The 144,179-nt window shown below is 44.5% G+C and overlaps 2 protein-coding genes and 1 long non-coding RNA gene across 5 annotated transcripts; 1 reads left to right on the forward strand and 2 right to left on the reverse strand.

Annotated features, from left to right (window-relative positions):
• The first annotated feature begins 9,799 nt into the window (after positions 1-9,799).
• ARHGAP25 (Rho GTPase activating protein 25) lies at positions 9,800-100,621 on the forward strand. 3 transcript variants are annotated; one of them, XM_027131882.1, is made up of 11 exons: positions 9,800-10,268; positions 54,394-54,593; positions 61,566-61,653; positions 67,330-67,446; positions 80,368-80,575; positions 85,682-85,814; positions 89,709-89,782; positions 91,651-91,772; positions 92,586-92,782; positions 95,421-95,944; positions 98,740-99,597. In XM_027131882.1, exons 1-11 carry the CDS (start codon positions 10,208-10,210, stop codon positions 98,945-98,947), a joined length of 1,932 nt encoding a protein of 643 aa, XP_026987683.1. In that variant the 5' UTR covers positions 9,800-10,207; the 3' UTR covers positions 98,948-99,597. The 3 variants fall into 3 exon arrangements, with proteins under 3 accessions (XP_026987683.1, XP_026987684.1, XP_026987685.1); XM_027131883.1 differs by lacking the exons at positions 9,800-10,268; positions 54,394-54,593; positions 61,566-61,653 and adding an exon at positions 63,735-64,109 and having other exon boundaries at positions 98,740-100,621; XM_027131884.1 differs by lacking the exons at positions 9,800-10,268; positions 54,394-54,593; positions 61,566-61,653; positions 67,330-67,446 and adding an exon at positions 73,761-73,958 and having other exon boundaries at positions 98,740-100,621.
• On the reverse strand, positions 33,335-44,322 carry LOC113633601 (uncharacterized). Its single transcript, XR_003438267.1, has 2 exons — positions 43,420-44,322; positions 33,335-34,437 (listed from the first exon to the last, which is right to left on the reverse strand). It is a non-coding gene; the product is annotated as an uncharacterized LOC113633601 (long non-coding RNA).
• A 33,656-nt stretch (positions 100,622-134,277) lies between the features above and the next one.
• On the reverse strand, positions 134,278-140,482 carry BMP10 (bone morphogenetic protein 10). The gene is made up of 2 exons (XM_027131644.1): positions 139,994-140,482; positions 134,278-135,367 (listed from the first exon to the last, which is right to left on the reverse strand). The coding sequence occupies exons 1-2, from the start codon at positions 140,325-140,327 to the stop codon at positions 134,430-134,432; spliced, it is 1,272 nt and encodes a 423-aa protein (XP_026987445.1). The 5' UTR covers positions 140,328-140,482; the 3' UTR covers positions 134,278-134,429.
• Between the last annotated feature and the right edge of the window lie 3,697 nt (positions 140,483-144,179).

The following is a 144,179-nucleotide window of genomic DNA, read 5'->3' on the forward strand; positions in this document are numbered from 1 at the left end:
CTAATATGGGACCCACATTCCAGCGCCAAAAGGAGCCAGGCAGGGAATATTAACACATGAAACTAGCTCACTCGCGTCCACAAAGAAATGTGTTTTCTCCCAAACGTCTTGACCTTCCCAGACTACCTTTATTCTCCTCACTTTTGAATGAGACATGAGTACAAAGTGTCATACTTTTCTTCTCAAATCTATTCTAAGGAAAACAACAGTCCAAGTGTGACTATAAATGGCACCTGGCCCTGCCTCTCTGGAGCAGAAGGGTCTTGGCACAGCTGACCTCTCTGAAGAGGGTCAGCCTCTGCTGAGATTCTGCTGACCGTGATCTTGTGGACACGCTGGTGCATGTGGCTGAATCGCTGGCTGTTTCAGAAACTCAGATTCCTTTAGGAATCTCTTGATTTTAAAATCATGGCAATGAAAAAAAAAAAACCTCTGTGTGAACAAGACGGGAGGATGTCACAAAAGTGGGTGCTCTGCACAGGGGACTTTTAGGGCAGTAAAACCATTCTGTATAATACCATGATGGTGGATACATGTCATCAAGCATTTATCAAACCTGTAGAATGCACAACACAATGAGTGAATCCTAATGCAAACTATGGACTTCAGTTAATAAAAATGTATCAATATTGGCTCATCAATTCTATCAAGAGTACCACACTAATGCAAGATGCTAATGTAACAGAGAAGAACAAACCTGACTCCACATTGGATCTATTCCTTTAGCTCTAATCCTTGTGTTCTGTTGCCTCTGCTTTGTCATGCTGGCTCTGCACCTTTGGTAAAAGAATGTTGCCTATACCCTGAAATACTACATGATAACCCATTCTCAAGGCTTTGACCTTTAAATGTGTAACTCTTTTCCATTTATGTAGAGATAAAAAGTTGCAGAACAGAAAATAAAAATTGTCTTTTGGGAGTTTTACAGGATCATTGTGACCAGACCTACATGGACACAGGCAAGGACAAAGGATTCCAACACCAAGACATCTGCAACAACCAGCCACACACCCTCCACTTTCAGTATAAAAGAAGCTTGAACTCTAACTCAAGTAAGATGGTTCTTTGGGACATGAGTCCACCATCTTCTCGGTCTGCTGGCTTTCCAAATAAAATCACTATTCCTTGCCCCAACAGCTCGTCCCTCAGTTTCTTGGCCTGTTGTGCAGTGAGCTGTGTGAGCTTGCACTCAGTAGCACTAGTAGGCAGGAAAAGGAGGAATTGTGTGGGCGCTGGAGGGTGGGTTGGTGGTATGTGGGAACTCTCTACTTCTCATTCAATTTTTCTGTAAACTTAAAACTGCTTAAAGAACAAAGTGTGTTCTTTTTTTTTTTTCTTTTTAAATATAGGTGCTCTACCTGAATTGTCAGGATAAAGTCATCAAGATGCAGTCGTTCAAGGCTTTTTTTAGAATGGCGTCCTGCAGGTTTTATGAACCAATTCACCTGGTTCAAATTCCAGGCTTCCTGGAAAGCTCACGAGATGAGGGGCGTTGTTATAGACTACTGCTGGGGAAAGTAGGATAGGGGCTGGAATAGGGGTTCAAATCCTCAGAGAGCTGGAGTGGGAAGGATTGGGAAGGATGGGAGATGGCGCTGATATTTTCAGGTGGGCAGTGTAGTCAATCAAAATGCACGAGCCCCGGGCAGGTTCCACAGCAAGGAGGGAGTTCTCACGTGGACAAGGTGGGACCATAACCAGCAGGGCTTGTCGGGCCTGCCAAGGTGAGGGGTGGAAGTGTCCAGCTAAGGGGCGGAGTAGTTTTAGCGCAGACATTATTTAGAATTATCCTGTGTGGTGATAATAATAAAGGAAAGCCGAGGGCTTTTAGTTTCGTTCTATTTTTTTAAATTCTCTACAGGCAAACACCTCTATTGCCTGCTTAGGGCAGGTGCCTCCCCTTTCCTCTGGCCACCCCACACTCACTACTGAGAGAGAAAGACATTAGATTCAGGGACCAGCACCAAGGGCAGCGCCCTAACCTTTCACCAAGCAACTCTTCAGGGGCTGTGGGAGACAGGTGGGAAGGAGGTCAATCCCCAGCCACTTCTCTAGAGCCCATGATTTTGCTGTTGTTAGACAGTGAAATTAAAGCCTCTTTTGTTTCAACTCTGACACCAAGATGCTCAAGATTTCTCTTTGTTTCTGTCCACCCCCCTCCACTGTAATGTACAATTAATTTTATTAAGAACAACAACAACAAAACCATTGGGCCAGCACTAGCAACAAAGCTCCTCTCTGTCCTCCTAGGAGAAGCTTACTGATCAACGGGGCACTGTCCTATCGCATAAGGACCTGGGTTCAGAGAAACCTCCCCGACTTCGTTTCATGGGCAGAGACTTCCTGACGAAGGTGGGCACCCACAGCGTGTCTCTCCTCGAGTCTGTTCTTCACTCAGAGACACAGACTGTGGAGAATCCAGAAAACTGAACTCCCCTTCTCTGCTGTACATTTCTTTGATGCTCCTCAGTGAGGTAGCTAGGGTATCATCCTTCCATTCCCTCCCAGGCACTGCTATAAATCCCTGCAGAAAATAGATGATGATGGCAACCACACTTGGGGCATGTGATGGAGAAGGAGAGGGAGAGATCCAGCGGCAAAGGACTCTCTCCAGCAGACCCGATCACTACTGGTAAGATGCGACTCTGTTTTCATACCCAGCATCACTTAAAAATTTGCCAGGCAGTGGGTAGGGGAAAGTGGTACTTCAGAATTAAATACTGCCAAAAGTTTGGTATGATATTCGGCACAATGTACATCAGCTTCCCCTTAAAGAAGGTTTTAAAGGAACCAAAACAAAACAGTAGAGTTAAAGCCAAAACTGAAGGCTTAAGTTTTAGCTGAATGTGGTCTTATAGAAATGCACGTTCCCTGTGGCTACATCTGTGGACGTTTCAAGAAGCAGAACTTATGCTTTGGAAAACCAAACCAGCCAATAAGCACATGGAAAGACCCTCAACATCACTGGCCATCAGGGAAATGCAAATCAAAACCACAATGAGATACCAGTCCATACCCACTAGAATGGCTCAAATAGAAAAGAGAGATGATAACAAGCTTTGGGGATAATGTGGGGAAAAAATGGACCCCTCCTGTATCGCTGGTGGGAATACAAAGTGGTGCAGCCACTTTGGAAAACATTCTGGTGGTTCAAGAGTTTAAACATGAGTCACCGTATGATCCAGAAATTCCACTGCTAGGTACAGACCCAAGAGAAACAAAAGCATATGTCTGCACAAAAACTTGAACATGAATGTTCACAGCAGCATTATTCATAATACCCCAAAAGTAGAAGTAAGCCAAGTGTCCATCATCTGATGAATAGATAAACAAAATGTGCTACATACATACAATGGGATATGGTTTGGCCATAAAAGGAAATAAAGTTCTGATATATGCTACAAAATGGATGAACTTCAAAACATTACGCTGTGTGAAAGAAGCAAGTCAGAAAAGACCCCATATCATATGATTCCATTTATATGAAATGTCCAGAATGGGCAAATATATAGAGACAGAAGGTAGATTAGTGGTTGCCTGGGGCTGGGTGGGGGAAGTGGGAAGGGGCTGCTAAAGGGTATGGGGTTTCTTTGGGGGATGACGATAATGTTCTAAAACTGTGGTGACGGTTGAACAACTCTATGAGTATAGTAGAAAAATCATTGAATTTTACCCTTTAGATGAGTGAATTGTGTGGTACATAAATTATACCTCAATAAAGCCATTAAAAAAACAAAACCAGGGCTTCCCTGGTGGCGCAGTGGTTGAGAGTCCGCCTGCCGATGCAGGGGACACGGGTTCGTGCCCCGGTCCGGGAGGATCCCACATGCTGCGGAGCGGCTGGGCCCGTGAGCCGTGGCCACTGAGCCTGCGCGTCCGGAGCCTGTGCTCCACAACGGGAGAGGCCACAACAGTGAGAGGCCCGCATACCACAAAACAAAACAAAACAAAACAGTGAGATGAAGGACAAACATGAGAAACTGTCTCGAAATGCAGAGGACATAACAGAGGTGACAAAATGAAAGACAAAGAGGCTACAAATGAAGAACTAGGAGGCAGCTAACCAGAGTTTCTGAAGGAGATCCTAGAGCGAGTGGGATGAAAGTCACAAATAAAGGTATCAGATAACCTTCCTTTTGCAAGGTCACTCAGACACATAGATACCTAGACATATGTGACCCCTACAAATGGCCAGTAAGCACATTCAAAAGTAACTTGAGTTTCACTATTAATTAAAAAATTGTTTGAATAACTGGCAATGATTTTAAATAAAACAATGCCAACTTTTAGCAAGGCCATGAGGGAACTGGACCCTTCATATATCACCGATGTGAACATAAACTGGTAGAACCTTCTGTAAGACAGTTTGGAAACACACGTCAAGTCTTAACATTTTCATATCCTTTTTCACAGTATTTCCACCTCTAAGAATTCACCTGGGGGTGAGGGAAAAAGTGGGAGAATGGATTTCCGCAGATACTTAACTATAAGAAGATTATAAAACTTTGTGTATCTCTCAAATGCTCAGTGGTTACAGGGCTTTGTTGAATAAATTTGGCTTTCATTACACAATTAAAAACTATGAGGCCATTAATAATGATGTTTTAGGAAAACGCTTAAGGATAGATACCTATTCATTTTTTTGGTCAAGGCATGATAGCAGTTTATAAAGCAACATGCATGGTAGTTTTTGAATTAAAACAATATACATACAGATATGCGGTATCTAACGTACAGCGCGGTGACTAGCTAATAATACAGTATTATATGCGGGAAAGTTGCTGAGAGTAGACTGTAAGCATTCTGACCACACACACACACACACACACACACACACACACAAGTAGTAACAATGTTAACTATGTGAGGTAATGGATGTGTAAATAATCTTAATCTTGGTAATCACCCATCTGCATTGTATATGGATATCAAATCATCACGTTGTACACTTTCAACATATACAATTATATTTGCCAATTATTTCTTAATGAAGTTAAAAATAGCATATACATACACTACATCCAGAGAGGAGGCTGAGAAGGAGAACATTTTTCTTTACATCTTAAATGGTAACAGTGATTTTTATTTTCTTTATACATACTTAAAACTTGCATAGACTTCTGTAATGGTAAAAATAACAATAAAAGGAATGTATACGAAGTCCTCCAATGACTGTCACCTCAGAGTGGAGTCCAAGCCCTCAGCCAGTGCCTGAGGCCCTGGCCCAGCGGCCCTGCCCCCTCGGCCCATCTGTCTGTCTCCCCCTCTTCCAAACTTACCCCGTAGCCGTAGCCAGATGCCATTCCTAGCTCTTCCCTAAGTGGGTTTGGTGTTGTCGAGCTCTCTGCTCTTTCATCAGCCTGGAACATCTTCCTCTGGCTCCCTCACTATGCTTCCTGCCTGCCTGCTCTCTCCTGGGTCACCTTTCCTGGGAAGCCTTCCCTGGCCACCCAAGCAGAGCTCACAATTCCTGTTCCACCCTACCCCGTGCGTACACTATTTTTTTTGTCTCCAATGGCACTGCCGTTATGTTTACACTTCTCTCTCCTGAGTCATTTGAGGATTAGGCCAGGTTCTTAATCATCCTGTTTACTCAGCATCCAGCCAGCACAGTTCTGGATAAATGTTTATGGAGTGAATGAGGGAACGAATGAACGTGAGCTCTGGGTTCCCACAGCTGCAGGACATCTGCATTGAGCACCCCGCAGCTCTCTAAATGCCACCTCCCCTGGACTGACAGAGCCCACCATCTTCTCCTTGAGGTACCTTGACTCTCCCTCCTCATTAGTAGCCCTCACTCTTTCTGTCCACACTCCATCTCTGTGATTGGAGCTTCCATCTCTGCAGGGACTGGGGCCAGGACTGTGGGCATCTTTTTTCTCCCATAGAAACTCCCCGGGGCCATAAATCCTACCACCTGGATGGCTTTTGCCTTGTTTTCCCTTCTTTCCCTGAACGCGGCCATTGACGTCTCCCCCGCTCTCACTCTCACCTCCATGTCTGCCACAGCCTCTGCAGCCTCGCTCTAATGAAAACTCCCCAGTAGCTTCTGTTTCCTTCAGTGTAAAGTCAAAACTTTTCCCAGGGATCCACCATGATCCAGCCCTGGTCTCCCTCTCCAGCTTCGTCTCTCCTCCATCCCTCCCCTTTCATCCTTTTCTGGAGCAACCTGATGAGTCCTTTCTCACCTCTGTGCCTATTGCATGCTGTTTGTTTCGTATGGAAAACTTCTGCAACACTTTTCTTCCCTAACTCATTCATGAAGCCTTAATATAAAAGACACTTCCTTCAGAAAGCCTTCCCTCACAACCCCAAGTCCCAATTAGGCCCCTCCAAGATAAAGTCCCATACTTCCCAAACTGCCCCCAGTATACCCTTCTCATGTAGTATTTAATTGTTGACTTAACTATTCTCTCTCAACAGACTGTAAGCTGAATGGGGGCAGAAACAAAGTCAGCTTGTTCATGAACATTCCACCAGTGTCCAGTAAAAAAAAATAAGCTCTTAATTAATGGTTAGCATTCAGTAAGCAAATAGATGAATGAATGTTTGCTCTTCCTTTTGCTATAGCAGATGCTGATTCAAACTTGGGAACCAGACGAGACATCTATAGTTCTTCATTTTCTGAAGGTCAGGAATCGGGGAGCAGTGCTGCAGCGACGTTGCCCGTCACCCCTACCCAAGCAGCTGACTGCTCCAGGGCAGGCTTTTCGGAGGGACGGCAGCTGTGCTGGGCCTTTCCAGGGGTGCTTTTCTTCTGGCTGCCTTTCCAAGTATGCATGAACAACTTCCCCATCAGTCACGAGATTTTCCCAAGACTTTCAGGAACCTACCCTGAAGAGTAAGGGAAGTTCTCTCCATGTTTCTAAATGCTACCTTCAAGATATTTTCAGAGTTCTTGAGTTTAAGGTCCCAGGATTGAACCTTTGCATGATGTCAAGTTCCCTGTGGAGATGTTGCTGGGCTGGGACTCGGGATGGCTATCCACACTTGCCTCCACCCCAAGTCAGGATAGAACAGAGAAGTGCTCTTTGGGTCAGGCAGGCAGTAATGCCGAGCGGGCGCTCCGAAGTCTCCAACTGACTAAGTTCAGAGGAATCCAGCACGCCTGGGGTGCTTGGAGGGTAGCTGAGCCGTGTTGGTGTGATGGATTGGAGCATTGATCAGCAAACATTTACTCCTTTTCCCCCCTATCCCCCACCCCCGGGTTGTGTGTACTTCCTGTTTCACTGACTTTGGACTTAGTCACGTGATGTGTGTGGGTCACTAGAATATGAGCAGATATGATAAGAGCAGAGGCTTTAAATAGGCTTATGTGGTTCTTCCCTCTTACACTCCTTTCATTCACAATGAGAAGAATATGCCTCAGGTCACCCCTGCTCCTTCAGCCTGGTCCTCCGGATATAAGTTTTGGATTTTTTTTTTTTTTTTTTTTTTTTTGCGGTACGCGGGCCCCTCACTGTTGTGGCCTCTCCCGTTGCGGAGCACAGGCTCCGGACGCGCAGACCCAGCGGCCATGGCTCACAGGCCCAGCCGCTCCGTGACATGTGGGATCCTCCCGGACCGGGGCACGAACCCGTGTCCCCTGCATCAGCAGGCGGACTCTCAACCACTGCGCCACCAGGGAAGCCGGATATAAGTTTTGGACAGTTTAGTTTGAGGTGGTTATTTGTTATTTAAGCAGAGATGTGTATGATTTGGGGTTCAGGGGGCAGTCTGGGCTGAAAATCTACCTTGGATGGATCAGCAAATGCATGGCATTTAAAGCCTTGAGACAGATGAGCTCACCAAGGTGTGGGTATAGATGGAAGAGTAGTCCAGTGAGTGAATCCTGGTTTCCTTCACTGTTAAGAGGTCAGGGAGATGAAATGGAATCAGCAAGGAAATGGAGATGAAGCAGAACGGCAGGCAGACAACCACACCAGTGAGGAACCCTGGGAGCCAAGTGGAGAGAGGGCTTGGGCTTGGAGAAAGGAATCAAATGTGTCAAAGTGGGATGACATGTGGAATTGACCAGTGGGTCCAGTGACAGGGATGTGGTCGATGTCCTTGATCAGAATATATTCAGTGGAGTCATGGGAGCAAAAACATCAACCAAAAAGATTCAGGAGAGAATAGTAGGACAAGTGTTTGCAAGTATAGACAATTCTTAGGAAAACTTGGCTCAGAAATGAAGGAGAGAAATGGGGCTGTAGCCAAAGGGGGAAATGACATCGAGAGAGATTTTTTAAACTATAGTATATAAAAGAATAAGTGTGGGGCTTCCCTGGTGGCACAGTGGTTGAGAGTCCGCCTGCCGATGCCGGGGACACGGGTTCATGCCCCGGTCCGGGAGGGTCCCACATGCCGCGGAGCGGCTGGGCCCATGGGCCATGGCCGCTGGGCCTGCGCGTCCGGAGCCTGTGCTCCGCAAAGGGAGAGGCCACAGCGGTGAGGGGCCTGCGTACCGCAAAAAAACAAAAACAAAAAACAAAAGAATAAGCGTGAATGCTGGTGGCAATGCTCCAAGAGAGAGAAGAAACTGATGAAGCAGTAAAGATAGAGGAGTGATGACACAGTTTATCCTTCGGAACTGAGAGAAGATTGAGTGTGTGAGCTTCCATGCATGGAAGTGAGGGCGCTACAGTGATGGGAGCTTGCAGACGTTCTCCTCCAGTTGCATCAACTTTCTCAATGGAACAGGAAGCCAGGGCATCAACAGTGAGTACATGGAGGCAAAGAAGAAAGTATAGCAGAGTCATCCAGGAGGGCTGAAGAATGAATGGACCGAGGATGTGTAGCTCATATTCTGGCCAGTAGTGACTCTTGTGAGCACTCTTACCTACTATCTTATTAGTCCCATTACCTTATAGCCTTATTAGTCTTATTATCTACTCTCTTTAATAAGCCTCATGATAGCCCTCTGAAGTAGGTCCTATTATTTGCCTCATTTATAGATGAGAATATTGAAGCACAGAGTAGTCAAGAAACTTATCCAAAGTCACACAGCAAGAAAGTGGTTGGGCCAGGATTTGAACACAGGCATTCTGGCTCTTGGACCAAATACTTAATCACTAGGTCAGTCTGGCCCAGTTGAACATACGAAAGCCTGTCACAGAACTGAACTAAATGGAGTAAGGGTTGAATTGATGTTTGTGGTGTAACCACTATGCGTCCAGCTCTGTACTAGATGCCTTCACAACTCTGTGCAGTCACGGTTATTATCAACCCATTTTACTGCTAAGGATACTGAGGCCCAGAGAGATTCAGTTGCTTGTTAAAAGCTGCAGAGCTAGGAAGTGGAAGAACTGAGTTGTGAACGTATATCAGTCTGATTCCCAAACCCACACCCTGTACACAGGGTCAAAGAACCATTATAACACTTAAGTGGGTCTACCCAGCTAAAGCTCACTTATTAGCTAAATACATCAGAACCCTCCTGACCTCAGGCTGAGATCACTTGGAACCTTTGTCCTGAGTAGGTGGAGAACTTACTATGTGGGTCTTATAGCAGGAAGAAGCTGACTAAAAGAAGGTGATCTAAACGAAGGTGACTTTGGGGGAAAGCTCTTTGCCTTATTGACCGTTTTTGTAAGCCCACTCTGTTCAATGAGAAGGGAGCCTTAGAGGTAGATGGCCAGAGTCTTAGAATTTTCTTTTCTTTTTCTTTTAATCAAACCTCTAGCACTCACTCTACTTATACAAGCATTTCCAAAAACCATTTTCTCAAGAAAGAGATTATAATGTATCATTACACTGAACAACCACCCACTTCCTCAAATGCAAGGAAGCAGACAGTTAAAAAAAAAAAAAAAAAAAAGCCAAGAGGCAGCCGTTGTTTATCACAACCTCGCCTCAGTGAGGCCTGAGATTCTTTTGAACAGGAGCTTTGCTTCCCATGACGCAGAGTGAAGTGTCAACTGGGATATTTCTGGTAATACTGAAAGCAGGAAAAGCAGGGTGCACACTTCATGAGGTACCAGCCCCCCGAGGGACCGTGGGCAGGTTTGGGTACCATCCCCGGTGACAGATGGATGGACCTTTCATCTGAGAAAGGAGAAGACATGCTGGCAGATCAACCTCAAACCGAAGATTGCTTGTGAAGCAATCGTAAAGGGGAAAACACACACACACAAGCTTGTGGGGCAAGAAGATCAAAAAGCCAAGAAGGGCGTGAATTGAGGCAGACTCCCTGCTTCAGCAGCAACTCACCCAAACCAGAAGCAAAATGTCCCTGAAGTTGCCAAGAAACTGGGATTTCAACCTGCGAGGGGAGGCTGGGAAAATAGGTATGGTCAACGTCTTTTTGCTGCCTTTGTGGTTCTCATGCTTGAGTTCCCACCATTTGCATGTCGGTCTGCAGGGAGCAGAGTCTACTTAAAAATGAATCTGTTGGCAGAGCTGGGTTTGGGGTCAAATTTGCATTCAAACTGATATGATGGCTCAGAGTTCCCAAGTGCTGGGGAGGGGTTCTTTTTTGCTTGGAGGTGGTGGGAATGGAGCTCCTTGGTGTGTGGGATCTGGGGTACTTGGGATGGACTAAGGCTACAGATCTCACAAAACATGGTGAGTTTTTCTCTGTTTATCATGGAAGGATAATTTCCCTCCTGTTTGGACACTCATCCGTATTTTGAGTGGATTTTGGCAGGAGTCTTTGGAAATGCTTGATCTGTAAGGGAATGCAAGGTGTTCTGTTTTGTGAGTCCACTGGGTCCCCAGACCTTCTCTGTGGACTCGGGGCTAAGGTGGTGTTACTTGTAGCAAAAAGTAAATAGTGTGGACAAGACAGGAATACAGAGACCTTTGAAGGTATAACGAAGACACGTTTAATTAAAGGGACAGAATACATTTTAGATTAATTACCTTAGGGGACTCTGGTATGTTTTCTGAGATATTCTGGCCTTTAATTCCTACCTCTTCTCATTAACGATGTTGCTGATACATTGATTTTTAAAAATTTTTTTATTGAGATATAGTTGATTTGCACTGTTGTGTTGGTTTCAGGTGTACAGCAAAGTGATTCAATTGTACATGTCTATAAACATATATATTCTTTTTTACATCATCTTCCATTATATGTTATGACAAGATATTGAGTATAGTTCCCTGTGTAATACAGTAGGTCCTTGTTGGTAATCTATTTTATATATAGTAGCGTGTATATTTTAATCTGATACTCCTAATTTATTTCTTCCCGGCCCTTTCCCCTTTGGTAACCATAAGTTGGTATTCATGTCTGTGAGTCTATTTCTGTTTTGTAAATAAGTTCATTTGTATCATTTTTTTAAGATACCATATATAAGCAATATCATATGATATTTATCTTTTTCTCTGGCTTACTTTACTTAGTACGATAATCTCTAGGTCCATTCATGTGATACACTGATTTTAATCTGTTCTATAATTGTTATCATGAGTTTCTTTATATGGGTTCCGTCTACTATTAAATTGACCCCAGTAATTTAGAATAGAGCAGTTGGGCTGGAAATGATTCCCTGTGTTTTGCCCTTATGCTTGTATAGTGAAATAACTTCCTTGTTAATGGACATAGATAAGTATTAAGGTGTTTCTAATGGCTAGGAAAAGCTTTGCTTGGAACAGGTTTAAACCTGGACCACTAACAGTGGTTAATGAGCTACTAAAACAAGGGGTCCACTGCAAAGTCATATATCTGAGTGGTAATGATATAGGTCTGAGAAAGAATTTGAAAGAAAATTGAGAGTAATCAGAGAAGCCATTTATCTTGGTAACCAGGGAGGATTAGTGGTCCCTAACCAAGCTGGGAATCATCGAAGGTCGGTTCAGAGAATGAGAGATTTTCCATAATCAGAGGTTTTTCTCCTAACTACTGTTGATATCAATGTACTTGGCCAATGCTCATTCTATTGTATGTCATAAAAAATTTGTTTTTAGAAGTAGAACTTCTATGATTCTGTTCCTTTTGAAAATGTCTTGCTTCTCTTTACGTGGGGTCATTCTACCCTCTCACCATCCGTGTTTGAACAAGTCTTATTCTCCTTCTTTTAAAAATGGAAGTTTGAGACAATTCATGGTTAAATGATTAATTGATTAAATGGTTAAATGATTTTTTTCAGCGATAGAGGACGTTACCACATTAGAGTGCAGGTCTGCATAATCTCAGACCTGGGATGAGGTTGGGTAGATTTCATGATTTCTACCCACATTTCTTAACACATGGTCCCATAGTTAGCCTGTGTTAGAAGTCACCACAAGTGCTCACTAAAAATGCAGATTCCTGGGCATCACCCTGACTTGTAAAATCAGAATCTTTGAAGGGAGATCCAAGCATCTGCAATTTAATAAGCTCCCAGCCCTCCATCTCACCGGATCAAGAAGTCCGGCTGTGGTCTAGGTTAGTAGACTTGGACAATTACCATTCATTTAGCATAGAGCATGGTTCTGGGTCCTAGTGGGCACACAACACATATTTGTTGACTGAATGAATGATTGAGTACAAGCAGATATTATTTAGTATTTTTTAATGAAAAAAATCATAATTACATAATGAAATACAGAGGAGCCCTTGTCATTATCCAAGCCATTTACAAGTTTGTCACCCCAAGAGATTGAACTGCAGCCAGAATACTTTTTGTGAGTGTCACGTTGATGAGAATTCAGATCACAGGCTGAGCCCTCTGAGGGAAGAGAGTCATTGACTCAGCCATGGGACCTCTGGTCCCTTCTCCAGCACCCTGTGTCCAGGTGTGACGGTAGGAACTGACTTAAGAATAACCAAAGAAGCTCACATCTATTAAAAATTGTGTGGAGCTGGGAGTCATGACCTGTGGTTTTTCCAGACTGGGCTAGTCAGGAGTAGGTCTGGGTTTCTCAGTCTGGACACTACAGATATTTTGGGCTGGTTAGTTCTCAGTGATGGAGGCTATCCTGTGCATTATAGGATGTTAGCAGCATCCTCAACCTCTATCCACTAGATGACAGTAGCACTCCCCTACCACTATCAGTTGTGACAACCAAAAATATCTCCAGAAGTTACTGGATGTCTGGGGAGAGATCTCTCTCCTAGTTGAAAACCACTGGAATAGATCATCACCAAGAGGATGTGGTTATCAGGTCACTTGGGACTGGAATCCATGTATTACCTCATGATTCATTGTCAAGGTCAACTTTCAAGAGGCTCTTAGTAAGATATAACTTCAGGGAATGGGCAGTGCCCTAGGAGGACACCAGGTTCAGTACTCAGGGAAATAGCAAGGCACTGACCCATGATGTGTCCCAGGAAGGGGCTCCAACGTCTTTTTGGTGAGCGACACTTCTAGTTCCCTCTGAATCTTGTGAGTGCTGAGCCAGGGCTGGAATGAAAGTGGAAGTCTCCAAGAGAGGGTGGAGGACTCTCTGTACTTCCATCTCAGGGAGTGGGGAGGGCCCCAGTGGCTGGGAGGCTGACCAGAGACCACACCATGGGTCTGGAAGCGGTGGGAGAATGTGACCCAAGCTACCCTGTGTCTGACCTATTGGTCCTAGGAGGGAACAGGGGTTGGAGGCAAGGGAAACGAAGAGCCAACAGACTTGACTTGAGGTGGAGCCGGGAGCACATACTTCTTCCTTCGATCCTTTGTCATCTTCAATTTTAGTCCAATGGTTAAAATCACGATAGCCTTCCATTTCTTTCATGCAGTGTTACTCACACCTTTTACTCTTTCATTTATGTGTCTTTCTAACTGAACTGTAAGCCCTAGAGGGTGGGTTCTAGGATGCAGTGTCCTTTCTTGCACACTGTCCAAGGGTATGGCGCATCCAGAGGCTGGCATGTAGGTGCTCTATTGAGAGGGTATTGACCATCCAGGGAAAACCCTTCCTGCCCGGCTGCTGGGGAGGGCTTAGTTGGAAGATCTCTGGGTGAATTTCAGGACCACCCACATTGCATCCAGTTGCAGGCACGTATTACATTTTTCTCTGCTCCCCCAAGCCAAATGAGGGGAGAATGGGCCCTAGAGAGCATATGACTCTGAGATACATTAAAAAAGTGACTTTGGAGGGACAGTTGTTTTCAACTTTTTTTTACCCTCTGAAATTCAATGTTGAAAAAATATTATCCAGAAACAAAAATTCATTATTCTCATCTCCCAAGTAGTGAAGTGAAAAACAACAGTAGTGGAGGGCTTTTTTTCCACTTGATAAATCATTATTTGTCTGATATGGGATCTAGTTTTGCTCTTTAGAAAATCAGAGTAAAGGGAATAAAAATATTTGTTACTTAAGACCCTGTAACTAGACCAATTTCCAATGTAGGTTATTATTCTTGTTAAAAGCTGTCAGATTTGAAAGTACAGTTTTAGATAAACAGATGCATAGATAGATACAGAGATCCACAGAGACAGAGAGAATTGAATATATAAATAAGTCCTATGAATCAGAAAATAGTTTAAAAAATGAAGAAACAATATGAATAGGCATTTTACAGGATAGGAATAATACTGCCAATAAATATATGGAAATATGGTTGATCACAGTAATTAGGAAATGTAAATTAAAAGCACAATGACATACCTAACCTCACCCACCAAAATTACTAAAATGAAAAATTCTGACAATACCAAGTGTTGTCAAGGACACGGAGCAATAGGAACTCTCAGACACTAAGAATAAAACAATTTTGGAAAACAATTTAGCATTGATCAGTGAAACTGATGATGTACGAACTCTATGAAGCAGCCATTTCCCTCCGGAGACTGTCCCCTGGAGAAGCTATTGTGTATATGAACAAGAAGAGATGTACGGAAGTTCCGTAGTAGTATTTCCTGAAATAACAAGGGGCAGGAAACAACCCAAGTGCCCATCAGTAACAGAATAGAAAAATAAATTGTAGTATCTTTATAAAATGTAATGCTACCCAAGAGCAAAAACTAATTAATTGTGGTCGTATATTTCAATGAGTCTGAATAGTAAAAACTTAATTTTAGGCAGAAAAGGGAAGTCGCAGAAGATCAGAATAGGGATTCACTTACAGGAAGCTTAAAAACTGTGTACGTATATGGCAAAACTATAAAGAAAAATGAGGAATTGATTAATATAAAGTTCTGGATGGTTGTTACTTCTGTAGGAAAAAGAAAGGGAAATGCATTTGGGAAGCTCCAAATGTACCTAACTAACGTTATTGGTAGTAACATGAGAAGTTATTTTATTAGTGTATATAAAATGAACAAAGAAACGAATGCGTAAATAAACACCAAACATCTGGAAGGAGATATACAATTTGTTAATACAGTTGACCCTTGAACAATGGGGTTGTTAGGGGCGCAGGACCCTCCCTCCCCATTCCGTGCAGGCAGAAATCTGAGTACTACTATCTCTGCCTCAGAAACAAAGGAATTGATAAATGATTCACTCAAGGGGGCAAGATGTTGAAATAGCAAAAGGATCCCCAATCGAACACAAACTTTTCGCTGAACTTAAAGATCTGTAAAATGAAAACACAGGAACTATACTTATCAAAAAAATTCACCTATAAGTGGACCTGCGCAGTTCAAACCTGTGTTGTTCAAGGGCCAACTGGAGTAGCTAATTATGGGTGAAGGATTTATGGGTGAGGTATAACCACACATGTACGTATTATTACTTTATAAGTATTTTCCAGAGTTTCTATAGTGAACGAGTATTAACTACATGATTAAGAATACTCAAAGCTAAAACAAATTCCAGTGCTTGGCCAGGCGTGTTGGCACAAGGTCTGGCGGCACATGTTCTTTGGCAGTCGGCAGCCAGGTGCCAAGCCCTCCTGCAGCTGCAGAGGTTGCAACCAGCCAGGACCTACACGTGGTCATCGGCAAGCTGCTCATTATAGGGGTGTTGGAAAGATCCTGGGACTGGTTAAGAAGACTAAGTTGGTGATGATGGTCCCATCACACACAAGACAGCATGAAAGAAAAAATGCCTCTCATGAGGCAGCTCTGTGCTTGTTTCATTGGATAGAGGAGAAGGGAGTGTGTAAAGAGCTTATGTGAAGCCTCAGCGTTGGCACAGCAATTGAGACAAAAGGGCACCCGTGGAGACTCAGGGAAATACCACAGGGAGAGCCAGGGTGAGGGGCAGGCCAATGGGACAGATTCCAGCCTGGGGGTGGTATGTAAGTTTTGTGGAGTCCCCAGAGGGGAACTGAGATATGGGAGTTACAAAGAGAGAAAATAATTTACATTTCTTGTCTTATGCTTTACTCATCACCATTTTTCTCCTTGAAGCTTTTTTTGTTCTTCCTTTGAATACGTTCTAAAAAATCAAAATCACTTTACACACACACACAAAATGACACCCATAAATCTGGCAAGCAAATCTGAAGGCAGTCCTGCTCTCTGCTCCTCCAAGGCTTACAGGCTAGTGTGGCATAGACAGAGAAACAATTACAGGACATCAAGACCAGTCCTATGATAACAGCCACGGGAGCCACAGGAGGGCTCCTAGAATCGGCATGCTGGTCCCGCCACCTCTCTCCCCAACACTGCCATTCATTTTTATCTATATATCTATAGATAAAAGATATCTATAGATATATCTTTAAGATATAGATGTGTATGTTCTTCAGTGAGTCCCAGACTTGCCATCCTTCTCAGACTGATTTTCCTGTGCATGGTCCCTGTTCTTTTGGAGAAGAAAAAACTCTATAATTTTGTGTAGCTCCTCCTTGTGAAGGGATTAGACCTGCCCGCTTACTCTTGCCACACGTGCTTCCCCAAGCAGACGCACGCACACTCTAGACCCCAGCCATGTCCTTTTCAGTTCCCTGCCCTTTCTCATCTGCCTGGAGCCCTCTCTACTCAGGGCTCCCTTACTACCACCCGATTCCTGCCCGTGCTTTAGCCCACACTTTGTCTCCTTTGAGGAACTGGCGTGCTTCCTCGTTTCTGTTAAGACAGCTGTGAAACTCATTGTATTTCTCTTTTTGTCTTGGCTGCCAGGAAGCTCAGAGCTAAATTAGGCTCTATCACATTTCAGTCACAGTGTAGACATCTTGTCCCCTGGGAGACCTTGAGTCTACCTATCACTGGAAGGAGAGGGTAACGATCTTTTCCCAGGCCATTTAAACAGAGAGACTCACAAATCTAGAAACTGTGGACTTCCTTTGCAGTGAGCTCAGCGAAGCCTCCTGAACTTGAGAGATTTGAGTCAAACCTACCAACTGATCGATTGGCTTTTATCTTTTTAATTAATTAATTTTAAACATCTTTATTGGAGTATAATTGCTTTACAATGGTGTGCTAGTTTCTGCTTTATAACAAAGTGAATCAGCTATACATATATATATGTTCCCATATCTCTTCCCTCTTGCATCTCCCTCCCTCCCACCCTGCCTATCCCACCCCTCTAGGTGGTCACAAAGCACCGAGCTGATCTCCCTGTGCTATGCAGCTGCTTCCCACTAGCTATCTATTTTACATTTGGTAGTGTATATATGTCCATGCCACTCTCTCACTTTGTCCCAGCTTACCCTTCCCCCCTCCCCGTGTCCTCAAGTCCATTCTCTAGTAGGTCTGCATCTTTATTCCCGTCCGCTTGGCTTTTAAACAAAGAAATTTCTCCTTAATCAGTAATGTGCAACCCCAGCACTCTAGGCCCTCTCTGGAGAGAATTAACTCGAATTGCCTGTAAAAAGTAGCACCGACAGAAGCTTGTCTAAGGGATGAATTGCCCATTGGCTTTTCTTGGTAAGAGTGTAGGAGTGCAGGAAGGTGTGTGTGGTACAGAAGAGAGTGCGTGAGCTTGGGACCCCTTTGCTGATTTGCAGTAAATCCCAGTAAAACATTCACTTAATTATTAAACAGAATTAATAATATGTATGTTGAGAGGAAGAAAACATTTCATGCACAAAACACGTTAGGTGTTTAGCAAACACCTGTTTCCTTTCTTTATAGATAATCTGATTTCTAACCTCAGATCAAACTAGAAGCTGTGCTTGGGCTACATTACCTTGGCATCCTTACAGATGGTCTCACTAAGCTGCACTTTACCGTCACCCCATCAGTTTTAGTCATCACCGCAGGTAACAATTTCATGAAATCTGCTCCTCATTTTGTAAAAATGAGAACAAGAAATGAACAATGCAGGCGACTCCTATGTGTAACCCTAGATGAGAAAATTCACTGAGACTTCAGTGCTCATACTTTGTCTCCTTTGAGGGACTGGCATGCTTCCTCCTTTCTGTTAAGACAATTGTGAAACCTATTGTTTTTCTTTTTTTGCCTTGTCTGCCAGGAAACTCAGAGCTAAATTGAAGCTCAATCACAACTTTTACCCATTCAATTAGCAGACTTATATTTTCCTTTGTCTTTGGCATAAATTTATGTGCTCATTGCAAATGAGTTTTCTATTTGAAGATGAAAAACTCATGAAGTCTTTTAAGGAGAGAGTGTAAGTATATGCAATCTATCAGTAAACAACTCCTCAGGTAGCCTGTGAATAAATTTCATACTTATTAGTGGCTACTGGGCATTATAATTTTTCTAAAAACAGTGTTCAAAGAACATGGGTGCTCAGAATCAATTCTTTTAGTTCATAAATGAAAACACAATTCTATGACCACTCGTATTTTATTTATTTATTTATTTTTGCGGTACGCGGGCCTCTCACTGTTGTGGCCTCTCCCATTGCGGAGCACAGGCTCCGGACACGCAGGCTCAGCGGCCATGGCTCACGGGCCCAGCCGCTACGTGGCATGTGGGACCTTCCCAGACCGGGGCATGAACCCGTGTCCCCTGCATCGTCAGGCGGACTCTCAACCGCTGCGCCACCTGGGAAGCCCCACTCATTTTTTTGCTAGTTATATGTAATGATGGTGGCTTCATTTTCATTTCATTCATTCATTCATGTAACATGTATTTGCTCACCTCTACATGACAGGTCCTTTTCAAGGAACATTCTCAATATTGTGCCCTGTGACAGCCGCTTCACTTCATCCTTATGCTACTCACCCACCTCCAAGATGTGTACACACGGATGTTCCAGATGGGGCTGGTGATACGCTACTGCTGGAACCCTGGTCTATGGCTTCTGAACCACTGTAGGCTTCCTTGTTGGTCTGAGAGTTTCAAAGTGAAAGAGGAAGTGGTACAGTATGAAGTTTCTGATGCTGATATAAAATATTTTTTAATATTTAAAAATGATTTTTATAAAGCTTACCAAAAAACTTTCTAACAAAGTCTGAACTAGCTACAGTGACACACGCCAACTGTGCACAATATGGTAGTTAGAAAGTTACCTTAAAGTAAATTCCACCGTCACTAGTTGCTAGTCATGTGACCGTGGTTCTCACTTTCTTTATCTGTAAAATGGGCATAATCACAGTGCTAACCCATATGGCTATTGTGACGATTAAAGGAGACGATCTTGGTAAAACTCTTAGCATAACAGCAGACATCGGCATGTGCTTCGTATATCACTTGTCATCATCACTGCCGCCAAGCGCATGACTGCAATGTGGGTACGTTATCAACTCCTTCTAGCCAAGTCTTTGGTGAAAGCCCCAGGCAGCAGTGCTACTTTAGTTTGTCTTGGTCCCGTTTAGTTCTTCTCTTGTTTCTTTAGACAAATGGCCTTTTCAGCATCTGCTGATCCCCTTTGCTGCCCAGTGTCAGCCCCCGGCTCACCACAGCACTGCTGCTCTGGGGTTGCCTGGCGTGTCTTGTTTCTGACTCCTTCACCTCCAGTCTTTGACTCTGCAGCCCTTCCTTAAGGCATACAAATTTCATCCACTATGTTTACACAGCTACATCACTTTTCATCGTTTGTCCTTTTCCTTTCCTCTTGCTTTTCTTTTTTTTGTTTTGTTTTGTTTGTTTTTGCCATTTCTTTCCTAAGTTGGTAAAGTACCTGAGTTGTGACTTTCCTATAAGGATGAGGAAGGGCTTGTGGTAAGTGTCCTGCAGGATGTTTGCTGTAGAGAGGTCCCTGTCTCCGTGCTGCTGTGATAGGGACCGTTCCTCATACTCCTCTTACTCTGGGTAGGAAAAGAGTGACTCTGGGCTGTGCACCACCTGGGTGACCCTCCCCCATTGCTGAGGAGCCGCTTCCGCCAGAGCTGCAGACGTCTCCCACTGTCACAAGTATCTCTGGCCATCGAAGTGAGGTTGCAGGCTGTTTGTTTGGGCCTCACTGGGATCAATGGTTAATGTCTGTGATGTCTTACGTGTGAGTTACAGCAGCAGCAGTTTAGTTTTTCCAGTTCTGTAAGAATCCTGCATGTGGCCAACTACTCATTTCCAGGTCTTATTTTTAGATACAATTGTGAAGAAACAGCAGGACCTTCAAAATGAGACCTCTGTCTTCCTTGGCCTCAGTTCTCCTGTTGCAACCCAAGGGTCCTTGCGAGTGCACTCTCCCCCCTCCTTGCTCTTTTGCAATTTCCTCTGGGCACTTGGTCGTTTAGAACCCAGAAACCCATTTTGCTGGTGGGTGAGGAATCGCACCGGGCTCACAACCCAGAGCTATGATGATCACAGGTACAGAGTAAGTTGGCATCCCCTGTCCATTCTCAGCCAGGGCCCTTTGTGCTCTGTCCTGAGCCCAGCTTGGCACCAGCCTTCTCCATCTGAGCTGTTCTGAGTTCCCCTGCTCAGCTAGGGTGACCAGCTGTCCCGATTTGCCTGGGACTCAGGGGGTTCCTGAGATATGAGATACTCAGTATGAAAACCAGAAAAGTCACCCTGGTCCCACGCTCTGTGTCTGAGAAAACAAGGCATTTTGAGAAAAGAATGCCATCATTGTAAAAGTGCTCTGTATTATCTATTGAACCGAATTTCCGGTGAGGTCGCACAGTTTAGGGTAAAAAAATTACGGGGAATCTTTAAACCTTGAATTGTTGTTCTTTTTTCAGTACTCATGGTTAAAAATCCTTCCAGATTCTTCCTTCAGCCTGCCTGAATCTGCCATGCTAGCTTCCTCTCTCTGTTTTTATGAAATTTTAAGTTTCTTGTTCATACTTTCTCAGGAAGGATTGGGAGCCACAGCTGTCAGTCATATAGCAGGGAACTTCTTTCCAGAATCACACAAAAATCCCTGCCTTGTGGAGTCTCTATCTGGCCCCTAGGTTTGCTCTTCTATTTTCTGGATTCATTTCAACCTTACCTGTCCCTCCCCATCCCCATGGCCACCACCCTTCTCCTCTTGGAAGCCTTCCTGAATTGGCCAAGTAGGATTAAACCCTCCTTCTGTGACATTGTACCACTTTGCTCATTTGCTCATTGCCCTTCTGTTCTGATTGACACACATTTATCAGACACCTACAATATGCTGGGCACAGTACTAGGTTCAGGATGTAAGAAGATAAAAAAATATTAAGATCTTGACTTCAAGTAGCTCAATCCCATTGGAGAGACCCTCAAGGTTAGGGTTAAGCAGGGCTCTCTGTAAAGAGAATCAGAAAGTCATAAATGACGTAACTGAGACTGTGACATTTAAAATGCTGACGTAGGGTTTGTTCCGTAACTAAAGTTTCCTTGCCCACTTGAGCCATAACCCCTAAATATCTATAAGGGGCAAGTTTCACTCGTTAATTAAAACACACCTACACCCACACACACCCCCAAAAGCTTCCAACCCCACATGGCTATTCTGACTAAGTGCCAGTAGAGGGCGCCCACAGACAACATAACTACGTTTCTACCCGTAAACTAGGTCCATTTCCCTTATTTCTCTCCAGAAAGACCTAGATTTAACCAGTCCCTGGTCATCACAAAGTTATCCCCATATCTCATCCTCTGTGGCCTGAAATGCCCAGCATTATAACGGAAGCGACGGATGATTTAATCACCTTTTGTGTCTTTACAGATACAAAGTAGGGTTCCAGATAAAAAATGTTTCTTGAAAGAAACGGCTCATGGTCCTAAGTAAACCATGTCCTCCCTCATAACTGTACCATCTCTGAAGTCTCACTTGCAGGCACCCACTCCAGCGATTCTCGGCCCTCAGTGAGCTCCCATTCCATTGGTTCTGCCACTTTTTCACCATCAATCCTCCTTTATGTCCTCTTGACCATAGACTGCTAATTCTGGCATTGCAGAGCTGTGGAACAAACACCCTTAACTCCTCTGCCCCTAACCCTGTTTAAACCCAACAAGCCACTTTCTTGGCACCTGTACATGGGCTCCTGAACATTGCTGGGGAAAGTGAGACCACTGAGCTGCCTGGATTTACTTAAAATTTGTGAACCATCACGTGAGGTGTATGTTCAACAGACCCAGACAAGCCTGCTACGCTTAGCTAGGAAGTTTCCTTTCCTTTTCCCCAAAACATTTTTTCTCTCCTCAAGGCCTTAACACCTACTCCCACTGCCACCCTCACTTTTATTTCTTAGAGAAAAGTATGTGCACCTGAATGAGAACCAACTCATTTTGCTGCCTACAAGTGCTTCCGTCTACCCATGTCGTCACCTCCAGAACTGCCCTTAGATTTGGGCATGGGGCCGCCGTCTGGAGGCCTGGATCTTACAGGGTCCTGCTCTGGTCGGGCTCTAGCTGCCGAGGTGTCTGCCCACCCGTAGCCTGGGCCCTGCTAGCTGTCTAGACCACTCGGGAAGGTGAAATTCCCCGCAAGGATAGCCAGAGCTGTTTCCAGGGCCGGCCCGCCTGTCTTCCTGGGTCCTCCTAGTGGTTGTTCTGCAGAAGGTTGGTGGCAGGGAGGCCCGGAACAGAGCTTGGATGTCTGGGCTGGCGTGTCGACGTGCATGTGTGTGCGGCCTCTCACTCTGCGAAATGGAGCGAGCGGGCAGCGGGAAGAGAAGAGGTGTGGGTGGTAGGATGAGGGGGCCTCCATCTGTATAGTCTTGCCATACGTTCTCCAGTGCTGGTGGTCACTTGTCTCTTGTCATTCTGTAGTCAGCCAAATTAAGGACTGGTGCAGGCCACACTGCCAAGAAGGTCATCGTCAAAGTCACTGATTGTTGGGGACTTGGCCAAGGGTGCATCTATCGCTGTCCTTGTCTCACTCCAGTGCCCTGCGGTGTTTGACACAGTTGGCCATTTCCTCCCAGAAGTAATCTCTGGGCTGGCTTGATACCGTACTCTGGGCCTTCCTTACCCCATTAATCACTCTTTTTGAGCTTTCTTTGATGGAGTCTCTGTCTCCACCAGATTCTTAACTTTGAAGTGTCTGAGGCAGAAGTGGCTTCATCATCTGCAGGGCCTGGTGAGGAGTGAAAACGTGGAGCTTCTAGTTCCAAATTATGAAGAATTGCAAGATGGCGGCCGCAGAGGATTGAACCAGGTGCGAGGGACCTGGGGTTCAGCACAACCGCACAGGTTGCGTGTCTATGAGGCCAGCTCCGGCCCCAGGGCTCAGTTCCCTCGTCCTCTTCTCTCATCCGTCCTCACTTGCTGGGTAGTCTCATCCCTTCCCATGGCTTTAAATCCCGTCTATCCTTTTGTACGTTCACCCTGGTCTGTTTGCTGGGCTCCAGACTGCTCACCATCTCCACCTGGATCCCTCTCGGGCTTCTCTCTCCCGGTACGTCCGACACAGAGTCCAGAATTGTCTCTCTTCGCATTCCTCCCCACCCAGTTTAGCTGACGTCAATAAAAGACTCTACCTTTCACCCGGTTGCTCAAGCTTCCACCTACGGTCATCTTCCGTTCATGTTTTTCTCTACCTGCATCTAATCCACCAGAAAAAGACATTTGGATTCATTAGCGATTTGTGTTTCTCATCTGATTATTTTCAATTATCTCTGATACTGTAAACACCATCATTTCTTGCTGAGTCTTCTGCCATTTTCTGCTAACTAGTCTTCCTGCCTCCACTCTTGCCCTGTAGAACAGGGGTCCCCAGCCCCCCCGGGCTGCGGACTGGTACCGGTCCGCAGCCTGTTAGGACCGAGATCGCACAGCAGGAGGCGAGCCGTGGGCCAGCGAGCAAAGCTTCGTCTGCCGCTCCCCATGGCTTCCCATCGCTCGCATTACCGCCTGAACCATTCTTCCCCCCATGGAAAAATTGTCTTCCACAAAACTGGTCCCTGGTGCCCAAAGGGCTGGGGACCACTGCTGTACAATGTACGCTCTGCACCATGGCCAGACTTGATAGCATTTAAAAGCAGAAATCAACTTGTGGAACGTCTTCTTGAAAACCATCAGTATGAGATTCAAACTAATTATCCCTGCCTGTGGGGTCTGACCCCCAACCCCTTCCCCCAACCCACCTGCCTCTCCTCTGCTCCTCTCACACTGCCCTTCAGCCACGCCCACCTCCTAGTTCCTTAAACACTTGGAGCTCAAGGCCACCTCGGGCCTGTCTGCCACTCTCTCTCTGATATACCCTTACCCAGATCTTACCGTGGTCTTTCCTCCACCCCATTCAGCTTCGGCTCAAATATTTTCTCTTTAAAGAGGTCTTTCCTGACCCTAATACCTGCTATAGCATCCCCCTACTGCAGTCTCTCTTTATCCCATCACCTTATTCTATTTTCTTCACAGCACTTTTGTACCGGAAGTGATATTCATTTGTTTTTATGTCTATGGTCTCCACCCCCACTAGACTATAAGCTCCTCGAAGGCCGGGCTTTGTCTGTTTCCCTCACTTTTAGGCCATTGCTGCCAAGAACAGTGCCTATCATACAAATAGGTGATCTCGGAGATTTTCGTGGGATAGCTGGGGACTGCCCTGTGGCCTGCTAACTTTGCCTCACCCCAGTGAAATCTGTACGTTACAGCAAGACCAACGCATGTTCTTCTGCTGCCCTTACTGGTGTGGAGCAATGGTTTGATCCAGACAGACAATTCTGCCTTTCTTTTGGAGAAGGAAGTAGAGCTTTTTGTTTCTGAAGCTAATTTGGAAGCACATGCAGGTGACTAGCATCCAGCTGTTCTCAAGAGAGGTTGGGACCTAAGTCACGGGGCTTAGGCTGCTGCATAGGGTGCCAAGGGATACTTCTCGCTCCTATAATCAAAGTCTTTTTTGAAAACTTGAAGTATAGCTGATGTACAATGTTACATAATTTACAGGTGTACAGGAGAGCGATTCACAATATTTAAAGGTTACAATCCATTTATAGTTATTATAAAATATTAGCTCTATTCCCCGTGTTGTACACTATGTCCTTGTAGCTTATCTTATGCATAGTAGTTTGTCCCTCTTCATCCCCAAAGTCTTCTTGATGATGGGGATTGAAGTGAGGCCAATGAATTAATCCCTCCACTTCAGACTCAGGGACTGGGGAGACATGTTAAGCAGCCCCAATCCCTCTGCCTCCCCTCTTTTTTTTTTTTTTGCGGTACGCGGGCCTCTCCCTGCTGCAGCCTCTCCCGCTGCGGAGCACAGGCTCCGGACGTGCAGGCTCAGCGGCCATGGCTCATGGGTCCAGCCACTCCGCGGCATGTGGGATCTTCCTGGACCGGGGCACGAACCCGTGTCCCCTGCATCGGCAGGTGGACTCTTAACCACTGCGCCACCAGGGAAGCCCTACCTCCCCCTCTTTAACTGGATATTGGTTAGCGCTAGGGTTAGGGTTAGGGTATCCAGGGAGCTCCTAAGAGGCACAAAGCAGCTTTTCTCAGGAAATGGAAATATTAAAGTTGTACATCAGTGTTGTCGTGTGGTCAGTTAGTCTGGGTGGGCAGCTAAGATGAAGAGCGAGGGGGAGCAATGGAGAGGAGAAAGGAGGAAAGACAGAGGGTGGGAGAGGGAGCCAGCAAAGGCAGAGGGAGGGAAAGAGGGTGCAGCAGGTGAGGTGAGTGGAAGACAGGTCTTGCTGTAGGGGAGGATGCTCTTCAAAGCCCTGCAGGTTGGCTTTCACCGACCAGCAGTCAAACTGAACTCATCAGCTGCGGATTCAGAAAGTTATCATGCTTTCAATTAGGGATGACAAAACCGGCTATGATTGTAACCCTGGACTCTTCGCTGAAACGTCCTTCTACCTTTCCTTTCTTTGGAGAGACTGAAAACCTGAAACCAAGGTTTCTCAGACTCCCTCGTAGCCAGGATTCTAGAAATAGATGACGTTCTGCTGGGTCAATTCACTGGTATGCGATCTGGACCGTAGAAGTGAAGGGCAGGCATCTCCCCGTGTCTCCTTGGTTATTGCTGGCAAACAAGATGGGAACCCGTGAGGCTCCTGGACATCGCAGCTCCAGCGCCGGCTCTGTGGGGTCTCGGGCATGGGGGGCAGTGGCGGCAGCCTCTGCGGAGGGACCTTACTTGTGGAATTTCCCCAGAGGTGATCTGTCTCTGAGGGAATCAGGTCTGTTTTGCCCTGGTGCCTGAAGTCTGCTCTTTGAGCTCCTCCAAATATTCGATAAACGCTTAAATCCTTAATAGGCAATTCCTACTTCCCAAACTGAACTTGGATGGATAAGTTTTCATATGTCACCATTGCAGTTTGCACACAACCCTTATCACCTTCTACTCCCAGAATGGCACATTCCACAGACTCCTCCACCAAATGCATCTCCACAGTCCCCGGTGCCATTGACTCCCCAGCAGCCAATAGCAAACCAGAGCCCTCAGGGCAATCCTGCCGTGCAACTATTTACAAGAAATTCACCGACAAACAGGAAAATCTACAATAACAAACAGGAAATCTACCTCCTACAATAACCCCAGCTAGCACTTCTGCGGGTCCTTCAAAGAGACAGAGTCATCACCCAGTGGCCTTTCATTTCTAGGTGTCTCTCTCCACACACCCCCTGTATCGTCCACTCCTAAAGTGGCCAAGATCTTTTCAGTGCTGGTGCTTGGGTGTGCGACCTGGGCAACCGCGCAGGGTCCCCGCGCTTAGTTAGAGGCTCTTGAAATTCTTAATTATTTTTGAACAAGGAGCCCCACATTTTTACTTTGTACTGGGGGCCACAAATTATAGAGTCAACCTTGATGTTTTTCTACCTTGTGTTTCAAGAATGGGCTGATTGTTGAGCCGGACCTTGACCTCTTGACCAGGACCCCTTCCTTCCCCAAGCAGAGCACATCAGTCCTACTAATTCTCTTACCTGTATCTCAGATCCACCCTCTCGTCTTATCTCCAGATTACTGCGAGCTTCCTAACCATTATCCAGCCTCCAGTTTTCACGGTCCTTAACTTATTCTCCACGAGCTCCCCAGTGCCTGCATGTGTTGATAGTTTCATCTGTCAGAGCCATCATTCCAGGGCTCAGGAGAATCACATGAAGATGGCATCAGGTTCTTGAGCTGAACCTTCCCTACCCCTCCTCTAAATCATTGGTTCTCAAACTTGGCTGCTAAATTCCAACTAGCAGAGACACTGATGTAAGTGGCAAGGGTGCCACCTTGGTATCTGGCGAAGTTTGGGTCCTGCTGCTGTGGGCGTGGCCAACATACAGGGCCAGCTGACACTATTTCACCAGCTCTAAGCATGAATTGCTTGTGGGGTAGCCTAGAAGGACTTATTTTGGGAATAACACTGTAGACTCCAAAATTTAAAGACAAATGCTCTTTCCATGTTTTTCATCTCTTCACAGTGTCTCATTCCAGCCCCAAAGGGATTGAGAGATGTTCATCCCCATTCAGAGCCCAGAGACAGGGTAGTGCTTGTAGTACTCACTCGGTGAGGTGGGGATGTCGGCCTAATCCCACCCGGTCTCCTCACTCCCAACTCAAGCCTCACTGCCAGCCTGCCAGCGACTCGGGCCAGAAAGCACAGGGGGATGAGAAAAAACTCAGGTGTGTAAAACAGGAACCCAGTATTAAGGGTGAAAAGAGAAGGTGGGGATACACAGCATAGATAAACATGTCTAAGGGGCCATACAGACATTTGGCACGTTCTAGAGGACAGCAAAGGGCTTAGTATCCTCCAGTTGGCATAGATTTTCTCTTCCTTCTCTCTTGCCTACCCCTGAGCTTTTCCCTTTCTGTTCCAAATGGCTTCAGAATGGCTTGTGATCATACATGTATTACCCAACAGACATGTTTGTCAGGGCTGTATCCAGTGTTCTTCCCTCTGTGTCCTGGACTGGCTTCAGTGAACGCACAACCCTCCCAAAATTGTATGAAGAATTATATGTGTACGTGCAGACTCTCAAAAGGGTCTATACAAAGGCTAAAACCACTGTTTTACGTTTCCAAGCAACAAACCACTCCCCGCACCCCGCCCCCAGTAAGGAACCCTGTGATAATTAGACACAATGTGGTGCGCACATGGGTCCATCCTCTGTCCTGTCCAAGGGTATTTTCTGGGTGTCGTGTGTAAGAGAGTGGAGGGAGAGAAAGCTGAGTAGAGGGAAAATGCCACATGATTCTCTAGCCTACACCCTTTCCTGGCCCACTGTTCCTGGCCTGGGACAATACAAGGGTGACAACTAACTGGGAAATTCTTAGAATTGCTTCTTGTTTCTGACCTGCTGGTCCCGGCATTCTGGACCGCATTCTGGTCCTCGATGTGTAAGCTAAAGCTGACTATGGCCACCAGAGGGCAGCACACTCAGCCGCGGCTGGGTCAGGCCTGTTGGTCCACCTGGACCTTTGGAGCTGCCTTGGGCAACTGAGCAGGTTCAAGGTCGCCCTGCCATTTCATTAGCTTCAAAATAACGTGACCTTATGCTGTAGATGACTGATTTTGGCCCCCACTGACTGTGTGGGGACAGGGATTTACTGTACTTTCCGTTATCTCATTCGGTCCGTATAAACTTCAGGTGGCAAAATTACCCTTCATATCCTGACAGCTCTAAGGGGTTAAAACTTGGGACTGACATAAGTAAGCAAAACTTATTAAAGTTCATGGAATCAGCTATGCAAACTGGGGAACATAAGTTACGGTTCTATTTGTTCTGTAGTAGCATAACAACCGCAAACTGTTCTTCAAGATAAAAAGGGAAAAAAAGGGAGATTATGAATTCCATTTCAAGGAGAGACCTGCCATTTCTGCTTCCAAGAGACCTGTGGCCCACGGTCATTTATTTAATGGTAGGCTTCTAGAGGGTAGATGGCCTTATCATCCCTTTACAGATACATTTAATAGCCTCTTTGGGGCTGTTTTCCCAGCTCCCCCTCTTGGCTTCCAACCCGTCTCCATGGGTGGCCACAGGCTTGGCCTTTGCAAGCCTGTCCTTGGACAGAGCTGACTCAAGCTGCAACTAGCTTGTTTTCTCACAGCCTGAGGTTCACAGAGAACGGGCATTTAGAACCGAGCCTTGCAAAACGTAGGACACTAAGAGGAAGGGCCTTGAACTCTAAGAGCTCAAAACTTGCAAAATCTACCTTGATTTCTAATCATCCTGAGCCATGATCTCTTCCCCAAAGTTACCTTAGTTTTTTGAAAGAATATTTTCTTTTTAAAAAATTATACACACATGCACATACATCATTATGTTTATACATGTATGTGTGTGTCCATACTTATAGCAGTGTTTCTCAGCCTCAACACTGTTGCCATTTTGGGCCAGACAACAGTTTGCTGTGGCAGCTGCCCTGTGCACGGTAGGGTATTTAGAAGCAACCTTGGACTTCTCCACCTCATGGCAGTAGCAACCCTCCTAGTTGTGACAACCAAAATATCTCTAGACATTGCCAAATATCCCTTGGGGGTCCAAATGTCCCCAGTTAAGAACAATTGGTTGATCTAATTATTGGTCCATGTATGTATGTATGTATGTGTCGATCTATCGATCTAAGGATCTATTATCTATCTGTATTAAACCAGCTTGATTCAGAGTCTGTTTTTTTCAGCCCAAAAAAAAAAAAAAAAGTCTGGTAAGACAATGATAAAACATGCACTATGTAGACTGCTCAAATATGAACACAGCAAGTTAGCAGCAGAACCAGGCCTGGCTAATTAAGTCTCCTGAACACTACCCAGTGGGCTTTCTACTACTTTCCACAAAAGAACTCCTTTTCAGGGTATTTAACGCCACCAACTTACCTATCATTGTGCTTTCCCTTGTACTAAGACCCGGAAGCACTGGAATTCAGAGACCGTGTTGATGGGAGGAAACACCCCCGGCCAGGTTCCCTTATTAGTCTGAGACACCTAAATTAGTCATCCGGGTGAGGATCATGGTCAGACTTTCTTCGCAGGAGTGTGGGCTCATTGCTGGGGACGGCATGCCATGAGGTAGACCAGCCTTTGAAGGGGTACCATCCGCCCTCCCTGCTCTCTTACCATCTGGGGAGATTTAGCTTAATATTTTGGTCTTCCCTACATTCCCATGTTTTTTTGAGGCCACTCACCTAATCCAAGTCACTGTGGGATGTTAGAAGTCACTTTCTTTTTTTCTATTCAGAACTTATAACAAACAACCCAATCCAAAAATGGGCAGAAGACCTAAATAGACATTTCTCCAAGGAAGATATACAGATTGCCAACAAGCACATGAAAGAATGCTCAACATCACTGATTAGAGAAATGTAAATCAAAACTGCAAGGAGGTATCACCTCACACCAGTCAGAATGGCCATCATCAAAAAGTCTGCAAACAATAAATGCTGGAGAGGGTGTGGAGAAAAGGGAACCCTCTTGCACTGTTGGTGGGAATGTAAATTGATACAGCCACTATGGAGAACAGTATGGAGGTTCCTCCAAAAACCAAAAATAGAACTACCATACGACCCAGCAATCCCACTACTAGGCTTATACCCTGAGAAAACCATAATTCAAAAAGAGTTATGCACCACAATGTTCATTGCAGCACTATGTACAATAGCCAGGACATGGAAGCAACCTAAGTGTCCATCAACAGATGAATGGATGAAGAAGATGTGGCACATATATACAATGGAATATCACTCAGCCATAAAAAGAAATGAAACTGAGTTATTTGTAGTGAGGTGGATGGACCTAGAGACTGTCATACAGAGTGAAGTAAGTCAGAAAGAGAAAAACAAATACTGTATGCTAACACATATATATGGAATCTAAGAAAAAAAAAAAGGTCATGAAGAACATAGGGGCAAGATGGGAATAAAGATACAGACCTACTAGAGAATGGACTTGAGGATATGGGGTGGGGGAAGGTTAAGCTGGGACAAAGTGAGAGAGTGGCATGGACATATATACACTACCAAACGTAAAATAGATAGCTAGTGGGAAGCAGCCACATAGCACAGGGAGATCAGCTCGGTGCTTTGTGACCACCTAGAGGGGTGGGATAGGGAGGGTGGGAGGGAGGGAGATGCAAAAGTGAAGAGATATGGGGACATATGTATATGTATAGCTGATTCACTTTGTTATAAAGCAGAAACTAACACACCATTGTAAAGCAATTATACTCCAATAAAGATGTTTTAAAAAATTGTAAAAAAAAGAGTCACGTACCACAACGTTCATTGCAGCTCTATTTCCAATAGCCAGGACATGGAAGCAACCTAAGTGTCCATCGACAGATGAATGTATAAAGAAGATGTGGCACATATATACAATGGAATATTAGCCATAAAAGGAAACGAAATTGAGTTATTTGTAGTGAGGTGGATGGACCTAGAGTCTGTCATACAGAGTGAAGTAAGTCAGAAAGAGAAAAACAAATACCATATGCTAACACATATATATGGAATCTAAAAGAAAAAAGAAAGGTTCTGAAGAATCTAGGGGCAGGACAGGAATAAAGACGCAGCTGTAGAGAATGGACTTGAGGACACGGGGAGGGGGAAGGGTATGCTGGGACGAAGTGAGAGAGTGGCATGGACTTATATACACTACCAAACGTAAAATAGATAGCCAGTGGGAAGCAGCCACATAGCACAGGGAGATCAGCTCGGTGCTTTGTGACCACCTAGAGGGGTGGAATAGGGAGTGTGGGAGGGAGATGCAAGAGGGAGGAGGTATGGGGATGTATGTATATGTATAGCTGATTCACTTTGTTGTAGGGCAGAGGCTAGCACACCATTGTAAAGCAATTATACTCCAATAAAGATGTTAAAAAAAAAAAGAAAGAAAGTCAGCATTTGATATTCAAAAAAAAAAAGAACTTATATTAGCTATGGAAACTTTTGAAGGTCAGGAGGAAGTGAGAATGTCAGGTGGTTCTGTGTAACAAACATGCAACAAATGAGAGCAGATGAAAAAGTTGTTTTGAAATTGACATCTAGTAAAACCGCATTTACTTTGGTCTGCAGTTGTATGAGTTTTGGCAAATGCCTAGAGTCATGTGATAACCAACATAATCGAGATAGACAGGTCCAGCACCGTCTCTTTTTAGCCAACCCCTCTTGGCCAACCCTGGGCAAACCCTCATCTGTTCTCCATCCCTATAGTTTTACTTTGTCCTAAATATCGTATAAATGGAATTGTATAGGACGTAGCCTGTCTGCAGTCTGATTTCTTTTAGACAGCAGAATGCATTTGAGATTCATCCATGTTCCTGCTTGTATCAATAGTTTCATCCTTTTTATTGCTGAGTATTATTGTATTGTGTGGATGTGGCCATTCATCAGTTGAAAGACACTGGGTTTGCTTCTGATTTTTAGGAGTTAGAATCGCCTGCTATAAATAGGTGCTTACAGGTTTTGGTGTGAATATAATGTCTCATTTCTCTTTGGTAAATTTTGAGTAGTGAGACTGCTGGGTCATATTGTAAGTGACTGCTTAACTTTGTAAGAAACTGTCACATTATTTCCCAACGTAGCTGTACCATTTTGTATTCCCACCAGCCGTGTTTGAAAGTTCCGGTTGCTTCTCATCCTTACCAGTCCTTAGTACTGTTAGTTTGTCTTTAAATTTTATTTCAGTCACTCTAATATGATTGTGAAGGTACCTCATTGTGGTGTTACTTTATGGTTTCCTGAGAGTTGATGATGTTTGGCATCTTTTCATTTAGTGAAGTCTCTGTTCAATAGTTTGCCCATTTAAAAAATTGGTTTGTTTGTTTACTTAGAGTTGAGTTTTAAGAATTCTTTATATATTCTGGGTACAATTCCTTTGTCAGAAATGTGGTTTGCAAATATTTTTTCCCAATCTGTGGCTTGCTTTTCATTCTCTCAGTGCCTTTCAAGGAGCAAAGGTTTTAATTTTGACAAAAACCAATATCAATTTTTTCTCTTATAGATAGTGCTTTCGGTGTCAAGAGTAGTTTGTAATAATCCCAACCCAGGACACTCCATGGATATCAAATATGTTTTGTAAATTTTATAGACGCTCTGAGTCTCTCATTCAGCTCCTGCCTGCAATGGTTTGCAAACATTTTCTTTCATATTTCCTCTCCAGCCCTGCCCACGTGAACACACCCACACACTTAAGCGTTACAAACACAGATTTCCTGTGCCACTCTGAACCCTCGGCCCTCCCTTTCCAGCCCCCCTCCCAGAGATCACAGAAGTCACATTTTCCAAAGTATTTTTTATCATGCAGGGGAAAGTGGTGGAGATTGGAATGGTCAGTGCTATTTTTATGGCCAAACACTCCAGAATGTCACTGTGAAGCCTCTTTCTCAAAATTATGCCAGTAGAAGTGGCACTATGGAAATTCATCCCCCAATATACATCCATCCCTCGTATAACAAAACTCACACTGTATATCAATGGGATTTAACGTTCAAGTGAATTTATTAGCTATGTTTGTCTATTTGTATTTTGAAATATCTTTCAATATATTCAAAGGAACAGATGTTTTCTGGGGCTATTTTTAAGTCTGAGTACAGCTTCCTTCCACTTCTCTTAGGTTGGATTTGAAGCCCTCACATTTCACAGTTGATACAATTAAGGAAATGCCAGAAAAGTGAAGGAGAGAGGGGAAGGGCGGAGATAAGGAGTTGAAGGAGAAAAATGTATGATCCGTTATTGAGCACACGAAGAAATCCTTTCTTCCATGTTTTAAATTCCACATTAAGAGGTTTACTACTTCTTTCCTGATTGTACCCCATGCAAGTTCATTATAAAACATGTCGGTTATTGTATCTCCATTTAGTGCATACACTGAGTTGAGTGAAATGATTCCCTTTCAACAAAACCTCATGAAAACATAAGTGATTTTTCACCTTGAAAAGGTCTTTTATGCTATAAGATGCGCCAGACCAGTGGGACTTGGAAGTGGGGGCAAATCCTGCCTGTCATGGTATCAATCACCGAGTCACCCATGCGTGGTTCCCCATCTTCTGCTTCCTGTTTGTCCATCTGGGCTTCCTGCTTCTTCAGGTTCTGCACCTACGACTTCAAGGCTTGGTTTGTCTTTCAGTGGCCATCGGCTAAAAGCAAACAAATGGATAAAGGAAAAAGAAAGAAGAATGATGTTCTTCTAGATCTTCTATGGGCACCAAGTGATGTGGTGCAGAGGCTGGGAGGACTGTCAAGGGGTGGCCAGCCACACAGAGAAGGATCAGGGCGAAGGTCTGTGTCTGCCTGTCGAAGAAGCCCACACTTCAGACAGATGCTTTCAGAAGAAATCCTAACATTTTTCTGAGGACCTTGGCCGATAATAGGGGAAACCCCTAGAGCATTTTTTTCAGACAGCTGATAAAGTTTGACAGCTTTGAAGAGGAAACAGCACTGCAGGATGTCAGCGGCAGAGTCACAGGGGAAACTCTGCCTCCTGCGAAGCCTCTCTCAAGTACCGTGAAGCGTAGCCTGAAATGGATAGAAATGCTGGTAAATAATAATATTTTATGAAGAAGTAAAATCTCAGTGATTTCCCACATCAGTAGCTCTAAGCAAGACCTTGACATTGATTTTTTTTTTCTATTGGGTTAAGTTTCATGGATTTTAGAATGATTTCTTCTGTGAATCCTCAAAAAATTTTTAAAGGAATTGTAAAATGTCACAGCAATGGAAATGTTCACACATTCCACAGCTCTCGAGTATATGCCACAGTAGAAGTGTCAGAAATTTTCTGTTGTGTCATTTTGTGTTTCTTTGAAACTCTCACCTTCATCACTTCCTTACACAGCTAAACACCAAACACTTGGCCTTGCTCCTAAGAACTTTTTCTTGACGTTTTCTTGAAGAGTTTTTCAATTTTCAGTAGTTGAATTTTCAGCAACATAGAGCATTCTTTCAGCTACCTCTCATTGGTTTGAGATAGACACTCCTTACCACCTAAGAAAGTATTCTATTCTTGATAATTAATTTTGCAATATCAATCGATATTGAAATTTATCAAATGTAAATTCACAATGTTTTGAAAACATATGGCTTTTCAATTCTTTTACCTATTGCTGTAATAAACCATTGAATAGTTTTCCTAACATTGAAATAACCGCATTCTTGGAGTATTCTAGACACTTGGGCTGCCTGAGTGGCAAAACAGGCAAATCTCTCACTTTGTGAAGTTTATGGTCTATTTTATTTTATTTTATTTTATTTTTTAACATCTTTATTGGGGTATAATTGCTTTACAATGGTGTGTTAGTTTCTGCTTTATAACAAAGTGAATCAGTCATACATAAACATATGTTCCCATATGTCTTCCCTGTTGCGTCTCCCTCCCTCCCACCCTCCCCATCCCACCCCTCCAGGCTGTCACAAAGCACCGAGCCAATATCCCTGTGCCATGCGGCTGCTTCCCACTAGCTATCTACCTTACTGCGTTTGTTAGTGTGTATATGCCCATGACTCTCTCTCGCCCTGTCACAGCTCACCCTTCCCCCTCCCCATAACCTCAAGTCCATTCTCTAAGAGGTCTGCGTCTTTATTCCTGCTTTACCCCTAGGTTCTTCATGACATTTTTTTCTTAAATTCCATATATATGTGTTAGCATACGGTATTTGTCTTTTTCTTTCTGACTTACTTCACTCTGTATGACAGACTCTAGGTCTATCCACCTCATTACAAATAGCTCAATTTCGTTTCTTTTTATGGCTGAGTAATATTCCATTGTATATATGTGCCACATCTTCTTTATCCATTCATCCGATGACGGGCACTTAGGTTGTTTCCATCTCCGGGCTATTGTAAATAGAGCTGCAATGAACATTTTGGTACATGACTCTTTTTGAATTTTGGTTTCCTCAGGGTATATGCCCAGTAGTGGGATTGCTGGGTCATATGGTAGTTCTATTTGTAGTTTTTTAAGGAACCTCCATACTGTTCTCCATAGTGGCTGAACCAATTCACATTCCCACCAGCAGTGCAAGAGTGTTCCCTTTTCTCCACACCCTCTCCAGCATTTATTGTTTCTAGATTTTTTGATGATGGCCATTCTGACTGGTGTGAGATGATATCTCATTGTAGTTTTGATTTGCATTTCTCTAATGATTAATGATGTTGAGCATTCTTTCATGTGTTTGTTGGCAGTCTGTATATCTTCTTTGGAGAAATGTCTATTTAGGTCTTCTGCCCATTTTTGGATTGGGTTGTTTGTTTTCTTGTTATTGAGCTGCATGAGCTGCTTGTAAATTTTGGAGATTAATCCTTTGTCGGTTGCTTCATTTGCAAATATTTTCTCCCATTCTGAGGGTTGTCTTTTGGTCTTGCTTATGGTTTCCTTTGCTGTGCAAAAGCTTTGAAGTTTCATTAGGTCCCATTTGTTTATTTTTGTTTTTATTTCCATTACTCTAGGAGGTGGGTCAGAAAGGATCTTGCTTTGATTTATGTCATAGAGTGTTCTGCCTATGTTTTCCTCTAAGAGTTTGATAGTTTCTGGCCTTACATTTAGGTCTTTAATCCATTTTGAGCTTATTTTTGTGTATGGTGTTAGGGAGTGATCTAATCTCATACTTTTACATGTACCTGTCCAGTTTTCCCAGCACCACTTATTGAAGAGGCTGTCCTTTCTCCATTGTACATTACTGCCACCTTTATCAAAGATAAGGTGTCCATATGTGCATGGGTTTATCTCTGGGCTTTCTATCCTGTTCCATTGATCTATCTTTCTGTTTTTGTGCCAGTACCATACCGTCTTGATGACTGTAGCTTTGTAGTATAGTCTGAAGTCAGGGAGCCTGATTCCTCCAGTTCCTTCTTTCGTTCTCAAGATTGCTTTGGCTATTCGGGGTCTTTTGTGTTTCCATACAAATTGTGAAATTTTTTGTTCTAGTTCTGTGAAAAATGCCAGTGGTAGTTTGATAGGGATTGCATTGAATCTATAGATTGCTTTGGGTAGTAGAGTCATTTTCACAATGTTGATTCTTCCAATCCAAGAACATGGTATATCTCTCCATCTATTTATATCATCTTTAATTTCTTTCATCAGTGTCTTATAATTTTCTGCATACAGGTCTTTTGTCTCCTTAGGTAGGTTTATTCCTAGATATTTTATTCTTTTTGTTGCAATGGTAAATGGGAGTGTTTTCTTGATTTCACTTTCAGATTTTTCATCATTAGTATATAGGAATGCCAGAGATTTCTGTGCATTAATTTTGTATCCTGCCACTTTACCAAATTCATTGATTAGCTCTAGTAGTTTTCTGATAGCATCTTTAGGGTTCTCTATGTATAGGATCATGTCATCTGCAAACAGTGACAGCTTTACTTCTTCTTTTCCAATTTGGATTCCTTTTATTTCCTTTTCTTCTCTGATTGCTGTGGCTAAAACTTCCAAAACTATGTTGAATAATAGTGGTGAGAGTGGGCAACCTTGTCTTGTTCCTGATCTTAGTGGAAATGCTTTCAGTTTTTCACCATTGAGGATGATGTTTGCTGTGGGCTTGTCATATATGGCCTTTATTATGTTGAGGAAAGTTCCCTCTATGCCTACTTTCTGCAGGGTTTTTATCATAAATGGGTGTTGAATTTTGTCAAAAGCTTTCTCTGCATCTATTGAGATGATCATATGGTTTTTCTCCTTCAATTTGTTAATATGGTTTATCACATTGATAGATTTGCGTATATTGAAGAATCCTTGCATTCCTGGAATAAACCCCACTTGATCATGGTGTATGATCCTTTTAATGTGCTGTTGGATTCTGTTTGCTAGTATTTTGTTGAGGATTTTTGCATCTATGTTCATCAGTGATATTGGCCTGTAGTTTTCTTTCTTTGTGACATCCTTGTCTGGTTTTGGTATCAAGGTGATGGTGGCCTCGTAGAAGGAGTTAGGGAGTGGTCCTCCCTCTGCTATATTTTGGAAGAGTTTGAGAAGGATAGGTGTTAGCTCTTCTCTAAATGTTTGATAGAATTCGCCTGTGAAGCCATCTGGTCCTGGGCTTTTCTTTGTTGGAAGATTTTTAATCACAGTTTCAATTTCAGTGCTTGTGATTGGTCTGTTCATATTTTCTATTTCTTCCTGATTCAGTCTTGGCAGGTTGTGCATTTCTAAGAATTTGTCCATTTCTTCCAGATTGTCCATTTTATTGGCATAGAGGTGCTTGTAGTAATCTCTCATGATCTCTTTTATCTCTGCAGTGTCAGTTGTTACCTCTCCTTTTTCATTTCTAATTCTATTGATTTGAGTCTTCTCCCTTTTTTTCTTGATGAGTCTGGCTAGTGGTTTATCTATTTTGTTTATCTTCTCAAAGAACCAGCTTTTAGTTTTATTGATCTTTGCTATTGTTTCCTTCATTTCTTTTTCATTTATTTCTGATCTGATTTTTATGATTTCTTTCCTTCTGCTAGCTTTGGGGTTTTTTTGTTCTTCTTTCTCTAATTGCTTGAGGTGCAAGGTTAGGTTGTTTATTCGAGATGTTTCCTGCTTCTTAAGGTGGGCTTGTATTGCTATTATGGTCTATTTTAAATGGTCTTTATAAAATGAGTGAGGAATTGGCCCTTGTACAGCAATGACCACAATTCAGTTTTAGAAGACTTTCATCTTTCCAGAAAGTTCCCTCCTGCCCATTTGCGGCCAATCTCTACTTTTACCCTCAGCTCCAGGCAACCTCCCATCTGCTTTCTGTCTCTAGAATGTTGACTTTTCTGGGTACTTTTCTTCCATGGATTTGCAATATGCTGTCTTTTGCATTCAGTGTCTTTCACTTGCATAAGGTTCTTGAGGGTTACCATCTTGTAACTTGTATCAGTACTTCATTCCTTTTTATTTGGGGGCAGTGTTGCATTGCACAGCTATGCACTTTGTGTTCATGCATCCAGCAGCTGATGGACTCTAGATCGTTTCCAGTTTGACCATTATGAATAACGCTGCTGGAAACACTTGCATACAAGAAATCTGTGGACGTGTGCTTTCACTCCTCGTGAGGAGATTCCTAGAAGTGGAATTGCTGGGCGGCATGGTAAGCGTACCTGTAACTTTTTAAGAAGCATTCAGTTTACGGAGTGAGGCTCTGTTCATGGAGAATTTCTTTTTTTTTCTCCTTGGCGAAGCCCCAGGTTAGTTGGAAAAGTCTTCCCTGCTCTCACTGGTTCAATGGCCCAGGTTAGGAGCCAGCAAGACAGGCCCTCCCACCCTTGCTTTGCTGGCGGGACTTTCAGCCCCTGGGGTAAGCAGATAGCACAGCATGCCCAGCCAGGTCTTTGTGCTCTGGGGGCCTCCCTCCGTTTCCCCCAACGAGTGCTGCTGGCCCCCTCTAGGAGGTGGTGCAGATTCTTTGGGGGACCATCCCACTCTCGTGGACAATTTCTCCTCCACAGACACTGAAATGTGGGTTGGTCGGCTCTTTCAGTTTGGTCCTGCCTAGCCTCCAGCTCACAGAAATCCTCCTCTCCACAAATAGCTCACAGACAGCATGCTTCCTTACTTTTAGTTTCATTTCCCATTTCCCATTGTTATCACTGAAGTCATTCTCTGGTCATTTTGATGGAAATTTGGAAATGGGGCTGTTACACCATGGGGTCAAACCGTCCAGAATTTCAGGGGCTCCTTCCTTCCTGGGATCCCCCAGAGCACCCCCTTGTGCTCCCTCAAGCCTTTCTGCTGACTCTTCTCTTTCCCCAAGCCCTGCCCTTTCTCAGCCCCAAAGAACTTGCTCTGGTTCTATGGTTTCTGTGATGTCTGGGCTGACCCTCCAAACTATACTGATCTCCCTCCCTCGCTGAGCACATTCTCTCTTATTTTCTTTCCTAAATAATGAGTCTGCTCGGCTCGCCTTTTCTCTAATTCGACACTCTGAGCACATTACGGTATTAGTAGAAACTGCTCATATACAAAGAGTGGAAGAATTTGGGGTCTAGAAGGACCTTAGCAAACATCCTGTTCAACAGCCTCATTTTATATATGCAGAAACTAAGATCTGCAAAACTTATTCTTGTAAATGACAACAATAATAAGCAAACCTATACCTACTGTATATTTCATAAAGGACATTTATATATTGTATCCTGCTGGGAAGTAATCCCATCAGGCAGGGAAGGGTGATTTGCCCAAGAGAGCATAGCTAGCTTCTGAAATGCTCTATTGGAAAACTTTTGGAATTCACTTTGGTTTAGATTATGAAAATTCTTCCTAACATTGGGACTGATTCCTCTCAGTCAGTTCTTTCTTGACTCATGTTAAGTTTTAAATTTTTTAATTTGGGAAACAGCCTGCAGATCATTGAAGAAAAAGCTGACGTTCAGATTTTACAAATAACTTTTGTTCCATTTTGTTTGAAAAAATGACAGCATGAGAAGACATAAAAATTACCCATAATCCCACCTATCAGGAAAATAACCTATAACCCTACACCAGTCTGGTGTGAATCTTGCATTGTGTTTTTCTGTGCTACACCACACATGTATTTATGACTTTCTTACACTATAGTATGTGTGTGTGTGTGTGTGTGTGTGTGTGTGTATTTTTAACAAAATGGAGTCATCCTGTGTATATTGGAGTAAGCAGTTTTTAACCTAACTACATAAATTCAATGTTTTCCATGTCATTATTATTTTTTTTCCATGTCTTTATAACTCAGGAAAGCATCAACTTTAATGGTATATAGTATTTTACTTTATGAGTATACCATACTTCGTTCAACTGATTCCGTGTTGTTGGACATTTACTTGTTTACATTTTTCAAGCAACAATGCTGCAGTGAATATCTTTGTAAATAAATTTAAGATACATTCATTATTATCTCAACTAAATTAGTAGAAGGCTTCTTGGTCAAAAAGGCATGGATGTATTTGCAGATGTTTGTATGTAAAGCCTGGTTTAAAGTTGGAGAGATGGGGCTTCCCTGGTGGCGCAGTGGTTGAGAGTCCGCCTGCCGATGCAGGGGACACGGTTCATGCCCCGGTCCGGGAAGATCCCACATGCCGTGAGCCATGGCCACTGAGCCTGCGCGTCCGGAGCCTGTGCTCCACAACGGGAGAGGCCACAACAGTGAGAGGCCTGCGTACCGCAAAAACAAAACAAAACAAACAAACAAACAAAAAGTTGGAGAGATGCATCCAGAAAGATGATGGGGTCCGTAATATTTGGGGGCTAAGGTATCACCCCAGAATAAATCGATCACGCAGCCTGTTTAATTGTCAGCCCTTGAGTAATAGTTACAGTGGCTTTTGTCTTTGTACCTCCTACCCTGTATTATTACTGGGACTTCTCAGGGGATCTTCTTTAGCCTAATATCGAAATTCACACTCTAACCAGGACGTGTCAAACCATCTGTGTTTGATTAAAATCACCAAGATTATGTCTTTTGCCAAATTCATTTTTCTTAATCAATTACATAAACGTATCACTACAGACCTGTGACCTTGATATGGAACTGGATTCTTGCCTGAGTTGGCAAATTAAGTTAGTCATGTTGCACATTAAAAACAGGATTACAGCATGAAGTATCGGCTGAAAGATGTTTGATAGGTCAAACAAAAAAATTTAGAGTTGAAAAATTTTTTTTTTAATTTAGAGTTGGAAAAGCATTCAAGATGGTTTATTTCCATCCTTTTATTTTACAAATGAAGAAATGAAGACTCAGAAAGGCCCTGAGAGTTACACAGCTGGTTTGTGTCTGAGCTGGAACTTGAATCTGGGTCTCTTGATGGCCAGTCAGATACGCCTTCCACTGCTCTAGGCTGCCTGCCTGCCTGCTTGCTACAGGGCTGGAAGGGAGACTATCATCCAGTGTTGGCCATCTACCAGGCCCCAATAGCCTATGAACTAGCACTTCCGCCCATGTTGTCATTGTAAACTCTGATAATCAGTCACTCTATTCTTTCCATTGATCTGGAACTAGGCCTCCGATGTCCCAGACGTTACTTCCGGTCAGAAGGAATTGTCTAGCAAGTCTCTTTGCCTTCCTTGCAACAGCTGTTTTTTTAAGCTCCTTCTGTGACCCTGGGGAATTATATATGTGCGTGTGTGTGTGTGTGTGTGTGCGTCTGTGTGTGTGTACATGTACACAGACAGACCATCACCACCATGAACAGTTTGAGTACAAGCTGACTTTACAGGAAATATTATCCGTAACTGGAAGCATCAGGAGTCCCTCGGTTCTTCCCCTTCATTAACTGATAAAGTGACAGCGCGGGGGCAACGGAGGGGCTGGATCTGTCCGGGGCGGGGGAATGTGTACGTGTGTGGTAGAACATCTGTGTAACATCACTTCGCTGTGCTCAGAGGAATAACTAACAGGTCTGGAAATGCAGGCCTGGGAAAACCAGCAAGTTGAAGTTCAGGGCAAGAGCTGATGTGTGAAAAAATCTTAAGCCTAAAAGAATTTATTTTTTAAGGCCTAGTAGAATCTTGAAAAAGATTTTTTTATTATACATACATTTCAAACACCAACATAGAGAATAAATATAATGAAATGCCATGTAGATCCATTACTGAAATTCAAAATTATGAAGAATTTTTTACATCTGCTTTATTCCTTTGTTTCTCTTTTCTTTGCTGAGATATTTTAAAGCCAATCCCGGACACTGTGTCATTTTATTCCCCATGCTTAAGTATGCATCTTTGAAAATACGGACATTTTATTTCCTAATCACATGCCTAATCACACCTACGAAACTAATTCATAATTTATGGGTGTCCTCTGTCCTCCATCCATAATCTAATGGCCTCCATTTTTAATAGAATCTTTTATCAGATTGTAGAAAAATGATACAGATGAACTTCTTTGCAAAGCGGAAATAGAGACATAGACGCAGCGATCAAACATATGGATAACAAGGCGGGGAGGGGGGCGGGATGAATTGGGAGGTTGGGATTGACATATACACACTATTATGTATAAAATATGTAACTAATGAGAACCTACTCTATAGCACAGGGGACTCTACTTGGTGTTCTGTGGTGACCTAAAGGAGAAGGAAATCCAAATATGAGTGGAGAGATATATATATATATAGCTGATTCACTTTGTACAGCAGAAAGTAATGCAACATTGTAAAGCAACTATACTCCAATAAAAATTAATAAAAAATGAATCTTTTAATCAGATTGTAGAGTAAGAGAGACCTATTATGACTTGTATGCCAGGCCCATTCCACTGCAACAACTGTTCGTTGTTCACACTCTTATTAGAACCGTATGGTTAAAAATCACTATTCCCGAGGACCAGAGAGGGCCTCAGGAACAGACTGGAGTGACATCTGTAGGCTGGTTGATAGCTTGTAGCTTCATCAAGGCCCAGTGCTTGATTATTGAGGCCAGCCAGCCCTTAGGCAATGGCCTGGTTGGGTCACTGCTGTGAGTTACTAGAGCCACAGAATTTAGCTGGGCTTATAAAATATAAATACTTCAAGCATTCTAATGCACTACCTATTTATGAATGCTAGTGACTAAGCAGAACCCCTTACCTGGAGCAAATGACTGGCTTTGACCGTGGAAGGGTCAATAGTTCTGGAGCTTACTGTGTCAATGATGCAAAGTCCTTCCTTCCATCCATATCTGGGAAGCCAGTTAGCTTGGATACAGTTAAGGGGCCACAGTGTGGACCTCGGGGTGTGTGTGCCCCCCGATTGCCAAATCTCCACTACACCGTGTGCTGAGGAAGAGGCAGTTCCGAGCAGTGTTTAGTCGGAAGCACTCACAATTCTGCATGCTTCTTGTTTTTATGCTTGGCTTCCTGTTATGCAAAGATAGGCCGAGGGGGCTGGTGAAGTGTTGCAATGGATGGAGACACAGGCCCACAAGAGACAACTGCTCTCCACATTCCCGAGACACGCGAGCTGCAGAATGAACACCAGAAGGGTGGCCCTGGAAAGGTAGCCTAGTCAGGCGGATTCACAGTGTAGAACTTGCAAGCCTGAAGAAGAAACCGAAAGCCAGCTCTCTCTCTCTTATTCATATGCTACAGAGACCGCATTTTTGCTTCTTCCTGCAAAAGACATAGCTGCATGTGCTAAATCTCTTTGTGAAGCAGCGTTTGCTTTTTTACATTGAAAGGCTTACTTGTCAAACAATACATTTCTATGAGCTATAGAACATGGGGCAATTAAACCTGCTCAGTTCCTGGGTCTGGAGACAGGTATTCAGGGAACAACCTTAGGTATTTCTTTGAATTAGGTTGTGTAAATGTGTCTCAGGGCAAGCGGCCTGGGAAGGCCCGTGTGACTGAATTCTGGGTGCCCAGAGAAAGCCCCTTGGCTGTCCTTAGTCTCACATCTCATTACCTTTTGGGGGGTTGGGGGTGGAGCAAAGTTTTTTAAGCGCAAGTTAAAAAAGAAACTGAGAATTAAAAAAAAAAAATCCAGGAGAGTAATCACAGGATAAATTTATCCTGAAGTCTAAATGCCAGGTTTTGAGAGTGGAAAGATTTTTAAATTTCCCCACCCCCCTGAATGGTGGGTGCTTCAAAGAAGAGGTCAGTTTGCCTTTGACAAGGAAAAGAGAAAAGAGGTAAAGAAAGTGGGCCTGGAGGTTCTGAAGTTAAAAGACTTAATTTTCTTCTAGGAGGGCTGTCTTCCCACAGTCTGATAACTAGACAGGCTGAGGGTCTGCAAGTGTGTTGGGGGTGTGTGTGGATGTGGGTGTGAATGTGTGTGTGTGTGTGGGTGCGTGTGGGTGAGTGTGGTGTGTGAGTGTGTGGATGTGGGTGTGAGTGTGTGTGGGTGTGTGAGTATGGGTGTGAATGTGGGTGAGTGGGTGGGTTAGTGCATGTGTGAGTGTGTGTGAGAGTGTGTGCGTGTGTGTGAGTGAGTGAGTGTGTGTGTGGGTTAGTGTGTGGGGGTGTGTGGGTGTGAGTGTGTGGGGGTTAGTGTGTGTATGAGTGTGTGTGTGGGGGGTGAGTGTATGAGTGTGTGTGGGTGTGGGTGTGGGTGAGTGTGTGGGTGTGGGTGTGAGTGTGTGTCGGGTGTACACAATGGTGTTTGGACCCCTACTGACCATCTCCAGGGAGGCAGCCATGCGGGGGCCTGCTGTTTCCCACGGCTTCCAGGGCTGCCTCTTCAGCAAGGGTGGGGGGCCCTCTGTGAGCTGCCCCGTGGGCCGAGTGCGGGGCCCCCCTCGGGTTGGTTCCGTGCTCCTCTCTCCCACGCCTCAGCCCCACTGGGCTTTGGTCAGGTTCCTTAGGTCTCTTCAAAGGAGCTTGTGCAGAGAGCCAGTAAGTCGTGGCAGGACCAGTAATATGTCCATTTTCCTGACGGGGTGTTAGGACAGCCTCAGGGCTGGGCTGGAGGCTTCAGTGCTACTTCCCCGTCACTCTTTCATCAAGGCCTGCCGAGCCTTGCAGAGCTTAGGATGGAAGGAAAAGGTAGCACAAAGTGGTTTATGCATAACATTGCGGCAGAATGGGTGGAGGCCGAGGCTGGTGTCTCCGTGATGGGAATAGTGGCCCGTCCCCTTTTCATCTCACCCCTACTGTCTAACCCTGTGAATTATTACACACGATTCTCAGTCTAGGCACCTCTCTTTACCACTAGAGCATGTGCCTCTCTGTGGGCTGTGTGGCCTAGGTACGGATATTGGGCTTTGAAATTAGATTTCTAGCCGTGTACCTGGGCAAATCACTTCAGTTCTGTGAGCTCCGGTTCCTGGTCTGTAAGATAGAGCTTACCATGAAGAGGTAGGGTGAGCCTTCAGCCAGGATGCCTTGATAGATAAGTGTGCTTGCACGGTGTCTAGCGCAGGTAAGACCTCATTGAATACGTCACTGTTGGTGGGGATCATTATTACATCAGGGATTCTATCTTCCCCGGCTGCTCTGCTTGCATGGGCTCAAGTGAGCACATCTAGACGTCCCACAAATGGGTAGATCAGTCAACGTTTGTTGCAAATGGAAAATGCCTCAAGGTGACTCACATTTCTCTCTAAAATGTTTCTTTTATTCACTCAAGAAATATTTATTGAGAACCTTCAATTGGCCAAATGCTCTTCTAGAAGGTGTGGTTTGATTGGTGAAAATAATTTATAAAAATCCCTGCCCCTGGGAACCTATTTTCTGATACCTGAGCCTCCGTCTTTTCCCATTTCATGGTTTGTGATTGATTATGAATCTCCTTCTTTATACAAGGAGAACATGACAGAGCTCTGGCCCGTCAAGAACTAGGGCTGGGGGCTCCCCTGGTGGCGCAGTGGTTGAGAGTCCGCCTGCCGATGCAGGGGACACGGGTTCGTGCCCTGGTCCGGGAAGATCCCACATGCCGTGGAGCGGCTGGGCCCGTGAGCCATGGCCGCTGAGCCTGGACGTCCGGAGCCTGTGCTCTGCAACGGGAGAGGCCACAACAGGGAGAGGCCCACATACCGCAAAAAAAAAAAAAAAAAAAAAAGAACTAGGGCTGGGATGGAGGCAGCTATCGGCAGCAGGGTGCGGTAGGATGCATTTTTGTGTGCCAGGGTGCACAGCAAATATTTGAAGCCTCACAATCTAGAGTTCACTAATTTAGAGAGCTTCCTCTATTTTTTAAACTCTGCACATTACCTAGCTCCACTCCCTGCACATAAGACATGCCCAAGAAATTTTTCTGATTGGTTAATTTAAAGGATATGAATTTCTTTGTTAAAGAGAATCCATCCTATGAATTTTCTATTTGAACTTTAGTCAACATTAACACACACACACACACACACACACACACACACACACACGTACACTTCCTTCCTCTCTTTGTTCCTTCCAATTAACTTTTCTAAGCCAGACACAGTGATGCTCCTCAGGATACTAAAATGAATAAGACGTGGTCTTTGCCCTCAAGAACCTCTCCATAGCTCTAGCACCTTGTAACCTGCAGACATGCCATAAAAGCACAAAGATATTTATTCCTCACTACTCAGCCATAAAAAAAATGCGATAATGCCATTTGCAGCGACACGGATACAAACTATAGATTATCATACTAAGTGAAGTAAGTGAAAAAGAGAAAGACAAATACCATATGATATCACTTACATGTGGAATCTAAAATAAGGCACAAATGAACATATTTGCAAAACAGAAACAGTCTCACAGACATAGAGAACACACTTGTGGTTGCCATGCGTGAGGTGGGGGGGAGAGGGATAGACTGGGAGTTTGGGGTTAGTACAATAGCTGCAAATTATTACATTTAGAATGGATATACAACGAGGTCCTACTGTATAGCACAGGGAACTATATTCAATATCTTGTGGTAAACCATAATGGAAAAGAATTGAAAAAGAATGTATATGTGTAACTGAGTCACTTGCTGTACAGCAGTAATTAGCACAACATTGTAATTCAACTATACGTCAATAAAAAAATAAATTAAGAAAAAAAGATATTTATTCCTGAGCCATGGGGCCTTCTGCTCACCTACACAGCCAAATATCATTTTCTGAGAGAGAACACTGAGATCAGAAACTCAAACACTTCTTTGTGGGCTTCCCTGGTGGCGCAGTGGTTGAGAGTCCGCCTGCCGATGCAGGGGACACGGGTTCGTGCCCCGGTCCGGGAAGATCTCACATGTCGCGGAGCGGCTGGGCCCGTGAGCCATGGCCGCTGAGCCTGCGCATCCGGAGCCTGTGCTCCACAATGGGAGAGGCCACAACAGTGAGAGGCCCACGTACCAAAAAAAAAAAAACCCCAAAACCCCCACTTCTTTGTAAAGGACCTCTTGCTTCTGAATGGTGCTTTATGTCCTTAAGGGTCCTCTTGCAGAACGTGGATGTCTGTACAAGTGCATGGTCAAGAGTCTTGGCAGAAACGGTGAGCAGGGCTGAAACCCAGTTGGTGCTCCTATCATCAAGCTGTTACCCTGGAGAGTGGCTGCATCCATCCATCCAGAGGCACCATCTTCTCCCCCAGGACAGCTCCTGGTCCAGGGGTGTGAGATGGACCAAAACTGGCCCTGGATCTTTGCTTGGCACAAGAGGGCAGCCTCTCTCCTTTCACTCCCCTTCCAGGAAGCAACCCCTGCTCCATTGCGAAGCTCTTGGGGATAGTGGATTTTCTTGCTGTGCTTCTTTTCTCCCACACTGTTACCTAATGCAAGCTCTGTAAAGTCCCAAGGAAAACAGTAACCTTCTCTGTCTTGTATCTAAGTTGATCTCCAGTGCTTTGAGTTAATGCTAGTCTCCTCTGGGATCAGCCTTTTCTTTGATTTCTGAACATCTATTATGTTACTTTCCGGATCAGAGATTCTCACATCCTGGCTTTCACTTGTACCTCTTTTTCCCCAATAAGCTCTTTCTGAGCCCACAGGCCTCACCTGTCAAAACTAGAATTCTGGGGAAGTCGAAATCTCTCAGCCCACCCTCATATAGCATCACACCCAGAACAGGACTTTCCTGCCTATTCCAACCCACCACGTTCTCTGCTTCCTTCCCAGCTTCGACGAACGAGTCTCTCAGGTCTCTGAATGTTTGTGGGGCAGGGTTGTGTCTGATGGATCTTAGATCCCAGACCCAGTCACTGCTCCCAGCGCGTGCCAAGGGCTCAGCCAATGTGCATTGGATGAATGCATGGAGAAGGCCCCTCACCTGAGCCACCCAAACCCCAAACTCCCACCCACCTCCTGTTCAGCCAGCTCTGGAGCTCTGGTGGTCTGCCTCATCATTGCCTCTCCTACGCTTTCCATCTCCCTGGCCGCCATCCTAATTCAGGCCTCCAGATTCACACCTGGAATTTTGCTTTCCTCATTCTCTCTCCCTCCTTTCCTCTCTTCCCTTTCATCTCTTCTTCCTTTTCTCTCATATAACATAATATCCAGTCCATTCTACGATATACTGCTAACAATAATAGCTTCCATTTAATGCCCATGTTTTAAGAGGCAGACGTTGGCTGGGGCCCGTCCACTTATCTTTGTTAATCCTTATAGACTGGCCACTCCACGAGCTGTGTATTATTATCACAGTTTCACAGAGAAAGTAACTGGCTCTCAGAGACAGAACATGATTCACCCAGGGCTGCATATGTAGAAGCCTGTGCTCTCTGCTACCTCACCCTGCCCTCTCTTTGTCAGCACTGTGTTAGATGTGGGGGATACAGGGCGAACAAGGCTAAGCATGAAAGCAGAGCCCCTGTCCTCTTAGAGTTCAAGTTGAGAGAGAAGACAGAGTAAGAAAAAGCACCAGGAGGGATGATAAGTGATTTGAAGGACATGTGTCCCCAGTTAAGAGGGAATAGAGCCCAGGGTGTGACTCAGTCTGCCTGGGCTGAGAAGTCTTCTCATGGGAGGTGTGGCCGGAAGTAAGTCTTGAAGGACGAACAAGAACATTTCAAGAACTGGGGGTGGGTGAGAATGGGTGGGGAGAAGAGTCCAGCAGAGGGAATGGAATACCATCATGGATGGAGTGCAGAATGGGTATGCAGGAAGAGAGCAGGAGATGCAACAGGAGAATCACAAGGGACTCTGAACCCCATGGTAGGGAGCTTAGTCTTCATCTTTTAGGATGAAGATGTTGGAGGGTCACTGAAGGCTTCTAGGTCAAAGAGTAACATGATCAGATTTGTGTTTCAGAAGGACCATGTCACAAACAATGTCATCAGTGGATTAGAGATGAGATTGGTAGGAGGGAGACAGGACAGGGAACTATTGCGGCAATCCCGGGAGAGGATAAATGGGCCAAGAAAACCAGGTAGGGGTAGAGAGTAGGGATCAGAGAGAAAAAGAGCTATTGATTGTGAGGACTGTAGGAATGGGTCAGCCTTCTGGTTTGGCTGGTTGACCGGGGAGAAGTCAGTCACAGCAAACCATAGAAAAGCAGGCTTGGGTGTGTTTGTCACATAAGCCCGGGGAACGGTAGGAGGTAGGGGGACAAAGACGGTAAGTTCAACTAGCATCACGTGACCTGGAGATCCTTACGGAGGTACCTGCGGGCAGTCGGGTAGATGAGTCTGCAGCTCAGGAGAGGGTGTCTGGGGGTCAGCTATGTATATTCTACTCCCTTTTCAACTTTATTTAAACAAGGTTCCCAGACTAATGCACTGCTCAGATCAACATATTGAGAAAATACCTTCAGTGGTTTTCCAGCTTTGATTGAACTATTCCCATCTCACATGTTCGGAGCCTCTAAAACAGAATCTAAACTCATGCAGAGTTGAGAGAAGATGGAAGAAATAGCTCAGAAGTAGACCCTAGAAGATTTTGTGATTGATTTTCTGTGGGGGGAGGGTGGAGTCAGAAGATGAGAAGATAAAGAGAGGAAGTGATAACACCTCCCCAGCTGACTTCCCTGTTTATACTTCCTCCTTTAATTTTTTCTCGCTCCAACTTGGGGCAAAAAGCAGCTACCTTCTACTGCAGAACCAGCACCCCTGAGACTGTGGAACTTCTTTCACGTGTCTTCTTTCTATGTCTCTTCTTGCCCTCCCTCACCTGCAGACCAAAATGCAGCCTATGTGGTTCAATTACTTAACTTGTCTCTATTTTATCATGAACCTCCCTTGCTTAGGTACGTGAGATTGGTCCCTGTTAGCTCTCAGATCAGGGTTGAACTTCTCACTCTGAAAAGAAGCTACTTTTCGGGAACTTCCAGTTTGATTTCTCTCTTTGATGAAATGCTACCCATACCTTTATGGCCCATTTTGTCTCATGCTTGGTAATGACACTATTCAGATTCCCGGAAGAGCCAACCAATAGACCTTTCTGTGATGATGGAAATATTCTCTTCCTGTGTTGTCCATTACTATAGCCATGAGCCACACGGGCTACTACTGAGCACTTGAAATGCAGCTGGTGTGACCAAGGCACTGAATTTAATTTATTTTAATTCATTTCAATGTCCGTATCCAGTCACGGCAAGTGGCTACAGTACTGGACAGTGCAGTGCTGGGGGCTTGTTCTTTCTTTATCTACTAGAATACGGGTGGGTTTCCCACCTCCCTAGGGTGTTCTGCAAACTCTTAGCAACTGCCTTCCAACTACCCGCCTTTTGCTGGTCTTCCCTCGGCCCCCGGTCCAGCCCACGGCCTGGCTCAGACGTCCTTCCCGAAGGGCTGGGATCGTGCGCTCTGTATGTGATGACTGGCTCACAAGCAAAGCTTATCACAGTTATTATTTTCATTATGAGAAACACCTCTAGAAATAGTAACAGATCTCTTTGTTTACTTTATCCGGGAACATGTCACACCCACAGACAAGAGAGACTGTTCAAAGGAACGAACGAGGAAAGTCGTCAAAAACAAGTCCAACTCAGGGCCCACCAGGCTTTCTTCTCTGCTATTTGAATCACCCCATGATAGGGCTGGCCGACGAGCCATACTGAGGGCCGAGGTGGGAGATGGCTCTGATATGGGACGGAAGGAGCCCCTGCTTCGTTACTGTCTCATCAGAACCCCTGCTGTCATCTCACCAGTGTTCAGGCCTGATTCGAGCAGTGACAGTTTGCTCTGAGTCATCTGTACTCATGGCCCAGTGCCCACAGTCATATCACGTATGGTGGATGTATGGGTGAATGGGATCATTTCTGAAATATAACAGATGGTTAGCCAAGGCCTTGATCCCATGCATACGGACAAGGTGTCCACCTACTTGTCACCAGGACATCAAGACCCCTCTTGGCCAAGTATGAGAACGTAACATTCTCATATCTACTCTTCCTTCGCCAGGCCATTCTGCAATGCACAGATGCTTCTCGGGGGAGGTTTTGAGTGTTGCATATTTGTTTTTGCTATTATTGTTTTGGCCACTACAGAGCATAAAAAAGTTTCCCAGAGCTATCCCAGCAGCTGAATTCTTCTGTGCTGGGTTCATTCTCTTCAGTCTATGGTGTCTTTTTGGCCCCTGCTCCCCCTATCCTACTTCTCCAATTCTTGTTGGAGTTCTTCAGTTTCTCCCATTTTCTAGAGCAGTCCGAACAGTTCCTGTGGGTCTCTGGGGGTAGCCTGAGTCTGCGGGGACCTGAGTCTTCACAGCCACCACGTGGCACCCACCTGCTTTCCTCCTCTCCTGCGCTGGCTGCCTTTGGTGGTGTCACCCTAGAAGCCTAGAAGGCCTCCCTCCCAAGTCTGATACTGCTTCAGCTGGATGAGCACAGAAGTCACTCTGGGCTGGGCAGAGGCTACCGAGGGGAGGGAAAATCCCCGTGCGTCTGCCAGAATTCCTCACTCTTCAGAAATTCTGCGTGCCAACCATTCTTTCCATCTCTGCCCTGTTTCTAGCACGAATGTGAGTCTTTCCATGTTACAGTTTCTGACCTAGAGAGACACAGAGCTGGACACAGTTCTTCCAGTTCCCTCCTCCCCACTGTATTCCTGCCCAAACCCTCCTCTGTTTCCTTCAGATCATTTAAACAGCCTTAGAGCAAGTGATCAGCCCCAGAGTGGCTGTTCTTTGAGTTACAGGTGGAAGACCTTGAAGACTGCAGTGAACTGAAGATTAAGATCAAAGATAAAATTCTTAACTGGCGTGCCGGGACACATGGATATAAAGCAAACCCTTTGCTAACACACTGCTAAATTTTCATCAAAATGTCAAGTTACTTTTTATTGCAACAGGGTATGGGAGTATCTGCACTCTTATGATATCTGTCTAATAGGAGGTTGAATCAGGTGTGTCTTGTGCCCTGGTGTACAGCATAGTATGATCTCTCCAGTCCCTGGTGGGAGGCGAGGGGTGACTGCAAGTTGGCACCTTGGGAATGAGGGTATGTGACAGGAGCGCAGACCACTTGTGGGGTTGAGGGAGCCCAGTTAGGGCAGAGTCCACTTCAGACAGCAATCCAGGATGAGCTATGTAAATAGGGTGGTAATTCTGGATCCAGTTAGACTCAGTGGAAGAAAGACTCTGTAATGCTGTATAAAATTCTGGTATTTGAAAGCAAGTCATGAATATAAATAAAAGACAAAAACTATAGGCCTAGAGGGAGATAGAAAGAAAGGAATCAAAAGCGATGAGAGAAGCTGTTGATTCAATGCATTGAAAATGGGAATAGAGGAAGAGGGAAAGTTTGACAATGCAACAATATTTTGAAACGAAGAGGGAAGTTTAGGAGGTTCTCGAAGATGATCTCCATCTTCGCAGTAGGAAGTAAAGTCATCTGTTGATAAAAATAATGAGTGACATTTGCTCACCTTGGACCAGGGACTGTGCAAAGTGGTTTATATATATTAACCTGTTTAATCTCCACAGCAGTTCCGTAGAATAGGGGCTATGATGATCCTAATTTCACAAGCAAGGAAACTGAGGCTCAGAGAAGTTGCATAATGTACCCAGGGTCAAAAAGCAAAGAAAGGAAAAACTGGTCTTTACCAGGTGAGATGAGATTGAATGAGAGTGGAGCTGGCTTAGTTCAGCTTCTTCGGGAATGCTCTGGGGACTGACAAAAGCTGGATAAAGGGATTATAAGACGGAGACTTCCTTGCAAGGAGGAGAATGCAAACACTGGGGACTGGCAAGTGTGGAGCACACCGCATAAGGTCGAGGAGACACGGAGCTCCAATGGGGTTTTAAGGGAACTGTTGAACCAGCTGCGAAAGAAGGAAGGGGAGAATCAGAGGAAGGACATGTTGACTCCCAGGGGACCACAGGCCGGCTGATGGATCGCTGTGGAGAGGAGGAAAGGAGAGAGTTATCCTGGGTGGGAGTTACCATGGAGACGAGCTGCAGACACCTGGATCTAATCTGATGAGAGGCAGAGCTCTTATGTGAAAACAAAAGCAAACTACAGGATGCAGTGGGTTGGGGTGGTCTGGATTCAAATTCTGCATCTGTGTCCTGGTGGCAGATTCATGTCATTTTCAAATGCTTGTGTGCTGTCAGCGCCATGGGAGGGACAGCCCAACTGAAAACGTAGTAGGAAGGCAGCTACAGGGAGACCCTTGGTCCAGCACAAAGGGCTGTGAACACTCTCCGTGGGCGGGGAACAGAGAGTACTTGACGACACTGGGCAGGAAGATTCAGGAGGTGCTGGCATCCTGCACGCTGGCTGTGTTGTCAGGGGTCGGGGGGCTTTGGGGGCCGCTGGGGCAGGGCAGTACTGGACAGTGAGGTTGGGGAACACAGTGACTCCTTGTGAGGAAGAAGCCGGGCAGCTTCTGACTGCCTCTGCAGCTGTGTGGGACTCACCCTGAACCCTGAGAGCAAGAGGCATTATTTTCTCCCCTCTCTTGTCAGATATTGACTCCCACGCAGGAAAAAGGAAGCACCTTTTGTCAGATGCTGCGGCCACTTCCTCTTCTGAAGGCTCCAGCCAATCTCTGGCTTTGCAGAACGAGGGCGCTGACTCCAGCTGCCGGACCTTGAGGGTGTAGGGCCCCAGGGCCGGCGCTGATGGGAGCCAGCCCCTCGGCTGGCCCGCTGGGTTCCGGGGCAACCTCTCTGCTGCAGATCTGGACCCCTGAGCCTGGCCTAGCTGGGGCCCAGCGCTTCCCGGCCCCTCCCTGCACACTGCTCACAGCCCCTGTCAGCCCGCCTGTCTGTCCCTCTCCACAGCTCGGTCAAGGAGTGTGATGACCGGAGAGCAGATGGCGGCCTTTCACCCCGCATCCATCCCCAACCCACTGGAAAGGCCCGTCAAGATGGGTTGGCTGAAGAAGCAGAGGTCCCTCGTGAAAAACTGGCAGCAGAGGTACTTCGTGCTGAGGGCACAGCAGCTCTATTACTACAAGGACGAGGAGGACGTGAAGCCGCAGGTACCAGCCTGGCTGTTTGCCCCCTTCCCAGGGCTGTCCCCTCCTGGGTGCGGGAGGTGGGTGGAGCCCCGGAGATCACTACAGACTCGCAGGGGGGCTTCTTACTAGGATGAGACCCCTGTCCATTTGAAAGGACTTCTCTCTCTCCTTCTCACCCTTTGTGAGATACATAAACTGAGTTGCAGAGATGACAGGGTGATCTGCCTTGACGGAGCCCCAAGATGAGCGCTGGGGCTCTTCCTAAATGCAGCGCTAAGTCAGGGTGGGCAGCGTGGTCTTGATGGGAATGTGGAGCACAAGGGCTCAGGGAGAGTGGATTTGGGTTCAGGAAAATTGATTTGGGGCTTTCATTTATTTGTCTGTTCAATCAGTATTTATTGAGCATCTACTGTGCGCCAGACACTGTTCCAGGGAGTTGAAATAACTCAGTGACTAAAACAGATAAGCACCCCTGACACGTGGAACTTAGAAGATGGGGAGGGGGGAAGCAGAAAGATAAACATAATCAATAAGAAAATTATGTGGTTTGTTAGAAAATGACTAGTTCTATAAGGAAAAAATAGAATGGGCTAGGAGGATCAAGCATTTGGGGGAGGTGGTACAATTTCAAGAAGGGTAGCCAGAATGACTTCATGAAAAAGGGGACATTTGAGCAAAGATTAAGGAGGAGAAGCAATCCGCCAGGCAGATCTCTGGGTAAAGAGCACTCCAGGCAGAGGGGACAGCCAGTGCAAAGGCCCTGAGGTAGAGCATGTCTGATGTGTGTGGGAAATAGCAAGGAGGTCAGCGTGGGAGCAGCAGAGTTAGGGAATGAAAGGATCAGAGGAGATGAGGTCAGAGAGTGGAGCGTTGGGGGTTGGGACGCAAATTGTAAAGGACATTGTAGTCCACTGTAAGGACTTGAGTCTTTACACTGAGGGTGACGGCAGGCCTTGCAAGGTTCCTGGCAGAAAGGGGTCATTCCTGGGTTATGTTGTAAAAAGATGGTTCTGGTTACCATGCTCAAAAATAGATCCAAGGCTGAAGGGAGGAGGTATAAGGGTAATTTAGGTGAGAGGTTACTGTGTTTAGAATCTCAGTGGGCTGGAAGAAAATGATCAGATCCCTGATATACTTGAAAATACAGCAAACAGGGCTTCCAGATGGAGTGGATGGGGCTAGAGAGGGCTTTGATCGTAAATCTTGGGCCCAGGTCTTTTCTTCCTGCCTCATTGATTCCTCATGGCCATCGTGGCGAATGAGAGCAAAAGGGGATGCTGTTAACAGCTGAGAGACCCCAGGTGTAAATTGTATGTCTCAAGGCAGCCAGGAGGACTGGACACCCTTTCTAGAGTCATGCCTGTGGAGGTGGAAGAGTGGGCAAGGAACTTACTAGGGAGGACAGACTCTAAAACTTTCTGGAGCCAGAAAAAAAGCCCCAAGAAGGGTGAGGATATTGAAGGTGGATGGCCGGGTAAGCAAAGAAGTGAGAAGGTCATTTGGAAGAGGACAGTTCTCTCTAAGGGCAGGCTTGGGGCTCTGTGAGGCACCGGCAGTGCCCGGTTAATCAGGCCCTCCACTCAGAGGGCTGTGAGTGTCTGTCCCTGCAGAGGCTGGAGAGGGGCCAGAGACCCCACCACTGCCTGGGTTCTTGCCCAGTGTCCTGTGCGTGGTAACCAGACTTTCTTCACTTTATGAACAGACCCTATCAGAGGCAAGCAGTTACAAGCTAAGATGGGGTTCCTGGTACATTAATAGCCGAGGTAGGAAGTCTTCCCGTCTGCGGAGCGTGAGGGAGATGGCAGTAATGTGTTAGCCTTCCCAAAGCAGCAGAAAGGGAAGTTCAGTGAGGCTTACTTCCGCGAGGTGTAGCAGGGAGCTCGTGTTCTTTTCCTGGCTCTACTACCATCTGGCCGAGTAATTATTTAATTTTTCTGGACCCCTCGTTTTGTCTTTTGTAAGATGAGGCAATCATACCTGGCCTGCATCTGTCCCAGGATTAAATGATATGAAGCATATGTAAAAAATTGTTTTGTAAAAACATAAACGGATGTCAAAGAGTAAAATAAATTATTGGAGGTCCTGGCTTGTCTCCCTTACTTTTGGAGGAGGAAACTCTGAGTCCTCTCAGGATTAAATTAGTCTGATAATTAGGTAGAGCTTCTTCTAGAATGACAAGTATGGTTTATTTTTTAGAAAACCTATTAATGTATCAGACCAATAAGTCAAGATCAAGAAGTCGAATGAGAAAAACCACACAACCCCTAAATAGATGGCTGAAAAGAGCATTTGATAAAATCCAAAACTCATTTCAGATATAAAAAGTATTTTTTTAAAAAGGAATAAAATGATAATTTCTCAGAATATTTTATTTTATATGGATGTGAATATCTTGATTACAAAAGCTATATGGGTATATAGTTGGAAATCTGGAGGAAGCAGAAAATCACGAAGTAGAAAATAATAATTATCTCTTCAGTGAGAAATAACCACCTAAATCCTCAATTCTTCCAGTTTTTTCTATGCATGTACATTTAGAAACTCATCTAAATGCAAAATTAGTATAATAGTATTCTTTAATTAAAAATTAACAATATGTCTTGAATATTGTCCAGTGTTATTAACTATTATTCTACAATGTAATTCTTAGTTGTGGCAAAATAACTTATTTTATGGACATTCTATAAGTTATTTAACCAATTTCCTCCTAGAAAGTAGTTGAATATTTGGGCTGATTTTTCTATGTTATTATAACAAACAAGAATTAAGTGGATATCCTTGTAGACTTTTCATATATCCATCATTATTTTATTAAGATAAAGAAAAGTCTATTCAAAATAAAATACTTTCATTATGCTATCATTTAACATTGTTTTGGGATTCATAGACATTGCAAATATCTAGACGTGAAATGAAAGATATGAACTAAATTCTTGGGAAAAAATAAAGGTCTATTTCCACACTATATTTCACACCATTCATGATTCTGGATGGGTTAAAGACTTAACGTGTGAAAGCGAGTTCATAAAAATCCCAGAAGAAAGTGTAATTATCTGCGTGATCTTTGGGAAGCAGGTGTTTCTTAAGCATAGCAACAAAGACAGCACAAGGAAAAGACTGATTTAATTGCATAAATAGAAACGTCTGTACCTTAAAAACCAAAATAATAAGGTGAAAATGCAAAAGTAAACAGAAAAAATTGTAAACAACTATTGTTCCTATTTAAAATAGTCTCAAATCTTATAAGAAACAGCAATAGGAAAATGAGTAAATGACGTAAATGGGCAATTTCCCAAAGAAATGTAATAGCCAAAAAGCATATATAAAAACTACACTCAGTCATAATTAAAGACAAGCAATGGAAGTTAATGAGATACCATTGTCCCCTTATCAAAATGGCAAAGATTTTCTAGAAATTCCAATGTTAGTAAAGACCAGGGAACAGGAATTCTCATGCACAACTGGTGGAAATGAAAATCTGTACAACCTTTCTGGAGGGTAATATGCCTCTTAGAAATGCAAATTCTTTGACCTTGCATTTCTAATGTAGGGGTTTATAATAGTGATGTGGAAACAATGCCCGGTGGTAGGGGCTAAGTTATGTGAGGCCACTTTTATATATCTATCCGATAGAATATAATTCAGCTGTTGATGCCCTAAATTAATACTTTTTGAAATTGAAAGATGTCCATAATATCATTGCTTTGAAAAAAGCAGTTAACAGCAGAGGATGCTTTATATGCTAATCCTATTCTTTTTTTTTTTTTTTTTTTTTTTTTTTTTTTTTTTTTGGGGTTTTTTTTTTTTTTTGCCTCTCCCGTTGCGGAGCACAGGCTCCGGACGCGTAGGCTCAGCGGCCATGGCTCACGGGCCCAGCCGCTCCGCGGCATGTGGGATCCTGCCGGACCGGGGCACGAACCCGTGTCCCCTGCATCGGCAGGCGGACTCCCAACCACTGCGCCACCAGGAAAGCCCGCTAACCCTATTCTTGAGGGGAAAAAAACAATGAATCTGTAATTTATGGGAAAAGCCTTGGAAAGAAATACACAGAGATGTTAACTGAGTTATCTCTGAGTACCGGAGTTACACATAACTTTTACTTTGTTTCTTTCTCTATGACTAAAAAATAAATTAGTTGTAAATTTGAAAAGAACACACATACACTCCGATTCCTAAAAAACTCAAAAAACAAAAATCACTCCAGTAATCTTAAAGCAATCAGATGAAAAATGCCCTCATGTATACTGATGATGTGTACGCTTGGTGCAGTCTTTCTAGAAAGCAATTTGGCCAGATTTCTAAAAGCCAAAATATATCATATCCAGAATGACTGGGTTTTAAGAAGCTATCCAAAAGAAATAATAAGATATATGCAGTGCTATTTGTAATTAGAAACAGTAGACCAAATGTCCAACAAAGGAGAATGATTAAGTAAATTATGGGGCCCTCTATGATGCACCCTTGTATGTGCTCTTCGAGGGGACCCTGGGGTTCAGGAGAAGGCAGTCTGTGCAGTTTTTCCTCTGAGTTCTCAGAAAGGTCTGTCTAGCTCTAACAGTATAATGCCCTGTAAGTCCATGACCTAGCTTCCTATAACTCATTCCAAAAGTTTCTTTGTCAAGGAAGTTGTTTAAAACAGAATCTCAGTGAATTGCCCTCAAGTCTCTGCTACAATGATGGTTTTAGACAATCCTGGCTTAGATGTTCCATTGCCTCATGTGCTTTCTCTGAAGTTAGAGCAGAGAGTTGTCTATCAGGGGTGAGCTGGGAAATGTTTAACCAACAGCCCTGTGGTAGGGGAGTTGCTCTGGACACAGCATTTACCAATTTCTGTTGTGTAAATACTCCCACCGTGGCTGATTCAAGCTACCAGCATCCCTGAACACAGAGTTGAGAAGGGATGTACAGTAGCAGTGTTAGATAGTATTTCTACCACACAGATAGATTTGATGTAAATGACCGTACGAACAGAAATAATAGTAAAATAGAGCAAATAATTAGGTAAATAGAAATTTTTGTCTTTTCTTTTGTATTTATATGAGATGATGGATGTTCACCAAACTTATTGTGGTGATCATTTCATGACGCTTGTGGGTCAAATCGTTGTGTTCTGCACCTTGAACTTGGACAGTCCGGCATGTCAATTGTGTCTCAGGGGAATTGCAAGAAAAAAAAAAAAAGAAAGAAAGAAAAAGAGAATTAGAAAGTGATGAATTCTGAGTAGTACTACCTTTATTTTTAATATAAAATATTTCATTGTAAGTTTATATAATTTAACTTTTAATAATGGCTGTGAGTTATGTCACCAGAATAAAACACTATGTTGTTTTTTCAGACAGGAGGAAGCACTGCCTGGTAGGAAGATAAAGAAAGTGTCATTTCAGGGGTACCTCCTCTCCTAAGTTTGTCTCTAAACTATTATTTGATAGTTTCATCCCAAAACAGTAAAAATAAAATACAAAGTATGTAAATACCATTTACTGAACACTTACTAGGTGCCAGGCTCTGTGTTAAATTTCCTGAATATACCATCCAGCAGCACAATTTAAGGGTCATTTTTTTTCTGAGACCACTGATATTATTTAAAGATGGTGGGGAGCATGTAGCTGGTGGTTATTTTTAAGTAATAAAATTAGAGAAGTGTAGGCAGAATTTTTTTTCTTTTCTCTTGTCCTCCTTCCCCCGGCTCCCCTCCTTCCCCTCCTTCTCTTCCCCTTTCTCTACCCCACCCTCCTCTTCTGCTTTCGCTTCTACTCTTTTTCTCACTCAGTCTTAGACATTTGCATTTATAGACCCCCAAGAAACATTTATTCTTTCAGGATTCTGAGCTGATCTGGGAGTTCCTTAAGACTCTTCCTTTATAGCTTTTCTGCTACCAATCCTTTTCATGCATGGTTTGTTCTAGAAACAAGACATCACTGTTTACTCAGCTCAGAATCAGACACCCTACCTACGACAGCTAGTGAAATGTAAATTATGAGTAAGGAACTCTAGGACAATTAACTGTGCCTCCTCGTGCTGTTACTTAAACTTTGAAAGTGTTGGTTTCCTCATCTGTAATGTGGGAGTGGCCATCCTGCCACGTTTCTGATTTGGGGGCTGTTCTGAGGTCTAAGGAGATGTTGCATGTGACGATGCACTGTCAACGGTAGAGCAATGAGCGTACACGTGGTGGAAGTGACTTGGTTTTCTGATGACATATTCACGTGTAAGGTCACAAATTCCACCCTCACTCCACCCCTCCCCCACAACGGATCCATGATCCTCCTCCCCTTGCCTGTTCAAGGGACATCAAGCTGCTGGGTCCCAGCACTTCCACTGTGATGGTGAAGAGCACAGGGTCTGAACACACTTCTGAGATGAATTACCATTCTGCCACTTACTAGCTCTGTGACATTGGACAAATCACAGAACCATTCTGACCCCCGGTTTCCTCACTTGTAAATTTGTGTAGCAATACCTTGCCTGGAGAACTGCTTAAAGGACTAAGCGAATAATACACATTCAAGGTGCTTAGCAGAGGGACAGACACCTGGAGTGTGCTGCTCAGAAGCTCTTGCTGCTACTAAGTACTGCATCGCCTCAATGAACCTGTGGTTCAGTCTCCAGTGCCCCCTTTGGCAGCCCGGCAGGTGGTATGGTCCCGCCAGTCTCAGCATGGCCTCCACAAAGATCAGGTGTCTTGTTTGGCAAGGAATTTTAGCTCTTGGAAAGTAGGAAGAGGCAAGTGTTGGTGATGGCGTCCTCTCAGTTCATTCTCCAGTCAGAACCTTGTCCTCCTGCCTCTTTAGGCACCTTGCTTGCTGTCACACAGCCGCCACTTCATTTCACCAAGGTCTGAGTAGCAGAAGTGCCCCCTTCGAAGCTGGGATGCCAGCTTTCCATGCTCCTCTCTGCTATCCCATCATTATCCTATCTGTCCTCCACCTTTATTTTAGTTCATAGCTGGTAATGTTTTTGCTTACCTTAAAGGCCTCGTTTTCAATCTTTCAGGGTTGCATGTATCTACCAGGGAGCACAATCAAGGAGATCGCCACAAACCCAGAAGAAGCGGGGAAGTTTGTCTTTGAAGTCATTCCAGGTAGGTGACGAAATGTGGGATAGACGTGCATCACGTTCCCATGTTACTTCTGACCCCAGAAGTCAAGGTTACGTTCAGTGAGTCCGTCAACCGGCTAGCCAACCAACCTAGTAAGAATGCATAATAGTTCTGTATATAGTTAATGGTCCCATACTAGTTCATTAACGACACGTGAACTAAGTGCGTGTGCATCCGGTTGAGCTCTGTAAGCATTTCACGAGCATCTGCGTGGAGCCAGGTATCCACTAGGCACTGGGATACTGATCGGAAAGTGCATCATCCCCGCTCGCTAAAAGGAGCTCAGCTTTGAAGACGAGTGGGACAATAAAATGAACAGTTAAATTATAAATTGAACCATGTGAAATCGCCATGTTGGTAGGTCAAAAACGGTCGACAGTCAACAGTCTCATATAGTTCATTGTGACCTATTAAGAAATGACAACTCCGACTTCCTGAGCACTTACTGCGTGTCAGGCGCTGTAATTTACCTATTGCACAAGCTAGCCACGCACTGGAGGGTGTCTCTTTCTAATCAAGAGTTACCTTCCTCGAATGCATTTGGGGAAAGGGGAAGTTTGTCTCAGTTTGTCTCAAGGGAAGTTTGCTTGTGTCTGTGGAAGTCTATCACACTGAGGCTCTCCTCCCTGTCTCTTGCTCCTTCACCAGCCCCCCGCAACCAACAGGAACTACAGAGCTGCTGGTCCAGCTATGCAGCTAGGTTGCTGCTGCCATGCTGACACAGCAGGGGAGACCAATGTCCCCTGAGTGCCCCTTGCCTTAAATTTCTTCTTACCTCTCACACAAGGCAGCTGTGCGCATAAGAAACTGGATGGCAAAGTCAGTGTAGCAGAGAGGGTAGACATGCCCCATCTGGAGCCAGCCTTCCCGGGGCCACATCCTGGCCCTGCCACTTACTATGTGTGCAATTGTGATCAATTATTTAATTTAATAATTTAATTTCTCTTTGCCTCTGTTTCTTTACCTGGGAAATGGGAACAATGATGATGGTAGTGAGGATTAAGTAAAGAAGTATATATGCCGCACTTGGTGCAGTGCCAAGTGTCTGAAGTTTTGGCAATAACTAGAGGAAATTGTAATGTAGAAACCAATCCCCAAACTGGCTCTGACTATTTATAGAAAACAAAGAAAAGCAGGTTTTTTTTTTTGAAAGTTCATCTCTTCCCAAGTGGCCCCCTCATGGGCACTCCCTTGCTTTTTATCTGAGAGTCTATTCATTTTTCTTCCTCCTCAGAGGAAGAGCCTACTTTTCCAGTCTCTCCTTTCTGGGATAACCCCACCCTTTTCCCACAAGGTTGCTTCTATCCCTAGGATCCCTTTCCCAGCACAATTCAAGGGATGTGACCATTCATGATGACACATGTCCCAAAACCTGATTTTTCAATCTGGGGTGACCCTATTGAGAGCTCCAACTGCAAATTTACTGTGGACTTTGCTGTAAATTGAAGATTGCTGTCACTGTAGGATGAAGATTTGTCCTCTCATTGTCACTCACGCTTACAGATGTCTCCTGGGCTGCTGGGGGAATTCTTGGACAGATTCACACATGTGTGTACGTGCACACACACACATTCAACTCATATGGACAAACAACAATTCTAAAGCAATAGTATGGCAGGGAACCATTTTCCTAAAGACACCATCATTCTCAAGGCTCCACCTAACCTAAAATGAGACAACCCTTTAAGTTACGATGTAGAGAATATTCAGTTCCTCTTTTTGTCGTCCTCTCGTGCAAGACAATTCTCAGGGGCCAGCGCTGGCATCAGAAATGGCCTCCCTAATCGGGGCCCCCTCTCTGTGATCACAAGTCTTAGCTGCACAAAGGCCATAGAGAAGAATTTGGTTGTGGTTATGCTGTTTTTCTTTACTTGGAGCAGGCAAAAATTTGAGGCAAGCTTCTCTCTCCCTAACTACCTCAAGCAGAATAACTATCTGTTCTCCCACCCAAAGGGAGTCATCAGGGATGGGGGGTTTATTCCTTCTGTAGAATAAGTAGCATTTAATTCTCATACTGCCTTCTGAAATGTTACACCAAAATTATTGAGCACCTGCTACGAGCCGGGCACTATTGTAGGAACTGGGGATCCAACAATGAACAAAACAGCCTGTATGCAGCTTACAGTCAATGGGGGGAAGACTGAAAACAAACCAAATAAATGAGAACATTGTACGGTTTTATTATGGGATAAGTATTATGGGAAGAAAGCAAAGAAAGAGAAAGTACTGGATGAGGTGGGGATGGCAACTGTTGATTTGTCATTTGAAATAGAGCGGGAAGAATAGACATCATTGAGGTAACCTTTGAGCCAAGATGGAAGGAAGTGAAGACGTGAGCCAAGTGCACATCTGGAGGAAGAACATTCCAGGAAGGGGAGCAGCCAGTGCAAAGTCTCTGAGCCTATTTCTTGTGTCCAGGAAACATCAAGGAGGCCAAGGTGGTTACAGTGGAGTGTTGAGAGGGGAGAAGAGTAGGTGATTTGGTCAGGGGTGGGCACAAGTTTTACAGGCACTGGTAGGCAAGTGTAAAAAGTTTAGTTTTTGTGCTACAAGGATGAAAATCCATTGGGAGGTTTTGAGCAGAGAAGTAATGTGATCTGACTTTTGTTTTAAAACTCTTTTGAGTTGAGACTAAAAGACTAATAATTATTGTAATTATCCAAGTCAGTGATAGTAACAATGAAGGGGGTGAGAAATGATCAATTTCTGGACACAATTTGAAGCTAGAGAGGACTTCATTTGCTGATGGATTGGATGTAGGAAAGAGAAGTCAAGATTGACTCTAAGGTTTTCACGTAAACAACAGGAAGGACGGCTTTCCTGAGATTTGTGTGTGTGACCAGTTTTGGGTGGAAGATCAGGGCTTTAGCTTTGGACGTATTAAGTAATTAATTCAATTTTAATGATAAGGAAACTAATGTTCAGGATAATTTAGCTACTGCTGTGATAGAGGTGATGATAAGATGTTAAGAGGTTTAGAAAAGGGAGTCCCCACTCCATCTGGAGTGGGAGGGGGAGGTTTGAAGGAAGGGTCCTTAGAGAAGATAACATTTGCACTAGGTTTTAAAGGATGGATAGGAGTTCCTTAGGCAGGGGAAGAAAAGAAGGGAGGTTCCTTTCTGACAGGGGTAGCAGCCCAGTAGGTGACACAGGCTGAACAGACTGTTTAAGTCAGAGAAAGTATGTGCCTGAGGGCAGAGATGCTGTTCATGGGCTTTGTGTTAATGTCAGGCAGTTTCCCTCAAAGACAGCTCTTCCTCGCACCCCAATGTGCCCAAACATTCATTTTTTTGAAGGGTAACAAAGAATTTTCAAATTCTCTTTGGCTCTTGTCTCTTGAATCTATCTTAATATTACCCAGCCTCACCTTCCTTACCCTCTGGGATGACTGACTTCTCAATCCATCTTGTCGTCAGCTCTTCTAATCAGAAAGATCAGTCCATGGAAGCCCTGGTCATTGAGGAACATCCTGAGAGGTGGTTGCCATGATGGAACTAAAGGAATCTCTCAGGAATGAGAGATAACTGAGAAGGCATGTTCTTGATAACGTAACAGACTGGAGTGTAGGCATGGTGGAGAAGGATACCAGATAAATTTTGGCCAAGGTCAAATTTGAAGCGCTATGGGCTGGTGGAAACTATTGGGAGAAAGACCCATGGCCTTGCCTTGAGTTTGGTGGTAACTTACTGGGTAGCAATGGGCAAGGCCCTTTGCACTCTGGGCTTCAGTTCCATTATTTGTAGAGCAGAAATGATACTAGAGCTCTACTCTATTACTAAAGGATGTTGTGTTTCCTATGGGATTCTTTAGTTCTGCCCTGAGGGCTTTTTACTGCCCATCTTACTTCTGGAAACACCCAGTTTCAGGATGTTCCTCAGTGACCAGCACTTCCATGGGCTGACCCTTCTGGGCAGAAGAGCTGATGACCCAGTGATAAGATGGATTCAGAATCAGGTTGTCTCAAAGTGTAAAAGAAAGTGAGGCTGGGTAATATTAAGATAGGTTGAAGAGACTGAAAACAAAGGCACTTTGAAAGTATTTTGTTGCTATGTAAGAAAATACAGGTTTGGGCCCAACTGGGCAGCTAGAACAGGGTCTTTTTTTTAAGCTTTTTAAAAGTTGAAATATAGTTGATGTACAATATTATATAAATTACAGGTGTACAATATACTGATTCACAGTTTTTGAAGGTTATAACCCATTTACAGTTATTATAAAATATTGAGTATATTCCCATGTTGTACAATATATCCCTGTAGCTTATTTTATACCCAATAGTTTGTCCCTCCTAATCCCCTACCCCGTATTGCCCCTCCCCATCCCTCTCTCCACTAGTAACCACTAGTTTGTTCTCTATATCTGTGAGTTTGCTTCTTTTTTTGTTATATTCACTAGTTTGTTGTATTTTTTAGGTATGACGTATAAGCAATATCATACAGTATTTGTCTTTCTCTGACTTATTTCACTTAGCATGATGCCCTCCAAGTTCATCCATGTTGCTGCAAATGGCAAAATTTTGTTCTTTTTTGTGGCTAAGTAATATTCCATTGTATATATATACCTCATCTTCTTTATCCATTCATCTGTTAATGGACACTTAGGTTGCTTCCATATCTTGGGAATTGCAAATAATGCTATGAACATCAGGGTGCATATATCTTTTCAAATTAGTGTTTTTGTTTTTTTCAGATAAATACCCAGGAGTGGAATTGCTGGGTCATATGGTAGAAAAACAGGCTCTTTTTGAAGGAAATGCCCTGATATTTTGAGAAGAATGGGTTGATGTCCCCTAAAGTGATGTGAGATTTAATAGTATCCTGTAATTGAAAGGGATTGCTGTTATTTTCTTGTACTTTGTAAGACCTATGTTTGATGTGCCCCTTCTCCCTCTCCTCTCCTCTCTCCCTATTTTTCTCTCTTTGTCACTTTCTCTTATTCTTTCTCTTGGTCTCCTCTCCCCACTCTGCCCCCTTGTCATTTCTTCCACCCTTTTGTCCATTTGATAACACCAACCCAAGACATACTACAGATGTCTGTCTGTAATCTTGGGTTTAAAGTGAAAACGATAAAGAATGTCCTAACAAACTTCATTTGTCCATCAGCTATGTATCGAGAGCCTACCACTTGCAATGTCTTCATGCAGGCAGGAGGGCAGTAATCCTGAACAGGAGGCACAGATTCATAAGAAAGGCACACGGTGCTCATTGCCCCTCCCTCCTGAGTTGCTGTTCCCTCCTCCAACCCCACGGCCGAGCTCAGGGTAGCCTAGGAAGGTATCCATGATTGGCATGATGGACTTAGGTTTCAGAATCGTATGGGCTGAGCCTGTCTCCTCTTGTACTGACACTGCCCCTTGAACTTCCTCTTAATTTTTGATAGGAAATGGCTTCTGTCCTCCATGGGGACAGATCTCAGCCCAAATCATCTCAGTTGCAAACCACTGAGTTCAATGATTTGTGTATAGGATTAGAGCTCCAGCAAAAACAATAAAGGTGCGTAGATACTCAGTTCTGCCGAGGAAAAGTAGATGCCTTTGTGCTGTTTGACCGCTTGTTTAATTGGACCAAAGAAGCAATTCAGGCTCAGCTTCCCCTCGCTGCCCCTTGCTCTGGCCCCTGACCAATGTATGACCTTCATTAGTGTTACTTCTTCCTCCAGCCTCATGTGACCAGAGTCGCACGGGACAGGACTCCTATGTCCTCATGGCCAGCTCCCAGGCGGAAATGGAGGAGTGGGTTAAATTCCTTAGAAGAGTCGCTGGCACACCCTCTGGAGGTAAGGACTCCTGCAGGCTTTCCTGGACAGGTGTCTGTGACATCTCAAGGATGGGAAGGAAGTCGTTTCAGACAAGAGCTTTCCTTGAACAGTGTTCAAAGAAGACCACCAGAGGACAACTCTGAGGCCATGCTCATTGCCAAGGCTCTAACTTCCCTCCCTGGGTGATGTCAAAGCCAACTCCAGATTAGCTGGAAGGACTGCAAGCCCTTTGCACTCATCGGCAAATGTGTGTGATGCCCTGAAGCAGTCCTTTCTCCTCTCTGGACACAGTGCTCTCATCTGTAAAACGAACGGGTTGGACCAGCTGACCCCGGTTCCTGGCAGCACTAACCTTCAGTGGTACCAAGAGCCTGCCCAGTTATGGGGGTTTGGGAACCCAAGAAGGTTGATGGCAAGATCTATGCTGAAAGCATAAGTTAGGCTGATCAACACAGGAAACTAAAGCTGCTGTCCAGAATTGGGGTGGTCACAAGGAGGAGAGGTTCCGGAATTGTGTCTGCAGTCTTACAGGTACACAGTGAATTCAAGGTTGAACACTTTTCTGGGTTACAGGTGTTTGAGTTTATAAGCTCAATTTCAAGGTTACAAGCTCAAGTGTTTGAGCTCTCTGAGAACACTCAGTGTTGAGAACACTCAGTGTTGTGTCCACACTGCAGGAGGGCCCTGCCTGTGAATAACTAATGTGAAAAAAATCTGAAATTAACAAACAGGTGAATTCAGTATGTGTTTTTTCCTTTCATAAAAACATGAAAGAACTGGTGACACAAGGCAATCTCAAGTGACCATTTTCCTTCAACTTTTTTAGGAACACACTCATTTGTGTCAACTCCAGGATAACGATATAATTTATGATTATTTATCACTTATGCTGCCTGTTATTTTGGAAATTATTTGGGGGGGGCTGTTATAGCTCAAATATTAAATATTTATTTGATTTCCCAATAACTTCTTTCAAAAATTATGAACATCTTAACAATTTTGTGGACATTTGAAAAAATATAGGAAAACAATCACTCCTAAGACTACCAGAGGTGTTTTTATATTTTCCTTCCAGCTGGTGTTCATATATACATACTTGTTTCTCAGGATGACAAACACAGGATTTATGCAGCTCGGCACGGTTTATTTTCTAGCTTAATTTTCCCAAAGGGCTGTATAATCTTAATTGATAAATTTTATCCAAATGATGTTAAGCAAGAAAGAGGTATTTGCGGGGCAGGTGCAAGTTACTCCAAGAAACCAAGGGCAGGAACTTCCAGGAGGACTGAAGGGACTGGGGCTGAGAACTGATGTTTCCCTGGGGCCACGCAGCTTCCCATTCCTCTTTTCTCTGCCTGCCTGTTTTTGTCTAGTTAACAGCCCTCTGGCGCTCACGCCCGTCCCAAATACTGCTGTGCCAGCCCCGGCTATCCTGTATTTATCCCTGGAGTACCAGCAGAGGCTGAGCTCAGCCTCTAGTGCCTCCCCCTTCCAAACTCCTGGCTCAGCTGTGGTCAGGATCTGGGGCAGGGAGGAAGTCCTGTGGCCAGTGACCTGCCCAGGAGGGGCTGCGAGAAAAGAAGTGACTTGGATGGGACAGCCTAATTTGAGTGCCTGCCTCATACAAACAGCTGCAACCTATTACAAAAAAGAGGAGTGTAGTTTCATTAACCATTTCCCAGTTCCTAAACACAGTATTTTTTATGGTGCTAATCAGGTTGAGATGAGCGGTTTATTTATTAAAGCTCTGTTATGTGCTGCTCAGCCTGGATGGTCTGACCTGTGACCTTCCTTACCGCCCTGGATTGTGTGAGGGCTGACATTTTCTGCTTTCCCTGGCCCAGTGCTTTAGGCTGTCTGCAGCGACAAGGGTAGCACATGTCGTCTCAATTATGTACCTGTTCTGAGCCAAAATGCTGTAGAGGGCTTCACTGGTGGCGCAGTGGTTGAGAGTCCGCCTGCCGATGCAGGGGACACGGGTTCGTGCCCCGCGGTTCGGGAAGATCCCATGTGCCGCGGAGCGGCTGGGCCCGTGAGCCATGGCTGCTGGGCCTGCGCATCCGGAGCCTGTGCTCCGCAGCGGGAGAGGCCACAACAGTGAGAGGCCCGCGTACCGCAAAAAAATAAATAAAAATGCTGTGGAGGCACTGTGACCGGCATCTATGCCCCGTGTGGTGCTCTGCTCAGCCTTGTCAGGGTGAACCGTTGCAACGGTCATAACCCACATGGGGATTTCTCCCTCACCCCACTTGGAGGCCACCACCGTCAGAAGCAAGTCAAGCGTAAGTCCTGTAGGCAGAGGAAAGTCCAAGGGAGGAGAAATAAGAGTCCAGCACTATTTATGTATTCAAAGAACAAGGTTTGGATTTGATGTGGCATCTCAGATTGAACCAAACTCAGAGATCTCAGGAGGAGAAGGCATTTTAAGACAGCAGAGTCCAGTCTGAGGTCTTGGGACAAGTCAGACATTTGCTCTTCCTGTTTGTAAGTCAGGAAACTTCAGACGTGAGGAAGTAAGCGATTCGTCCAAGGGACCCAGCCGTCGAGGGGCAGGGCTGGGGCTCCTGCCCCTGGGGAGCCCTCTTTCGCCTTGTAAAGTGCCTCTGATCTGGGTCTACTAGATCGGCAGGGTGTGCCCCCTCACACTCTGGAAAGTCACTGAGGTACGTTGCTGCTGTCTTTTTGCAGCTCTTCATGAAACTTTCTATGACTTTTCCCACCCAGAACCTACCCACTTCTCACCACCTTTGTTACTTGCCATCCTGGTTGAGGCGCCAGACTGCCTTGTTCGAGTTGCAGCAGTGGTCTCCAAACTCTCTCCACGCTTCCAGGCTCGCCTTCTTCTAGTCTGTTTTCAACAGAGAGAAGAGTGAACCTATTAAACCTGTCATCTCAAGACCCTTCTCTGCTCATCACTGTCTAATAGCTTCCTTTCTCTCTCAGAGGAAAAGTCGGAAGCCTTATAATGACTCCCCACAATCTGCCCCCACCCCCATAACCTCTCTGACCTTGTTTTCTAGAACTCTCTCCAGTGCCCATTTCACTCCAGCTTCACCAGCCTCCTTGCTCTCCCCCAAACACCCTAGGTACACTCCTGCCTCACGGCCCTTGCACTAGCTGCTTCCTCTGTCTGGAACCCTCCTTCCCCAGGGTGCTGCACGGCTTGGTCCCTTGCTTTCCTCAGGTCTTTGCTCAAACTTCACTTCAGTGAGCCTTCCCCTGATCATCCCGTTTCACACTGAACTCCTTCCCCACCAAGTCATTCTCATGCCAATTCTGCAGAGCTGAGGCTTCTTCCTGCCCCAGCTCCTTTTCTGGCTCCCCTGATGGGAGAGAGGGTCCACATGTTTCCCGTGGCATACCTAACTTCTTCCCCGCAGCTCCTCCTGCATCTGAGCTGACTCTGGACATGTCTCTTACCTTGTCCGATTTGATTCTGGGACCAATTCCAGTGGGTGCGTGTTGGGGAGAGGGGGAGGGCTCCCCACACGTCTAAGCAATTCTTGGACACCAGCTCGGTGTTCTACAATTTAACTCAATTTTGATGCTATCTACCTGGAGACAGCTTCAGATTTCACAGGTTAATGGCTCAGTCCTACAAAACTGCCCTCATATGCCTATGGCAAGTCCAGATTGTACCCTGTGCGTCTAACCAACCAGCTACAGATAGGAAGTTCCACAACCCCCTCCTTGGGTTCAAATAATTTGCTAGAGTAGCTCACAGAACAGAGGAAACCAGTTTACTTACTAGATTACTGGCTTATTATAGTAGAACAAAGCTCTGGAACAACCAGATAGAAGAGACGCATAGAGAAGGTATGGGGGACAGGCACGGAGCTTCCATGCCCTCTCCCAGCGCCATTCTACCTGCACTTCCTTGGGTTCACCAACCCGGAAACTCTCTGAACACATCCGTTTGGGCTTTTCTGGAGGCTTTAGTACGTAGGCACGATTGATTAAATCATTGGCCATTGGCGACTGAACTCAATCACCAGCCCCTCTCCCCTCCCTGGTGAGTGGGACTGAAAGTTCCAAACCAATAATCACATGGTTGGTTCCCCTGGCAACCAGCCCCCATCCTTAGCTGGGATCCAAAAATTACCTCTTTAACGTAACGAAAGACACTTTATCGCTCTCATCACAGGAAATTTGAAGAGTTTTAGGAACTCTGTGCCAGAAAGTGGGTGGAAGACGAAAAAATATTTATTATTATAAATCACAATATTGCACCTTGGAGAGCAGCTCTTTGGTGCATCTGGGTGTTCCAGCCTTTTCTTCCTAGACAGCCAATTTATCTCTCTCTCTCACTCCCTTTTTTTTTCTTTCTTTCTTTCTTTTCCTACCTTTTCTTAAGGGCCCAGCTGGAAAGGTTAGATTAATTTTTTCCCAGAAATTCTGGATGCAGTTCTAGGTTGTCCCGAATTACGTAGGAGAAAGGGAAGGGAGGTGATCACACCTCAACTTCAGGTGACTTGTTCCCAGGCTCCCAGCTGCCCACTTTCTCCAAACCACCTCCTCCTTTTAGTAAGGGGGCTCTGCCTTCCCTGGATCTCCGCATTGAAACCTGGTCTCCATCCCATCCCCAGGAGGCTGGCAGCCACCCTGCTAATTGTTACTCAGTCGGGACCTGCTTTGCCTTCTTCCTCTGGAGGATGGCCTCTGAAGTTTTCCTTGGGCCATCGCTGGGCGCAGAAGCACGGCACTGAATTACGCATAATTCTGCTCCACCCAAGCAGGTTGAAAGACCCTGGGGCAGGTCGCATGGTTTAAGCGTCTTTGTGTGTTTGCCAGCACTAGGTATGGATCATATAAATATGGAATTGTTCTATGCCTCAGGTTCCCTTTCTCCCTCTCATTTCTTTAGGTCTCTGCAGCCTTCAGAGCAAGATTTCACAACCCACAGCCCAGCGTAGCTGGTGGGAGTGTGGTCTCTGTGATTCACTGTTACCTCATGTGTCCTGCTTTTTCTCTGTGGCTAAATGGGACATTACGAGGGATGATTTTTATTTATTTTCAATAATTCCCTCACCTCCCTTCCCCTGAGATCCTAACACCAGACGGATACTTATTTAATTCATTTACTCAACAAATATTTCTTGAGCATGTGTCACGTGCCAAGCACGGCACCAGCACTGGGAGTACAACAATAAGAGAGAGAAGAAGAGAGAAAAAAAGAAAAGACAAAGTCTCTACTTTCAAGGAGATCAGTCTAGCAGAAGACACAGAAAGGAAAGAAAAACCCCAAGGAAAACCATAAAATTACAACGGCGAAAAGTACCATGAAGAAAAAACTCATGATGCTATGTAGGGGAAAAAAAATGTCTTTGTTAAGAAGTTCAGGGAAGGCGTCCCTGAACTAGTGATGATTAAGCTTCTGTCTGAAAGGCCAGTAGAGGCCAGCTAGGCAGAGAAGGGGGAAGAGGAGCAGTGTCCCAGTCAGAGGAATAGCATGTGCAAAGGTCCTGTGGCAGAAAGGAGAATGGGCTCTGGAGTGAGAGGAAGGTGAGAACAGTGGAGATAGCTATGTTAAAGATGTGGGTCTTCATCCTAAAGTGGCTTGGATGAGGGTGGGGGTGGTGGAGGTGGAGAGAAGTAAACAGGCTTGCTTGTTTCTGTGGTAGCATTGCCAGGACATGGGAGCGAATTTGACATGGAAGGAGACTGTGGTGTCAAAGATGAGTCCTCCTTTCCTAGGAGCACATGGAAGGGTGAACTTGGTTGGCAGCATCACACTGCCCAGGACCCTTCCTGGCAGTCCTTCCCTGCCCCTGCCTATCCTGCCCACGACGCTGAGAGTCCATTTCAAGTCTCCTGGGCATGTCTAGTTGGCCTGCTGCACTCTTTGCTGAATCTTCTCAATGGGAGGGGCGAAATCATCTCATTTCACCCGGCAACCCACCTCCAAGATCCTTCTCTCTGAACGCTCCACTGAGCCACATGCAACGCAGTCACTTCCAGGGAAGGGTAGGCTGGCTTCATCAGCGCTAAGTGAAATCCTGTGTTCCTGCCAGAGGCTTTGATATATGGAGCGATGTTGGTAAGGGCTGTGTGTGGGACTTTTCTTTTTTTTTTAACCCACGTCCCTGGTATTCCTTGAATGGCAGTTGACAATTCGCTGCTAAGTAAAAGGAGGCACTTATTTTTATTGCGGGGGCCTTGACAGCTTTATGTTCACTCTTTAAAAGCCAAGAGTCATGTGTGTAAAGGTGAGTGGGGAGGAGAAGCAGTGTGGGAAGGAGGAAGGGAGGGCTGGGGCAGGTGCCGACACATCCCATGGTTTCAGTGCCGGAATCAGAATCTGAGCAGTATTGACAAGCATGTGTTGATCTGGAAGCAAGAGGGGATGGTTCTTGCAGCTTGGGGAGGAGGGAAGGTCTGAGCCTGGCCCAGCAGAAAGTACGATTCCTCGGCCCCCGCCATGCCTCATATTCCCAGGATGCTGCGGTGGGAACTGGGCTGTGGCTTTCCTGCCCTGGCACTGCCCTTTTGCTGGAATTTCAGGAAGAAAACCCCCAAGCTCCAAAAGAAAGGTATTTCTTTCCTATTTTGTGATTCAATTCTTCCACGAAAAGACACTTCGCCCAGCTCCCCTTCCCTCTCCCGTCTGAGAGGGGGATGCTCCTGGGACTGAGCCTCTGGGGACGAGGCCAGTGGGGAGAAGGAGGAGAGGGGCAGGGTGGGCTCTCGGTGACCTGCGCCGGACTGGAGGTGGGGTGGGAGGGGCTCTTGTCCTGAATCCAGGAGTGTTGGAGCGATGATGAAGTAGGAGCTATGTTAGAAGGGAGGTGACAGCTAATCTTTCTACTTTTGCTTACCGGAACCAACACAGTGTTCTGGGGTTTTCCAGCAAATCTGGGGAGAGGGCTTTAGAAGTAAAGAATGGAGGATGGTTTGTGAGTAGAAACGGCGCAGCTCACCCCTCTCTCTCTTCCCTTGAGCCTTGCTGCTGTCTGAAATTTCACCTAGACAATTTTATTCCACTGAGTTTAAACAAGAAGGATTAAAGTACTGATTTTAGAATCACAGGGCAAATAGGACCTTGGACAGATTCCTAATCTGAGTCTCAGTTTTCTCATCTATGAAATGGAACAACTGTAGGGTTCTTATGAGGACTAAATGAGAGCACACGTGAAAGCTTTTAGGGTAGTCTGTCATAAATTAGCTTAATTAATTAAATGTATTAATAATTAGATTACATATTATAATTAATTAAGATTTGTACCTGTTTAGGTGGAAATGCGTCTGTTAAGGGTGACGGGTCCAAAGCGATGAGCAGTTCCGGGTGGATGCGTGGCCGGCAGAGGTTAAAAAGGGTAGTAGGTCACTAGTTCCCTGAAGGACTGAGTGCAAGCTAGGAGGGCTTGGCACAGAAGGGGGAGCTGGGTTTCACCTCTTGGAATCCTTGGGGTGGGAAATGGTCGTTGAGTACCTGTCTGCCGTCTTCCTCCATCACTGGTCCCTTCCCTAGTTTCCCTGGATTTTTTGGGTTCATCTATTCCCTTATATTTAGGCTCTTTCATGTCCACCCAGGATCAAAGGGTAGCAATTAGGATCCACAAGTCAGCAGTAGGCAGAACTCACGATTGGGTCTTTGGAGTTCCAGGGATATGGAGTTCATCATATGCGATGTGAGATGAAAAGTGACCAACCCTGACCTAGACAAAATGAACAAACAAGGATGCCCTTTCTCTCACGTTAGAAGGGACCTGTGGATCCTGATGTCTCTAGAGCAGGTCGTGGTCATTTCTTGGTAAGAATAACTTGGACTGATTTCTAGGCTGGAGATGGAAAGTTTGGAACCTTTGACATATGGGTGATATTTAAAGCCATGAGATTATGAAGTAGACGCAGACGCAGAAGGAAAGGCCTAAGACACTGCAACCTTTAGAGGACAGGGAGGAAGCAGGAATCATCGAAGGAGGCAGGGAACGAGAGGCCAAATAAATAAATGGAGAACCAAAAGTCACGTGGGAAATTGTCTCAAGAAGGAGGGGTGATTTGCTGGGTCACATGTTGCTGATGGAGCAGTTCAGATAAAGACTAAGAATTTGACCCTGGATTTTAGAAACGTAGAGGCCATTGATTTCTTTGACAAGCCCAAGTTTGAGGAAGTGCTGAGAAGAGTACATTTAGGAGAGGAGAGATGGGCAACAGGAGGAATGGAAGATAGCAGGTAACATCACTTTGAGGACGAATCTGTCGTGTGGCAGGTTCTGTGCCAGGAGGTAAAAATAGATGGTGAGCCAGGCAGGCTGTCTGCCTCTGAGGAGCCCACAGTCCAGTGGAAGAGAGATGCTTAACTAAATCATCATAAAGGGACACGAGAAGCGATGAGGTATGCACAGGGAACGCCATGAGCACAGCAGAGGGAGTAACCGGTTCCCTCTTAGAAGAAGGTGTTTGAATTCAGGCTGCAGGAGAATCAGGTTTCCAGGTGGGCAGGAGGGAGGGCTTTCACTCCAGAGATTTTCTGTTTTTGTTTTTTGCGGTACGCAGGCCTCTCACTGTTGTGGCCTCTCCTGTTGCGGAGCACAGGCTCCGGACGCGCAGGCTCAGCGGCCATGGCTCACGGGCCCAGCCGCTCCGCGACATGTGGGATCTTCCCGGACCGGGGCACGAACCCGTGTCCCCAGCATCGGCAGACGGACTCTCAACCACTGTGCCACCAGGGAAGCCCCTTCACTCCAGAGTTTTTAAGAGAAAGACTATTTTTCCTTCTTTCTATCATAATCTCCAGCTACCAAAGAAGCTGGTCCACAGCAGACGCTCAGTCTATATTTGCCAAATGATTTCATGAGTTGCAGTGGAAGGAATTTGCAAGAAAAAGAACTGCAAAAGAAACCATTACAATAATGTACAGTATGAGCGAGGATAGAGAAGAGAAAGAGTTTAAAGGGGATTTAAAAGGTCCTGATCTGTTAAGAAGGAAGGAGGGTTGTTGCAGATACTTCGAATGCTCACACTTTTGCTAACTGGATTAGTTGAGGGCGGGTACCTTGCGTTAATGGCTTTGTACTCTCAAGGTCTAGGAGAATGCGTGCTGCTTGACTGCTTGATTGATTGAAGGCTATTGCCTGTGGGGAAGTGTGTAGGAGAAGCAGTGATATGGGAGAGTTGGGGACGGGATGAGAGTGAGATTGGAGAAGACAGTGGGAGAGCTGCCATCAGATGTTGGGCTTATAGGCACAGAAGAGGGACAGAAAGAAATGAGGGAGATAGAGATGATATAGAGAGAGAGATTGGACCAGGTATGCGGATTTATGTGTCAGTTTATAGGTGATATCCAAATGCATGGAGTTGCATGAACTTTCGCAAGGATAACATCTAGAGTGAGGAGAAGTCGGAGTCGGAATGCTAGGAGATGACACACTGAAGGGGCAGGTGGAGGAAGGGCAAGTACCGGAGCCTGGAGAGCAGCCTGCAGAGAGATGAGACTAGAATGAGGGTGGACTGTTTCACAGCCACATAAGAAGAAAGTCTTGGGGAAGGAAGGAGAATCAATACCACAGAGTCTTCAGAGAAGACCAGTAGAGTGTGGAATGAACATAGGTCTGATCTGGCCATTAGGAGGGCACGAGAAATCTTAGTGAGCAGATTAGATGGGAAGATGCAGCTTGTGAAACAAGGTTGAGATGGATTGAGAGTTTACATGAATAACAAGGGAAACAGTAGAGGCTATGAGGGTGGATGACTCCCTCCAGAGGTAGACATGTTTTTCTATGAGCATATTGGTGAAGAGAAGAAAGGCAGGTATTAGTTGATGGCATGAGAGCAGGGGTGGGAGATGATTCTTTAATAAATTGGTAAAGATTTAGACTCACATGCTCTTTCAATCTAAGATATAAAAGAGGAGTGAAGACCTAGGAGAGGTGAAAAGGATGGAACCCACAGTTCAAGAAACATCATCTTAGAGGAAAGCACAGGGTACTTTTCTTCCCCTGAGAGAGGACAGACAGACGGACAGAGGAGGAAGGATAGGAGAGGCAGAGACTGGAGACCAGGGGGCTCTCTCATGATGCCCTTCATTTGGGGAGATAAGCGAAGGAGGAGACAAGGTCACCTGCTGAGGCAGAGGGGAGGGGATTGCGTGGTGAAGATTTGGACTGAAGGTCTTGTGGAGATCGGTACGCTCTGTACCTCTGCGGCCTGAGAAAGGCATGGAGGGGGTGGTGGAGATGCTGGACGGAAAAGGAATGTTGGAAAATGAGTGTCTTGAGGAGAATGACATTGAAAGGCCTGACTGTGGACATGGGAGGAAGAGAAGATGAACACAGGACACAGCTGAGAGACTCGGTTGAGGAGAAAAGCTGGTGGGCTGGCTGTGCAGAGGGCTGGAAGAAGGAACTTGATTCCAGATCGTCTGCCTTGGGACCTCAGAGTTGGAGATCATGTTTGATAGCTCTGACGTCTCCATGACGGTATCCTTCTCCATGGGCATCCAATGGGCTCCTTGTGCCCAAGTTTCAACTGCTCTGAAACACATCTGCTTCTCCCTTTGGGGTGCCCTCCCTGGACCCCTCAAAGGGAATATTACAAATGTCTCCTCGTCTGTGTTTTGAGTCAGATCATTTTAATCATTTCCTTCCAGTTTGGTGAAAACAGAAACCTAAGGCTGTATAGTTCCTCACATCCTCTAACTGTTTCTCATTATTTTGCATGGAGTCCTTTCATTTTCATAACTTGGTAGTAAGCTAATTGAAAGTGAGAAACACATCTTACAGTCCCTCCTTTTCTGTATAACCCATTTCACGTGACCTGCTGTTAACACATGCAGGGCACTCAATAGATGTTAGTGTGAAGCTGGATTCATTTACTGATGGGGTCCCTACTATTGTTTAAACTATAGAAATGCCCAAATTGTCATGAATCACTGAAAGCACTTGCTTAAAGATGACATCATGCATTAAGTAATTCAGCAAAACTGGTTGACTGTCTACGTAGCCCAGCCCCCATGCTAAACAAGATAATAACAAGAGACCCCTCCCCATACTCCCGGCCTCAGGAAGCCTACAGTCTTGCAGAGGGCACAGTACTTACAAATGACAATAGCACAGTGGAAAAGGGATTGGGGTATTACAGAAGGGATACAGGTGCACAGAGTGGCAATGGAGCCCCTCGGGCTGGGTCAGGGAAAACTTGGCAGAGGTGATGATACTGAGTCAGGCCAAGGAACACATAGAATCTTAGTAGACAGGGAAGGGAGAGATAAACAGACTGCCTCAGCAAGGGCATGAGGACTAGAGAGCACTGTGGGCTTTGAGATCATCAGGTTGAGGTGTCAGATCAGGCAGAAAGGTGGGTAGGAGCCAGTACAAATGCCAACCTGGTTTTCAAATTTTAGCCACAGAAATATTTAAGCAAACAGTCTCACTGGAATGCTGTAAGTAAAACAGACAACAACCCAGCAGGTCAGGTTGGGAGGAGGGAGGAGGGAGGCCCACGTGCTCAGCTCCTCTGAAATGTTCTCACCTCTCAGCATCTGAGGGGCCTCTGAGGAACCCCTGGAGCTTTGAAGGGGGAATTTGAAAATCGCTGCTGTGGCAATGGGGGAAGAAGTGGGTGACTATTAAAAACAAGGACAAACGTGCTCAGGTAGACCAGTTGTTTAAATAGCAGGAGGGTTTTGAACAATTACAGGAGAGGAGACCACAGCAGGGGGAGGTGAGAGAGGAGCCCAGCCTGGCCTAGGGCAGCGGGAAGCGGGGAGGACACGGTGGATTCCAGAGAGATCGCTGCAGCTCTTTACATGTGGCAACCGCGTTAATTAGAGACTGGATAAAGGGGACCAACCAGAGAGAATCATGGGGGAAACCAAAGGGCTTTGGGAACAGTGTCCTAGCAACTGGAGTGGTCAGTGTAACAGAGCCCTAATTATGCCAGAGAGAAAACCAGGCAGGACAGGGCTGAAACCATGACTGTCTTCTGAATCTCCAGGACACAAAGGCATGGGGCCCTGGGGCCCTATGGGGCCCAGCCAACCAGTGTCCCGATTTGTAAACAAACCTTGTTACGCTGCTGGGGTGGGGAAATTATAGAGCCAAGTGCCGACAGGGCTCAGTGGAGATGGCCCACACATGCTGAAGGGAGGGAGGGAGGGAGGGAATTACACTGAAGGCAGTGTAATTTGGAAAAATATTTTTAGAAAGCAATTTGCATACTGTAGTCATTAAAATGTTCAAAGCACTTAAACTAGGAATTCTACATGTGGGAATGTAGAATGCCCTAAGGAAATAGTCCAAAAGAAGGAAGAGCCTAGGTTCATCCATCCAAATGTTAATTAATCAATTAATTAGGAATTATACATTGCACTATATACATTCCAGGAACTCTGCTAGGGGGGGTGGCCATGTTCGCTGTGGCCACGCTCATAATAGTAGAGCCCGGAAAACAACGTAAATTATTTAAAATGCCGCAATGGTTTAATACGGTATGAGACATCCGCATGATAGACTATTATGCCTTAAAGCTGCATGACACAAGCAGAATTCAATTGCTTCTCCTGAGTTTACTACCTGGGCTTGAATTCTGACGGTACTGTGTGCTGGCCCCTGACCTCTGGCAAGTTCATTAGCACCTCTAAGGCTCAGTATCTTTCATCGGAAGGCGGGCACAGTGATATCAACATCTCATGGGATTCCTGTCAAGATTAAATGAGAAAAGGTGTACACATTCAGCATGATTCCTAGCACAAAACAAGCACTCATTAAAAGCGAGTTGTTATTTTAAATATGATAAATGCGGACAAACAGAAAAAGACAGACTGCTTCAAGTGGACCGCCCCCAGTTTATAGCCCCAGGAAAATAGCCCCAGGAAAATCTGTGTGATTTGTCTTCTGTGTTTTGTTTAGACAATCAAGACCTAGACAAAGCACTTTGACCTATCAGTTCCTCCAAGGGAAGTCAGAGTGACGGGCAGGCTCTGCTTTTTTCTCTTCCCAGCGGTGTTCGGCCAGCGCTTGGATGAGACCGTGGCCTATGAGCAGAAATTCGGCCCCCACCTGGTGCCCATCCTGGTGGAGAAGTGTGCCGAGTTCATCCTGGAGCACGGCCTGAACGAAGAGGGCATCTTCCGACTGCCTGGGCAGGACAACCTGGTGAAGCAGCTGAGAGATGCTTTCGACGCAGGGGAGCGGCCCTCCTTTGACAGGTATGCCGTCCTCGCCTCGCCTCTCCTGTGCCCTGCTCGGCCGAGAGGACCTCTTTCTACCAGTTGAGCTATGGGACTCGGACAGATGCTTCCAAAAGCCCTGGTTTGCAACAGAAAGAACCTTTCGTTTTGCTCATAACTCAGAATTTGGGAGCCTGGAACGCAGTTAGAGGAACATTCTGATCATTTAGGTGAGAGATGATGGAACTAGAACTGGGGCCTTGCAGGGCAGTCAAGAGGTGTTTAGGATATGGTGGGAGGGGAAGGGTGGACCAACGGAGCAAGATGGGACTTAGCTCTAGGCACGCACTTCGGAGCGGGTGAGGGGTGGAGAATTGCTGAGCTGCCTGTACCGACTCTGGGTGGTGGATAAGACACCATGTCCATATCCAAGGGCTCCATGGTCTTCCTCAGCTTTCCAGAAACGGCCAGAGCCAGGACTTCTTGTTAACTTGGGCGACCACAGTTCCGTGCAACTCTGAACTTGGTTCTGAACCCTTTGGGAGGGGGTGCATACCGACATCTTGGCGTTCTCCCAATCTCCTCTGTGGAGGTTGCCCAGTCCTGTTTGGGGCATTCCAGACGCAATGACATTTCTTCCACCATCCCCCTCCCGCCCCTGCTGCTGCAGCCACCCTGCCAAGGTTTCCTTCTCTGCCCTGCTCAGCAGGTACGACCGCCACCCGACATTGTATACTTTCTGTCTGTTGTGCAATATTTGCCCCAGTTGCCTGCACGCGCTTGTCCTGCTGGCAAGAAAGAACCACTGTTGTTTCCAAATCGGCAGCCCATAAAACAGGATTCATTGAGACGGGCCTGAACTCTTCCAGTTTCCAAAGGCTGAAATCCCCCCAAGAGCTTATTTACGATAGAGGACTCGGGCTGATTCTGGGAAAATCGTGAACAGCTAAGTGTGGTGCTGTGTGGAACGTCTCGCCCTCCCTCTCCCTCACCTCCCACTCCAGTCACCAACGATGCCCACCCTCCCTCGGAAGCATCGCCGAGACCCGTCTGTTTCTCTCCATTCTCAAAGCCACTGTCTTAGTTTGGATCACCATATGTCTGTCTTTGCTGCCCTTGGCATGCAATAGGTTAATTTATCAAGGTGCTGTATTGTATCAGGAAAGCAACAGGTGAAGATGTTACTGGAACTAGAGCAGGTTAGGGGCATCAAATTTACAGAGCTTTCAGCAGGACCATAAATCACATTTCATTATCAGGCACCTATTCAATCAAGTTCACTACCTTTATATTCACTTTTCTTTTTATGGTTTTAACTAGCTTTATGTTGATCAAAAAATACAGGTGGGTTGTTGCGAAGGCAATGAGAACAGTCAGCCAGGAGGACTAGAGGTGATGGTGGGGATTGCCGAACACCTGCCCAAGGCTTGAGCTTCTGCATCTGTAAAGTCAGCCTGGGTGGTAGACTTGGAGTCTTTGATTCTGTGAAATACTTGGGGCTGGAGGGAAGAGAGTTACCACACCTTGTCATGATAGCTCCACCCTCTAGAACTGAGGGAAAGAGTTTACACATCCAGTAATAGGAAGGGTGGCCTCTGGCTCTTTGGAGTCCTCCCAGGGATGACTCTCGTGTCCACGTGACCCGTGTGGGTGCTCACCTAGATCGTCTACATAGGTCACGTAGGCAGTTCCACCAGAGATCCCCAAAATTGCCTCGCTAGAATGAAGAAAAACAAAGGCGCTCTTACTAGGTAGATTCTACCGGATGTATCTGGCGCTCATTAAACATATAAACAGTATGGGATGGATATCCATCTACTGGGATGGATACTGCCAATACACGATACACTTCCCATACCTATATTTCTGTGAGAAAATGACATACATGCCACATTATAAGGTCAGTGCTACAAGGGAAGAGTAGGCGGACCACCTGAGAGGCCCTGGCTAATCTCTGATGGGTCAGGCATTGATCTCAGAAGTTCATATAACCTCATATAGGGATGTTCAATTAGGTTGGAGGAAAAGCAGACTCAGGAAAAATCATGCTGGAAACTTAGATTATAAGCATGACATCTGATCCAGCTCTGTTACAATGGGGGCACAAACATTAAATGAAAACTGTAAAGACATAACTGTAGAATTTCCATTGTGTTAAATGCCAAAAAATGAAAAACAGATGGTATGAATACCATCTATTTTTCATTTCATTCCATTTTTTCATCATTTTTCATTTCAACAGGAGGCTTTGGACATGGTCTGCTGGATTTAGAATGCCCCCCCCAAAATGACACTTATGCTGAGACAATAAACAAGCCTGAGGACTTAGCCCCAGACCAAGCAGCATCATCTTCCCCTGGCAAAATGAATTGGGAAGTTTTCTGTGGTTTGCAATATTCTATGAGGATTTAGATGGCTAACTGTGTTTTCTGATGATAATTTTGAAGTATCATTCCTATATGTGTGGTTACACCCCCTTTCTCTTTTCTAATGTTGGCTATTAGTTTCTCCTGATTGAACTATCTATAGAGTTTGTCTTTTTTTATCGCTGTTTCTCTTCAAAAGTTTCTGGTTCTTGATGTATCATCTATACTGTTTTTCTCATTTCCAATTCTTTGTTTTCCATATTTGTTCTGTGGGTATGTTTTGAGTGTCGGGGGCTGTGCCAGTGATGGACAGTGCATTGGAGAATGGAGTCGAGGAGCCAGGAGGCCAGAAAGGGGCTGGCAGAGTCCTAGCAAAAGACCGTGGCCTCCTGGAAAAGGACAGGGAGTGAGGCCTAGAGGGATTGCTGGGACATTTGCCGAGTGGGATTAGAGGATGCGGGGTGAGGAAGAGACTTCAATCAAACCTGAGACCCTGGACTCTGATGAAGCCCACTGGGTGGACTGTGATGCAGAAGATTTGGGACAAAGGAGATTTTAGGACTTAGGAGAATGCTGCTCCTGCAAAGTGTCAGCTGGCTGCTGTCCTGCCATTTTCTGGGGAACTTCTCCTGCATTTTGACGAGAGGGCTTTGCCAAGGTATTTTTAGGCAGTGACTCAGCAGGGAAGGCTTTTCCAGAATCCCCACCTTAAGTGAATGGTCTCCACCCCCGATTTCCTGAGGGCAGCAGTGGAGCAGAGGCAGGGCTCTGTGCCAGCTCAAGTTCTCCTTCGGAGGCAGAGTTCACGGGCTGCAAAGTGGGGAACCTTTCCAGAAGACAGTTCCAACCACTGGCCGTCAAAAACCAAAAAGAAAACATTTACGTGAAACGTCAAGATAGAGAGCTCCACAGTCAAGCCTTGATGTTCTGGTTTCTGAGGCCTCAGATGCCTGCCTTCTTCTCCTGCCCAACTCCACCCCTCCCGGCTCTCCTCCAGGATGTGATCCCACCCAGCCCAGCCGCTTCTATGTCCCCATTGCTGAAGCCCAAGAGCCACTCAGATCAGCTGGACCTCTTGCCCCATCACAGCTTTTCAAAATACTACTGGGAGTGTCTCTTACAGATACCAGTTTTTCTTTTTCTTTCTTTCTTTTTTTATTGAAGTATAGTTGATTTACAAAGTTTCAGGTGTATAGCAAAGTGATTAATTTATATAAATATGTGTGTGTGTGTATATATATATATATATATATATATATATATGTATTCCTTTTCAGATTCTTTTCCATTGTAGGCTATTACAAGATATTGACTATTGTTCCCTGTGCTATACAGTAGGTCTTTGTTGTTTAGCTATTTTATATATAGTATTGTGCATCTGTTAATCCCAAATTCCCATTTGTCCCTCCACCCCCTCTTTCCTCCTTGGTAACCATGTTTGTTTTCTATGTCTGTGAGTCTATTTCTGTTTTGTTAATAAGTTCATTTGTATCAAATTTTTTTAAGATTCCACATATAAGTGATATTGTATGATATTTGTCTTTCTCTGTCTGACTTACTTTACTTAGTATGATAATCTCTAGGTCTATCCATGTTGCTGCAAATGGCATTATTTCACTCTTTTTTATGGCTGAGTAATATTCCACTGTGTATACATACCACATCTTCTTTATCCATTCATCTGTCGATGGGCATTTAGGTTGCTTCCATGTCTTCGCTATTGTAAATAGTGTTGCTATGAACATTGGGGTGCATGACCAGTTTTTCTTGATATGAAATAAATATTTTTCACTAATGAGTTTCAAGTATATGGTATATTCAGACTTATTTTCTCTTATAGAGCTGCGGAATAAACACAATAGCTCCATAAACCAGGGATCAGCAGACTTTTCTTAAAGGGCCACATATGAAATATTTAGGCTTTGCAGACCAGACAGTCTCTGCTGCAGCTACTCAACTCTGTTCTTATACCAGAATTCAGCCAAAGACAATACAAAAATGCATGAGCATGGCTATGTTCCTATAACACTTTATTTATGGATACTGAAATTCAAATTTCACATGATTTTCACATGCCATGAAATATTCTCCTTCTGAGTTTTTTCCCCAACCATTTAAAAATGTTAGATCCATTCTTAGCTCACAGGCTGTACAAATAAAGGTGATGGGCCAGGCTTGGCTGGTAACATGTATATGACTTGGTAACATTTGAGTCTGCATAGCTCTGTCACTCCATGAGGACAGAGATCCTGTGTGTCCCTCAGGTTCACTGCTGAAACCCCAGTGCCTGACATAGTGTCTTGCACCTAGTAGGTTCTCTCAACACATTGGTTGAATTAATGATTGTGTGAATATGTGAATGAATCCCAGACCTACTTTAAGCTCTCTGATAGACTAAAGAGATCAATGGGTCATAGCTATAAGGAGTTACCACATGAAAAACTAGAGACTAAGTAGAGAATGCTCAATTGTACTAAGTGACTTGGAGAAAGAAGAAAGCAATGAAGACTAGAATAGTTTAACAGGCTTATTGGAAGAGTAGACCTTAAACTTATCTTTGAGGCAGTTAGGTAGAAGAGATAAAGGAAAAGGTCTTGGGGGTTATTATTCCAGAAGGGGGAGTTGCAAAAATATTTTGGTCAGATACATCTTTATCAGACTCTACTCCTCTGCAAAATTTCTTTTTGGAAGCTGGGATCTTATTCAGTGGATCACCAAGGGGGAGGTGAGGAGAGTTCTGGAGTTTTGTTTTCAAAAAACATTGTTTGTTTTTTTCCAGAGATACAGATGTGCACACGGTAGCCTCCCTGATGAAGCTCTACCTCCGAGACCTCCCAGAGCCAGTAGTCCCCTGGAGCCAGTATGAGGGTTTCCTGCTCTGTGGTCAGCTCATGAATGCAGATGAGGGAAAGGTTTGTATCTCAATAGAGTTAGTTGTCCTGCTTCAGAAGGTGAGGGTTACTGAACACTATTCTGGTAGGCAAGCAACAGTGGGTCATGGGTGAACCCCATAACTTTTGGTGAGATACTTTGTCAAACTGGAACTCTCAGCAACAAAAGTCCAATGAATCCAATCATGGTGACAGCCTTTATGGGATGTTGCACTCCAACAAATTACTGGACTATCATTAAATACCCCCAAGTCACTCTAAAATTAGTAAGAGAATGAGGATGCTTCTGAGAAGGGTTTCAAGCAATATGGCCTTGCTAAGACCCGCTGGGACAAAAAGACAGACTGACCCACCTGGAGGGCAGGTGAGAGGTCCAAATGTTCTAGATCTGTGATGACCATGCGTGTCACGCATGGGTATACAAGAGACACATGTGCCAGGGAGAGGAAGGACAGAGCTTTTCTTGGTTCCTTTCAGCTGCAGCTGCCTGTAGGGTCTGCAGTCCCCATCTGCAGCATCATGCAGCTCCTCATCAGCAGGAATTTTGATCCTTATGTAAATTGTTTCCTTAAAGCCCTTATAGTCAACATGTTAAACACCTAACCAACCAGCAAAAGAAAACCTGACTGACAACAATAAAACCATTATGGTTTTTAACCAAGATTTGCAAAACTAAATGGCCCATGAATGCATTTGTTACACAGCTAATAAAGGGGTCTAACTGCCCATTTTGGGGAGGTTAGTGTTTAGCACTGCTATGTTAAAAGTTCTCTCTGGCAAAGTGGTGCACAGAAAAACTTGCAAAGAATTTCACTTTGATTTTGCCATTTAGCAAATGATGCATCTTCTGTGAGACTCAGTTTATTTACTTAGCCCAAGAGAACTTTCTACAATGATGGAACTCTTACCTAACTGCGCTGTCCAATGTAGTAACCACTAGTTATACGTGGCCACTAGGCACTTGAAATGTGGCTGGCACAACTGAGGAACCAAATTTCTAATTTTATTTTATTTTATAATAGTCACATGTGTCAAGTTGCTGTTGTATTAGACGGCACAAACTTAGACACATTTCATAATATCAGGATTGTTTTGGGGACCATGGGATATGTGTCACAAGTGAGTGACATTTTAAAATGATTGATTCAAGGGGATGTTTAGTCTCTGCTCTACTTCAGAATTTATTATATAGTATGCTCCCAGAAAAAGTATATATATATATATGTATATATATACATATATATATAAAATCATTGAAGAGATAGTGCCCTAGCCCTGGAAGAAAATACAGCTGTGAGAACTTCCATCCTGATTCAGAGGGAGGAGACTCACAAATTAAGTAGATCCTGGTACAAGAAAAAAGGTGGTTTTATATTTTAGCATTAGGAAAGAAAGAGCACAATAAGGATGCAACTAATGCACTATAGCCTTTGTAGCTATTTCCCAACACAAAAATTAGGTTGCATGATCTGATTTTAGGATATCTTGTGTATGATTTATGAATTTTGGGGGGGTTAAAATAGGATATGGAAAGTCTTAATTTATACAGGCATATCAGCTCACCTTTGCAAAAGTAGTACAATTTTATGGAATAAGGTTTAAAAGTTGGCTAAAAAGATGAATGCTTCCGGTGATGTCTTGCCCCACAGCTTCAGGGAAAGGAAAGGAGGTCCGTGGATGCAGTTCTGACAAGCAGACTCCCACCCCTGAACTTCCTTGGTTTAGATCTGCTTCGCCCAACTTTTCTCGATCTCAACATATTTGAGAGTTTCTAATCCATGGTAACACAGATCTGGACAGGGTGAGGGATCACAGCCTCTCTCATGGGTGAAAACGTGGCAGAGGCGATCACTGGGAGGCGTGAGTCTAAAGCAACCTTTGCAAAGAATTTACTTGACTAAACTGAAGAGGAGGGAATCAGTATGAAGCAGGCATTCTAGATCCAGTGGGGACCAAGTCACAGCATGCAGGCCGACACGCCATAGGGTGCATTTTCTCCTGGAGGAGCAGCTCAGGTTTGAGGAGAGCCTGTGTGTCTCATGTGCACTGGTGCATTTTTACACTCATGATGTTGTAGATGGTGACTGCAGACACTATAGGCACTGTGAGCAAAAAGAACAAAGAAAATTCACTGTCCTTCCTCTTCCTGGCACTTGCATTCCTTGTAGGGCTGTCTCTAACATTCAGTGTCATCATGAAGCTATAACCTTCGGACCTCTCACCTGCCTTCCAGCTTGGTCAGCTGTCCCTGGGTTCTAGCAGCTCCCAGCAAAACCATATCACATGAAACCTCAGTTCTCAGAAACATCCTCCTTTTCACAATACTTTTAAAGTGACTTGGGGGGCATTTGGTTCTGGTCGAATTCTTTATTGGAGAGTTACAGCTCAAGCATTTATTAAGCAAACAGTTATTGGGAGTATGGTGATCAAATAGTTCTTGCCTTAGAGTAGCTCTGAGGCAGGGAGGAGGACATAATCGCAGATGAATAAAAAAACACAAGGTACAAAAAAACAGTGAACCTCTCCAGGCTATTCTTGCAACTTCCTGTGGATTTACAGTGATTTCAAAATTAGAAGTTTTATAAAAATAAACAAATGGGACCTAATGAAACTTAAAAGCTTTTGCACAGCAAAGGAAACCATAAACAAGACCAAAAGACAACCCTCAGAATAGGAGAAAATATTTGCAAATGAAGAAACTGACAGAGGATTAATATCCAAAATATACAAGCAGCTCATGCAGCTCAATATCAATAAAAGAAACAACCCAATCCAAAAATGGGCAGAAGACCTAAATAGACATTTCTCCAAAGAAGATATACAGATTGCCAACAAACACATGAAGGATGCTCAACATCACTAATCATTAGAGAAATGCAAATCAGAACTACAATGAGATATCATCTCACACCAGTCAGAATGGCTATCATCAAAAAATCTGCAAACAATAAATGCTGGAGAAGGTGTGGAGAAAAGGGAACCCTCTTGCACTGTTGGTGGGAATGTAAATTGATACAGCCACTATGCAGAATAGTATGGAGGTTCCTCCAAAAACTAAAAATAGAGCTACCAAACGACCCAGCAATCCCACTACTAGGCACATACCCTGAGAAAAGCATAATTCAAAAAGGGTCATGTACCACAATGTTCATTGCAGCTCTATTTACAATAGCCAGGACATGGAAGCAACGTTAAGTGTCCACTGACAGATGAATGGATGAAGAAGATGTGGCACATACATACAATGGAATATCACTCAGCCATAAAAAGAAATGAAATTGAGTTATTTGTAGTGAGGTGGATGGACCTAGAGACTGTCATACAGAGTGAAGTAAGTCAGAAAGAGAAAAACAAATACCGTATGCTATCACATATATATGGAATCTAAAAAAAAACAAACAAAAATTGGCTCTGAAGAACCTAGGGGCAGGACAGGAATAAAGACGCAGACATAGAGAATGGACTTGAGGACACAGGGAGGGGGAAGGGTAAGCTGGGACGAAGTGAGAGAGTGGCGTAGACATATATACACTACCAAACGTTAGGTAGATAGCTAGTGGGAAGCAGCCGCATAGCACAGAGAGATCAGCCCGGTGCTTTGTGACCCACTAGAAGGGTGGGATAGGGAGGGTGGGAGGGAGGGAGACGCAAGAGGGAAGAGATATGAGGATATATGTATATGTATAGCTGATTCACTTTGTTATACAGCAGAAACTAACACACCATTGTAAAGCAATTATACTCCAATAAAGATGTTAAAACACACACACACACACACACACACACACACACAACTATGGGAACAGGAGTGACTGCCAAAGTGTTGCTTCTGCAGAGATACACCAGTTATGCTCCAGGGTCCCATTGCTGGCAAGTGAGCAGGCTCTTCTACTGGCATTAAAAATCTCTTCCCAGGCTCAGCAGGAGTTGATGAAGCAGCTCTCCATCCTTCCTCGAGACAACTATAGCCTCCTGAGCTACATCTGCAGGTAAGAGGCACCTGGTATCAGTTCCATAATTTTCAGCCACACCAGAATGAATTCCCCAGTTAGAGGAGGAAAGAGTATCTCTGTGAACTTAAGAGATTCTGTTCCAAACCTCTGGAAGGTCAACTCTATTCACATAGCACTGAGGTACTTTCCTGTGTCCCCAAGATAATTGAAAGGATCCCGGAAAACTAATCAGCATAAAAAAGAAACATGCTTCCTTCTTCAAGCCTGCCCCAGTGCTGCCCAGAGTCCTGGGACAGGCATTAGAACCCAGAATCCTTGTAATATTTCTACAATTATCTCCCATCTTCCTGTCTCTGGACCATAACTTAGCACCCCAGAGACATTCATCCCAGGCCACCTTTCTTAATTCCCTTTCTGAGGATGGACCTGCTATGTGCTGTCTCTGTGGCAACACATAGCGTGTGGATTGACCCAGATCTGGCTGAGTTGGGAGCCTGGATCTCCATGTCAGACGTAGCTGAAAGTTATCTTTATTTTTTTTTAATTTATTTATTTAATTTATTTATTTTTGGCTGCTTTAGGTGGGCTTTCTCTAGTTGCGGTACGCGGGCTTCTCATTACTGTGGCTTCTCTTGCTGTGGAGCACAGGCTCTAGGCGCATGGGCTTCAGTAGTTGTGGCTCGTGGGCTCTAGAGCACAGGCTCAGTAGTTGTGGCGCACAGGCTTAGTTGCTCTGCAGCATGTGGGATCTTCCCGGACCAGGGCTCAAACCTGTGTGCCCTGCATTGGTAGGCGGATTCTTAACCACTGTGTCACCAGGGAAGCCCTACTTTTATTTTTTTTATATAATTTTTTGTAGTTTCCAGATGATAAAAGAGTTCCATGCTTGATATGGAAACTAGGAGAATATGAAATACTGTAAATAAATGAAAATTTCCCCAAATCCCCTCACCCAGAAAAAGTCACTGTTAATATTTGAGTGTGTTTCCTTCTGAATGTTTTTGTCTCTGTGATAGATGATCACATGCATCAATATAAATATAGGGCAACAATTTTTATACCAAATTAGAAATATATTTTTTAATAAAATATATATACATATATGCTTGTATCCTGCTTCTTTTGGCTAAATGTTGTATTGTGAGCATTCTCCTATGTCACAAAGTAGGATTATACATGACTCCGTAATATTCCATAATGTTTCCTTATTTGGACGCCCCTCCCCTGCCACTTATTTGATAATTTCTCTGTATTTGGAATTTTATGTTGCTTCAGCCAATTCACTTAAAAATGGTTTTGAGAGACAATATTTAGAAGTGTTTTTTTCTGATCTTTTCAGGTTTTTAAAATAGTGAATCTGAGAGCTTCATTCCTCAAATAGGTAGGATTACAGCAAAAATTCAGCGTTAGTTTTTGAGCACTTGCTGCGAATTTGAGACGCTTGCTGTTGTAACCTGAGGATGAGAGCAGGGAGGCACCATGAATTCCCATTTCTGAGATCTTCCCACGATGAAGTTTTCTTCTCTGGAGACTCCGCTGGGATAGGTGCTGAGAGCCTGGGAGAGAAGCCTATAAAGTCAGGACCAGGGATAGTCAAACACCCATTTTAGTCCTCTTGTCTCCTCTTAGCTCCCTGAACTGGACCCTGCCTCCTGCTGATGTGACTCCTCACCCACCCCTGGCCCCAGTGCCACCATCAGCAGCTGGGTTGCGTGTGTCTCTTCTTCCTTGATCTTGACTCTTTCAGGGGGAAGCTAAATCCTTGTAGTCAGAGCAGACCGGTCCCATTCCTGAGACCAGAAGTAAAGAGTTGAGACCCACCTCTGGGATCCTGTGGGTACCTGGAAGTGCTTCCTTGTAGCAACTTCCTATTTCCTACTCTGGGATTTCCTGGTTGCCCACAGGTTTCTCCATGAAATCCAGCTGAACTGTGGAGTTAACAAGATGAGTGTGGACAATCTGGCTACTGTGATTGGTGTGAATCTCATCAGGTCGAAGGTCGAAGACCCTGCTGTGATCATGAGAGGTACGCTGGTCCTGTGGTGAATGTAGGGGCAGAGGAAGTAAAGACAGTGACATTGCTACCAAATTGCTCTGCAATTTGCCAAGCATTTTCCGTTGATCATCTTGTCTGAGTTGTAAAATAACCCTGTGAAATAAGCAGGCAGGAATTATGTTCATTTTCCAGGTCACAGCAGAGCAGAGAGGTTAAAGATTTACCAATTATCACACAGTATGATAGGCTAGCACGAGAACAGTTAGTTAGTGTTTCTTAGTCTTTTAGTACTTTTAAACATCCTTAGCCAGAGAGAGCAAACAAGTGTGATTTTATAAGACAACTCCCAAAGAGGTTACTTGTAAGGCTGTGCTGAAAAGACTTCTGAGGTAGTGTCTTGGTTCAGTGAACAAGAGTCCTGACACAGAGTACTGATGTCTGCCATGGTTTGGGGGAGGCAGTATGCCTGGTATTCATCCTCTATGCATGCAATAAGAAATCAGATGTCATATTGAGGGTCACATCAAGAGAGAAAGATGTATTCATTTTCTTTCCTGTCGTATTGCCTATAACCTGATCAAAGACTGATCCAGAGAACTGTAGGCCGAAAATAACCCTCTTTCACCCCACTGCCATATTCTTCCTCTACCCCATCCCATTCACCACAATCTCCTACCCCAAGCAATTAAGAAGGATCCTGTGAGGAGCAAATGAGGTCCTTTGGGGCCATGTGGTTTTAGAGTCAAGTTTAGAGACAGATATCTCATGGGTGGAGAACCTTGAGGACCACCTGCCCTCTGCCCCATAGTCCAGCACTACAAATCTCTTTCTTCTTTCTTTCAGGAACTCCTCAAATCCAAAGAGTGATGACCATGATGATCAGAGACCATGAAATCCTCTTTCCCAAATCCAAGGATGCACCCTTGTCACCCCCTGCCCCCAAAAATGACCCCAAGAAACCTCCAGTGGCGCGAAGCTCTGTGGGCTGGGATGCCACTGAGGACCCTCCAATTTCTAGGACAGATAGCGTCGGTAACATGGTAAGGTGCAGAGAGCCTTCCTCCTTCCATCCGACTCTTCCTTCAGTCCAGGTCATTCCATGTAAGAGCTGCTCTGGAGTGGCGATTTAGGGAGTCCTGGGTGATGCTGTGGCAGTGGGCACAGCTGATATAGACCCATTTGAATGAATCTTGAAAGCCTGGCCTCTTTCAAAATCTAGTTTCTAGTTGGTATCCTGGAGGTGGGATTGGTGACATGTGTGCCCATCCCCCAGTGACTAAGCAATGGGAGTCCTCACTAAAGCCCACTCTAAACCCTTTTAAACTCAGTCCAGGGAATTTCGATGGGGAAACTACATATCGCAGTGTTAATGTTCTAGTGAGAGTTGTTGAAAATTCCGGGTGAAAGTCCAGAGAGAACGGTTTCCTGCTAAGCCATGAAACGTGATTCCTTTCTCAGAGTATGTGATGTGTTTGTGTAATATTTCTCATTCCCTGATAAGCTGTCTCAGCAATGTCAACCCCCTCATTTGTACTGAAGGGTTGGGGCTCACGTTCACAATGTCAAAAAACTCTGCAGACTCTGAGATTTAGACTATTTAGGCCAATAATTTACAAAGCTCAAATATTTTAACGTATTTATAGAGGCAAATATTTTTTAAAAGAACGTGTGAACTTTATATAGCAGCGTAATTCTTTATGTGTGGTCAAGGAATGAATGTAAAATTTCCAGTTTGCCGGGTAATGTCCGTTGCCTACTGTTAATCCCGAGGTTGATTAAGAATGTATTGGAAAAAAGATGGTGGTAGTTGTGATTTTTCTTGGGTGAGGCCTGTCTGGACACAGTGCATTTACTAATACTCTAAAATCAAATTAATATTTAGAAATGTTTATACGTCATATAATGAAATCATCCTAGACGTCTTTGAGAGTAGCCAGTGTTGTACTCAGTTGACAGGTTTCTGTATTTATTGTAACAGTACGGGCAGCAATGGACAGGCAGTGTGCTGGGAACCTTAAATAGAGGTTTAAGTCCAGATGGACTCCTCCATCTGGAGTCCTCACCGTTACTTTGTAGGGCAGAATTTATCATCCACATTTTATAGATGAGGCGCGGAGGCTCAGGGAGGTTGACCAGCTGTCCTAAGATGACAGCAGTAGAATGGTAGAGTGGGACTTAGATCTAGTTTGCACCTCAGGACCCAGGTCCTTCTGATTCCAGGTGGGGTTGCCAAAGCAGGTGATGAGCTAGAAGCATCAGACAGACAGCTTGAGATCTGATTCTCTCATTTTAGGGCTCAATCTTTTTAATTTAATCTAAAAATATATACGCATCACTCAAGAAAGTCAAAACAAAAGAGATACGTTTAGAACTCCTGCTCCCTCTGCTGTCTTCACCCACCTTATTTTTCCCTGCCTTTATCAGTTTCTTTTTTTATCCTTCCAGTGTTCCTTTATGCAAATATAAGCAGATATGAGTGTAAATTGTTATTTACCTCCCTTTTTACACAAAGCATAACATGCTCACTCTCTCCCTCTCCACACACACACACACACACACACACACACACACACACACTACTGTGTATCTTGAATTTTTCTGTTTAACAGATACCCTGGAGACCTTTCCATGTCAATACATAGGCAGTACCTCATACAACCTCAAGTTTCTGGCAGATGTATGGTGTTCCATCCTGTGCATGTACCGTGATCTACTCAGCCAACCTCCATAGATGAACAGGTTTCTTTTACTCCTTTGTACTACAAGCAGGGAGGCAATGAATAACCTTGACCATACTTCATTTTGTGCTCAGGCAAATGTATTTCTGGGATAAATTCCCAGAAGTATGATTGCTGAGTCAGAGGGTAAATAGATTTGTCATAGGTAATTTTGATTAAAATTGTTAAACAGTGGTTGTGCCATTTTGTACTTCCACCAGCAATGCATGAAATAACCTATTTCCCTATAGTTTCGCCAGCAGAGTGTGTTGTCAGATTTTGGAGGATTGCCCATCTGTTAGATGAGAACTAATATTTCAGTAATTTTAATTTCAGTTTGAGTTTTTCCTGTTATAAGAGTGTTCAAACATTTTTTTTATGTTGCATTTTTCCTCCATGAAATCTCTGATCTTGCTCTTTGCCCATATTTATATTAGTCTTTTTCTTCTCAATTTTTATGAACTTTATGCATTACGGAGAGTAGCCTGTTGTCTGTGATATACATTGCAAATATGTTTGTCAGTTTGTCATTTCTTCTTTGATTTAGCATGTGGTGGTTTCTTTGTTTTATTTTTAATTTTGTGGGTCATGGAAACACATGTGGGTTGAATTTATCAAATTATTCTTATATGGCTTCTGTATTTGGGTCATAGTTAGAAAAGTCCCCCCCCCCATTCTAAGGTTATAAAAGAATCCTAGTTTAGGGCCCCTTACCACAAGCAAACCATTGATTTTAGTCAGCAGTTTACCTCTAGAGCATGAGTTCCTTCAAGTATAATATCCTTTTGGAAAAATGCCACACAGATAATCAACTAATGTGACAAATTAGGAGATTGTCTTCTAATTGAGTTTCATAGGTGTGTGGCCAGGAGATACTTTCTTTCAAGTCTCTAATCCTTATCTTGGGAACGTGACACGTGTGGGAAAAACCCATGTAACATCCGTGGTCACTTTCTTCTAGGCCAGCGACTCAGATGCAACCAGCCCCACTGGACAACGGCCAAGTGATGGGTGTCTAGAAGACAAAGCATCCAGGGAAAAGCCAGGAGATTGGAAGCTGCAGTCACGAAAAAGGACTCAGACGCTCCCTAACCGGAAATGCTTCTTGACATCAGCTTTGCAAGGTGCCAACAGCTGCAAAGTAGAGATCTTTAAAAATGAGTTCTGGTCTTCTTCGGAGGGGAAGGCAGGGGACGGGCACAGGAGAACGATGTCTCAAGGTGTGCCACAGTTTCTCGACTCCCAGCGGACTTCCACCTACGATAACGTCCCCACGCAGCCGGGGTCCCCTGCGGATGAAGCCGGTACACTATCATCCCAGGCCTGTGACTCCAAGAGTGATGCTCTTGCCAGCCTAAACTCTGAAACCGGGCCTGGGAAAAATAACTCTGGAGAAGAGGAACTTGAATCTTTGCAGAGGATGGTCCAGAAGCTGCGAAAGGAAATAGAAACACAGAAGCAAATGTATGAGGAACAGATTGAAAAGTAAGTCAAAAGTAAGAGGGCCCTGGGCAGCCACTCGCCTTCCATCTTGAAAGCAATAGGGATTGTTCTCCTCTGCCAGAGAAGTGACATTATAAAACTTCAGTTACAGAAGACGTTATCTACAGCAGTTGGGCCTAATGAGGAACAGGGCAAAGGCATTGAGGAGATGACTAAATTAGTGAAAACTCTAAGCTTTACCTTACATTCATGAAAAGTTAAATATGTAGCTTAAGTAGTTTAATCAACTGTTTCCAAACAGTGGTTGTTTAAGCATCAACATGTCTTAATGAATTAAGAGAAATTTTTAAAATTTTCATATTAATGTCATTCATCAACTCTGCAAACATTTATTGAGCATCTACTACGTGCCAGGCACCATCTCAGCTGTTAGAGAATAGCACTGAACAAAACACACAAAAGCCCTTTTGCTTATAGAGCTTTCCTTCTAGCGGAGACAGACAGAGAATACAAACAGATAATTTAAACATATGCTATGTTAGATGGTGGAAAATGCTAGGGAGAGAAATAAAGCAGGGCAGGGGGTTGGGGAGCTCAGGAAGGGGGTTCCAGTGTTACATAGGGTGGTTGGGGAAGGCCTCACTGAGAAGGTGACACTCGAGCAAAGGCCTGAAGGAGGGGAGGGAACTAGTGAGGTCCACGTGGGAGGGGTTGGGGTGGGTTTGGGGGAGAGCAGGAAAGGCAGAGAGAACCGAAGTGCAGAGGCTATGGGAAGGGAGGGGTCTGGCGTGTTCATGCAGAGGAAGAGCGGTGGTTGGTGGCAGCAGGGGAGTGACTGAGGGGAGAGGGCAGAGAACGCAGAGGGCCTGGTCAGCCACCTGAAAGCCTAAGTGAGGCAGAGCTTCTGGGCACCCCTGACCTGACTGAGGCTTCACTGGGTCAGGATCACTAACTCTCCACGATCTCCGACTGCAGCGGGTGAACGGAAGCGAGGCCAGTGACATGGCCATTGCCACCATTTCACACAAATCTCTAAGATGCTCAGACATGATTTGCTCACTTGAGTAGATAAACTACTTCCTTGAAATCTTTTTCACACCACTGATTTTTCCTGAGAAGAAACCTCAATCCAGATTTGCCTGAAGTCACACTAATCAAAAGTTAGTGAAATGTGAACCTAGTGGGGTTTTCGAACGACGGGTACTTTTCAGTCCCTAGAGACTCAGGTACATGAAAGAAAGACTTTGGTTAGCCTGATCCTTTTTTCCCTGCAGAGGGCCGCCCATCTAGAACAACACGTAACTTCTTGTCTAAGAACCTGAAATCAGCTATTTATAGACTCTGAGACTTGAGCGACATCTTGGCAGTGACCAAGGCAGCCCCAGAGTAGACACTGAGCCCCAGTTTCTAGCACGGGGGTCTTTGACAGGGTGGGGAAGAACTAGCTGCCCTTGAGGTGGCCACTCCTCCTGAAGGGAACAAAGTCTTCTGAATCCACTGTCAGGGGAGCCTCCCATTCCATCCTCGGGAGAGGAAGGAGAATTAACATTCTACAGTGCCTGCTCTAAGCTTCATGCTTCAGACACACCTTCTCATAGAATCCCCTCAGTTAGCCCGTGAAATAGGTAATACCCCCATTTTACAGAAGAAATGGCAGTTTAGGAAGTATAAAAAGGTTGCACAGCTAGTCATTGGTGGGGCTGGGATTTGAACTCGGGTCAGCCAACCTCCCAAACCCACTCAGATTCTACCTCTCCACTGGAGTCAGTGGTCAAGATCTAGCATGGTGTCTCTTTTGAGGTTTCCCCCCCAAAACAAGAAAGATATGGAGACCTCAGAGAAGAAAACTAAATTTGTAATGGGTGGAATTCCAGAGGAATGAGACTAATTTGGCTTTAAGAAGAAACAGGCAGGGGCAAGCAAGGCTCTGAAGAGAGCCCATTGCCTGCAAAATGGACCAAGGCCCTTGAAGATAGAAGCCAGAGATGAGCTCAAACAGGAGCTCAAGTCTCCGTATAAAAATGAGCAGGCCATTGGGTAGCAGGGAAGCTGCATCTCACAGAAAGAAATTCTGAAGCCACTTTCCAATCATAGTCTCCTCATAGGCCTGAAATTCCCTCCTTTGGCTCAAAAATGTCATATGTACTCTCATTCCCAAGGGTTAATTCGGCACAGCCTGGAGGGAGAGAAATGGGCACCTGAGGCTAGACTGAGATTTTGGCCAGTAACAGTGAAAATCCTGCGAATTCAGGAATCCAACAGATCCTTCACTTGGAGTGGGATTCAGAAGCAAGGGTGGGACTGGCAGGACAGTTGCTCCCAAGGGGCAGCTCCCCCAGATTCTCCAAATCTCGGTCCCCAGGAGCCTTCATAAGAGAAGGCTCTGGTCCGTGCTCTGCAATGAAGCAGGATGAGAAAGCATGCATGTGCACACAGGTGCCGAGAATCTGGAATCTGGATGGGGTTCAGCAGTCAGTCAACCTTGCAACTGAGCAGGACAGATGCAAGGCGCTGTGGGGCTGTAAATATTAGAGGTGGTCTCTTCATTCAAAGACTTTATTGTGTGGTGGGAGATACAAAACACAAAATGGCATGAAAAACAACACAAGAGATGTCATGGTATGGATGACAAATGACAAAAATGGGGACAGGCTCTGGGAATTCAGGTTTACTGGGAAGTCCTCCTGTCGGGGGTGGGACATAACTAGGAAGTACAGGTTGGAGATGGGTCTTGGGATGTGGAAGGTTAAGTGGACAGAGGGGGTTGAGGGCAAGGCTGAAGAGAAAGTCTAGAGGTCACACCCCATCCTTTCATTCTTTTCTTTCCTTCCTCATAGCCTTGAAAAGGAAAATTACGATGTGTGGGCTAAGGTGGTGAGGCTCAGTGAAGAACTGGAGAAGGAGAAGAAGAAGTCTGCAGCCTTGGAAATCAGCCTCCGCAACATGGAGCGCTCCCGGGAGGATGTGGAGAGGAGGAACAAGGTCTTGGAAGAGGACGTCAAGGAATTTGTCAAATCGATGAAGGAGCCCAAGACCGATGCTTGAGCGTCCCAGGAGCACCACAGAGACAGCCTGCAGAGACCTAGCAATGCTCCCTTTCTCGCTGCTAGCTGATGACCAGGAAGCGATATTCCTCCCTAAGAACGAGAGGACATTTTGGGGGGGAAACATCACATTTCCCAGTAGATAAATCAGTGGAGTTTGCAGGAGGATAAGCATGAGCAGGGACTTGTGTGGACATCTCCGAGCCCCGGGGCTGTATTCAAAGGGATTGCATTATCCCACTGTGGTCTCAGGCTGAGTGAAGTGGCACCTCCCATGGCTGAATAGCTGTGTCCAATGGAGACTCTGCTGCAGGCCACATCCCAGGACCCAGGCAACGGGCTGACCCCAACAGAGGCTGCACTGAGGAGTTGGTTCTTTGTTTCCTGTGTGGGACATTTCACCTAGTCAGATGGCCTCCGGGTGTCTCTGAGACACAGGGGCCAAACATGATATTCAGCTTTTGATTTCTCAGCCGTGGTGGGCTGTGTTTTGAAGGGCTGCACCTACTGAAGCCGGGACCCCATTCTGCCACCCGTCCCCCCGCCATGACGCACATTCTCCAGGGCTGCAAACTCAAAATTAGTATTAGGCAAAGACAAAACAAGCAGTAAACTGGATTCAGGAAAGCAATTAGAAAATTAGATTCAAATTTAAAAAAAGCAGAGCTCTTGGCAATCCATACAACACCATTATGAGAGTAAAAGTCTCCCCTGCCTGGGGAAAGATGTGCCGCTCTCTGGGCACATGGCTTGATGAGCAGGTCACGGGCTGCATTCCAATCCCACTTGCCTTTCAGGGGCCACGACTGCATAGGGCAGGCCCACTATGATACAGCTTCCTTAGATGCTAGTTGGGTGTTTAGATAGTAACAGTCATCCTTCTGCATTAAGCCACCCTGGCCAAGGCCCCTGGTGAGGCCCCAGGCCTTGATACGTAGGATGGTGGAGTCTTTCGTGGTTTTTGTCATTGTTCTAGTTAGGTGGTCTCCAGGCTCTTTTGACCATGTACCCCATCAATAGAAAATATTTGAGCATACATTCCTCAATATAGGTATATTTATTTATTTATAAATTATACACACGTACTACTGTATTGCTATATCATAAAACATAGACAGGACAAAAATTGAATCATGATGAGATAAAAACAAATATAAGTAGATATTCTCAAATGTGCTTTTAGCTCTGGAAACTCCTGGCCCAATTTCCCAGCAGGTATTACCTGTACTAAGGTTACATAGTTCATCCCATTACTCCCATAATTTTCTTGAACTCTTGAAACCACGTGGCTGAATTAGTGGTTTGGAATCTCTGGTTACCACAGTGAGAGTTTAGTCTTCTGCAGCACCTGTGTCTCCTCCTTTATTCCTTTCTCTCCCTTCGTTTTCTGCCTTTTTCTCCTCCTCTCTGTGCTTTCTTCACTCTAGTTATTCCCCACTGCCTGTGGCCGTGACATATTACTCACAGAGTGAAAGGGATGGACAGGGGGTCGGTGTTTCTCAGTCCTGCTACCCAGACCCTGCTCCGCCCACCTCCAGCCCCCCAAGGACCAGACTGACAGAGGGCAAGGATGAGCCCTAGAGCTCCTCGTAGAGACTTGCTTACAGCAGACTGGGGGCGGGGAGACTGATTTGGAACATCGTTAAGTAAAGCAATAAAATATTTGATTTCCTGAGTTGATTTGTTTTTCAGTTACAGAGTAGCAAACATAGAAACACTTCCTGAACACCTAATGTCCACTGATGAGTGTCTGTAGTTCTGCCAGACATGTGCCATGTTCTCCCATGGGTTCCTGGCACGGACCCTTTGAATGCTAACATAGACTTGAGTATGGAAGTAGCCGGCTTCACAGTTCCAAAGGGAACATTTGTTTGAAGTAGCAAAGAGGAAGCCCTGAAGCCTGTTTTCTTGGGGGTCCACGTTATAGGACCTTGCTGGGTCTCAGGCTGGGTGGAAGACCCATGTTTGAATCCCAGGCCCCTCCTGGTCAGGTGATACCTCTCATTCCACACCTTTTGCCAGAACTGCAAGATCACAGAGCGGCAGGTCCAGCATCAGAAGACAGAAAGTCAAGTCTTCACAATCGAGAGGGGACCTGGCTTGCCTAAACTGCTCCTGTGCCACCCTCCATATGAGGAGAACACAAGAAAGAGTTTCTCCAGGACCCCAGGCCATCGTGAGTCCAAGGAAGGGCCAGGGAAGAAGATCTGGGGTCTGAGGCCACTGTCCTCAATGCCCCAAAAGACCACCTATGCTATGCATGGCAACGTAGCTCCAGGCCTTACCTGGACCTGGGAGCCAATTTCTGGAAGGCAGAGCCAGACTGACCTATGTCACCGGTACTCTCTTGGACCCAGGAGCTCCCACTGTTACTTTCAAAGCCCTGCCATGGGCAGGATCTACTGAATCTGCCTTTTTCCAGCCACCCACTCCTTCGCCGTCCCCTCTCTTCTACTGGCACAGGTGCTGAGAACTCCAAAAGGTCTGCAATATGCATGTTCAAACCCCTTGCCCTCTTCCCACCAACATTCTGCATGTCCTCACAGCCTCGAGCATGACACGTTAGGGCATTTTCTCCTAAGCATGAGGCACATCTGATGGTTTTCCATACGTGTGTGCACTGGGTAGGACACTTTGTATTAGGGGATTGGCTGGGATGAGTCCTGTCTACATCCGCTTGGACCACTCTAACGAAATCCCACGGACGGGGTGGTAGCTATTTGCCACAGCTCTGGAGGCTGGAGGCTGAGATCAAGGTAGGTGAGGCTCCTTTTCTGGGTGGCAGGCTTCTGGTTGTATCCACACATGGCAGAAGGGGGTAGGGAGCTCTGTCGGGCCTATTTTGCAGGATATTAATCCCATTCGTGAGGGCTCTACCCTTATGACTCACCTCCCAAAGGCCACATCTCCTAATACCATCCCTTTTGGGGGTTAGGATTTCTACATGTGAATTTTTCTGGGGGGTGGGGTGACAAACAGACCAGAGCAAATCTTTTCCAGTGAATCTTGGTCAGTCTGAGGCCTGGAGAGATGGAATGTGACGTCACTAGTACAGAGTTTGCTGCCGAGGATGCAAACAATAGACGTTTTGTTGTTGTTGTTTTGACCAATTGTTTAAGTCCTGCTCAGAGGCCCATCCTCTCAGGAAGCATGGAGCAGGGGACTTCAAAGCAGCCCAAGGCTCTCGAGAAGCGGGGGAAGAGATGCAGCACGGCACAGTAGCTGATGGCTGGGCTCCCAGCTCAAGACAGGAGGATGTGTGTGCACTGACATCATGTAAACTTCCACATTCCATCCCTTCCTCTGCAGATACCATCAGGCTGTGTGCTGGCCCGGGAGCAGAGAGATCACTTAGAGGCTAGTCTTGCCATTCATGTGGGCTGGCTTCACGAGAATGGCATGAAATCTTTCATCCTGCAGGAGAAGCCTGGGTGAAGGGAGGCCCCAAGGATGGAGATTCAGCTGTTGCTCAAGGCTGGCCTTTGGTCAGCAAAAGAGAGCTGCCGAGTGACTTCAGACAAGGAGTGAGCAGAGAGTACCAACAAGGATGTGCAACGCCAGCCTCTCTTTCCTCTGATGCCTGGAAACTATCTTAGGATCCTAGAACAGCACTGGAAGGCACCCTTGAACTTGTCTAATCTAACCTGTTCATTTAATGGATAATGAAACCGAGACTCAGAGACAAGTGAATTGCCGGTGTTTATGCAGCAATGAGGAAGAGGATTAAAGGGCTCCTCTGATCCACTGTGCAGGGATTCTTGGCTTCTGTCCAAAAGTTCTCTCCCCCAGTTTCACAACCATACTGTGAAGCTCATTGAACACCAGTCGCTAAGTGCTTCCAGAACATAGAGCTGGGCTCAACTCTTGGTCGCAACAAGACCCACCTCATATGATGCCAGTTTCCACTTCCTCTGCATTACCAGTGCTGTCCTGAGACAGTGGTTCTCAGACTTGGCCTCACAGTAGAACCTCCTTAAGGATTTGATGCTCAGATCCCACCCCATATCAACTGAATCAGAATCTTAGTGGTGGGACCTGGGAATTTTCTTTTCTTAAAAAAACTTTCCAGTTAAGTCTAATATGCAGACAGGATTGTTAAACATGGTTCTAAAACTGCTAAGTTTGGCTCAAGTCATGACTAATGATAATATTAAATCTACCTGCTCCCCTTTCCCATCTCCAGTCAACACAACGGTTGATTGGAGGATACTCTCTGTCCTCCCTTCTTGTTGGTTTATCATGTGTTCACTCATTTAGGATAAGAGATGCCTACAAGATAGAAAATGGATTTAGGATATGAACCCATTTTTTAGATGGGGAAAACTGAGCCTGAAGATGTTACCAAAGAATTTCAGTATAACAGTAGTTTAGTTATTGAAGAAGTCCCAGGAGTTTGATACTTCCTTAATACCTGGGGATACACTCAACTTATACTTTAAGGGTTGACATAGGCCAAGGAGATAAGCACTTCATGGCTTGATTTAAAGAGTCGTGAGAACAACTCTGATTAAAACCATCTCCCTTTCAGACTCATAGTAGATTGAGAAATCTCTACCAGGAGCCTTTGGGATATTAACCACAAATGTGACATTCCTGGGAGACACCCATGAAGCTTGCATTAATCATTAGTACCATCTTTATACCATGTAGTTATCTGATTCCTAGCAGAGAGCTGTGTAATTAGAACGGGAGCCTGGTGGGGTCAGTTGTGCTGTGGGTGGTGAGGTGGATGGAGTGTGAGACTTCACCACGGAATAGTGAAGTGGGGGACGCTGGTCACCTGAGAGCACAGGGTGTACAATCTGAGATGGGTGAAGAGGTAGGGACTTAAAAGGGGACAGGGGGACTCAGGTAGCAGGACGGAGAGCTCATTTGCTCTCAGACAAAGCTGACAACTGATCAAAGTTGGCACTTTGACCACCTTTTCTGCTCCCTTCTCCCCTTTACAGATTGGTGTCCTCCCAGCCTGCAAGGCCCATCATGTTCAGACATCATCCTGGATCCTTGATTGTTGTCATCATCATCATCGACCTCATAACAGGAACTACCATTAATAAGGAACAAATACCATATATTCTCTGTGCCAAGGATTTTGTACATGTCATCTCCTTTAAATCTTAAATCGACTCTTGGATTAAATGCTACTCTACCAATTTTACAGATGACAAAATTGAGGTTTCCATGTAGCAGAGCTGGGAACTGACACAAGTCTGTCCAATTTGCCCAATGCTATGGCCCTCATGTAGAGGAGTGCAACATAGAAAATTATCTCTTAAGTAATGATAGATTAAAATAAAATTTCCAAGAACGTTCCAAGTTTTTTAAGGAGAGAAGACAGGTGTGGGTCCAGGAAAAAAAATCACTAATTTCGCCTTTTCTGACTCAGCATCAATGTGGAGAAATATCTGCAGGCAGATGCCTCCCCACAACCCCAGATCTCACCCCACCTGCTTGCCCTGAGGATGGATGGAGGCCACACATCACCTGGTCTTTTCCTGGAGTCAGTTCAGGGTCCCATGTCATCAGCTCCACACTTAAAAGATCTCTTGGGAATAACTCTGGGACTGGGGTCTCCTAAGAGCCTCTGGTTCTACTGTGCTAAGAAGTCAGTCTCTCTACTCTGAACTTTCTCACTTATTCTCAACCCTCTTTTCCATTTATTTAGAAAACACTTTTCTCTTCCCAGGAGCCTAGAAGGGCCCTCAGTGGGCATGCTGGATGCTTTTGAAGGATGTCCTGCCAATGAGATCGTTGGGAGAGAGAAAAACCTCCCCCTCTTCCACGTGGAGGTGGATGTGGTGGCAGGGGTGGGGACACAGGGTCACGTGTTCCCCATCCTTTCCTCATCTTAAGACGTGTCATAAGTTAAATATATGCTCTGCCCTGTGGAACCTTAGCTAAAACAGACCGTGCTGGCTGGAAGCTTGCAGCTTCTGAGCAGAAGGCACCGGACAGTCTTCAGTCTGTTTCACGTGGTCTGTTTCCTAAATACTCCTGGTAGATCAGCGAGCAGAGGAAATGTCGCCATATGAACTGCTCTAAAAATAAGGCTCATCTAATGATGTGTTTACCCACACCTGCCCTCTCTTCTTGCTTTTTATCATTACTGCCTTTCGGCTAGGATGCAAAGCCCTAATTTCCCTTAGAAGCTGTCCTGGGGCTGCCACCAAACACGTTCATTGGGAACTTGAACTTGATCACCAGGAAGCAGGTGGTCTGGATTAGATATAGTGTTTATTTTAGGACCGGATATTACCTTCAACGAAAAAACAACCCCAATCAGAAAAAGCCAATACCCTGTTCTGCAACTGAGCTTACTCACCTGTGGAAATGCTGGTCCTTAAACAAAACTAATACCCTCAGAATCCAGCTATCGCCTTCAAGATTCTCATGCAGGATTTCATGGTATTGGACCCAATTGTGTGCACATCGGTTGTCTGGCTTGCCCTTCGTAATACTCACTTAGTCTTTGACAGACATTATTGTGTGTCTTCCTTGCTGTTCTGAGAGTCGTGGAATCTGTGCCCCAAAGAATTTGAGAATGACTGAAAAAATAAAATACATGAAAATCATATGGCATCTAGAATCTTCCATTCCTGATGGTTTATCTCTACACAGTGATAATCTGGATAGCTGTGTTGCCAATGATATCTTTACTCAGTACAAGTAAACTGCACCTAAGATACAGCAAAATATTACAATACTGATCCTTCCTCCTACAGTTTAGTGTTTTAGAAGAGCTACATTTGTATGGACATTTTAAAAAACATAATATACTTATTGAGTGCTTCTATTCCCTAAGCATGGTAGACTCTGATTTACCGGCAATATTTCTATTACATCTCACAGTAAACTATGAGGGAGGTGCTGGCACCATCTCCATTTTGCAGATGAGGAAACAGGCTTCCAGAGGTTAAGTAATTTGCTTAGGCTCATAGTTAGTATCCTGCTAACTAATTTCAAGTGTGCAGATTTTTTTTTCATTTGCATACCTGAAATTAATATGTCCAATGTGTGCTTTTCCAACACCACAAGCAGTTAATTCTGACACTCTCTGCGGGGAGATGGCGTCAGAACCCACAGGTTAAGGGCTTAGTCCTGCAAGACCGCTCCCCCATTCAACCCTTCAGATACCAATCGTCACCTGTGCCTCTAACTGACCTGCTACAGATGGGGATCCCACCATCCCCTCCTCAGCTGTGATTAATTTACTAGAGTGGCTCACAAAATTCAGAGAAGGATTTTACTCACTAGATCATAGGTTTATTATAAAAGAATATAACTCAGGAACAGCCAGATGGAAGAGATGTACAGGGCCAGGTACATGGGAAGGGGCGCAGAGCTTCCTTGATCTCCCTGCATCTCGATGTGTTCATCAACCCGGAAGCTCTCCGAACCTCATCATTTTGGGTTTTCTGAAGGTCTCATTCCATAATCACAATTGGTTAAATCATTGGCCATTGGTGATTGAACTCATCTCCAGCCCCTCTCCCCTCCCCGGGTAAATGACGAGACCAAGGGTATGGACCACTGAATTGGCCCTAGTGATTGTTACCTATCTTCCTTACCTGGCATTCCTATTTAAATTGTTATTTTAATTTTTCATCAAATGTGATGAAAAATTAATTCATGAATTAATTCATGAATTCATATAATGTAAATGCAAGTGTCAATTAAAAGTAATAATTATTATAATGGTAATAATCACCAACTTTTATTGGGTGCTGAATATCGCCGGCCAGACTGTTCTAAGTGCTTTTTTTGTATTAACTGAGTTAATCCTAACAAAACCCCCAGAACTAGATAGCACTCTCCCCTTTTTATAGCAAAGGAACTTGCTTCTGCTTTTGCTCCTGCCTTTTACTGTGACTCTGCAAACTGTCTCGCATCCAGAGGAAAGCATTTTTCTGACAGCTTCTGGGGTCGGAGATGGATTTGGGGACACACGAGGGCAATGCTAACACTTCAAACAATCTCCAGTAATTGGGTGAATTGTTCATCTGACAAACTGACTTTTGGCAAATTAGTCTGCTTCACATGCTAATAGCCAAGCTTGGCCAACTGGAAACAGAGATTTACCGGAAACCCCAGTAAAGCATAAGTGAAGTTCGCACCTGGTAGGAAAAGAATTAGACAGAGGGTACAAGGAAAGGCAGAGGCCGCTTCCTGGACCGCTGAACTGAAGATCAGGCCTGGGACAAGGTGGGATGAGGCAGTGGTTAGAGACCCTGCAGAGAGGATCAGCAGGGCCAGAGAAAGCTCGCCATTTGGAACTCCAGGGGGAAGACTCCTGTCTCCGGGTTGCCTGTGCAGTTGTACAGCCGAGGGGGGCAAATGCAGCTCCTTCGCTCTGCTGTCGGCAGCCTGCACTCTGCCTTCCAAGCCTCCATCCTGACTGCTCACCCCAAGGAAGGGGGCCTTTGCTCCACACAGAAGCACGTGCAGGTTGCTAAGCCCAGCACCTGCAGGGCTGCATCAGCCCACGAGGGGCACTGTCTCCATCCGACACCAAGGAGCCGTACAGGCTGCTGATGACTCTCCAACAGAGGTCTTGGTGGAGCGGAAATGGAAGCCTAGCTGTTGAGAATGAGGAAGTTCAGGCCTGCCAGGCTTGTTATAAGTAACTTGGTAAAAACTCAGAGACAGAGGGGAAAAGAAGTTCCTTAGATCTCAAGAGATCTGCAAGGGGTCCATCATAAGATAGTTCTTTATTAGTAATTGAAGATACTATTATTACTTATAGCAGATGAAAAGCTCTCTTGTGGATAAAAAAAAAAATCAGTACCAAAAAGATTTTGGAATGAAATAGAGTTGCCGTATGATCCAGCAAACCCACTCCTGGGCCTATATCCAGACAAAACTATAATTTGAAAAGATACATGCACCCTAATATCCAGAGCAGCTCTATTTACAAGAGCCAAGCCATGGGAACAACCTAAGTGTCCATCAACAGAGGAATGGATAAAGAAGATGTGGTGTATATATATACAATGGAATATTACTCAGCCATAAAAAAGAGTGAAATAACGCCATTGACAGAAACATGGATGGACCTAGAGATTATCATACTAAGTGGAGTAAGTCAGAAAGAGAACCATATGATATCACTTATATGTGGAATCTAAAATATGACACAAGTGAACCTATCTACAAAACAGAAACAGACTCACAGACAGAGAACAGACCTGTGGTTGCCAAGGTGTGTGTGTAGAGGAGGGAAGGATTGGGAGTTTGGGATTAGCCGATGCAAACTATTATACATAGGATGGATAAACAACAAGGTCCTACTGTCTAGTACAGGGAACTCTATTCAATATCCTGTGATAAACCATAATGGAAAAGAATATGAAAAAGAATATATAGGGCTTCCCTGGTGGCACAGTGGTTGAGAGTCCGCCTGCCGATGCAGGGGACACGGGTTCGTGCCCTGGTCCGGGAGGATCCCACATGCCGTGGAGCGGCTGGGCCCGTGAGCCATGGCCGCTGAGCCTGCACGTCCGGAGCCTGCGCTCCGCAACGGGAGAGACCACAACAGTGAGAGGCCCACGTATCACAAAAAAAAGAAAAAAAAAAGAATATATATATATACACAACACTGTAAATCAACTACACTTTAATAAAATTAGATAACAAAAAGTTTTAGGAATGGAGAGAACCATTGGGCTGAGAATTTAGCAACAGAGGCCCAGACTTCCATTCTAAAATTACTTCCTTTCTCTAGGGGGTGGGTCGTACTCCTTGAGTGTAAACAGGGTTATTACCTTGGGAGAATTGTATCTAGTTTTTAATTATTTAGTCTACTTCGAGGTGTCCACTCTGCCTCCTGAAGCTTTACCTGCCAGCAGGACAAGATCAACTACCTGCACTCGGTGTAGGGGGCACTTAGAGCATGGCCAGGCCAGCGCCACTATGTAGGACCTGCGCCCCGTCCCCGGCTCCATGCGTGCACACACCCGTGGTCCCTATGTTACCCTGGGACCCGCCGTGTCAGCTGAACATGGTCCTCGGCCCAGCTTGGCTATCTTCCTCTGGGGCCCAGGACCAATGCCACGACAAGGCTGCCACAGCAACGTGCAGTCCGCCGCTTTAAGGTGTCTCCTCTCTCCCTATCGTCATGCCATTCATTTGACTAGCAGTGCAAGTGCCCCTCAGAGTGACCTGTGTGACATCACTTCCCTCACCCATAAACTGGGCCAGTGGGGAGATCTGTCTTACCCATCACGCATGATGACCAAATAGGATGGTGCCTGTGAAAGGACGATACAAATGTGAGACCTTGGTCTGAGGATTAGGGTTCTGCACTTCCAGATCCCCAGAACAGGAATTCTCCTGAAAGCAGGCTTTGCACCCCGTTTCCCTGTCAGCGCTCTGGCTCCCAAGCAGGAGCAGGGCACAGATTCTTCCCAGCCCCTCTGACTGCCTGGGTTGAGGATGAGGGTCCTTGCCCAGACGGAGGGCACCTAGGCCTCCTGATGCAGCCCGAGAAAATGGGCTGTTCGCGCACATAAACTCACTATGGGAAGTTTCACGTCCCTGACCATCAGGGAGCCTCCAGGGCAGGAATGTGCTTACACAGCTCGTGGAGACCCCAGGGATCTGGCTCCTCCCTTTTGCCTTCCAGGAACCGTGTTCGCGTCAGAGCACTTGGTGTGGAGGAAACGTCTGAAAGAGATACAGAAGCAAAGCTTGCCCTTCAGCCAAAGCCTCCTGCACTAGGACAGAGGGATGAAGAGACTCTGATGCAGGTCGAAGCTTCCTGTTCACTCCTGCACACCGCTAAGAAAGCAGTCTTTCTATTAAAAAAAAAAAAAAAAAAACCCATTTCTCCCTCAGATGTTCTTTTTTAAAGATTTTTATTGAGGTATAGTTGATTTACAATGTTGTGTTCTCAGAAAACGTTCTTTAATGGCCTTTTAAAAGACATTGTTTCAAAACAGCTCAAGGTGGTGAACAATGAATAACATTACCATTTGTGTAAAGACTCCTGAATTTGAATCCCAGTTCTTGTCTATTCAATAATGTTATTTTGAATTCTGCATCACCATTAAAAATCATCAGAAAACCTCCCATCCTTGCTGTATTAGTTTTCTAGGGCTGCCATAAACAACAGGAATTTATTTTCTAATAGTTCTCCAGGCTAAAAGTTCAAGATCAATGTGTGGGCAGGGTCGGTTTCTTCTGAGGCCTCTCTCCTTGGCTTTCGATGACCGCTTTCTGCCTGTGTCTTCACGTGATCTTTCCTCTGTGTGCATCTGTCCTAATCTCCTCTTCTCGTAAGGACATCAGTCATATTGATCTAGAGCCTACCCTAATGACCTCATTTTACCTTAATTACCTCCTTAATTACAAAATTACAAAATCTCTCCAAATATAGTTGCATTCTGAGGTGCTGGGGGCTAGGACTTCAATATATAAATTTTGGAGGGGGGTCACAATTCAACCCTAACACTTGGTAACATTTTTATCATCATCACTTACACCTCCAATGAAGAGGCATTCCCCACTTTTCAGAATTTCCTCTACACATCAGTAAAAATTTTAATATCTTCACAACTAGAAACCAGGGGCTATTGTTTCATTTAGTTTTAACTCCCCATTCTGACACTAGGGAGAAACTTCATCAAGAAGAGGAGAGGAGGAGAGTGCTCTTCTTAATCACTGTGGTGAGCTTTTCTAAGCTCTCATTCCAGACTCCCCAGGAGCCCTACCTATCTCCCAGCTGGCAGAAGGCAGGGATAACCTAATTGTGTGTGTGTGTGTGTGTGTGTGTGTGTGTGTGTGTGTGTGTGTGTGTGTGTGTGTGTAAAATTCACATCTCTTGATTCTGAACAGTCCTCAGGAAAAAAAAGTGGTGGGGGTCAGCGGAGGTGGTGGCAGGAATGAGATGACCTTACAACTTGCCTCCTAGTAGCTGAGGCAGGTCTGTAGAAAACTGCTAGAATTTGGAGAGATGTCCCCATAAAGATGAAGATGGCGTTTTTGAATGCCTCTCGGAGACCATAGGCCTAGCTGTTAAACCCACTGTGAATGAGGGAAGAAACCAATGGAAAGTTGAGAAGCCCTCAATGAAAAGTTGAGAAGCGTTGGTGGCCCACTCCTGCCACTAGTGGGAGCTCTAGGTTCATGCCGCCATCAACCTGAGGCTAGGCTAGAGAATACGGGGTGAGGATATTTTGGTGGGGCCTTGGACTAGGGGATGAGAGGCTGAGGTCCGAACTCTCCCCTGCAGTGCTATCTTTTGAGAGTCTCATTATTCCACACAGTTAGTTTGGCAAGAGAGGCCCCCTCTTCAGTTCCTTACACATTGTGAGATCTAGAGACGAGGGTGAGGGCCCAGGAAAAAACACCCAGGAGGCCAGAGAGCCTGCTTCCAGGTTGTAAGCTTTAGTTTGGCTGGGAATTGGACAAAAGGCATTCATCTGAAAAACTCCAGACATTCACCCTGGAGCAATCTCTAAGATGTATAGCAAAAGCTTTCTTGAAATAAAGTGGTCCTGTCTGAACATGGTGCCTGAGAACCAGGGGTAAAAAGAAGATGCTGAGGTGGGCATGGGCATCTTCATCCCCACCTGGATGCATCTCATTAAGACTAACATGATTATTTTTAATTCTGCAATCTGGGACATACCAGGTTTCTCCTCCTTCCGAGTCATTGTTTTAGGAAGGATGGTGCTGAGCACAATAGTAGCTCTGTGGCTGCCACAGGAAACACCTGCTGAGAACCAGATGCGGAGAGATTCTTCCCCCAGGCCTTAGAACAAGGTCCTGCTGGCAACACACTGTTTTTTTGTTTTTTTGTGTTTTTTTGCGGTACGCGGGCCTCTCACTGTTGCGGCCTCTCCTGTTGCGGAGCACAGGCTGCGGACGCGCAGGCTCAGCGGCCATGGCTCACGGGCCCAGCTGCTTCGCGGCATGTGGGATCTTCCCGGACCGGGGCACGAACCCGTGTGCCCTGCATCGGCAAGCGGACTCCCAACCACTGCGCCACCAGGGAAGCCCAACACGCTGGTTTTACTTCGCTGTACTTATGGCTGTTTGTAGTAATGCATTTCGGGTAAGATGATTTGATTAATGTCAATCTCATCTACTAACCTGCGGACTCACGGGGCACAGACTGTGTCCATCTGGTTCATGCATGAGCCTCAGGGATCAGCAGAAGTCCTGGTCCACAGCCTCTGCTCTTTTAAGACCTAGAATGGAATACCCAAGGGTGCTTCCAATAATTCCAAAAGGAGGTGTTTTAAAAGAGAATACACTTTGGCTCAAAGCTCTGAAGAACCACTACTTGTACAGAAGTATTTAGTCCTTGTCACCGGAGACACTATCCCATCATCAGAGTCTTTTGCGTGGTTTCCACCTAAACGTTTTGGCTTTTGTGTGTATCATATTAATGATACTGGTTGGCATGAAGTAGAAGTTTCCACAACAAAAAATACAGATAATTAGTTTTTGGAAAGATATGCAGTAAAGCAGCCCTGGATTGAATTTTAGGTATTTTTAACTATAATGTGCCAGGCATTATTTATTCTAACTAATATTTTTGGAGCACCCGGTGAATGTCAGCCTCCATGAAAGAGACAAGAAAACAGGATCCTTGCCATCACACAAGGGTCCTTCTAGAGCAGGAGGGAGAGAGATGCAAGAAAGCAAACAAAAGAACTGCAGATTGTGGTTAATGCTAGTAAAGAAATAAATAGGGTGCTCTGCTCGAGAATAAACAGATTTTCAGAGATAGCCCTAAGGACATTCCGGCAAAGGAAATGGCAGGGACACTGCTCCTGGCAGATATGGGCTTAAATTATTAAGAACACAGTCCGTGTGAGTAGACTTGTCCAGTCAGCAGGAAACGTGTCGTAATAGGAGCATGTACAGGTTGCTGTTGGGACACACAAAAAGAGAGCACCCAACACCAGATTTGGGGGAGCTCCGTGGAGAAGATGTCACCTGAGCAGTAGACTTATAGCGAGCAGGTTGAGGGACATTCAGAGGAGGGGAAGAAAGGGTTCCAGGCAAAGAAGACAGCACATGCAAAGCAGAGCCATCACTTAATTCAGAAACCAGCCATCAGTCTGGCTGGGTGCTTTTAGGCCCCAGAAGAGGCTAGAAAACGGTGGATTGAAATCAAAGTGGCAGGATTTTATACTAATTGTTCAAAGTTGACATCTCTGAAGAGAGTCATCAACAGTTGTTTGTCCTTAGTTCCAGCTCAGACTTATAAAATTTTCTGCTGAGCACACTGGTGCAAAATCTGAAATTGAAGAACTTTATTTTTCTCTTCTGCTAATTTTCCTGGTGCCAGCCATTTCTCATCTCTTTCTTTCTTTGATTCCGTTGTCATCTCTATTCATTATGTTTATCACATGGCAGCTGGAATAGTTATACAGTCAGACTAAGAATTTTGGAAATGAATTATTGCCTTAAAAAGGTTCAGTCCAGGGCTTCCCTGGTGGCGCAGTGGTTGAGAGTCCGCCTGCCGATGCAGGGGGCACGGGTTCGTGGCCCGGTCCGGGAAGATCCCACATGCCGCGGAGCGGCTGGGCCCGTGAGCCATGGCCGCTGAGTCTGCGCATCAGGAGCCTGTGCTCCGCAACGGGAGAGGCCACAACAGTGAGAGGCCCGCGTACCGCAAAAAAAAAAAAAAAAAAAAAAAAAAGGTTCAGTCCATCAGCTGCACAGAGCCATTGGGTTTTTATTATTTTATAGTAACCTGTGGCGCCAAGCCCATGGGGGCCACTCTCTGTATTACTTCTTTTGTCTCTATATATGGATAGTCTTGAAGACAGTGCAGAGAGCTCAGAGCATTTTTTAAATTAATTTTTATTGGAGTGTAGTTGACTTACAATGTTGTGTTAGTTTCTGCTTTACAGCAAAGTGAATCAGTTATACACATGCATATATCGACTCTCTTTTAGACTCTATGCCCATATAGGTCATTACAGAGTATTAAGTAGAGTTCCCTGTGCTGTACAGTAGGTTCTTATGAGTTACCTATCGTATATATAGTAGTGTGTATAGGTCAATCGCAATCTCCCAATTTATCCCTCCCCCACTTTCCGCCTTGGTAAACGTAAGTTTGTTTTTTACATCTGTGACTATTTCTGTTCTGTAAATAGGTTCATTTGTACCATTTTTTTAGATTCCACATGTAAGCGATATCATATGATATTTGTCTTTCTCTGACTTACTTCACTCAGTACATATATACAATGGAATATTACTCAGCCATGAAAAAGAATGAGATCATGCCATTTGCAGTGATGTGCGTGGACCTAGAGATTCTCACACTGAGTGAAGTCAGAGCATGTTTTATTAAAAAGAAATTCTTGGGTTTTTTACTTCTATCTTTTGAACTTGCCACGCCACCCCCAGCAGTAACTTCTCTTACCCAATCTTTTATGCTCTACCCTCATCAGAGTCGCAAAATCACTTTCCCTATTGGAGATGTGTTATTGATCTGTGTGTTTAACCTTAACTCCCCCCGACTTCTCTCCTTGCCGTCTCCTTAGTCAGTCTATCAGTCTAGCTCCTCTCGCTTTGTCCTCTCCTGATGCCTTTTCTTTATCTGGCTCTCTCTTTGCCTGTCATCCAACTCTGCACCACAGAAGTCTCATAACCTGGCAGAGACAGACACAGCCCAGAGAGCAGGCGCTGGCATCCAGCTGTGTGGTGTGTGCAATGCCAGCCTCCCTCCCCACTTGACAGCCTCAGCTAAAGTCAATGACCATTCCCAAGTCTCAGTTTCTTCTTCTAATACTGGTTATAAGCTGATTTAGTTAAGAGTGTTTGGCTGTAAATAAAAGGACACCCAACTAAGAGTGGCCCAGGCAATAGAGACATGTAAGAGTCTCTCCTCATGAGAACTCTGCAGGCAGGTGGTACAGGCATGGCAGAGCACCTCCACAATGTCTTAGGAGCTCAGGCTCTCCCACGCTTCCCCCTCCCTTGTCATCCTCAGCCTTTTGGCTTCTCTCATGCTGGTCACCTCCTGTTTCCAAAATGGTCACTTCAGCTCTGGGCTGCTTGATCACAACTGAAGTCAAGGAGTAGAAGACAGATGCTCCTCTCTCTCTGAGGCATTGTCCTTTGATCTGGAAAAAGAAGCCTCCCCAGAAGGCTTGCTTTAACTTCCCATTGCTCAGAATGGAGTCACGTGACCACCCATAGCTATAAAGGCAGCTGGGGAGGCGCACATCTGACCAAACGGGGCAGGACACCTTGGTTTATTCAGATCAGTGATGAGCCATGCCATGGTGCAAGCTAAATGGGGGTTCTCTTAGCAAAGAGGCAGGAATAAGCAAGGGATCAGTTGGGTTTTTTTAACATCTTTATTGGAGTATAATTGCTTTACAATGGTGTGTTAGTTTCTGCTTTATAATAAAGTGAATCAGCCATACATATACATATATCCCCATATATCTTCCCTCTTGCGTCTCCCTCCCTCCCACCCTCCCTATCCCACCCCTCTAGGTGGACACAAAGCACCGAGCTGATCTCCCTGTGCGATGTGGCTGCTTCCCACTAGCTAGCTATTTTACATTTGGTAGTGTATATATGTCCATGCCACTCTCACTTCATCCCAGCTTACCCTTCCCCCTCCCCATGTCCTCAAATCCATTCTCTACGTCTGCATCTTTACTCCTGTCCTGCCCCTACGTTCTTCAGAACCTTTTTTTTTTTTTTTAGATTCCATATATATGTGTTAGCATACAGTATTTGTTTTTCTCTTTCTGACTTACTTCACTCTGTATGACAGACTCTAGGTCCATAAGGGGTCGGTTTTTACTTGCTACTTCATGATGCTACCATGAGGATTAAATAAGGTGTCACTCTTGGAATGATGCCTGGCACTTAGTAAGAGCTTAGAAAATGTTAGCTATTATTTTTTATTTCGATCTCAATCATTTTTGGTCCTGTCTCATCACCCCCTGGCTGTAGCATCCCAGTGTCTTGTGAGTAGTCAGTTCATGCTCACTTTTAACTGTGTGTACCAGTGCGCTATGTGGCACAGATGAAGAAATTAATGTTTATAGGCAGAGCTGAGGTGATAGATGTGGCCTACAGGAGGCACAAGGGGCTCAGAGCATGAAAAGAGCGTTAAGGGTTTGGAATATCTAACCAAGTGAAAGATGGAGGTGGCTGGGGACACTTGGCAAGATTGTTGGACAGTATTGTGGTGAGAGCCTCTGAGACTACAGAGACTGCACCCATCTCCTGGCTGCATGGTTTCCCCAAAGCAGCCCAAAGGCAAGATAGAAGAAGGCAGAAAGTAATATGAACCCAGGCTTGGAGCTTTGCCTTGCGGATGAGCTGACAGGACAAGGAGACAAAGTGACTTGAGAATACAAGTCCAAGAGTGGGTAGACGGATGGACAGTAGATCCATGACACAGACATGGGAATGAAACTCGGAGAGGCTGATAAATTAAGATGAAATGCATGGGGGACGTGTGTGTCAAGGGATCTGGGATCTTTTTAAGTCCAAGAACAGGTACAGTCAGTGATGGTGAGGAAGCTAGTGGGGAGAGTGGGTGCCTGGCTGAGTGTCTAGAGGGGGCAGCTCAAGCCGTGTCCCTTACCAAATGAGGACTGAACAAACCCATTCCTGCCTGCTTGTGTGACACACCGCAGGTTGACCTCATTTGGCATATGTATTTCTATAAGACTGTTTACAAGTTTCCATTTTTCTGTCAAGATTGATCAATTCCCATGTATTTCTATTACATTTTCACTAATGTGTTCCATCTCCCAATGTATCACCAGCAGAGCAAAGACTGACAGCACTGGCACCATTGCCTTCTCTTGGGTGATACTCGGGGATGAATCTTTAACTGGGGCCTTGACCCGTGACATGAGGACCCCACAGTCACTGCCCTACATTTGTCATGCTGACCCGAAAGCCGCAGGCACAGAAGTCACTTACCAAGAGAGAGGAGGCATCCAGTAGGGTCTCTACCCTAGGATCTTAGGCAGAGAGGCAGGTAGTCAGCCATGAACATGACAGCACCGGGTGGTGATTAGCAGACCAAGACCACCTTCCAGTTTCTCAGTATTGGGTCCCCAGCCCTGACCTTTTCACCAGCTCCACATTTATATTTCTCACTGCTGGACACATCCACGGGCAAGGGTGGGCATCTCACACTCAGTGTTTTCAAGCTGGAACTCTTGGTTTTCCCCTTCTTACCTCCTCCTCTCCTTCATCATTCTTAGTTAAGAGTGTCACCATTCAATATATATACAATGGAATACTACTCAGCCATAAAAAGAATGACATAATGCCATTTGCAGTAACATGGATGGACTAGAGATTATCATATGAAGTGAAGTAAATCAGAAAGAGAAAGACAAATACCATATGGTATCACTTAGATGTGGAATCTAAAGTATGATACAAATGAACTTATTTACAAAACAGAAACAGACTCACAGACATAGAAAGCAAACTTATGGTTACCGAAGGGGAAGGAGGGGAGGGGAGGGATAAAATTAGGAGTTTGGGATTAGCAGATACAAACTACTATATATAAAATAGATAAATAATAAGGTATAACACAGGGAACTATATTCAATATCCTGTAATAAACCATAATGGAAAAGAATATAAATATATGTATATATTAAGTTTTATATATATATATATATATATATATATATAAAACTGAATCACTTTGCTGTACACCAGAAACTAAAACAACATTGTGAATCAACTATACTTCATTTTAAAAATACACCAATATATAAAATTTAAAAAAAGAGTATCACATTCAACCCGTCATCCACACTACAAAACACTGAATCATCTGGGTTCTCCACGCCCTGCTCTCTCTTCCCATCACATCCAAGCTCAGTAATTCTATTTTTGAAAATATCTCTGGAATCCCTCCTCTCCCCACCTCAAGCATTTATACTGCCTCAGACCAGGCCTTTTTATCAACTTCCCTGCTGGACGCCCTACCTCCAATATCTCTCAACTAGGAAATAGGGCTACCCTGGGAGCAAGTGACCCTGGTGGAAAGGGACGGACAAATAGCGTAAGTCACGGTAAGTGGCCACTGAGTCTGAATAGTCAGTGACCTGCCACTGTTGCAGCTCCTGGAACTAGGTCAGCGGGAGACGCTCTCTAGTATCGGGTACGAGGGGAGCGGCTGATACTCCGGCAGGCCAAGTACCACGGCTTCTGATTAGAGCAGAATAAGCCACGCAATCACTACTATGATTAGCTCCGGAAATTCAATTCTGTTTTGATTCAACACTAGGCCTGCCACGGTTTCCAGGTCCTGGTCAAGGCATTAGGGCTATCAGGCAATGAGTGAGATCAACATGAGCCTTTTCTCGTGAAGGAAACTTACAGCCTAGGTGGGAAGGCAGTCATTACTCAAGTGTGTTGAATGTTACAAAGGAGAGGGGCAGGGTCCAGTGGAGCGTAACACTGAAGAATTTAACCCAGTCTGGGGGTTTAGGGAAGCCTTCCTTGGGAAAGTGATTCGAAAAGATAAGAAGAGATTATGCAGGTAGGTAGAAAAGGGAGAAATTGTGTCCCAGAGAAATGGACAAAGGAGGCAATTGCCTTATTCATCCAAATTCACAATACATTGGACTTTGGCAGGGTATAGAAAGGTTCTCACATGAGGCACATGGCCACAATACAGCTGCTTCCTTAGGACATCTAGTCTTAGCACCACTATAGTTTTCTCAGATATGCCACTGACATATCTCTAAGCCACTGTAAGCTAAAATTTGTGATGAAATACCATGTCTTATCTTCAACATTCATTTATTCATTTGTTCAGCAAATAGATTGACTATGAACTATATCAGGCACTGTTCTGGGAGCTGGGGAACAAGTGATACATGTGATATGAACAGAGGTCCATGTGATATGACATTTGTTTTTGAGTGTTGGCCTTAGTATAAAACTGTAACTCTAGGAAAATACCCTAAGTTGTATCCCTTCCCTTTTGTGTACCTTGTACACATAGCCACACATACATCTCCAGGGGAGCACATGGACCTCAATTTTGAGAACCCTGGAGAGTAGTGGAAAGGACTGTTGTTTGGGAGTTTTTGACTCAGTCCTGCTATGAAAGCGACTTTTGATCCCAGAAGTTCATTGAGCCTCTCTGGCTTCCACTTCCATGTCGAAAAAAAGAGTTCAACTAGATGAAATCTGAAACCATTTCCAGCTCTGCAAATATATAAATTTATATACTATGGAGTTGGAAGAGCCCCTAAACTTATCTTGCCCGTCAGGTACTTAAATTGGTCATTAGTAGAATCTTGAGGAAAGAGTGGCCAAGTGTCTGGGGCACTTAAGAACAGAAATGAGAAACGCAGAGCAAGAAGCTCCACTCCAGAGACACACAAGCATACAGAAGCTTTGCCACGAGGTCACCTTCCCCTTATGTCTGCAATGCTGGGGGAATATACACATCTGTCCGAATTCTTCCCCCAGAACTCCCTGAGTCAGCCAGAAGCCAAGTCACAGAAAGGTCCACAATAAACCCAAGACGTAGGTGCCTTCGCTTTCCTATCTCCTCTCCACCCTCATTGCTCTGGGGACATGAAAGTGAAAATTCTCTGCAGCCTAGGGGAAGGTTCTGCGAAGAGCAGAATGCGCAAATGCAAATCACTCCCTTTTTCTTATTCTGGAGGAGGATAGGAAGAAGATATGGCTTTCGTGTGAACAGCGGAATTTAGAAGAGGCAGCACTCCTCCAAAAGTCACCTCCTAACCTTTTCAAATGCTTACTGTGGAAAAGTCCTGGCAAGGGTGGTCTCTTTTTTTTTCAATCTGGAATTTTCTTCTCAGTGGTCACTGCAAAGCTGAAAATCTTGGAAATTCCATTTTGGCTTGTTTCTGTGGGACTTTCATTGCCAACAGAGACAGTTTCAGATGAGCCTCACTTAAAAATGTGTGTTTCAACTCCCCACCCCCAAATTCTAGTGTGCCAGCTCCACTGGGCTTTGCCTTCGCTCAGAGCGGACCTCAGGTGGGCTCACTGAGAGCTCTGTGCTGAAGCCATCCAGGGTTATAAGGTGGTGCTTCCCCCTATGACAACCTGCCACCCATGTGCATGCTTGAAAGTATGATAAAATCAGCTTTATGCTCAGCCTTATGGGAAAAGAATGGAAAAATGGAACAGGAAAAGGTGAACAAACTTCAAAGGTGGCCCAAGGTTTCCAGTGGAGGGGACAGGGGGCTTCCTGCCTTTACTGAGTAACACAGTTAGTTGACATTTATTGCTTCCTTACCCATCGGCACGTACTGTTCCAAATACTTTGTATGCATTAGCACATTTGATCCTCACACTATGTCTATAAGGCGAGGTGCTTTCATTTTTCTCACTTAACAAATGAAAGAACGCAGGCACAGAGAGGTTGAGTAACAGGCAGGCTGGCTCCAGCACCAAGGCTTTTCGCCACTATGCCACATTGACCCTTGGGGAGCAGAAAGGAGGCAGGCCTGGCTGAAGGATGATTGCATGGCCATCTACACGTTCCACAAAGCTTGGTAGTCTAGGGAGAACTGACCTCTTCCTTTCCACACCTCTGGCCAAAGCACTATCCACTATTATTTTGTAAAACTGTGGCCAGAATGTGAATTTTCCTCCTATTTCTATTTTCTCCTTCCGGCTGACCCTTCTTTGCTCTTCTAATTTTGTTACCTTCCATGTCACTAGACCAGAGTGGCCGCAAACATTTGTTCAAAGCAGGTATATTTAAGAATGTCCACAACACCTAAGTAATGTGTACACACACACACACACACACACACATACACACCCCAAAATAGAAATTTAAAATACATTAAATTTAAAATACGTTATTTTCCCACTTGTTTAATAGAATTAGATTCAGAACTGAAAGGAAACTTACAGTTCATTTAGTCCAATAGGTCTCTGCTGGAGGCAATATCACCTGGGTATGTTACAATGATTGAAGTTGGAGTGTGGTATTACTTGTATTTAGTCGGGGAGCCAGGGATTTTTTTCTTTTTTTCATTAAAGTATAGTTGATTTACAATATTGTGTTAGTTTCTGGTGTACATCAAAGTGATTCATGTATGTATATGTGTATATACACACACACACACACACACACACACACACACACAAATATATATTCTTTTTCATATTCTTTTCCGTTATGGGTCCCTGTGGCCAGGGATATTAAATGTCCTGTAGCATGAGGGACAGTCCTTCACAACGACAAATTTTTCTGCCTTGAATGCCAGTGGTGTCCCATTGATAAACACTGATTTGAGTTCCAGACTTCATTTTACCGTTGAGACACTGAGCCATAAAAAGGTGAAGAAACTTTCTTCAGGTCTGTTAGCTAGTTTGTAGCACAGCCTGAGGTAGAATCTGGATCTATATATTTTTAAGAAAGGGCTCTTTTTGCTACATGAGAGGATCTGCAGAGGTCAAAGCTATTTTCATAATAATACTAAGACATGATTTGCTTTTAATCACTCTCATTCATGGAGTTTTCCAGAGGCCACATCATATGTGTTGATATGGTACATGAAATGTGTCAACATTTAGAAGATCTGTGAACAAATATTTTCCAAATAACGAATGCATGATATTATAGAATCCCTCTTGGCTCAAAGATCCATTAAAAGTGCAAGAAGACCAATGGCTTTTAATGTAACTAATTACAAAGAGTTCATTGATATCGTTTAAGATTTTACCTTGCACTTAACAGTTAAGAAACTATCATTGATTGAGTTTTAGTGTAAGATCAAAGAAGAATACCCACAATTATCTGAACAAGCTATTAAAATGTCTTCCTTTTCTACAGCAAACTTGTAAGAGGTCACGTTTCCGTCATCTACGTCAAACAAATCGAATGGTAGGAGAATGCAGTTGTATTCTATTAAGCCAGACACTGAAACATTTTTGCAAAATTGTAAAGCAATGCCAATTTTCTTATGACATTAATTTTGCTTTGGAAAACATATTTATTATTCACAAAAATATGTTCTTTATATTAATGTACAATGAGTTTGTTAATTTTAAGCTGAATTGATAAATACATTTTTTAACTTGTCAGTCTAAATATCTAATAGAGTAAATATCAATAGCTATAACCTACATAAACACAAGCTCTTTGGGGTCTTCAATAATTTTTAAGGATGTGAAGGAGCCCTAAGAAGAAAACATTTGAGAACTGCTGCCCGACATTATATCCATTTGACTCAATGTGATTCTCTTTGCTAAGACCAGGACTCTTGTTTTAAAAATTATTTCTCAGATGATTCTAATGCACAAACTAGCTTGAGAACCATTGAAAACCACTGACACAGGACATCTCTTTACTGAAGAAAGTCTCATTCTAATGTTGAGCTGTAGAAATAGTGCCAGGATCAAGGGCATGCCTCAACAGGCCCACTGGGGACAGGTTGTCGGCTCTGCATCTACAGGTAGCAGAGGTAAACTTCCCAGAACTGGGAAGGGAGGTGATGCCAAGGAAACCCCTGACCCAACTCCTGGTCCATCTCATCAAGAGAAGCACCTGGTAGTCAAACAGAGAATGAGCCTCAAGAGGAACAGTTCCATTTCTGGACATGATTGCTGGGTTCAGTGAGAAAAGTCATGGTCCCACTCAGGAGGATTATGATTCTCCCAGTGTCCCAACCAACCTCAAGGCCAGAAAGGGCAAAGAAGTAGCTTATGGGTCCAATTAGGCTCACAGGTGTATTATCTGTACTTCCCAGAATGTAGACACTTTCTGGAATCAGATGGAAAAATTAAAAAAAATAAAATTTCGGATTTCTAATTTATCTTAAAATTGGAAAATCTGGTACACCCAGACCTAAACTACTGCAGCAACAATTGTCTGGAACCTCACAGCTGCTGCCAACAGCTGGAGACTGGGCCCTCCGGTGGCCCTCAGTCTCCAGGCCTCCTCACCTGTGTATGTTACTTGCCTGGCCTCTGGGGTTGCCATCCCTGTTCTAGACAGTGCAAAGAGAATGGTGGGATCCCTTGATGGCTTAAGAAGAAGACAGGAAGTAGGGCTGTACCGGTACACGAGACAGCCATACAGCTCAGAGTGACATAACAAAGTCTGAAATCAGGCAATGGAACTCCAAATTGGTCTGATTTGCCTGGGCACAAGGGTTAGAGGCAAATAGTTTGATCCTTCTACTATTGATTTTAAGTTATTGTGCTAGTAATAGCACTAGTAGTAGATCTAAAGGGCTCATATTACCTGTAGGTAGTTGATTAACTGCATCTTATTGATGAATATCAGAGCTCGGAGAAACCAGTATTCTCCATTCAGCGTCTTTTGACATTACTGTGTGATGATGAAGAGAGCAGTTATAATAAAGCCCTTAATATCCTCCTTGTGGAAATCTCTTGCTGTGTTGCTGAATTTTCATATTTAGTCTTTGTTTGTCAAGCCAGTTAAGAAAAGCTACTTCCTCAAGTGTCAGCTCTGGATCCAAAAACATCTACCAAAGATAAGCAGTTGCCATGGCAAAAAACAACAAACCCAAAGGTGATGGATCATGGGACTTGGTTACTGTACTTGCCATGTGAATCCACACTGCCTTCAACCTTTACTTAACTCCACACGTAGCTTTTCAACACATGTCCTGGGCTGTCTCAAAAGCACTTTGCTTCTCACTTTGCAACTCCTCAAGCCAGTGGCATCCAACCACATTACGTAAATCCCTACTTACTAAATAATATTGCTTGACAATATTTGTCAAAATCTGGCTTTTGAACAACCACATTCATGAAGGCTTAGAAAATGCAGATTATAGTCTAGAAGCATCTGGAATGTTTTATTTGTTTGCTCCTCATTAAAACAAATCAGTATTGAGGCAAATCTTAAGAGGTGACTTTACTAAAAACATCTTGGTCACCTGAGGTTATGATATATCTAGGTCTTGTGATTAAGTCTTCCACTGACTGATTAGACGACTTTAGTTAAGTTACTTAATTTTTCTGCAACTCCTTTGTCCAAAGATCAAGAATTCCAAATAGAGCTTTAAAATCAAATAAACCAAAAGAGCTGAAAGAGGTCTCTAACTTTAGCTTAAACACATTGCTTAGCTATCTTGAGTCACCAAGTTTAAAGGCTTATCATGATTTGACTTAATTTAAGAAAAAATTTTTCCGATTAAGGAAGGATTTGCCATGCCTACAGATATCTTTCAAAACTTGATTTTAGTGACTATTCATTCATTTTGAATGTATCTTCATTTATTTAAACAAGCTCTTATTGTTGGAATTGAGGGGAGAAGGAAGAATGCTTGTCCTTCACCCCGTGTGTAGTCAGAGTTGCTCCAAATTACACCCCTCTGAGATCCTGATAGATGTTTCCTATGTTTGCAGGGTGGCACCTGGATGACTCAAGTCTGAGCCCCATCCAGGAAATCTAAGGTCAAAAGATGAGCTGGTGACCTGCTCTGGTGGAGGCGTGCAGAACAGTTACTGCCAAGCAGGGGGTACTCGCTGTCTCAGGATTAGGCAGGGCCAAGAATGCGTGTGTTTCCTGTGGCCCCAGTGTGGGAAGAGCACAGAAAAAAGAGAATCACCTTTGAGATTTCTTAGATATTAGCTATGGGGATTTTAAAAGATGGCTGAAGTTTCATCAACACACATCACTTTGGAAGATGGAGTCAAATCATGAGCTTGCTGGTTACAGAGAGAATATGGCAGAAGTGATGTTGCCTGTCTTTCAAGGCTAGACATGCACCCTGGAAACCTTCTGCCACTGTAGAAGAACTCTGGTTACCCTGAGGTAGCCACATGGAGAGATAGCATGGAGAGACAGAGAAAGAGACCCAAGGTGCCCCAGGTCAGATGCCACACACGTGAGCGAGGAAGTCTTGGAGATGACAAAGCCCTGGCCACCATCTGACTGCCTGAGATGCGAAGGAAGCCTCTCCCCCTGGAGCCTAATCAGTCCCCAGATTCATGAGCAAAATAAATGATTGTTATTGTTCAAAGCATTCTTTGGGTATGGTTCCTTATACAGTGGTACATGATAGGAACACCATCCTATAAGATCGCCTAAAGACACAATGGGACATTAGTACAAAAGAGCCTGGGTGGACCCCTGGTTCTGTGGGTTTTGCAGGAGTCAGCAGTCAACCCTCAAGTCACAGGAGCTGCAGAGTCAAAGGCAATTGCAAAATAAGAGGTTTTTAAAGAACCTGCAGGAGAAAACAAAGCTTTAAACTTTTTCTAGGTCCAGCGTGAAATTGGCTTATGTTAGTTGGTCCTAGCCAGGAAAAACTTTCCTATTCTCTTCACTTCTTCTCCTTCCTTTGACTATTTCATTAAGCTGGGCCAAATATTACTTGGCCAGCGAAACATTTTAATAATTTTGAGACAGGGAAAGCACCTCTAAGCATGACACACAAAACCAAGAAGCCACAAAGGAAAAGACTGACAGGTCTGACTAAGTGAAAATGTAAGACTTTGAATGGCAAAATACAATATGTTTGAAAAGTTGAAAGATAAGCAACAAACTGGGAAAACCACTGGTAGCATAAAACAAAGGATTAATTGCACATAATATATAGATTCCAACAAATCAGCTGGAAGAATATGAACAATGGGTAAGAGACAGGACAAGTCTATTGATGGAATAAAGAGGATTAATCAAGAAATATTTAAAAATATATTCAAACTCACCAATCATTGAAGAAATAAAGTTAAATTTATTTAATTAAATTTATTGTAATTAGCATCTGTATGAGTGTCCTAGGGATGCCATAACAAAGTATCACACACTGAGTGGCTTGAACGACAGAAATGGATAGCCTCACAGTTCTAGAAGCTAAAAGTCTAAGGTTATGGTGTCTGCAAGGTTGGTTCCTTCTGAGGACTGTGATGGAGAATTCATCCCATGCCTCTACCCTAGCTTCTGGTGGTTTGCTGACAATTTTTGGCATTCCTGCATCTTTACGAGGTGTTCTCCCTGTGTGCGTGTCTGTGTCTGTGTCCAAATTTGCCCTTTCTATAAGGACTCCAGTCATATTGGGTTAGGGACCATGCTAGTGACCTCATTTTAACCTGGCTACCTCTTTGAAGACCCTATTTTAAAATAAGGTCACACTCTGAGGTACTAGGGGTTAGAGCTTCAACATATAGTTTGAGGGGGGACACATCTCAACCATCCCAACATCTATTAAGAAAAAAGCGATAGTATTGAATATTGGAAACTACAGAAACAGACCTCTTGCATACAGCTGATGGGGTATGATGTGGTATAACATTTTGGAGAGTACCTTGGTAGTATCTCTCAGAATGATATAGTCTAAATGTACACATCCTTTTTCTCCAGCAATTTCACTTTTGTGAATATAAAAAAATCCAAAATAGGTAAATTCAACATGAAAAATGGAAACTCTGAAGGTAAGATTTCCAGGGAAATGAGGAAGAGGGGGTGTTAGGGATTTGCTCCTGTTTTTAATATTAGGTATCGTGGTCAAGTGGATTTCAACGTCAAATCTCAAAGCTGTCCTTCAACAATGAACACTGCTAGGTTTGATTTGTGATCCTCTGAGTAATCCTTTAGGGAATCGATGGAAGAAGTACTTCATTTCCTCCAGCTCTCTCCCCTCAAGGAAACTTCTGAGCAATAACCAACAAAGACTGCCAAATTTAGCAAATAAAACACAGGACACCCAATTAAATTTGGAGTGAGATAAACAACGAATACATTTTGAGTATATCCATGTCCTATGCAATATTTGAGACATACTCAACAATTTTTCATTGTGTATCTTAGACTCAAATTTCACTGGACATCATGTATTTTATCTAGCAACCTAATACCTGACCCCATACTATACGAAGCAAGAGTGCCTGGCCCTTGGGAGTTAGGATGCGATAACATGATTTCACTGTGTTGTGCTTTTGTAGAAGCTTTTTTAAAAAAGCAACAACAAAAACCCCAAACAAAAAACAAAACCAGAAAACCTTAAAGAACGGAACATGTGACAGTGGCAGCAAAAGAGGTAACAGGAGCTGGTCTCATGTAAATATTATGTTAATTAAAACAGATGGATCTGGAGCATAAACAAAATAGCTGCAGGGGGCTGGTTTTTGTTCTCGCTGCATTTCTTAATATAGTAACTCAGTTCCCATCCTGTTAGCACTCTTCCCTTATCAAACATTGAACTGGGGTATAAGGAAGTTTAAATTACCAGTGATTGGAGAATCATTTTCTAAACACTTGAAACAGATGGTTTACTGCCTGAAAAGCATGCTTCTTTTCGGGGAATAGAGTGTTGAGCTTGGCTATTTCAGGAAAATGTTTGGCGGCAGCTCATGTACTGACATCACATTTGCCACGCGGATGAACAGTTTCCCCTCCGCTCTCTTCCTTCTGTCGAGTTTACCCACTGGCGAAGGTCTTATTTTGAATGCCGCTTGCTTGCTTCTTGCAGATTACATTGGGCAAAAGCCCGGTTACTCCTCCCCTATGACGTCTCACAGTTTCAGAGAAACACCAATAGCCATGATTTTTTTAAATGACTCTCATTTGAGAGTGTATGGTTGATAGAGTTCTGCTAGCTGAGCAGTAGTGGACTTAAAAAGAGAAGGTCCTTTTGCCCTTTCTGGGGGGATATAGGATCCAGTCCAGGATCATGTGTTGCATATGGTTGTCATGTCTCTTTAGCCTCTTTTAATCTCTAACAGTTCCTCAGTTTTTCTTTGCCTTTCATCGAGGATTTGAGAGAGTACAGTCTGGTTGTTTTCTAGAATGTTCTCCAAACGGATTCCTCTGATATCTCCTCATAAGTGGTCAGGTTACGTCATACATTTTAAGCAAAAATACTAATGAGGGGTTAGAACTGGATTTTTCTAGCACCACTTCCACGCTATGGGAGAAACCTGGCCTTGTGTCCTGTGAGTGAAAATTTTCTGCTGAAACCCAATTTGACGACAGCGCTTCCCACTTCCCACCAAAGAGTCTTAATTTGAAGTGAGTGGCCCGAAGTTTGTATAAGAGTCTCAGAATCACATTCAAGAGTAAAAATGGATTGGGGTGTCTGTGTGTTTCCGGGCTTTCTCCTTGGGGTGATATGAGCTCCTTTGGATCTGTGTGAACGCTCTAAGGAAGGTTAAGAGGGTGCAGGAGCTGGTTCTTGTAAACTGACAGTTTGGAAGAGTGAGTTGGAGATAATCGCATAATCCATTTATAACCACCCAAGTTAACAAGCTCTCACCTTCTCCAAACAGGCCCCTTATTTACAAATAGTCACTTCTGCACAAAAGCGGGCTCTTGTCATGTGACTGGAGCCACGTGCAGTCCGTCTCATGGCATTATTTTCCTGTAACACCACAAAGATCAATTCACCTTAGGAGCACTAGTAGAACCTGTAAATATTATTAAATGCATAATCTAAGATTTGAAAATAATTTTTTATCTTACTTTGTAGACAAACTACCCCCCAAATCGCTTGCAGCCCTGTCTGCCCAACGCGATGCTAGGCTCTATCAGTATATGAGAAACTTCCGCAACGACGGTGGCTGGTTCTGCGCTGCCATGCTCAAGTCAGACCACGGGTGGAGAACAGTCCAAGCTCCACACTGGGAGAGGCACTCAGAAATGGCATTGTTTACAGAAGAGAATGAATGTGTTGCTAAAGAATTCAAAATCAAATCACAAGAATGGCTTTTCAAAGGTTTTTTCAGTCCAGCCCTGGCCTAGGCCTCATCTCGGGTTCTCAGCCCCCTTTCCTCCAGGACTGGAACTCTTGTCCTGCCTTTATCACTCCTCCTGATACCGGGAACAAGGGTCGTGCTCCCTGCTGACGCACTTGCCAGATATAGCCCACCGGCAAGCACACTGGAGGATCCCCTCCAAAAGAGGGGCAGGTTGATTGTCTGAGGGAAGGATTTGGTGCCCACCTGGGAATGTCTCCATGTCCTTCAAATCCCACATTCTGCTATAGAGTGAACTTCCTTCCAGGACAGGCAGCAGCATCTGTTTGTCCACCAGGCCTATTACCCTCTCAGGGCCCAAGTCTAGCCTAGGTGCAGGCCTTCCTTCTGTTTCCAGCTGGCCGAGGGAGCCCGCTGTTTCTGGCCATGTGTTCAAACACACACTATTACAGGAAAAGGGGGACAGTGGATGCAGAAGGACAGGAGAGCTGTCTGCAAGCCAGAGGGACTGTCATGAAGATGGATTAGATGTTCACAAGAGTTGGGAACAGGGAAGTTTTGAGGGACCCCAGGAGACTCTTCAGTTCCATATAAGGAAGAACGCTAGCGACTTTCTGCTTACCTTTGTCTCTCCTGCAGTAACTCGTGGGCATGATGAACTAACCTATTTGATGAAATGAGTACAAAGGAATCCCTCTAAAAATGTACTAGCTGCCCTTAAGAAGGTAGTGTGTTCCCTTCTCATCACTAATATTTGCGGAAAAGATGAAAAGTGCTTTGGTGGCTGCCAGAGGGAGTGGCCCTCAGATAACTTCAAAATTCCCTTCTAAGCTTGAGATTCTGTAAAGTTTCGGTAATCAAATTTCAGTGAAATTTAGCCTAGGTATGTCTCCTAAAGTAATTTCCGTTTAATCTGCCTCATTCCAAACTCAAAGAAGAAATATTTCACAATTATTGACAAAGAGGAGACAAGTTCATTGTCTGTGTATGTCTCTGGTATTGTTGGGATTCACAGAAAGTTGTGTAAAATGGGAGAAGCATATCCTCACTCTCTGGTGAGACCACTTAGAAACCAAAACCAACTCATCGATTCTTCAGGCCGTGCTCTACGAACATAGCAGGAAGCTCTACTCCATCTGGATAGACTGTGAAAAAGAAACGTTAAAAAGAAAAGAAAAGAAAAGAAAAGAAAAAAGGGAGGCAGGGAACGCAGAAAAGATTTCATCTTGAGGAAAAATAAGCTGCACATAATTATTGTCAAAATAATTTTTCCATTTTATTTAACAAGATGATTCTGAATGTACACATGTGGCTTATGAACACAGTGTAAAATATTTATTTCCATCTTCACTGTAGTCTAATAATTACTATGTAAATTTGGACAGGGTTTTACACGAAAACATGAACATGCTTCAGCTGGTTCGGTGTGACCGTGGGATTCGTGGATTTCCCATGTTTGTGGAGGCTCGTTAGGTGGGCACGAACACGTCGACAACCCCACGGCAATCAGGCCAGACACTCACAAAACAAGTGCTCACGTGTGATAGGAACATGCGGATCACGACAAACGGGCATTCCTTGACAGGGTTGTTCAGATACATTTCCACACCCAGAAACACCCTTTTATGCTGCTCTGATACAACGTTATCTACTTGCCTTCTATCTAATGTGTGAAATCAAATGTCCTTGTTGGAGACAAGAAAATGCACAGAGTCACAGAAGCATTGCAATTTTACCAGATCCGAAAAGGGCTAAGTACAACGCGGTGACTCTGTGAAAAGATCCGAGGCCTTCAGATAGGGCAGCATCCCCTCAATGTTCCAGACAAATTGTAAATGGTTTTGCTAAAACACTGCTGGACTGTATGGTCTCTTGAACAGTCCAGTAAGAAGCCGTATGTAAAATTCCTTTCCATAGAAATATCTTTTACTTAGAGAATATAGATTCCAAAGGATACCAAAACATTTACTAACATTAATTTCTGGGAAAAGTATTTGCCATTAATTTCCAAAACAGATTATATGCAGGGAAAGAATTTAAGTACCTTGAGACTGATTCTTTTGGGAAATCACTAAATTAGCTTTTTTTTTTTTACATTTAGAGAGTAACGCTTCCAATTACAAATGGATTTGTCCAATTGGGTCTCTGAATTGCTAGGTCATTGAAGATGATGAATACAGTCAGAGGGGAAGCACCAGTTTAGGGGCAAGAAAGGGCCCCATTAAATACCGTCTCCATTCACTGAGCAGCAGACATCGTCCCTCACAGCCTGACATTTGCCTCTCACAGTAAAATGACAGTGTCAGCTTATGAGAATGATATTTATTGGTTAAATATTTTCTGGAACACCTACACTTCAGTTAAAACTGTCCTATTTGGAAGTCAGTGAATATGCCAAGGGGCTCACAGCATGCCTACAAGATACAAATATACACAGTTACGGCAAGCTTCTGGCAAGGCTCCTCGAAGTAACAGGAAATGTTGATGCAAAAAGATAGAGATGAAAATACAGGCCGTACACTGTAGAGGAGCCATACTCAGGGGAAGGTACTATTTGAAAAGCACAGAAGACTCTTTTATCCAAGAGGGAATCACAAACATAAAAATAAAATATTTGGTATTCTACACTATATTACAAAAAATAAATATATCCATCAATAAATAGTAGGAAGCCTAGAAACTTTTACATGAATATTTTGGTTGTTGGCTGCCAAAGTCCCCCTGCTACCTTTCTCAAGAGTCATTTAGGTTTATCAACTTCAGTGATGATAATTCTGCCATAGAAGTGTAAAAAAGACAGGTGTGGCATATAGCAAAGGTCTGTGACCAGAGAAGACAGTGGTGAGTTCTACTTTCCGAAGGATCTGACACCTTCCTGGCTTCATATTCATGCAGTGAGGTAAAGGAATTGCGAGCATGCTTCAGGAGGCCTGAGGGGAGCTGGCAGGCCTCCTCTATTTATGGTCGGTGTGTTTTAATTGTTTGATGACAAGAAAGCAAAAAAAAAAAAAAAAAAAAAATGCAACTAGCAACATTTGAATAACCAATAGGTGGCTTTCTGCACTCTTTCCATAGGGTAGAAGAAAATCTTAGAAACGCATGTTTACCTCTGGACTGTGGTAAAAGGAGAAACATCTGGCACATGCAGCCTGATTGCCAACAGCCTAGATTTTCACATCTCTTTAACGGAAGGGTGACTATAAGGGCTCATAACAAAGCTTCTCTAGGAACCTGGCAGAGCCAGCAGAGGGCATGAGGAGAGCAGAGCCTGGCACGTCACATCTTTAGGGTTCTAATATCAGCGTGCTAATAGCAGGAGGGTACCAGAGTCGTCATGCGTGGCTCCCGAGAGCTTATGGTTATGTTTGCGGGTATTTTGCAAACCAGTTGACATCACCTTGGTAGCTTGAAGTAGGCCATGGAGGGGGTATTTGCGCCATTGAAACCCCCAAATCAGAGTTATTCCCTCCCCACAACCCGCACCCCGCCACTGCTGGGTATAAAGCATTCACCAGCATACCACTGTCTCATGTATTTTACATATAAAAGAAAATTCTGCTTTGATTTTTCTCTAACTAGAACAATCCCATTCAATCGAGGTTTTACCGTTTGTCTATTACAGTGTCCTTTAGAAAGGATAAGAAGTACCGTAGAGTATATGAGTGTACAGTATGTACCATGGATCCATGGATATAAAGGTTGCACCCCATCCCATGGAGGGCACTGAGCTTGGCTCTTTAAAGCCAGTTACACACACACACACACACACACACACACACACACACACACGCAAGCACACCATTTTCTATGGAGGGTATCCCATAAATGAATGATTCTGAGTCGCGTGGTTCTCTCAAATTGTCAATCACTGTATACCCACTGATGGCCAGAAGACCACTCTTCCAGGGGCAATGGATTCTCCAGCACTCACCCTCTGGATACCAGTGGACAACAGATGTGCAGAGCTGAGGGCCAAATTGGGCCAAGTGTCCTTCAAAATAGCTTCCCTTGCCTCTATTTTCTAGGGCAAGATGAGATTATGACCCCAGACGTTTGTGAAAGCAAGGCTGATGGTTTCGCAGGGTAAAAAAAAAAAAAAAGTGCAAGCCTTCTTAAAGAAGCATTCAGTGGGGTGAGGGGGGACAATGTACTGGAAACCACATTCCCGATTCTAGGTTGGACCATCCGTGTTGTCTGCCTGGAGGTGTCAGAACAGTTTGAGAACTGCTCTGCTGTGGTTCTCCCTGCACAACACCTGTGGTCCTGCACGGGGGGCACTGGGACCAAGTCTCAGTGTCCTTCCAACTGGCCAACTAATGGGCAGATGCCCCAGACCATTGTCATCAGGAATACTTTCCAGTCCCTTAGTACTGGCCAGTTCCCAAACAGAAAGACTGCAGAGTGGGAAGGATGGGCAGGCTACAGGGTTTCCATCATGGGGCAAACCTGATTTCCAAATTCTGGCTTAGCTTTTGAGTCATTTGGTTGTGTGTCTATTTATTAATTCATTTATTTAAATGTATTCATTTGGACTGTGGTTCCCTTTTTCTTACACTTAAGTATTCTTCATGAACAAAACATTTTATATATTAGCAACTCAACTAAATAAAATATCAGGGGGAAATCTAGAAATTAGAGCACTAACTCCTTTTATCCCAAGAGCAAATGCTTTCAGGTTTTCTCTTTGGGCTCAAAGCAGGGAAGGCCAGGGAAGATAGGGGACATGTGAATGGGAGAAGGACACAAGGTGCTCAGGCAAAAAAGAGGGAGGGAAGGGAAAAGGTGGAAAAAATCAAGAGCAGAGGTTCAGAGGCAAAGGAGAAATGTGAAGAATTGAAGAAAAACAGGAAGAAGAGTCCAACAAACAGATCCCTTCTGATTTTTCCTCCTCTTGGTCTTTGTTAATTTTATTTTGTCCAAAATATTTAACTCTCCAATTAGAACTGCTTATAATTTTACAAACACGTCGTAGGACAGCATCTCTATCCTTTGCCCCTCCTCCCCTAAGAGCCCCTCCCACCTCCTGTACCCTCTGCAGCCATAAAGGCCAATACACATGGCCTTGCCTTCCTGTTGCCTTAGGAACAGATGAAGTTCCCTCTGTTTTCCTTTCTTGACCAGGCACTGCCCTCTAGAGCACACTGGTCCCCTGTGGGCTCATTCTTTGCTGTTGTCCCTTAAGGCCACTGCCCCCTTGAAGCCACTTGGTTTCTGTATCCCATAACCCCTCCCTTCAAACATGCAGCCTCCTTTACCAGGCCCTGCTGCTCTGAGTAATAGCAGAAACTCAACTGACAAAAGCTACCCCTACATTTCCAGTAGTATTTCGGAAATGTAATACTTCCTAGGATGGTTCAATTCCTGGTGCAAATTATCCTGATGGAAATACTACCTAGAGAAGAGGTGACCAAGAACCTCCCACTGTCTTTTAACATATACACATTTGATTGGGTTATGCACGTGTGTGAGTAGAATCTGCCTCTATAGAACCAAAAGGATTTTATAAGTTTATCTATGTACACATATACATACACAAATATCTACCTCTCTCGACAGTATTTTTCTGCTTAGGGGTGTTGCTTTCGAATCGGCCTAAAGGGCAAGTAGTGTGGGCTTGCCACTTACTATTAGAGATGGCATTGCCGGGAAATGGCAAGTCCAAAGAAACATAGATTGGAAGGGACTAGACTGTGGAGTAAATTATGCATTTCCTACAACAAAACCGCCCTGTCAAATTCCCTAAGGCAGCAAGCTTCTATGATCTGTACACCCTTATTAAATAATCTCATTAAATAGGAACACAAAATATACACATGTACAGTTATTAAATAAGCCACAGGTCTCCTCTCCTATCTACAGCCACACTCAGAGACGGCCATGCCCTCATATTTAAACTTGTAGGTGACGACCCCTTTGTCTAAATAGAGAATGGAGATGGGCTCCAGCTTGGTGGGCACACAGCAGGCTTTGGAAGCCTTCTGGGAATTCTTGAGGTGGACCAAGGCCTGGATAATCGCATGCTTTGTGGGGGTGAGGTGCTCTGCCAGGGGGTAATTGCAAACACCACGGCATTCGTAGGCTTCGTATCCGGGCGGGGCGATGATCCAAGAGTCCCAGCCAATCTCCTTGAAGTCGATGTAGAGCGGGGTCCTCTTGCAGTAGTTTCCTTTTGCGTTCCTTCTGATGCGGGCAGTGGAGTCATAGATGATGTTTGACCTCATCTGCAGCAAAGCCTCTTCCCCAGGTCCGCTGGAATAACCTTCCAGTCCCAGGTTGTCCATTTCCGGAAGTTGCTCGTGGGCAATCATTTCGTTCAGTTCCTCCTTCCTCTCCTTCTCGCTGCTTTGGTCATCCGAAAACACGACAAGCAAAGGGACATGCTTATTCCGGGCACTAGTGTCTATTTCCAGTTGTCCCCTGCCAACACCCTCCATTTCGTGTTTGCTCTCAATATGAACCTCCAGCTGGTGGGTGGATGAGCCTGACTTTTGCCAATGCCTGATGGCATCGGTGACATCAAAAGTCTCCCACTCACTGTTGGTTCCATAGATCTCCCCTGACACCAAGACCAGCATGCTTCTCTCACCCTCACGGTCCCCTTTGCTCTCTAGTACTTCGAAAATGGTAATTTTCCGGTCCACTCCTTCATATATCATGCGATCTCTTTGCACCAGGGTGTACAACCTGAGTTCAGCCATGATGACCTCTTCATGGTGAGGGATGGACACATTGAAGAGGAGAGGGTATTTTCGGAGCCCATTAAAACTGGCTGGTTGGGAAAAGAGATCTGAAAAAAAAGAGAAATCACATTTGCAGTATGTTACAGAGAAAAACAGATGCTTATTTATTCAATAAGAGCGCCTGTCCATTCAGGAGGCTTGATACAGAGAGAATGAGGGAAAATCAATGAAAACAAACACAGTGTTAGCATTCTCTAAGAGGGAATACTGAAGATCAGGGTAGAACGCTAGACTGAGTTAAGCTGACTAAAATGGAAAATGGCTGCCTCCTGAATGAGAGAAAACGCACCCAGCCTTGTTTGCATAGCTTATCCGTCACAGAATTATAGACCTGGGAGGGACCTTGGAGATTGTCCAGGCAAGCCCCCAATTTTTCTAACCAGTGAGGAGCTATCAAACGAGACACGTGTGGTGGTTGTTTTTTTCTTGAAGCTTTTCAGTGACGCTGTCATGGCTTTTCATATTTGTACTTGTAATGGATGGAGACCCTCACATAGTCGGGGTCTTCCTGAGAAACATCCATGTAGACCAGTGGGCGGTAAACCTAGCCCACAGGCCAAAGCAGGCCTGCCACCTGTTTTTGGAAATAAAGGGTTACTAAAGGGTTTCACCCGTTCATTTCTGCATTGTGTTTGTGACTATTGTTGCACTACAATGGCAGAATTAAATCCATTAAGTCTCGACCAAGATCACACGGCCCACAAAACCCAAAATATCTACCATCTCCCTGGCCCTTGACAGAAAAAGTTTGCTGATCCCTGCTTTAGACAACAAAGCCTGACAAGGTCAACAGGATAGGCATGACACTAAGGGGGTCACAGCACTTGAATTTGGGGTTTGTGGTCCTCCAAAAGGAAGAATGAGGGGAAACGAACCTTGGGGGGGGATAGATCGGTTGCCTTAATCTTGTACTCTTAGCACCTGGCATGGAAGTGCAGCACATAGGAATCGCTCAGAATGTTTATGAAATAAAATTGTAAAGGTCCTGTTGTCTTAGAAGCACACCTCCAAATATTATTATGTTGACACCCTATCTGAGAATTTTATAGGCGTCCAAATCTCCTCTATACCCGTCCCAGGTAACACCTGTCTACAAGGAATCCCTGAAGACATCTGTCATCAATCAAAAAGTTCCATGACACCAAAGATGCTGAGGACCACCAATTGAGGGGGTCGCTATCATCTTTGGCCGCCTTTCCCAATTGTATAGCCAATTCATGATTTCAGTGAGGTCCTTGTTCCAGATTGTACTTTTAAATATTTTTCTTTAACTTGATAATATTGTTTTTATACTAACTTCCTCTTTTAGACTTGTCCTAAGCAACAGTATTCATGAAATGAGGGGGTTCAAGATGATAGTTACGTGGATTTTTTTCAATCCACTTTAATAAAAACATATACTGATTTCACATGATTCACAGCTTCCTCTGGGTACCACCGAAAATCATCTCATACACTGCCAGTGAGAAATATAGGTCAGTGGAATGAATTTAAACTCTCTAGCGTGGCTCGCAAAGACCTATGATTAGGTCTTAACCACTTGATCCAGTCATAGCTCCCATTCATCCCCTACAGCATGGAACATTGCAATTTATCAATTAATATTTGTAGAAATATTAAACAAAGTCTCCTATTTAAAGTAGACTGATAGGGGCTTCCCTGGTGGCGCAGTGGTTGAGAGTCCGCCTGCCGATGCGGGGGACACGGATTCGTGCCCCGGTCCGGGAAGATCCCACATGCCGCGGAGCGGCTGGGCCCGTGAGCCATGGCCGCTGAGCCTGCGCGTCCGGAGCCTGTGCTCCGCAACGGGAGAGGCCACAACAGTGAGAGGCCCGCGTACCGCAAAAAAAAAATAAAATAAAAAATAAAGTAGGCTGATAACTTCACTACTTGCCAAAACAGTCCTTTGCTTTACTGTATAGTGCACCTTTGGATATGTTCTTCTGACCCTTGGAAAGCTCTACCCCCTCATCTCCATCTATCTAGCTGTGACCCCTCCCTATGGGGCCCTCCCTTCTTCACCTCCCTATATGGGAGCCCACTCCTCTCTGGGTAACTTGAATATTTACCCTCTATACCTCTCCTTTGTCCTTGCCATTTACATCCTTGATTTTCAGTTGTCTATATGAATGGATTTTTACCAACTAGATTGTCATCCTAATGGCACGTACCACAGCTTAACCTCCCTTCTATGCCTCCAATCTACCATGATGCTTTAAACAGAGGTAGCACTTTAAAAATATTGATGAGTTGATGATTCTGGGCATCAGACTGAATTGATTTATGGGCATGACATGTGTCCTTAATACATCAAGTAATATGGTAGTTGTCCCCCGTCCCTTATAGGAATGGAGAAAACTTCATTCCCCTTGGACAGGAAACATGAGAAGACCAAAAGTAGGGGAAGAGACTGGTTGTTCCATCCTTTAGAAAAATGCACAATAAAAGCTCACTGTAGCGGGAGGAAGGGTTTACCAAGGAGCACAAGGACATTTTTGGTGGTATGAATATGTTCACTATCTTGATGGTGGTGATGGTTCCAATGGATGTTTACATATGTCAAACCCTATCAAATTATACACTTTAAATATGTGAAGTTTATTGTTTATGCCCATTATACTTCAATAAAGCTGATATAAAAATAAGTTCACTGTGCATGTGCAAATATAGTAATAATGGAGGTGTTACACTTCAGGCAAGGGAGCTAGTGTTTGCTGAGCCAATTTCACGTGCCAGGTGCTTTGCAAATTGTTTTATTTAGTTCTTACAATAACCCTATAATGTTGGTATTGGTATCCTGTTCATTTGATTCTGGAAGAAATCAAGCCTCAATGCAGAGAATTGACCTCCCCAAGACGACAAGGAGAGGTCAAAGCAGCGGTAGGAAATAAAGTCATGCTTTTTCCACCTTGAAGCAACACTTGTTTTCCTCTGTTATTTAGATTTGGAGGAGATTTTGTTTTGTTTTGTTGGTCTTTGTCTCCTAGGGAGTTGCACTGAGCAAACGTAGAGAATCAAAGAAAGACAATAACAGCCGACAGGGCGAGCCCAGTGCAGGATTCATGACCTTGGGCTGTGCATTTTCACCAGTGGACTGGCAGAGGTGTGGGCAGCTGGGTTGTCTACTGAGAGGTTTGCTCCTACCCTCACTGATATTCAGTAATAAGAAGCTCATTTCCTCAACTGGACCATCGAAATCCTCCACAGAAGTGAGAACTGAAAAACTCCTATTTTCCCCAGGGATGCGAATACTTTCCCACCCACACCCTGAGCCAGCCACCCAGGGATCCGCACTCAGAAACATTAGGAAGGCTTCCCAGGGAAGGAGGATGTTTATTTTCAATTCAGACTGACCACAGAAAGAATCTGTAATTTCAGCTTTTCATTTCCATCATGTTACTAAATGTTACTAAGTCACATTTCCAATATGTTACTAAATATTTGAAATTTTGGCAGTCACCTAAATTTTAAAGGCAAATAGTATCTCCAGGACTGAGCAATACCTATTCAACATTTCCCCCAGTGCCTAGAATTTAAGGAATTCATTAGTAAACACTGACATTTGTTTAATACTTCATAGCAAATGTAGTACTTTCTTACTTGTAACCTCTTTGAAATTGCTCAGTTGTGTTATGTAGGTATATTGTCCCCAATTTACAGTTGAGGAAATTCGGATTCAGAGAAATTAAGCTAATTATCCACATCTACTAAGTCAACCCTGTCTGAAAAATCCAAATCTTGAGCTAAATCTTGTCACCGCCTTTTTGCTTTCAAGAATACTTGGCCAACATCTATCCAAACCCTCTTTTGTACCTGGTTAATGACTATAAAAGCATAATTGGTAAATATGAAAGAATTAGTTACTTTGGACCCACAACTTTTACCATAGATATTAGAAAAAAATTTTCTTGATTACTTGCACCATATTAAATAAAGGATTAACTTGCTAAGTTATTGGATTTAGTACTGAATAAAGATCTGGGGGCAGAAAACACACTTTTCCCGCTGGTATTTAAAGATTGTACATTGCTCTTCATAAACACACAGAATAAGCTGGATCGTTAATTGGACCATGCGCACTTCCTGGAAACTACAAACAGTGCTTCAAGGATATACACGTCACAACAAACAAAACAACACTTTAGGAAGAATCTCTAAAATATGTTTCCATCCTGTTTGAACATTTCTTAAATAAGGTCACAAAATGGAAACTCACCCAAAGTTTGAGCGAAACGCAAATCACAACTTTCTGTACTTTACCTATTGTCATCATTTTCATTCTATGTAGAAGTTGACAAATTTTGTAGTCAATTAAAAGCTAAAAGGAACTGAGCCCTATCTGGAAAATGACAGACAAAGGTACAGTGGTAGACCAACATTAATATTTTTTATTACCTGCTGTCCAAATTGAAAATTTGCAAAGACCCAATTATAATGTCAAAATGGTAGACACTTTACGGCGTTGGATTAAACGATATTCTTTAATACCTTTCAATAGTATTTGGAAAATGACCATGAAAACAGTATAGACCAAAATGTGCCTTGTTTTGGGGTATCTGTGTACACACACCCCTATATAGATGTTTTCACCTTTATCATCTCCATGCATTGTAAATTTACTCACCGCTTCTAAAAACTCAAAGCCAAATTTGATCAGTAAAATCTCCACTTACCTTCATTCTTGAAACTCCTAATGATGTTGGCAGATGGCATGGAGGTCCTATCTGTTGCAAATTTGTTGTAGAGTTCCAACATGTACTCTGGTGGGTCAACTTTGGCTGCATCCTGCATCGGGATGTCCGACAGGTTCAATGTCTTGAGAAACTCTTTCTTCATGCTCTGTAGCAGTGTGTTAAAGTCGACACCATCTTGCTCTGAGAAGACATCATCAAACAGGGGCATATCTTCTTCCAGAGGCGACTGCTCCAGGCTCATGATGGGGCTGCCAGAAACCGAGTGAGCCACCAGGCAGGAGAGAGCACACAGCTGCAGGGCCAGGGAACCCATGACTCTGCTCCAGCCCCCAGGCCAACCCAGGAAGGTTTAGCGCTCCTGGGCTCTAAGTGGCAGTTTTATCTTGCGGAGCGTAAATGTCTCGAGTCACTGGAGACAAGTTTGGAAACTTCCCCTCTCTCCCTCCCCCTACCACTCTTCCTCTCACCCCCCAAAATCAGGTTGCAGTAATTGGATAACAAAATCCCCCATAGGGGCCTAGCCTTTCTTATCTCCCTAGTGTAAACTTGTGCACCAGATTTTGTTTCTATCTTGCAATCCTTTTTTCTTTTAATGAGCATTTTGTAAACATTTCCACATTCTGACACTGGCTGAGAGATAGGACAATTTTCTCCTTGCAAAGGCTCTGCTTCTCCTCCTTTCAATTCACTTCCTTTTGGCAGGAACGCCTAATTTCTGCTTTTACGTGGTTCAGTTTCACACATGCATATAATAGACACTGAGTCAATACAATACACGTCAATGGTGATATGTATTAATGCGAGTCATGGGGCTTTCATCCTCACATAAACATTTATGAAGAAAGACCAAATCTCCAACATTTCCAAGTTAAGTTAACAGATATAAATGAACTTATATAAATCTTTACAAGTTGACATTATTAGAAACAGGAAAGTATAAATTTCATGAGCAATAGCCTTTTTGGTACAGATTCGATCTGGCTAAAATGGCTTTTGAAAAATAGGGCAAGTGCTTCATTATCACAGCAACTAAAATTTATTAGGTGTTTTCCTACGAACAGGCATTGTACTAAGTGCTTTGCATATATCACCGAATGTGCTTCCTATAATAACCCAGTTATTATCCCCATGGCATATGTGGGTCACTAAGATTCAATAAGTTGCCAGAGGTCACAAAGCTACAAAGTGATAGAGCCAGGATTTGAATCCAGGCAGTCTGACTCTTATGAAACAAGAAAACAATCAGACCTTTTAACCAGGGTTCCCCTAGTCTGGGGCACAGGCGGTGTAGCCAGATTAACTAAGCTGCAGCCCAGCCCGTCTCCAGGGAGTCCATGGTCGGTCCAAGGCAGGCGACAGTTTGCAGCTGGGTGTGGCGCTCAGGACCTTCACCTGTGTGATGAGTTATTAAAACGACCACAATCTCTGCCGAATCCATCTTTATGGTTAAATCAAATGGACCATCAAACGGTTCCAGTAAAAGCTTGGCAAACAAAGGTGAAAAATGCTAAATGCCTTGATCTGGAAAACAATAGTGGAATTGATTGTGTGTCTGGTGCAGGGAAAGACAAACCAAGGTCATCTCACTTTTCAGCCCTAATTAGTGGCAGTAACAGGGTGATTCTGTGGACGACTCCAGGGGGTACTTTTCCCACTGAGGCATTGGGACTGGGGTCTCTCTGACCTGTTCAGTGCACGCCCTGGTGCTGAGTTCAGAGGGCTGCGTCTATATATTTGGTGCACTGGAATATTCTCTTAGTTTCTGAGTTAAATTTTCCTATGTTTACCCCAATAGGATAACTACAATAGCTCCCCTTCCCATTTTTCCTCTAGACTCCCTAAGCTTTATAGTCATCTTCTGATTCTTCCCCTCCTAAAATGCAAATTTTTACAGCAATCTTTTTTTTTTTTTTTTTTCTGGTACGTGGGCCTCTCCCGTTGCGGAGCACAGGCGCCAGATGCGCAGGCCCAGCGGCCATGGCTCACAGGCCCAGCCGCTCCGCAGCATGTGGGATCTTCCCGGACCGGGGCACGAACCCGTGTCCCCTGCATCGGCAGGCGGACTCTCAACCACTGCGCCACCAGGGAAGCCCTACAGCAATTTTTTTTGAACTACCAGAGAAAGAGCTGTATTTTAGGGGGGAAGAAAAAAACCCTCCACAAAATTGTTAATTTGTTTAATAGATGTGGATTTGATTCAATGTTCTGTTTCAGTGAAAGCTTCTGCTCCTACATTAAACAGACAATCGTAGACTGAAAATAGATTACACCCTGAACAGGTCCACAAGTGAGTGAGTCCAAGGACCATAACCCATCCTACAGGCTTTACCGGAGGTTCCCAACAGCATACCAGCAGGGTCCTTGTATCACGCCCTGCATCAAAACAAGCACCCGTTTATCTTCATACACACACACAGATGTCAACGCACACTCCAAAACTCTGAATGGCAGGCATGTGCGTGTAACTGCCACAAGACAGCCAAGTAAGTGGTGGTACTTATAACCCCGGGCGCGCTGGTTTCAGAGGTCGGAGGAGACACGGGCATCCCACCTTGCAGAGTTCTGGTTCTGTACATTCTCAGGGCTAGGATGTGCAATTGTGATTTCCCTGGCTTCCCTGTGCTCGGTGTTAGAGTAATGATGGGGTTAAATATTTAGACCAGTTTCCCCATCACAAATGTCTACCTTTTTGGTTGATTTAAAAATAGAATAAGAAAGTGTCTGTAACCACATCTCAATGCCTCTGACTTTTTTTTTTTTTTGCAGTACGCAGGCCTCTCACTGTTGTGATCTCTCCCGTTGTGGAGCACAGGCTCCGGACGCGCAGGCTCAGCGGCCATGGCTCACGGGCCCAGCTGCTCCGCGGCACTTGGGCTCTTCCCAGACCGGGGCACGAACCCGTGTCTCCTGAAGTGGCAGGCGGACGCTCAACCACTGCGCCACGAGGGAAGCCCACCTCTGACTTCTTGAAATGAAACACAAGGTCCTTATGTTCCTCACCTGTGCTGGGTGAACAAGGAAGGAGATTGGACTTTAGCCATGAACGAAGGGAACACAACTTCCTGCCTCTTCTAGGTCACAGACAACTTACATTTTAGCTGCAGAGTCTCTTTATTCCTAGGATTTTCTCTAGCTTTTCCTGATGACTCTCCTATGACTCTAAAAAGTCCAAATATCTCCACATTCCTTCTTCATTTGATTTTTCTAGACATAATCTATTCTATTACTTTGCAGGTATGATAATAAAAATGTTTAGCAAGCTATATAACAGGTCCCAGCCAATTAAAGAGATACTAGCAGGATCCCAGGGGCCCCAAGCTTCACCTCTAAAGCTCTGGATCCTGGGGAGATGGGGCTGGGATGCTGGGGGACAAGCTTGAGCAGCAGCTATTTTCCAACCCGTATGGGATTATTCTGATATTTTAGCATGACATAGTACTGCTCTACTATGTATAGCAGGTGAATCGAAGTTCTGCCCAAAATTCCCCAGCCAGAGCGCCATAAGCTACATGCAGTTAGAATTTGCAAGCTCAACATGAGGCTGATAGCTTGCTCTGATCATTTCCTTGCCCGCTACGAAATCTGCCCTCTGCCTGCTGTCTTTCTCCAGCCCAGAGCTTGCCTGCTGTTCCCAGACCTAGGAAACCAGCCAGGGGTGCCTTTGTCCCTGGGACGGGCCTTTTCTCCTCTGATATGGTCTGCCCAGCACCTTCTTCTAGTACTAGACGTTGTCTTGACAGTGGCATTTCTCATTAACTCCTTAGGCCAGAGTCCACATTCTCAGTAGGAGAAGTGTTCCCTTGCCTCTACTGACCCCTCAGCATCTAGGTTACAGCTTACCCGAGGCTTACCGGTGTGCCAAGCGCTTCTCATGCCCTGACACACAGGGGCCAGCCCCTCAACTCAACTTCTCCGAGGTAGGTGATTTCAACAGACCCTTAGCTCCTTCCTTTAATAACCTTCCACGTGATCCCTTCATTTGCCAATAAGGCCTAGAGTGTGAATCATCAATAATTGTTAACAATTTTTAAAACTTCAGGCCTTTGTCATAGTCCTTCATTCAACAATTTCTTGTGTGTACCTACTCTATGCCAGGTACGGTTCAAAAACAAAACCTGAAGAAAACAGACTCCTGCCCTTGGGGAGTTTACTTTTCAGTTGGAGG

Source organism: Aethalodelphis obliquidens, unplaced genomic scaffold, assembly GCF_003676395.1.
Source record: "Aethalodelphis obliquidens isolate GAN/ISIS:26980383/991018 unplaced genomic scaffold, ASM367639v1 scaffold40, whole genome shotgun sequence".
NCBI lineage: Eukaryota > Metazoa > Chordata > Mammalia > Artiodactyla > Delphinidae > Aethalodelphis > Aethalodelphis obliquidens.

Bases quoted from the DNA above. Each gene is read 5' to 3' on its own strand.
- ARHGAP25 (XM_027131882.1), top strand. From the start codon at position 10,208: ATGTCCCTGAAGTTGCCAAGAAACTGGGATTTCAACCTGCGAGGGGAG. The intron at 80,576-85,681 runs GTATGCCGTCCT...GTTTTTTTCCAG, and splicing joins GAGCGGCCCTCCTTTGACAG to AGATACAGATGTGCACACGG. The intron at 92,783-95,420 runs GTAAGGTGCAGA...ACTTTCTTCTAG, and splicing joins CAGATAGCGTCGGTAACATG to GCCAGCGACTCAGATGCAAC.
- BMP10 (XM_027131644.1), bottom strand. From the start codon at position 140,327: ATGGGTTCCCTGGCCCTGCAGCTGTGTGCTCTCTCCTGCCTGGTGGCT. The intron at 135,368-139,993 runs GTAAGTGGAGAT...CTTTTTTTTCAG, and splicing joins TAGGAGTTTCAAGAATGAAG to ATCTCTTTTCCCAACCAGCC.